Consider the following 144,179-nt stretch of genomic DNA (forward strand, 5'->3'; position numbering starts at 1 on the left):
CAATAAAGTTATAGTCAATGTGGGATATGGTTGCGTGAACTTCTAGTCTGTTTTATTGCAGCATTTTCCAATAGAATGCAATGTTGGGCAATGAGCACAGAAGTATCTGATCTTTATATAGTAAGCACTAAATAGATATCTTTGAATGACTGAAAGCAAAGTGGCAATATTAACAGCTGCTCCAAATAAATTGAGGGTGCTGGAATATAGGATTTATTTTGCTGTTTCCTTTCAGAACTTAAGAGGAATAAAGGAACTAGTTCTTATTAAAATATTTGGGGTTAGACATCTAGGAGGAGGGGTGGATAAAAGGAAACTGAGGAGAAAGAACAAAAGCCCAGGAGGAACAGAGGAAATGTGGATAAAAGGAAAATAAGTTTTATTTCAGAGCTGCCAAATACCTGTAGAACCCATGTCCCTGTCTTCTCAGGATAGAAAAGACTTCACTGTGTGAAAAGAAAAAGAAACCCCCTCACTTAGAGCTTTTGCAAAACAAAGATAAATAAAGGAGGTAGATCCTCATCTGAGCCCAATTTTCTGAAAAGCTGGCTGCATTAAATGTTAATCCCTCAGGCCTTGGGGGTTTCCACACTAAGTCTATGACCCTTAATCCCCTCTTAGAGGTCCCCTAGAGTAAGTGATACTGTGCTAACTGCCCGGATGGGACCCTGGTCACATCTGGTCCCAAAACCCTCTGCTCTGCATTGAAATAGAAAGATGGATAAACAATTTGGACTTTGTCTTCTCCTTCTGAAGGGTGCAACCTTATTACCCAAAGTGCTGAGCTCCTGACTCAATTAGTCTGCTAATGTGATTATATGCTAATCTGGGTTTTATTTTGCATCTGATTTTCATGTTATTTGCTTGATTTTAAAATAGGCAGAAGCCTTCCCATGTATGGTCCCCACTTCCTTAATCGAGTACATAAATTCTTAGCCCTGACACAATCCAGGTGCTCTTCAATTCATGTTAGATCAGTCTAATGCGACATCCTGTGTAAGGACACATGTCCGGCTGTCTGTTTTACATCTCAAAATATTATTGGTTTAGTCTCTTACACAGATGTGTACATTGAAAGAAGAAAGACAAAAAAATTGACTTTATTCTTAGCTGCTTAAAAATTCTTCAAAGAAATCTGACACATAGTAACAAATAAATAATTTATAGATAAAATTTTAAGTTTGCTTCTCTGTTTTCAATAATCTTTTACAGTGGCAGAAATAAACATGTCAAATACTTATGTAGCACCTGCTTTATCACACATTATTTTTTTTTAAAAAAAAGATATTTGAGGAAGATAAAATTATTATATCTGTTTTAAAGATAAGGAAACTGAGGCACAGAGAAGTCTTATATGCCCAAGATCGCATTACCAGTAAGAGGTAGAACTTGGATGAAGGATATGTTTATTGCTTTTTTTCATATATATATATATATATATATATATATATATATATATATATATATATATATATATAAAATAAGAGAGAGACAGAGAACGTTACCACATTACCATGTGGATGGATAAATATGAGACAGTTTTGTAACTAAGTTTGTATAAGAATTTCAGGGAAACCATATATTACTGTGGGTCTTCTCAAACATATACTTTAATTTCAAGAAAGAATAATTATAGTTAGGTCAAGGGACAAAGGAAGAAGGGAAGAGCAAATGGCATTTTTTTTAATTCACTTTTTAAAAAATCACTTAATTTCTTATCATTTTGCTCAATCTTCCCTTTGGAAAGGGAAATTAAGGAAAGAATGGTAGCAAAAATGTAAAAGAGGACAAAGATGATCTTTCTCAAATACGTTTTTATTCTCAGTAAGCCTGCATTTAATGACTGTTGTACTAGGTGTACCAGTTAATAATAGCTTATTTTGTAATCAAAGAAAACATGATAATTTCAAGAGAAACATCAAAAGTGCTTTATTCAAAGTAATGTCCATCACTAGCTACACATTTCCCCATCTTTCAGGTTATTTGTGGATACCATCCCAATAGAACTTTTCTTGTTTTGGGGCAAACCATTCAGAGGCCGGATTTTCCACTTTTTCATATGTTCTGAAGTGCTGCTCAGAAAGTACATGTGCCATTCATCAGAACAAGTGGTAATCTGAAGGATCAAGGTCTGGTGAAAATGGCAGATGGATTAATACTTCCCAGGCAAGATCTTTTAACGTGTCTTTAACTGCTTTTGAAGTGTGTGATGATGTGTCATCATGAAGCAAAATTATTTTGTCGTGTCTTCTGGAACATTCTGGTCGTTTCACGATCAAAGTGTGGTTTAAATTGATTATCTGTTGTTGGTAGTGATCAGTATTAATGGTTTCACCTGGTTTTAGAAGCTCATAATACACAACACCTTCCTGATCCTACCAAATGTAGAGCATAGTCTTCTTTCTGAAGCGATTTGGCCTTGCAGTCGATGTTGATGGTTGACCTGAATCAACCCATGATTTTGTGCATTTGGAATTCTCAAAATAAATCCACTTTTCATCGCCAGTCACAATTCGATGCAAAAAAGACTTTCTTTCGTGCCATTGAAGCAACATTTTACTGATGAGTTTTTGGTTTTCCATTTTCTTTCATTCAGTTGATGTGGCACCCATTTTCCTTCCTTTAAAATCTTTCCCATTGCTTGTAAACAATAGGAAATTGTTTGGTGAGCAATGTTTAATCTTTCTGCAAGTTGTTTTTGAGTTTGACATGCATCTTCATCCAATAATGCTTGTAATTGTTGGTCTTCAAACTTTTTTAGTTGACCTGGATGTTCTTTGTCTTTCACATCGAAATCATCACTTTAAAAGTGTTCAAACCAGCATTCACAAGTATCTTGAGATGGAGCATGTTCACCATAAGCTTCTCAAAGCATTCAGTAGCACTTTTCTTCAAAATAAAGTAATGAATTATAACTTCCCACAAATGTTCTTTTTTTAGCATGAAATTTGACATTTTTAAGTGTAAAAATATCTATGATGTTAACCCCTTGAGCAAATTTGACATTTGAAGTTTTGAAGCTTGTTGTCAATACAAAAAAAAAATAGCATATATATCAAATCACATATATATCAACATATGTGTAACTCCATCTATTGGAAAAAAATCTGCATTATTAACCGGTACACCTAGTATACTAATTAAAGATGAGCATGGTGCAGAGAATATAAAGATTAGTTTTAAAAATTCATGATCAAAGAGTTTACAGCATAAAAAAGAAGATAAGAAAAATGAGTTTTAAAAGCATTCAAATGTTTCTAACACAAGGCAAAATACGGTCAATTCCATTGAGAGAGTTGGGAGTGTTATGGAGGTTTAGGGAAGAAGAACAGATCACATGTCTTCTGACTTGCATTCTTAGGCAATGCCAGTAAGCTGAACTTTGAAATATGGGTACAACTTTGAACTACAGAGATAAATAAATGGCCCTCAAGCTCTTTGTCAAAATTTGCAGGGGTTTCAACAGAATGAAATATTTTTCTCTTGTAGTCCAAAGAATAGGCTACTCCAGGGCCTAAATCTGTACCTTTTAGGGAGAAAAGGGAGGAGACATATGAAAGGTATGTATTCAAGAGTCTTTGACAGAGAAGAAAAAGTCGGAGTCATAGTCTCTGGGTACATCTGGGTTCTGCCTGAGAAATAAGGGTACGAAAATCACAAAAAAAAATTATTTCCTTTAGTCCTGTTCTTAAAAAGAACAAAAACCTAAAAAGTTAATACTTTTTCCTCTTAAAAATCATCTATGGGTACCATTCTTTCTTCATTGTATTTAATAAGGTTTTGCCCAGCCCCTAACGGGCAGACCTTGGTAGCACAGATGGGGCTTTTCAGCTTAGCCTGAGTGTGTCTATTCTCTGGCTAGCACCAGACCCCAGCCAACACAAAACTCCCCTGTAATTGTAATTAAATCCACACTTTTATAGTTCATTACCTCTCTGACAGATTATATTAGATTAGATTAGGCTGAAGCTGTGGTCGGCCCAGCCATTGGACCATGTTGGAACACAGAGAATAGAAAAGGGGGTGGGCTGAGCCAAAAAGAAGGGACCTGACAGAATGATCTGTTTTTCCTGCCAGCCATCAGCATGTTTCCCTCCACTGCAACCTTCCCTAGCTTGTGTCCCTGGACGTTAGGAACTGCAGGTTGAGACTCTTCATACAATCAGAGGTTGAAAGAGATTCATACGACCTAAGGATTGTCTGACCATAACCATTTGTTTTATAAATGAGAAAACTGAAGCTCAGATAGGGGAAGAAATTCCCCAAAAAAGTCAAACAACAGAGAGCCTAGGTGTGTTGGCCATGGAAATTCACCACTGAGATCCTCTGCAGGAGAACCTACTGCAGGGAGTATAGTTGGTGACAGCCCTGGCTTTTGCATCTCTGGATGCCCACGGTGTCTGCAGGGAGGCCACAGTACTACTCCCGTGATGCCCCCCCATGACGTCTGAGCACAGCAGAGGTCCTACAGCATGCAGGACTCTTTCTACAGTTTTGGCTCAGGGACTCACCACTGATACAAATAAAACTTTCTTAGAACTATTCAGCAGTCGGAGTCTCTCCTGCCCCATTCTACTTCCTTCCTAACAGATAAGGCCCTCCCAGCCACAGGTGAAAGGATGCTGATTATCAGACTCCTTCAGCCATGGAGCCTTAAGTTATGCAAGAGCGTCTTTTAGAACTCTTGTTGGGTTCTTTTCTGGGACTATTTCACCCCATCTGTTTCATCCCATTAAACTCCATATTAATACACTGTCTTCCAAAGAGCGCTGCCCTCGTTGCAATTATTGGAGGAATTGGGCCAGAATTTAAAGAAAAGATTATTCCTGTATAAATTTTGATTAAAATGGGCTCCCTTAATATCCACTGAAAAGATTAACAACCGTCCAATCTCCTACAGTCAGCAAGTCTTCGTCAATAACTCCCCAATCTCTCTACCGTGAGTTTATCTGCCAGGGATTAAACAGAGAGGCTGCTCCCAAAACCTGTATTAAAATAACCTCAAAATAAAGCCCTGGTTGCTGGCAGCTGTTGAGCTCAAAGTGGGGGACCTAGAAATCTCTCTCCAACCACGTCTAGAGAAATGGAAGTACGGGGTGGGGTGGGAAAGAAAATAAAAGGGAGTTGCCTAAATTAGTGCCTGGAGGATTAGTTGTAGTTCTTCTCCGCACTGTTTTAATGGAAAACATCCAGCATAGGGAAAGACCTGTTTGAGTTCAAAGTCAAAATTGGCCTCTAATCACTTACAATGTCTAATTTCCTCATCTGAAAAGAGAAATCATACTGACTTTGTCTCACATTGAGAATAAGATATGATTCATGTGTTCTAAAACCTAAACTGCTTGTGGGAAAGACCACTGAAATTCACCAACACCTGTTTTTCTATTCTTATCTAGAATATAAGGTACAGCTTGGCATATGGTTCCTCGGCATTTCTTATAGCCAAGGCTAGCTGTGTGGCAAAGTTCAGGTCATATGATAGCTTACAGATCACATTCTTTGTGAGCCCACCCATACACCTGGTGCCACCCATACTCCCTCCACCCATAACCCCTTTTCACCCATATCCCTCCCCACCATACCTCCTCCCCACCCATATGCATAAAATATTCCACCCATACTTCCTCCCCCTTATCACTGTCCTTCCTTCTGGCTGGAATGTGACTGTGATGGCAGTAGCAAGAGCAACCATCTCAAAGACGAATAAAAGCTGCATGTTCCAGAGAAATAGCCTTCTGTCTTAAGCCACATTCTTTTGGATTTATTTGATACAGTAACTAAACCTATATTCTAACTACTATAGCATTCTATAAATATAAATAATCATTGTTATCATTAATAGTATTCTGGTAGCTGCATATGAGCAGGAGGATCTCAAGGCCCTACAATCTCCATGGTCCTGAAGTAAAATTCCAAGTTTTAGGGTCTAAGCTCAATAGCTTCCATAAACCAAAGTCGTTTTGATTCTAGTTTAACCCAAAAAAATGGTATAGTGTTATTTTTAAGTCCCTGCATCCTAAGTACTGATACATTAGATTAGGGGTGTCGAACTCAATCAGAGAAGGGGCCAAAATCTAAAATCCAGCCTAAATCGCGGGCCGAATGGGTTACTGAACAGTCATAAACTGACAATGTCATAAACTGACAGCGGAGTGCAGTGATGACAGCGCGGTGCGGGCCACATTGCAAGGCCTGGCGGGCTGGATTTGGCCCGCGGGCCTTGTGTTTGACACATGTGCATTAGATGGAGACTGCCAAATTTCTCTACCTCAGTCCTCATCTTAAGGTCTCCAGGGCTTCCTTTTCCACAGTGCTGGAGCTCTTTAATTCTCAAAACACTTTCTTCTCTTGTTTAATTATACGTATATCTCTTCCCTCCTTCCTCTGTCCTTCATTTGCAACAAGTTTCCCAACCTTTTCTCCCATTTTATTCTCCTCCAAACTTATATATATATATATATATATATATATATATATACATATATATATATATATATATGTATATATATATATGTATATATATATATGTATATATATATTTTTTTTTTAATCTGTTAAATGAATAGTCTCAGTCTAAAACTCTAGGAGATATTTTTCAAATGTACTATCACTGGAATATTTCATATGCCAGAGTAGCCATGCCTACTAAATAAAAATCTGCTGATTTAGCCTTAAAAGCCACACCTTAACAAGCTCTCTTACCCTTCCCTCCACACAAGCACTCCCCAAGCAATTCTGATGCATGCCAAAATTTAAGCAACACTGAGCTCTCTGAAAACTATCCATCAAGTGTTTCCCATTACCCTAGAATAAAAAATGTTGCTGAACAAACTTAGAGGGGGGAAAAAAAATCACAGTGTTGGGACAAGGGAGTGAGGGTATCAGAGAAGAGGATGGAACAGAGAAGTAGGTTCAATTATCAACAAATGCTTAGCTCATTGAGTCATATTCAATACTCCTTATATTAAACACACACACACACACACACACACACACACACTCTTCCTAATGACTAACTTTAGTGGTTCCTTTAGGGAATTAAAAGTGTTCCTTTGCTGTAGCCCTTAGAGCTGACTAGGAGCAACAGGTTACTCATTGGGCCTTTCACAGAGTTAAAGTTACTGCAGGCCACAGGATGGAATAGCAATGTCTTCTTACCCCTCCTCAGAGACAGATGCTATTTCCTCTGGAAGTATAGCACGTTTGCTGGCAAAATAAATCTCCCTTCAGGGAAGGCAAGAGAGGACAATAGAGCCGCGTCATCACACGCCATCTGTCGTGAAAACAGACACCAGCTGACAGAGGCAAGCTCCCACCCCCACACCAACCTCACCGTCCTCACCGCCCGGCCTCCTGAGGTGGGGGCTGGGAGTGACAAGGTAGGGATTAGCTGGAGGGGCCTCTAGGGATCAAGTTCGGGGTCACCCTGCCCAGATTGCTGCAGTTCTTACATCAGGGCCTCCGGGTCATCATCTCAACATCAAATCTTCAGTTTTATCTGTGAGATAAAGGGCAAACCACGGCAGATAAGCAGAGATCAGTGTACCAGAGCTCAGAAAAGCAATCCCATTTCTGTGTGGTCAGGCAGGCTGCTCTGCCTCTGGATGCCCAGGCTCCGGAAGGACACAGAGACATGGAAAAAGCAACCTTGGGTAACTGGCAACAGAAACAATTTAACGCTGTCAAAGCAACAATCAGACAAAGAGTGGAGGGTAATATAAATAGAAGTCCCAGAGTAAAGGTGGCTTCTGAGAAAGGGGGCATTCAGCACTGCTCCCTGGGGAAAAGGCTTGATTTGTCCGTGAATATTTTATGCATTATTGTGCAGTGAATAGAGTCAGGAGTCTTAGGTCTCCTGACTCTATTCACTGCACAATAATGCATAAAGTATTCACAAACTCGGTCTCCTCTGATATGAAATTATGAGGTTGAACAAGGAGATCTCTGACTCATTAAGTGGCACAGGCAAAAGTCCTAGGAGCTCCCAGAATGCAGAAGATAGACTTGAGGGGTCTGAGATAGAGACAGAATCTTAAGAAAGTAGTATAATTTCAGCCCCCTCCTCCCAGTACATTGCGCAGTACCTTAATTTTTATTTTATTTTTTATCCTCACTGAGGCTATTTTTCCATTCCCTTTTTAGAGAGAGGGGAAGGGAAAGGGAAAGACAGAGAGAAATATCAATGTGAGAGAAGCACATTGATTGGTTGTCTCCTGCATGAGCCCATATCAAGACCCAGGCCAGGAAGGAGCCTGCAATTGAGATATGTGCCCTTGACAGGAATCGAACCTGGGACCCTTTAGTTCGCAGGCCAATGCTCTATCTACTGAGCCAAACCGGCTAGGGCCAATACCTTAATTTACAAAGCATTCTCTAATCTGATGCAATTAGAACTTCACAATAGACCTGTGAAGGAGCTGGAACAGTTCCTGTTATTCTCATCTGTCCTAAAGCATGCTTAGAGAAGTCATGCGACATGGCCGGGCTGCCAATGGCTTAAAGCGGAGCTGCATCTAGAAGGCAGCAGGACTGACCCTCAAAACAGGACAAGTTCCACTAACTCCTGGGTTGTCAGAGGCCTTGAACATTTTCCTCTGCTTAATTAAAGTTTAGACAGACTTCTCCCCGACCTTTCTTTTCTTAGGCATTTTCTTTAAACGCTTGTAAATTCCTTCTCTGCCTTTTGGGATGTAAATATTTGTAAAGGCCTCTTGTCTGGTTTTACTACTTAGGACTGTCTTTCTCAAGGATCTAGAAGACATCTCTTTAAAATGTAGCCATGGTCTGCGGCCATACCACCTTGAACGCACCCAATCTCATCTAAAATGTAGCCATGGAGGAAGAGAGCACTCCTATTTCCCAGTTTCTTTAAAATGATAGAAGCCTAATTTCCGTGGGGATCTTGCTCTCTTCAAGTTGCAAAACTCCCTTCTTTCTTAGAGATATGAGAAGCCTATTTTTACTTTGAATAAAGATGATTTAAAAAAAAAAAAAAAAAAAAAAAAACCAGATGGTTTATAACTATTCCCTAATGTCTGCCAATAATTTGTCATTGGGTCACCTCACTGTTGAGAAACCCTCCCACTCTTTGTTCTAGCCAAGTTAAGTTGAAACTGAGTTCTGGCCTCTCTCCTATATCACAATAGCCTTGACTATGATCTTCCTTAAATTTGTCCCAAGCAATTTTTGCTTTGCCAACCTCCTCGGCACATTTACTACAACCCACTCCATTTCCTCTACTCTGAGTTTTGTTTTTTTTTTTAAATATATTTTATTGATTTTGTACAGAGAGGAAGGGAGAGAGATAGAGAGTTAGAAACATCGATGAGAGAGAGTCATCGATCAGCTGCCTCTTGCACACCCTCTACTGGGGATATGCCCGCAACCAAGGTACATGCCCTTGACCAGAATCAAACCCAGGACCTTTCAGTCCCCAAGCCGACGCTCTATCCATTGAGCCAAACCAGTTTTGGCTACTCTGAATTTATGATTTGTTGTGCAAAGCAAACCTGTGGTTGAAGTTTTTCACTTGTTTAACAAATATTTAATAAATACCTACTATAACTGACTATTGATCTAAGTCCTCACTTGGCTATTTTTTATTTTATTTTTTTAATATATTTTATTGATTTTCCACAGGGAGGAAGGGAGAAGGATAGATAGCTAGAAACGTCGATGAGTGAGAAACATCGACCAGCTGCCTCTTGCACACCCCCCACTGGGGATGTGCCCACAACCAATGTACATGCCCTTGACTGGAATCGAACCTGGGACCTTTCAGTCCACAGACCGACGCTCTATCCACTGAGCCAAACCAGTTTCGGCCACTTGGCTATTTTTTAATTAAAATATAGCATTGCTTGAAGTTATAATGGGTATAATCCAAGACAGATTCTTTAGAAGTTAGGTCAAGATTTTTCTTCAGTTAGCCCATATGGCAATGCCTGAGAGCCTGCTTAACCAACCATCTACTGAATTCAGAAATTACACATTATTTCTTCCCTGTGCCAGATTTTGTGCTATATCCAGGGAGATATAAAAATATGTGTGTGGGGGGGGGGATTAATCATATCTGCCTTTACTTTAATCCAAAGAGAGAGACTAAATGCTCAATGGGTTATAGCAACTTCTTCATTAATATCTGGAAGAATTAATTTCATTTAAATGTGGAGGGCTCCGTATACACAACAATGTTCCAAACCCAGTTCACTTAAGGTTAGGTGAGTCCATGACGTACACACAAAAAATAAAAACATTAAACTCAATCTTGGATAGACACCAAGTAGTTTGCTTCACAAAGAAATCAGGGGCTAAACGAAGATTTGGATATAAATAGAAGGCGTACTATGTATAAAATATGCACACTGGGGAAGTGTAGAGGGTGCCCTCCTTTATCAATGACTTTGTAAATATGACCTTTCCACAGAGTTTATGGAAGCTGGAGTCCCTGGGAAACACAATGTTGCTGTCCATGCTGCCACCTCCTAGTCAAAGCCATAGTCTTGATGTTTGAGCCAACAGAACCTATAGGCAATAGGAGGATGCAGCCGGCTATTCTCCTTTCCCTGATCCAATTTATTTGGAAGATCCAATTTCCCTTCTCCATTGGATTTCAAGATGACTGTGAGGAATTTTAATTTTAGGAGAATGTGGGAGAGTATTTTACTACTCCATTAGATTTTTGTATACACAAAAGTTGTATTCATCTCTTAAGCTTACTTTAAGAAAACACAAAAGGAGACAAAATGAGGACAAATATTCCCAAATACAAATGTTTGGAAATACCAAATATTATAAACATAGAAAAAGAAACAAAATAAATTAAACAAAACAAAGAAATAAACAGGGATCAGGTGGGTCATGAAGAAGCACCATTGTATAATCCACAGTGAGGGCACAAAGTTTTCCAAATTATCCTCAAAACTTACAGTGATGCCTTATGTTTTTGCCTCCTACATAGGAATAGAAAGAGCATGATATTTTCTAAATTAATACAGAAATTCCAGACAAAGTATCAGATTAGTGGGAAAATGTCTAAGAACCTAGATCTAAAGGTGATACCATGGGAAGCATGCAGGACTGATTATTTAGGGGCCAGTAAGTAGGAATGAATGTGAGTATAATCATAAGATAGACTTCAAAATATAATTCATTTTACAGCAGAAAGAACAAGCAAGATACACATATGTATATACACACTAAGTTTCAAATTCATTGAAGTTCCAGCATATGTACATATCAGAGCATGTGGGTAGATAAATTATCCATGAATATTTAGTTAACAGGGATTCAGTTAGCTACACAGTTCTGGTGGACATCCTTGGAAGGGTCTGGCAATAATTTTGCCGCCATGTGAAGTTCAAAGAAATGGAGTCCCAGAAAAGAAATTTGACTACCGATGAACTAAGCAGAAAAATCTATATTACTAGAAAATTGGGTGCAAACCAGAGGTATATGAAAACTGATAAAAGGTAAGGAATTTAGTTACAAGTATTCAATTGAATTACCTAAAGCAAAAAAATATATATAAAATAAAATAAAATATTTTAAAATTTCAGCAATCATATTGACTCAATGGACTCATGTTCTTGAATGCTGCCAGTTCTAATCCCAGAATCTAGGGAAGGCAGATCCTGTGAATGGGTATTAGGTAAACAAAGATGCTCAAAGTAGAGAAGCTCTTCTCTCCTTACATTGTCCTCCATGGAGACACATAGTGAGTCACTGTCCTCCCGTTAACCTTCAGATGTGGGAAGCCTGCCATAAGGCTCCTTCTCCACAGGTAGACAGTTTTCTAGGTTTCCATAATCTTTGTTCACCATTCTCCTTTGAATTGTTTAAATAAGCTTTTTTTCAAGACGGTTTGATCCTGAAGAAAAATTATAAAGACAGTATAGGAAATGCTCATGTATCCTAACCCAGCTTCCCCTTATGTCAACATCTTATATTGATATGGTGCATTAGTTTCAATTAATGAACCAATATTGATACGTTATTATTAACTAAAGTCCACGCTCTATTTGGTTGTCCTTGGTTTTTACCCATTGCCCTTTTTCTGTTCCTGAATCCCATCCTGATTCCACATTACAGTTGGCCGCCATGTCTCTGCAGATTCCTCTTGGCTTGGACAATTTCTCAGACTTCCTTATTTTTATCACCTTCACAATATTGAAGAGCACTGGTCAGGTAGTTTGTAGAATGAATCTCAATTGGGATTTATCTTATGTTTATCTCATGATTACATTGTGGTTTTATTGTTTTGCCAGGAAGTCCACAGTGATAAAGTGCCACTTTCACCACACCCCCTCCAGGGGAGGTGGATAGAATGACTTTCTCACCCTCTCTGCAATGTACTCTTTAAAAGGAAGCCACTCGTCACAGTCCACAAAGAGTGGGGAGTGTGCTTCATCGCCTTGAGGGCAGAGTAGCTACATAAATTATTTAAAAATATTCTGCATAACCTATTTGTCTGTATATAGGTCTGTATGTATTATTCAACCCTGTGTTTATATCAGTATGGAATCCTAGGTTTTTATTTTGTGCCTGGCACTGCTTCCCCCTCTTATGCTTTTCCTTAAAATCAAGAGCACTGCACTTGTCTCATGCTCTGCAGGAATACCCTCAGCAAAGAAGACGGAGTGGGTGGGAGAAGGTAAAGACCTGTGGAAGAGACCACGAGTTGGCTAAATCAGCTTACTTCCCCACCATCCATTAGCCAGAGTGCATGTACTTGTCTTTCTTTTCAAATTTCTTTTTAACAACAACAACAATAAAAAAAAAAACTATACTTTTTTCCTATTTATCGTTTGTTTGTTTGTTTGTTTGTTTGTTTAAAGTATTACAAATAGTAGTACATATGTCTTTTTTCCCCCCTCAATTGACCTTCCCCCAGCCTCCCCTACCCATGGGCACTGCCTCACCCCCTCCCAGTGTCTTGCATCCACTGGTTATGTTTCTGTGCATGCATACAAGTCCTTCGGTTGTTTGGTTGATCTCTTACCTCCCCCGCAACCATCCCCAGCTTTCCCCGCTGTCCTTTGACAGTCTGTTCGATGCTACTCTGCCTATGTATCTATTTTTGTTCATCCGTTTATAATGATGAACTCTTTATTATCCATAAATGAGTGAGATCATGTAGTATTTTTTTTCCCCACAGGCTGGCTTATTTCACTTAGCATAATGCTTTTTTTTTTAAGTTTAAATATGACTAGTTAGAATTTATTTCAGTGGAAGCCATCTAATTGAATGCCTTCATTTTCTAAACGAAGCCGGAAATGACTTTCCCAAGCCTAGTGAAGTAGGACAGCTGGAATTTGTGATCTTCATTCTAGTCCTTGTGCAAGAGGATGCCCACGGGCTTTTTGCTTCACAGAAACAGCTTCAAAGGACAAAACTCAACCCAGATCATACTGGTGGGCTCCGGCAGACTTGTGCTCCAAATCAGTTTTACTAACACTTTGAATTTCTCTGGAAATATGCACGGTTCTTATCAGATTGGTTTTTTTTTCATGTTGGAGAACAGAGATTCATTCTCCTTCCTCTATCTTCCAAATATGAAAACTGGGGCATCAGAAAATGATCTGCACAAAAACCAATCTCATCAATTGTTGATAACAGATTTTTTAGATTAAAAAATCATGTCATGCCGAAACTGGTTTGGCTCAGTGGATAGAGTGTCGGCCTGCGAACTGAAAGGTCCCGGGTTTGATTCCGGTCTAGGGCATGTATTTGGTTGTGGGCACATCCCCAGTAAGGGGTGTGCAAGAGGCAGCTGATCTATGATTCTCTCTCATCAATGTTTCTGACTCTCTATCCCTCTCTCTTCCTCTCTATAAAAATCAATAAAATATATATTTTTTAAAAATCATGTCAGCACAATTATATATATACAAGTCTGACTCATTTAAGAAAGCCCCAATGTATAATCACTTTTAAAAAAAATAAAAAGAGGGAAATAAAAAGGGCTTGCTTTTGAAGATAAAAAGTTTAAAATTTTTTCCTACATTCAAACAAAAACTTGCTGGATTTATTAATAATATAATTTGGCTTATAAAATGACGTTTATTTACAATAAACAGGTGTAGGAATGGGAAGTATCTGAGGGGAGGGTTTACCTCAAGACCACACAGCAAAGGGAGCCATTGGGACAGGGCTCCTAGCTGCCAATAGGAACATATGTTCTCCTGAAGAATCATCAGCTTCCAGCTATTTCCTACCTTTACAAAAACTGTAATTTTTCCCCAGGGACTCAATAAGTTGTCTATTTCTCAGCTTTGAATACAATTCAAATCTGAGAATAGATTTGAATATTTGATTGTGTAAACCCCAAGTGAGGCAGCAGCCTTCCCCAGAGAACAAATTATTGAGGAAATGCCCAATTAGCTCCTTGGCCACCTCCTTTAGCCAGCATCAATATGCAGGTGGGACTAAGATCCCACAATCCTCCCTGCTGGGAACTGGAAAAGAACCACCATACTCAATTTCTTAACTTTTTCATTTTCAGCAGAAAAAAAAAGTAAAGTATTTACTCCACCTCCTTTTCCCACAGCCCCCATACCCCAGTGATTTGGCCAGGACCCTAGGTAACAAAGAGGGCAAGGAGCAAAATGACTAAGTCTCCAGCTAAGATTGAAAGCTTAGAGTCGAATCCTGGCTAGTGATGTTAATCACACACGTTAGTGTCTTGAAAAGGCATGGAGTGAATAGCTTCTAAATCAGACCCATTTCAGGAATGAAATCCAATTTAGTGAGACTCACCTTTGCCAAGTAAGAAGGCCTATGGACTTCAGAGTGCAGGCTGTGAAGGGTAAGATGAAGATAGGACAAAAGAAGGTACAAAAACTTCCCACTGGCTGGAAAAGCTTTCTCTAAGAATGAGGATCCCAATGGCATTGGCATCGGCGTCACTGAAGGTGAGGAAAACACATAGTTGTAAATAGTTAAAATAGGAAAGCGAAGGAATAAAAAAACTGATCTTAAAGTACATTCCTCTATCTTAGGTCTCTGCTTAATCCAGCCCCACATCAATAGGGATTTCCTTTTCCTTTCTCAGAATTCAGTAAGAAGAGAAAGTTTTTTCCCCCTTACATTTGAGAAAACGTCTCTATTCTCCCATTCAATCCACATCCCTGACATCTGTATAACTATCATAGTTTAACATTTCCCCATTAATAAAACTTAATTAAATAGTTAATGAACTTTAGTGGAAGGAACACATCACGTAAAACCACAAAACTTAGTCTTGGCTCTGCCACCCTTAGCTGTATGACTCTGGGCAAATAATAAGTGCAGAGTCTCAGTTTCCTAATCTGTACAGAGGGGATGATAATACCCCTGCAATGGCTTATTGTGAGAACCACACTAAATCAGATTATGAGGGTAGCTTCCTCAACTGTGACTGGAACACAGTTGAGTACTACCCCCTATACCACAGTCCACACTGAGGGAACAGTGGGATCATGCTACAGCAGAGGTACATCAAGGTACTAAGGGACCATAGAGGGAAAGGAAGGAGCTGGAATTGAGAGAGGCTATCTTATAGAGGTGGCATTGATAAGAGCTTTGATTTGATTTACATTTAAAGGTCTTGGTAGCAAGGGTTTTGCAGAGGGAAGTAATCGAAAAATTTCAGAGTTAGAATTTGGTGTTTTGGAGTGCTTTCAGCTACTAGCACACAGGAGAGCTGACTGAGAAGAGATGTGCACAGGAACATGAAGAAATCTGAACTTTTTCCAGAGAAAAGAACAAACTTTTTCTCTGGTTAAGCCTCTACCTAGCCATGCTGATCATTCAGACCCCAACAGTCCCTGAAAAAAGGAGTTGAAGTCTGTGAGAAGGGGCAGGAGACTCACAGAAGAGGGTGCGTGTATGGATATCAGTCCTGCCGGGTGAGTATTCCAGCACCTGCCAAGGATGCCCTGGGGACACCAGGTCTGCCCTGCTCGGGCCCAGCTGCCACCCTAGGCCCTCCTGACATCGAACAATGGGTGGTTGAGAGGTCAGGAGGGAATAGGGCAGGCTTGACAATGAGATTCCAATGCTATAGAAAGAGAAACAATTGGGACAGAGGGGGAGAAAAGCCAAGTGTTTTGGAACTGTGCGGGACAAGAGGCGGGGTGTGGGCAAATGTGAGGATGAAATTAGAATGACCGGGATTTTATGTGAGTGTCAGGGAATGAGGAGGAAAGAGTCGTCCTTGGTTATTCTGTTCAGAACAGAAAAGGTCAGGTTGGCCAGGGAACAGGCTCCCTTGTTCCTGACCTTGGGGTTGGTCTGTCGGCGGCATTACTGATCGGCTCTGCCACAGGAGCCCTGATCTTGTCTCTAGCTCGGTCACTTATTCTTCTTTCCATTCAATGAATATTTATTAAACTCTTGCCATATATCAAGCTCTTTGCAAGGTAGCAGGGACAAAAACCTGTAATTTATCTCCCTACTATTGATGACCTAACAGTCTTCAGGGGAGACAGATTTAGGAACACAGGAGCACAGCGGAATGAATTAAATGCTCTGGTAGAGGTGGGAGTGAAACGCTGTGGGGGAGAGCAGAGGAGCTGTTAGCTCACAGAGGAGAACCTCGCCCAGCTGGGAGATGAGTGTGTGTTGGGAGCAGCATCAAAAAAAGCTTCCCAGGGCAAGTGACATTTGAGCTACATCTTGATATCTAAGAAGGACTTTAGCAACAAAAGATCAAGGGAAGGCAGGGGAGCTGAAAGGTCATTCTGGAGAGAGAGCGAAAGTTAATTAGGAATCAGTTAGGAAAATACTTGTCAAATAAGGCTTTGGTGTCTCCGGAAGCTTAGGCTGATGATGCCAAAGGTGACTTATTCTGGTGATTGCAAGGCTCAAAATAAAAATTCTGGTTCAAGAACTGCCTGGAGAGCTGTTACTTCCCTTGTGTTTGCAGAAAATAGCATCTCCTGGCCTCTGATCTGCCTCTCATACTTCCCTGTGTGCAAAAAGGCACTGTAGATCCTGGTAGAGGATTTCTTCACTGATATATTTAAAGGGGGAGAGGGAGGAAATGCTTCTCTGTCTCCATTTATATCTGTTGACATCCAATGCAGCACAAATGACTTGGGCCAGATATATTTGAGAAAACCAGTTAAAACCTTAAGTACTTGCAAAAAGTGAACTCCCAGATTAAGACAAGGGATGGGGAAGCTGCCATGTGAGTGAAGAGCACTGTGGTGAGGAGAGAAAAGCAGTGCTGCTGGAATGAGAAGGGCTGGAAGAGGTGGCTTCTGTAGCGGCATCCCTTCCCTCCAATGCCTACACCTGGTCCTTTCCTCAGAGGCTATCTGGAGTCCGAAGGTGGAGATCACGTCCTTCTCAGATAGAGTCTAAGAGATTGACACTGGCAGCCTAGAGTCCTCCGTTGTGATGGTTCTGAGGAATGTCCACACCTGGTGGGAAAGAGCAGTGCTTGTTTAATGGCATCTCTGTGGGCAGAAGGCACGGAGGAGATAATGGCCATCACCCCATGTATTTTCCATCCCTGCGTGCAAACCCATCATTCGTCGTGTTTAGATGGAAAAAAGAATTAACAACTGAAATCCATAGAGATCTGCCCCTTTAGGGCGAGAGTATAAAGCTATGCTATCCACTGTAGCACCTAACCATATGAGGCAACTTAAATTTAAGTTAATTGTTAAATAATGTCAAAAACTTATTTCTCAGTTGCACTGGCCACATTTCAAGTGCCCGATATAGAACATTTCCATTACTGCAGACAGTTCTAGTAGATGGTATAGGTAGAGAATGAGAGGTAAAAAGACAGGTTCAGGTGCCACACTGCCCAGGTTAAATCTCAGGTCTGTCATGTGCTTGTGAGGTGATGCAGTAGAACCACCTTACCCCTCTGGGCCTCAGATTTCGATGTGATACAGTAGGAATTGCACCATTTCATATATGCAAACCATGAAGAACATTGCCTGGCATCTGGTTAGAATTCAATTCGTGTTAACGATTACGATTAGTATTGCTCATGTTTATGCAGCAATCCAAGAGCAGAAATGGCTAGAAAGGTCTTGACCTCCCTTCCCCCCTCCAATCTAGCTCTCTCTATTGATCTGTCAGCCTGCTGTCCATTCTGAGCATCCTTTGATATTCAGAACATTCTCTCCTTGCCACCCCACATGTCTCCCTCTGGGCGCAGGCCCCTTCTTTCTGTGCAGTGGAATTTCCCATCCTGGGAACCCAGGGCATTGTCCCCTGCCCGTCACTCCCTCCCTTTTACTTTGCCTGATGCCCACTTTCCCTGGGAATCCAGGCTTCTGAGGACAGCTGCAGCTGCTATCCCTGTGTGCAGCTGCTGCTCAAAAGCAGGGCAGCATGGTTCAGCAGTGCTCCCTCTCAGGACTGATTTTTTTCATTTATCCCTGAAAATTTGGCTGGACGGTGCCAACTGTGGGCACAGTGTCAGCTGCCCTCTGTCTGTCCCTGATGCTTTTGCTTAGGGACCCTTTGTACTCGGGCTCCAGCTGAGTCGCACACTCCAGACAACAACCCAGTAATTCCTTCTGATGGTTTTAGTCATTATCTAACACTATTTGTACCCTCAGGAGTCCTCTGCTCTCATTTCTCTGCCTAGCTCAGTGCGATGGCCTGCATTCACCTGCATAGGAGGGAATGATGTTGATGAAGCTGATGACAAAACCATCAATTATTGCACACTAATATTGTGCCAGGCCCTGTGACGCATGTTTTATGTCAACCCTATTTAATATTATAAAAACCCTGCATGATATTATTGTTGTCATTTTGTAGATAAAGATTTTGAAGTTCTAATGAATTTATGAAACTTGCCCAAGGTCAATGTTAATATCTGGCAAACATAACATTCACACAGAATTTGTCAGACTCACAAGCTCAAAAGAAATCATGGGACTTCAATCGGTCTGTGAACTTAGAAAAAATTATCCATCCACATCATCAGTAAACAATTTTTTGCCTGCTGTACCTTGTCATCAAAGAAAACATATCTAGTGACCAAATAGAAACTTTCACATTGTAGCCTAAGACTTCTGGTGAATGGGAAAACTTGGGGAACCTATAGTCTATGTTTTTCTGTGTGGCTCTGAAAATGGACAACCAGGGATTATACTCAAGGAGGTTTGGTGAGGAGCATGGTGGTGCCCAACGTTTTGTTCAGCAGGAATCAAGTCACATGGCTCCTACCTGAGACACAATGGAGGCAGCTCCTGTCTATCTCCTGATGTGGCCCTCACCTCCCCCCACTGTCATGGAGCCCCAGGTCTTCTGGGATAATAGCTAAAAGGACTGGAGATGACTCACTGAAGAAGTTGTACCCTCACTCCTTTTATCTTGCCTTTATTCTGTTTTCCCATTAGACTTGCTCTCATGGCTTCCTGCTCTCTCCCTTCCTCTCTCTCAGCCTCGCCCAACCTTTGTGTTAGCTTAATTTTTGTTTCTCTGGTGCTGTTTCCAAAGTCCTACCTCATTAACAATTTTTATTTGTCTCTGTATTTTACTCCATATTATTTCAACTGGCCACTCTGGCTTTGTCTAAATAAAAAATTTTATAGTCAAGTTTTTATTACATTCAATAGCATTGTGAACACTGGGTAGACAAAACTCATAAAATGTTTACAGGTTTTGTTTTCATTCACACATATATTGGTGCCCAGAAATTCACTCTGTCAAATAATAAGAATTATTATCACTTTCTTCTTATGAGTCGAGTAGTCATGGACATTATCTGAACATCCTTGTAATCATCTATAAAATAGAAAAAAAAACTAGCACTTTGCTCCCAAAGTGTTATGATTCTTAGGGCCAACACAATTGCCAGTATACTAGTATATTTAAGGACCCTAAAAAAAAATGGTTTTATCTCCTCCTCGCTGTAAAGAAAAGACTACACTGGAAGCTGTTAATATAACAAGTGGATATAATAGCCTCCCTTTCAAGGAGCTGATAAACTAGTAGAGGAGACACAGGTGGATATTGTACCTTTATTCCAAGGATCAATTACCATGATTCCCTGAATTGCAAAGGAAGGAGGCAATAATATATATAAAATAAATATAAATTAATTACTTTAAAGAAAGGGACAATAAATTATATTATCATTGTACTAGGTCAAATTTTATTAAGAAGGAATTTCCACGAGGCTGTGGAAGGTAAATACAATTTTGGTAAGTGAAGATAGAGAGAGAGGACTCCAGGGGAAGGCATTGCCAGGGGCAAAGGTGAGGGAGCAGTAACGCTGGGAGGCCACACAAATGTATAGATGGGTTGGCAAAGAAAAGTGAGGGCAGTGGGGTTTGGCAGCTTCTGATGAAGGTGAGGGAGGATTGGTGGTGAATATATAACCTGAAAATGTAGATCAAGACCAGTTGTGGTGGACAGGGGCTAAAAGTTAGGCTGGGGAGTTTGGACTTCATTCTGTGGTGATTGGAGAACCAATGCAGGTTTTTTACCACAGAGATGATAAGGTCATGGCTTTGCTTTAAGATGATCAATCTAGGTGGGTTTTCAGAAGGAAGGAGACATTGGGTGCAAAAAGATTGCATTTTAGAAAGAACTCTATTGCCTGAGTCCAGACAGAGAGATACTGAGGGCCTGGCCCAGGGCAGTGGCAATGAAAGTGAGAATGCAAGAATGAGGAGTAAGAAATAGTAGGAGAGGGGCAACATACTGAGTTCATGCATGTGCTGTTTTGATCTCTGTATCTCTGACTCTATGTCACTCTCTACATGTACCTTCCTGCAGCTCTGACTTCCACAGATTCTTTTTCTCTCAATACCTGCCTCAGACTTTTTCTTCTTGGTGAAGAATCACACTCTGGTCTATGCCCCTTCTCAGATTATTTGCCAGCAGCTAGGAGAAGGTGTAGGGCCTTTCTTCCAGAGCTTTTGTTCTAGTGAGAAAACAGTTTGCCTGGGACCTGCTTGGAGAAAACCAGATTACAGAACCTTCTTTCGAGCCTGGCCCATTAAGCAAACTTCTCTCATGCTTCACTCCTTTGCTCCTCCAATACTAAATAGTGCCGGATTCCCCTGGTTCTCCATCTGTCTGCATGTGTCCTAGATCTCCCTGGGCAGGGATTAGGTAATTGTGCCATTCCCATCAGCGTGCCCAGGGGTCTGGCAGGGGGGAAGCTGCCGGCTGGCAGCAGTGGGCTGAGCAGGAGCCAGGGGAGCATCCACCACAGGAGTCCCTGAACAGCTTGCGGCTGTGCCTGGCCCTCTGAGGGAGGCCATGTGCCTGCCTGCCCTGGATCTGCCTCAGTTCAGAGGCCAGCTCTCAGAGGAGAGGGAGCACAGGCTCAGACCAAGAAGGAGCACTTAGCTGTCCATTAGGCTGTCTATCAGGGTCCAGCCCAATGGAGCAGGAGACCCTGACCCACTTTCTTCCTGCCTCTCTGCCTCTACCTCCTCTCTCCAGACCCTAACCTTCTAGCTCAGTTTTTAACATTGAATTAATCAAGGAAGAAACTCAGGCTGTAGACTTGCCAAAATTAAATGATCCAAAAAGTGTTTCCACTTGACTTCAGAATACATTAAAAAATATAAATACGTGTGTGTGTGCATGCATGTATATGTTCACATATACCAACATGTTCAAATATATATACACATTTAAATATATATATATGTATATATATGTATATATATATGTATATATATACAGAGAAATACACATACACACACATATATATGTATGTGTGTGTGTAGATATATATATATATGCATGCCTTGGTATATGTTTGTTTAAATATAGATACATTAATAGGTGTGTACACATATACACATACACACAAAAAATTAGAACATTGCTAGCATGGAGAAACAAGCTTCATATGAAATACTAGAAGCCCAATGCATGAAATTAGTGCACTCGGTGGGAGGGTGTCCCCCAGCCTGGCATGTGCCCTCTCACAGTGTGGAAGCGCTGTGATCAATCACCCCAAAAAAGTAGGCCCCGCCCACCCATCCAGGGCTCCTCCATGGATTGCCCCAAAGAGGTAGGCCAGAGCCAGGGGTCCCGCCTCAGAGCCATGCACGCAGCAAAGCCCCCGCCCACCTGTACACACCCGCTGCTCCTGCAGCCTCCTAGTGATTGCTCTGATCGCTTGTTGCAGCATGAGGGCGTCACGGCATGAGGGCATGACAACCAGACAGGCTTTTATTAATAGGATTTTTCATCAATAATCCACAACATGGAAAATTAATATGAATAACTGAGAATGAACTTGCTATATTTGCAACAAGTAAATAATATAGTCAATGACTCCCTATTCTTTCCCACTGGGCAGGGTGGAGGGTGATTACATATTTCTAGGAATAACACAGTTTCTCAATTTGGTCTTTGATGAGTTTATTTTAGCTCAGTGTAGATTATGGGTCCTTCAGTGGTCAAACATGTTGCAGTCATTGTCTCTATAATAAATCCATTGTCTATAAAACTGCTTTCCACGTTGACAACAAATTGAAAGCACCTACTTCCTCAAGATAGCTTAACTAGTAATTATAAAACCCTGCAAGATGCCCCAGCACCACCTAGATATGAATGACTTATTAGTCCTTTTTTTAACCTATTAGATTTTACTCAATCATTATTCACTCTTTTTTTTTTTCTTTAAAATATGTGTGTGTTATTCAAAGAAAATGGACATTAGCTGCTCATGGAACTATAGAAATACTAAAATTAGAAAAAATTCAGATGTCTAATGGCACAATCAGCTCACTGTTTTCCTTTATTTTTATTTGTTGACACTATTATGGATGTCCCCACTCCCACCCCCCTTTGCCTACCTTCACCCAGTTCCCTCTCCACCTCCCTTTGTTGTTTGTCTATGCGTTATGCATATATGTTCTTTGACTAGTCCCTTCACCTTCTTTTTTTTAAAATATATTTTATTGATTTTACACAAAGAGGAATTGAGAGGGACAGAGAGTTAGAAATGTCGATGAGAGAGAAACATCGACCAGCTGCCTCCTGCACACACCCCCACCGGGAATGTGCCCGCAACCAAGGCACATGCCCTTGACCGGAATCGAACCCAGGACCTTTTAGTCTGCAGGCCGATGCTCTATCCACTGAGCCAAACCGGTCCCAGCCCTTCACCTTCTTTCATCTAGTCCTCCCCTCCCCCACCTCTCTGACAACTGTCTGGATGTGCCATGTATCCATGCTTGTGTTTCTATTTTGTTGGTCAGCTTATTTTGTTCATTAGATTCCATATGTAAGTGAGATCATGTGGTATTTGTCTTTCTCTGACTGACTGGCTTTTTCACTTAGCATAATAATCTCCAAATCCATCCATGCTGTTGCAAAAAGTAAGATTTCCTTCTTTTTTCATGACCATGTAGTCTTCCACATAAGCATCTCATTTTAGAGATGATAAAACAGAGACATTACATGACTTGACATGTTCTCATATTCATTTATATAAGTGTCTACAATATCTGAAACTTCCTTCAATAGCTTATTTTGAATATTGACTCAATATTGAAAATTTGACTTTGCAACTTAGAGCTGGTGTGTATATCCAACAAACAGCAATTCCTCTTCCTTTCCTTGAGTTTTTAGCTATTGCTTTCTAAAATTTTCTTTAGTTCACATTTAGTGTGTTAATCTACTTACACACATACAAGTTATTGATGGAACACTTTTATTTTCATGTGTATTATGACAGCCATGATAGGATTTCTTTGATTTTTATAATCAACTATCTCCCTGGTTATTATGCATCTGCACCTAACTTTGACCACAATTTTTTTGCTTTCTTTAATATTTGTAGTAATTAATTTTAGCAAAGCAAAAATTGAAGGGTTAATTAATTTAACCGAGGTTATTTAACCAGTATCTTATCTAGATTTGTCAGAATAATCTATTAACATCATCTAGAAAATGTGTTTTACTTAACCACAAATAGAGTAGGATTTTACTTATTTAAAACAAATAAAATAACATTATAATCAGGTAATCTCTGACAACTTCTAGCTAATTGCTTGACCTAGCTAATCTTGAGTATGTTTCCTCCTCTGTCAAATGGTATCCATACTTGAAATACTGTCTCATATTTCTATCAATATTGAATGATAACTGTGTAAAAATGATTTATTAACTTATAATCTGCCTGACTATAAACCTACACAGCATGGTTATATATTCATTTCTACATTCCCAGCTCTTGGCTCAGGGCCTGGCCCATGGGAAATGCTTAATAATTATTTGTAAAATGAAATTGAAATGAACTCTATAGTACCATACATTTTGGAGATAATAATTATCTTTTTCTACATAGTCTTGAGCCAGGTGACAGCAAAAAGCTACCACAGGGCTCCTTTCAGCTCTCTACCAATTTCTAAAAAAAATAAACATTTGTTTCCTATTTCCCAAATTCAGGAAATTTGGAGTTCTGTTTAAGGTGTTGCTGCAATGCGTTAGAAAATAGCATATTCTGATGTTTGGTGTGCTGGTCAAAAACTCTGATTTTGACGTTGGCGCAGTCAATAATTTACTAAATAAATTCAAAGGATCTGCTCTGCTCTCTTGTTCTCCATTTCCTCATCTGTCCCCATCCATTCCCAATAACAACAATAATAATGGTAAATTGCCTCAATACCAGAATCTGAGATAACTCTTCCCTGGCATTATTGTCCCTTTAAAAAAAAAAATTAATTAATTTCAGAGAGGAAGGTAGAGCGAGAGAGAAACATCAATGGTGGGAGATAATCAATGATTGGCTACTTCCTACATGCCTGGGACCCTTTCATCCACAAACCAACACTCTATCCACTGAGCCAAGCTGGCCAGGGCTATCATTCCTTTTAATTCTCCTGTTAACTCCATGGATTTGGTGGAATTGTTATGCCCTTTTTACACAGAAGAAAACTGAAACATAGAAATATGCAAGGATTACTCAACCAGTTAGCTTCCAACCTAAGTCTGTCTGACTCAACCCTTGTAACTCAACCAGGGACTCCCTCAACCTGCTGCTGTCACCATCAACACTCCCCCAGGCATATATTGGAGGCAAAAAGAAAAGTTAACATGAATGTAATCAAAGAATAATAAATAGTAACATAAATGGTAATAATTAGCACCTTTAGATGTATTATCTCCATTAATGAATTATAATAATCTTATAAGGAAACCATTGCTATTATTGCCATTTTAAATTTGAAGGAACTGAGGCTTTTCAGGGTTAATCAATTTAGCAAAGGTTATTTAATCATGAAGTTATATAACTGAAATATCATTTATTTGATGTCTTAAAGCCAATGATAGTAATTAAAGCACCAAGCTATCATCCAAAGTTTTATAAATGGAAAAAAAATAATCTTGATGATAGGATGTTCTTAAATTAGTAAAAAAAAAAAAAAAATTATTTTCATGACTATAGTTCCTGTTAAAACATTTTTTCAAAACTCTAAAGATATGTGAGATGACAGCAGTGAAAGGGAACCAAGCCTTCTGAAAGATGGACACTAGCAAGCAGCAAAATACTGTCTGTGGCCTGGCCTATATCCATGTAGTCTACTTAGCAACACACAATAGAATGTTGAGATTTTGCCAAGAGTCTTCTCTCAGATTCGTGTGGACAGCCTGGATCATGAAGGCAACAGGGTCATATGTAAAGGACAATTTGTAGGGTGTCAAAAAGTGTTTCCACGGAGAGGATCCAAGATGGCTGCTCGGGTAGACACCTAACCGCAACAGCACACAACAATTTCAATGGAATACAACTAAAATGTAGAGTGGACATCGCCCAGAGCTACAGGTAGTCGACTGACTGAAAATTCTACAACAAGAAGGAAAGAGAAAACCAGAAAGAAAATCAGAGGAGCTGAAAAAAAGCCTAAGGTACGGAGACATGCTGCGCGCTCGCACGCACGCGCGCGCGGAGAGGTCGCAGCTGGAGAGGAGGAGAGGGCTGGGTGCTGCCTGGCGTTCCCTAGCAGGAAGGAAATAAAACCCCCAACCTGGGCTGAACCCCCGAACCGGCAGCGCTGAGCCCCAGTTATGAGCCAGACCCTGGGGACCCAGGCTCCGGCGGGGGAGATGGGGCTGTGAGGCGGAACCCCAAGCGAGCAGCAAAAAGCAGGTCCCCTGGAGTCGCGCGCACAATGCGTGCAGAGGACTGAATGTTGACTCTGATGCTGGATTACCCTAGCGGGAAGAAACAAAGCCTCCGGCGGCGCTGAGCCTCAGTTCGGACTGCTCTGAACCCCAGTCCTTGACCAGACCCTGGGGACCCAGGTTCGGGCAGGGGCAGATGGGGCTGTGAGGCGGAATCCCAGGGGAGAGCCGAAAAGCGGAGCCCCCAGAGTCGCGCGCACTGCGCGCAGAGGACAGTCTGTTGACTCTGATCCTAGACTCCCCTAGTGGGAAGGAGATAAAAAAAAGCTCCAGACTGGAGGAAATGCGACAGGAAGCAGGAGCCCCTGCCGGACACCAGCCAGCCGGGCGCCGGTAGGGTGCTGGGCAGCAGGGCCCCCAGGGGGGGGGGGGGTTGCCCCTGAGCCTTCGACCTCTGAGCGCGGGCAACGGAGCCAAGGCCAGGGGCTGCTTCCTGGGCGGCGCCGACCCCGGCAACAGGCTGAAGCAGTGCAGGAGCCCACGGAGAACAAAGGGGTGCCACAGGCCAACCTGCTGAGCTCCCAGGACAAGGAGGAAGGAACCAAAGTTCTCAATGTGAAGAAATCAAGTGAGAGCAAAAGATAGTAAAATTACTTAAGAAAGAATACAAAGAAGATCTTGAAAAATCAAAGACTAAGTCAGAACTCAACTCACCAGCCAACATTGCAACATAAATGCGTTTAAAAAAAAAAAAAAAAAAGGACAGAATGTTGGAACAGCGGCGGCCAGGCCTAGAGTGCCCAGGCACAAAGCAGTGGCAACCGGGCCCGGAGCAGCAACGGCCAGGCCCTGGAGCAGCAGCAGCCAGAACCAGAGCAACAACAGCCAGCACTGGAGCAGCCAGACCTGGGGCAGTGGCAGCCAGGCCTGAGGCGGAGGCAGCCAAGCCCAGAGTGGCCAGTCCAGGAACACCCAGACCCGGAGTGGCCAGGCTCGGAGAAGCCGGGCCCAGAGCAGCCGGGTTGGGAGCAGCCAGGCCCAGAAGAGCATAGCCAAGCCCGGAGCATCCAGGCTGGGAGGTGCCAGACTCGGAGCGGCCGGACCCGGGGCAGCCGGGCCCGGAGCAGCCGGGTCTGGTGCGGCCAGGCCCAAAGCAGCAGTTGCCAGGCTGGGAGCGGCCAGGCCCGGAGCAGCAGCTGCCAGGCTGGGAACAGCCAGGCCCGGAGCAGCGGCTGCCAGGCTGGGGGCGGCCAGGCCCAAAGCAGCGGTTGCCAGGCTGGGAGCGGCCAGGCCCGGAGCAGCAGCTGCCAGGCTGGGAACGGCCAGGCCCGGAGCAGCGGCTGCCAGGTCCAGAGCAACTAGGTCTGGAGCGGCGGTGACCAGACCCGGAGCAGCTGGTTGTGGAACGAACCAGAGCAACAGAAGCCAGGCCCGGAGCACCCAGGCCCGGAACAGCTCGCTCCTCGCCTGCCCCTGGCCCACGGCTGCCTCTCAGACATGGCTGGAAACTTTTGTGGGAACTTGAGGGTCTGCTGAATCAAGTGATGAAGGCTTAGATCTGGATGTGTTGAGTTAGTATAGGGCTGGGGTGTTGATCTGTGTTGATCTGTGAGTGCCTTGGGTGGGGCCTGGATGAGGCTGGTTGACCTACTTGGAAATGTCTTTTGTGTGAAATGTATCATTGTGCATGTGGTGGTATTATTGATATGAGAAAATGCTAAGTAACTGATTTACTATCTGAAAAGGGATTTACTATCAGGGAAAGGGAGGGAGGAAGAGACTGAACATAAACTGCACCTATGGATGAGGACAATGGGGGATGGGGAGGGGGTGGAGGGTGGGGTGGGAACCTGGTGGAGGGGGGAAGAAATGAGGAACCTTTGTAACAATATGAACAATAAAGATTGATTTAAAAAAAAAAAAAAAGTGTTTCCACTTCCACCAGCTCCAGCCTTTTGCAGATATGACATCTTATGTACTTGCCAGGCAAACAACCACTGAGAATAATTTTAAACCTTTTGAATAAACCAATTACTTCAAATCCTGCCTCCATCATTTACTAACACTGTGAGCTTGAACAGGTTGCTCTACACCTTAACTTCCCAATTTGTCAAATGAGAATAATAATAGTCTCCTTTGTAGGGATGGTTTTTAGGATTGAATGAATGAATACATATCAGTCACATGTGACAATTCATACTATCCAATAAATGCTCGATTTGATTGTTTTATCTGTCAGTTTATCTTTATCCCTCTAGGATATCTTTGCAAAGTAAAGATTCCCTTAAGTGTCAAATGACATGTGCACATGATTATTCACTCAGTATTATCAATAACTGGAAAAATCTAAATTATATAACTTAATTTCATAAATTATGGTATTTTAACATGGAATGCTAACCAGGTATAATAAAGAGTTATGAAACTTTTTAAGGCATATGAAAATATGGCCAAGATATGGGTTGAAAAAATAAAAATATGCAGAACTGTGTTATATTATACTACCGTTGATTGAAGGAAAAAGAAGAGGGTAATGTTGCTTAATATTTATACCTAATATATGTACCTAATATTTTTATATATGCATAAAAGTTCTCTGGAAACTAATAAACTAAAAGTTAAAACGTGGTCTCTAGTTGGAAAATGGGTACTGGGCATGGAAGATAGGAATGGGAGAATGGTTCATTCTGTATTTTTTGTTTCTTAAATATTTTAAACCAAATCTCTATCTTGATTAACTTTTATTACACTTTATTTTATATCAACAGAATTGTTATTTCTTTATCATCAGCATTTTATGCATGTAAAAAGAGACCTTGGAAAGTTTTAGCTGAAGAAAACTGAAAGAAAATTATCAAGAAGTGTTAAGAAGCAGTTGTACTTTAGACAATAAAAAAGGGAACAAAAAAATAAATGGAATCAAATGACCAAAAAAACAAAGCAGTTGTCAAAAAACATACTTCATCATTTTTTAAAAGTTAGTATGAGCACCTAAATTTTGGATGATATGCTCTCTTTCTGTGGCCCACCTCTCTGTGGTTTGATGACTTGGATTGCTCATACCCCTAGATTTCTTTAAAGGGAAAGATGTGTTTTCCTCACCTGCAGATTGTATAGTTGATTGTTTGAGTGGCAGAAATTGATCCTTCTAGGCTTCTAGCTACTTAATTAGTTTAGACCTTTCAAATCTTCTGGCAAGATCAGTTAAAATATAAGATGTGCATATTCTCTTGACAGGCCATATTCTCTTGAGCAGGCCTCCGCTGTCTGCTCACAGGACTCAGAATCCAAAAAACAAAAGACAGTGAAGAAAAACTTTAATGACTGACAACACAACACAATGTCTAATAAGACTCACAAGCTTTATTTCTGCTAGGAAAAGAAGGAAGGAAAAACATTCATTTTTTACAAAAATTTTAAACAATTACTTTGCTTTATCTGAATGAGACCACCCTGGGTTCGAGAATAGACTCTTCACAACCATACTACATTCCCAAATTTTCATTCACTTATAAAGTCCCTCTGAACAATTCCAGGGACATCTGGTTCATTGGAACCACACACCCAAAGCACAAACAACTGATTCACCAAAAATAACTGGCTCTTCATAGAGTGAAGAAAAAATCTAAAAATATTAACTTGCATAGCCATTCAAATTATTGCTGCTTTTTATTTATTTATTTATTTATTTTTAAATCACTGCAGGTAATTCTGCATTAACTTCCTCCATTTTCTCTCATCCCAGACTCAGGAATTCCCAGCAAAGTTATGAGCTACTTTCCAAATGAAGCCTTAGGGAGATTTTGCAAGCATGTATATGGAACCTAAGGAATTTGCATGAAAGGAAGGGAGAAATAAATTAAATAAATAATATCTAATAAATAACTCAAACAACATTCATTATCTACAGATTTAAATGCCATAAAATTTCAGCTTCAAGGATAGATTCCCCACTACCTCTTACAAAGACAAGTGCCAATAGAGACTCAAAACACACAGAATGGCTTTGGATGCGTTCATCTGGATTTACCAACCAAGCATGTAAAATCCAGCAGGGTTGATGCTGCAAGCAAAATGGAAAGAAAATAACTTAGACTGCAAGAAGATAATAAATAAGAGGGTAAAAAAGGCAAGACACACAGGTAGTTTGGCAGGTTTTAGGGGATGGCTAAGCTGTAGAAAATGACATACTACTAGTTGCCTTACCACTTTTATTCTTTGGCCTAATTGTGTACCATATGCCCTAAACACATCCTCTCTGGCAGAAAAAAAAGAATGTGATCTGCTTTTGGTTTATTTTAAATAATGTTCCTGGCAGATTGACCAGGACAGTAAGATTTCTCAGATCACATTTCTCTGAAAAAAATACATTTGACAAAATAATGCTGATATAAAGGGAAAAGGAGTTATACAAAGAAAAATAAACATCCTGTGAATTGGGATAAACTTGTGATGAAGACATAGATTGGTGAAAGCATTCCCTGACCTTGGATTTAATGTCTGCACCCTTAAGTCTGATTACTCTCAATGTTATCTATAATATGTAATAATATATTTTATTTACAAGTGATGAAGAGGTAACAATTAGTGTAGGAGGAGACACCAAATTATATATATGTTGGGAAAATTCAAGTTTGGTCAATAAATTGATTGGCGCTTGTGCTTCTAGAAAATATGATATTGGTGTGGACAGAGGTCAGTGATTTTAAACATATTTTCCTTAACAACAACAAAACTCATCTTGCAAAAAAAAAAGAAATCTAGAGGTTTCCCTATGGGCAGCTATAGTTAATATAGCCAATAGCCAATTTATTGCTCTTGAATGTGACTTGTGTTGTTAGCTTATTCCAATAACAGGCCCTGAGCTTCATCAGAATTTCCAGAGCCCTCTGGTATGCATGCCATGAAATGGTCTAGATAACTTCTCTAGGTCCTATTTGCCATAGGAATCTGAGGTTTCAGTGATTCTATTGCCCTATCTCTAGTAGAAATAAAAGTGCTTTTGGAATGTTATCAAGCATCAAGGAAGTTATGTTCAGCTTTCAACCCAACAAGAGCATGCTTTGTTATTCACAGTGACAACCAACTTGGACTTTTAGCCTCTGGAGGCTATTTCTAGATGCAAAGAAGTCCAACCATTAATTTCTCAAGAGTCATGCACCTTGTGCTCCTTAGGCAGCTCTGTTTGATCATTGATATATAGTGTCCATTTCCTACCATTCCTCTGTCCTTTTAGTTTCAATAAGTTTATAAAAGTGGTCACCAATGTTAAAGAATTTCAGAACTGCCAAGGATTTTAGAAGTCATCTAGATTTAGAACAATTTTCTGATTTTTACCAGTAAGTAAAAAAGAATCCAGAAATGGAAAATGAATTGGCATAGATCATTCAATAAGTTATTGGCCCCACCAAAATAGGACCTATGAATTCTGTTCTATTTCCACATGATTGTAAACAATCAAATGATTTCTCTTGAGGACCCTAAATAAAGCAATCAATACATTTTGAGAAGTTGGTAAAAATAGAGAGTGACAGATGTAGGAGGGCCTAAATGGACTGGCACTAATGTATTTGATATATATCTAACGGGTTCCTTTAAGGTCATTGAATCTTCAGCTCAACCGTTTGAATTATGGAAAGCATCTCCACATCACCCTCTGAAATTCTGATCTTACTGCTCTACTCAGTGAAGATTGTATTGAGTTGAGTCCCAATGCCATGGTGGGGGTAGGAGTCATAGGACGTATCTATGGGAATATCATAGCGAAGGGTACCGGCCTGAAAGGGAGTTGCATGCACATGCCCTGAGCTGAGACTTGCAGAGGGGTAATGTGGCATGAAGCTGTAGGATTTATCCAGATCAGGGGAGCCATCTTGCTTCAAGGAGAAGTTCCCACTGATACTCAGGGGTGGAGTGAGTGGGCCCTCATAAGGTGGTGTACTGCAGTCAGGTGGATGACTCCCAAAGGATGATTCTCCCAAACTCTTGAACACTGGGGGTTTGAGATTAATAAGATGTGTTTCCATATGGCCATAAGGAGGGCTGGGGAGCCCGGGAGACTGGTAATTGAAGTTGTGGACAGAAATGGCAGAGTCACAAACAGGAGATTTCTCTTCATGCTTCTCCAGAACAGACTGAGGACCCAGTTGGAGGCATCCAGCCACCAGATTGCTTGTGGGCTGAGAGAGCCCTCTACAGAGCATCTCCACAAAGCCCTTCCCTTCCGGTGTTTGGCCAGTTTCCAGGACCTCAGACAAAGCCCAAATATAGTTCCTAGCCAGTCTAAGAGTTTCTATCTTGGAAAGCTTTTGGGTCTTAGAGTAACATGGCATGACTCTCCTCAGGTTGTCCAGGGCATCATTCAGGCCATGCATCCGTGTCCGTTCTCTAGCATTGGCCTTGACTCTTCGAGCCTTGAACCTCTCCAGGCGAGCTTTTGTCATCTTCTTTTTCTTGGGACCTCTTCTCTTAGGCTTCTCCCCATCCTCTTCCTCCTCTTCTTCTTCCTCAATACTGTCATGTTCTTCAGCTAAGCTTCCAAGCATCCCGTAAGCAGCTGGCCTTCTCTCCTCCTCCTTCATCTCATTCTGAGAACCCAGACCTTTGTCCATCCAAGATGGTGTGTTGACCAACTCTGTCATCTCCTTGGCTTTCACATACGTTTTTGCCATTTCTAGATCCTGGAAGAGAAAACAGGAAAGTTTAGTGCCTCTGGATATTTGATTTGATTTAGAACTAAACATGTTTTTATACCTTGGATATAAAGAACACTATTTATATTAGGATTCAACTTACTATGATCTAGTCTATGTCCTTGATTCTAAATAACTAATGTAAGACTCAAATAAATGCCCAGGACACTCATTTCCCTGTGGCATAATAAGAAAATAAACTACAGAAAAAGGAAATTGACATGATTATTTATTATAGTGTCAATGTCTAAGTCTTTTTATTCTCAGGATTTTTATCTAATGGATATTATAGGCAAAAATAACTGGTAAACCAATCAAAAAATATTTTTTTCTTCCCAGAATTCAGCTCATAAAGGGAAATAGATACAGTACGCATATAAATTATTGTGTAAATAGAGAAACTTCTGTAAGTGAAAAAGGATGCTAAAGTAATTATAAGTATTTAATGTGTACATAATAATTATAATTATTGAAAAATTTTAAAAGTATATCAAACAATAAAGTAAGCAAGCTGTCTCATATTTACACCATAAGATGAATGAAAAACTATGGTGATATTATTCAGACTACTTTGTGTGAATATATAATATTCACATATCTTCTATTTAGAGACATAACACGTATCTCTAGCCTGTAACATCCCAATATTTCCTCTGACTCTGAAAGCTGTTCTTTCAAGCATCTCCTAGGAGAGAGCCATGCCACAACTGGCTAATATGCCACATAACCATGTAATAGTTCTCTCCCCATCACCAAAAGAGCACTTTTGTTTTTCAGCAAACATGTTATGGTTCATCTAGTATTAGTGGTATTAGAGGTGTTAGTGGCATGGTGTAGAAGGATCAGGGAAATTTTCCAGTATGCTAAAGTGAGAATTCTTACCATTGCACATGCATCACACATCATCAGAAAAAGATATTGCAGCAGCTAGAATTACAAACGAGAGTTCTACCAAACCAATTTAAGATTATTTTTAATGTAACCACTATAATAATACTTCATTAAAAATTAAAAATCTAGAACAAATGCTAAATTTAACAGAACATAGTTACTGAAAACATGATGCATATGTCAGACAAACACAGAAATAGCCTGACTGCGCTTTAATTCACTTAACAGATAACTTCTTAATCAGAATTTCCAATGAAAAATTTACAAATTGAACACATTTGTAAACCAGAAAAGACTGGTGGTTTAGTAAACATTTTATATGCAGTTCTGAAAAAACCTGAATTATTTTGAGATTTGTTGAGCAATTTCTGGGTGTATAATTTACGAAATAAAAGTCTCTGATAAGCTCCATTGGGTCACCCCAGTTTACCAGCCAGTCTTTGAAATATTAAACTCTGAATCACCTCCATATATCAGAAAGAAGAGAGCATAATAAATGTTTTTTATCTTTGAAGCTTGAGCCTCAAATCAATGAATGCAGGGATTAGTACATAGCTTTTAAAAATATAAATATATGATTTGATTTGTTTCTGGTAATCTGAGCTTGTTTTCCTTGTAACCTCATTTACCTCCTATAAATAATTAATGTCACTGCATAGCAAAAACAGCCTAGGTTTCATGTTAATCAGCACGGAAATCATGTCAGCTTGACTTACTCACTTAATAAGGCTTTCTGAGTAAGCAGCTTTATTGAAAACACACGTTGGGACCTATTGGTCAACTGGCTGCACAGGCCAAGTAAGAAAATCCCACTTTTAATATGGATAATAGAGCTTGTGTGCTGAGCTGCACTTCTAACTCGGGCAGCTACCCAGAGAGAGGATGAAGGATCTAATTAACTTTCTGTTAAAGTAACGCAGACCTTTCAACGGCAGGTGCACTCTGAGGTCAGTGAGGATGGAGTGGGCTTGGGAAACCTAATGTTCCACACGTAATTATAATTACATTTGCATAGCCTTTTAGCAAACCTTTGAGGGAAATAAGGATTACTATGCTCATTTTATAGTCAACGTCACTGTAGTCAGGTAGATTCAGTGATGGCAATGCAAACACATAGAGCTGGTAGAGTCGGACATAAAGCCAATTCTGATTCCAAAACCTAGGTTTTATGTCTTTGTTTCTTCCTTTTTCCACCACAACTACAGGAAGGAAGGAAGTTACTTTGACTTCAGAAGTGGATCAGTAGAGCTAAATCTCCAGGAAGTAGCCATCAACCAACTGGAGGCTAACTTAGGTGTTCTCTACAGTGATTTTCAGCTCCCATATTCCAGGATTCCTTCCTCTTCCAAAATTTTTTCTTGCTGCTTTCATCCATTTATCCCCCCTTCTTCTCTTACTCTTAGCTTCCTTTTCCTCTTCCTTCTCTTTCTCTTGTGTCTTCTTCATCATTGCCATTACCACTGAAACATACTTTCACGCCCAGAAAAGTGAGAAGGAAGGAAGAGAAGAAAGAAGCAAGAGAGGAGTCTACTGAATTGCCCCTGAAAACCAAATCCCATCCTAGCCTCTGGATTTGACCTTTGTTATCATCCTCACTTCCCTGCCTCTGTACTTTAGTCAAATTCTGTCAATCCTCACCCCCATCAAGTAGCGGAGCCAGGAGAAGAGAGGAGACTACATTTTGCCTTTAAGCATAAGTTGATGGTTTCTATAAGAGTCAAAGAGCTGCTCTCAGGACAGCAGAAAAGAACCAACTGACTTTGGCTAAACAATTAGAAGGGCATCCAAGCTTCATCTTTGTTCTCTTACTAACCATGGGAAAGATATAGATGACCCCAGTTTAATTTTATCTTTTCCCATAGGTACTGGTCCATTAGCTCTAAGAGAACCCCATGTGCACATAGTGTAGTTTCAAAAGCATGGAAGCTGGAAAAGCACATAACTCTAGTCCCAGCTCTTCTAATTCCTGGTTATTGATCTCAAAACACGTAGTATAAGCTCTGATCTTCTATTTCCTCTTTCGTAAAATGAGGATAAGATATATTTTGCATTATTCTTGATATCAAATAAAAATATGAAAACGAATTTTGTAAACGTTAAGTGCTATACAACATTACCATTATATTTATCTTGTGCTTATTTTTGGGCTTTCTTATTTAATCCATTCACATATATTTGCTTATTTAAAAGTAAAAATGGTTTCTCAGAGGTGAATAGGAAAGGCAGAGTATACAAACTACTGTGCTTCTTCTGATTGGCTCAAAAGATTATCTGACAACAGCCCAATACCCCGCCCTTTTGCCCAATGTAACTGGACAGCACAGCTTCTAAAGTCAGATGACCTGAGTTCAAATTTCAGCTTAATTACTTACTAGATATATGACTCATGACCTCTTTGTGCTTCATTCTCCTCTTTAAAATGAGAATAACAGCCCTAACTGGTTTGGCTCAGTGTTTAGAGCATCAGCCTGCGGGTCCTGGGTTCGATTCACATCAAGGGCATATACCTTGGTTGCAGCACATCCCCAGTAGGGGGTGTGCAGGAGGCAGTGATCGATGTTTCTCTCCCATTGATGTTTCTGACTCTCTATCCCTCTCCCTTCCTCTCTGTAAAAAATCAATAAAATAGTTTTTAATGAGAATAATAATAGTTCTACCTTATTGGGTTATTGTGAGCATAAAATGAGCTATTACATATAAAGATTTTGAATAGTGCCAGACATCATAAATGCCATGTGTTAGCTATCATTTTTCCTAAAGTTAGCCATGAGTTTTTCTATCCACATAGACAAAAATTGGTATAATTATGATCTGTGTTTAATTTGATTACATGGCAACAAAATTCCACTTCACCTCAACTCCCATTTCATAAAAAAAAAGTCCCTGATATTCAAACTCCTAGAGAAACTAAGTGTCAGAGTTCCTATTTTGCTTCGAGGGGTTGTGTCAGCTGCCTTTGCTGGGTTGGCTATAACTCTTCCACCACATTCAAGAAGGAAGGAAGCTTTTTTTCATTCTGGTTTGTAATTGGGAGACAGCGGTTGGCCAGACATTCCGACTCAATCACATGAATGTTCAAGTTCACGGAGTTTCTGGGGGAATATGAACAACCGTTGGCACTGGCACATTTTTCACTTTGTCTTTGATTAAACAATAATGGGGATATGACTTTCCTACCAGAATCAATGCCAGGACTCTGAGGAGAAAAGAGAAGTGTCTCTCCAATAAAAATGAAAGCCAACACTCCTCAAAGATTAAAGTCTTTTTCCACCTTAATATCTTTAATGCATCAAAAGGTAATCAGGGATATGGGGGAATAAATATCTAGTTTTTAGGTTGAAGAGTTGAAAATGTGTGTGATACAGTTCTGAGTTTTGATCAAGAAAACCAACTTGGTTTTCTCCAGACCTGGTACCTAATTTTACTACGATGGTTAGTTTGTTAATGAACCACGTCAGGGGTGTATTAAAAGAAGCATGAGCACTGACCAGGTGGCTCAGTTGGCCCATACACCAAAAAGTTGTAAATGTTGCAAGTTTGATTCATGGACATTGCCCATACCTGGGTTTCCCATTCAATCCCTGGTCAGGCGCGCCCGCGCTCTCTCTCTCTCTCTCTCTCTCTCTCTCTCTCTCTCTCTCTCTCTCTCTCTCTCTCCCTTCCTCCCCTCCTCCCTCCCTCTTCAAATCAATAAAAGCATATCCTCAGGTGAGGATTTAAGAAAGAATAATGAAATAGAATAATATTTTTATCTGTCATATTTCACTTAAAAACTCTGATGAAAAGTAAGAATACAATGCAAGCACAAGTACTTTGTAAAGTTATTGTGCAAATGTAAGGGTTGGCAATTGTTATACAGAAGCTATATGGAAAAACCTATAGCACTATTTCAATAGTATTATGATACACCACTTTACATTTTTATAATTCCTAGAAAATAAATTAGCTTTCAAAATATACATGAAGGATATTCTAGTATGACAAAAAATCAGTGAATACTAGCTCTGGAGGCAGAATACAGACCCGCCCCCCCCCCCTTGCACCCTCAAACACATTCTGACCCTATAAAGTCCATTTTAGATTTTGATCTTGAAATTTAGATTTCCTTATGTATTTACACAATATAACAAAAAATCCACTTTCTTTAGAATTCTTTCATAACATTTTAGTTTTAGCCATATTTCTCATACTCGAAATTTTCTCCTACTTTTTTTTTTCATTTTTTTAACCAGTTCTAGCAAAATATTTGCTTAGCCAATGATTGTAACTCCCCAATTCTGTCATTATTGGGGCAGAAGTCATTCATACATTATACTATGTGGAGCTGTCCTGGAGTTTGCCCTACACTTTTACTAGTTTTTATTTGCTGTGGGGAAGTTTCGATGGATGAATAAGTGGGTAAAAGTGCTTGCATGTGTGTTTATGGTGATTAGACAATGTCTTTCCTCTTACAGGCTGATAGTGCTCTCTTCACCTCCAGATCCAATGACTAAATTCTAAATACAACAGGAATGGGAATATTCAGCCCTATTTCTGAGGAATCTAAGGACCAGACAAAGTGCCCTGCTAAGAGTTTGTGCTGAAAAGGCAGAATGAAGACCAGGGTGCTCACAAGTCGCAGTGCCTGAAATCAGCTAGTGGGCTGTCCTGTGCTCTTCCTGTACAATCTTTTATACCCTTGATAAATACCCAGATACACACACACACACACACACACACACACTTTTTATCCAGCATAGCCACATCATACTTCAGTTTTCATAGCCTTAGATCCTAATGGTGAACTTTGCAAACAGAAGTTAGTCAATCCTTCAGTTTTCCCTTCATGTTCTTCAGAATTTCGTTTCTAAAACCTCTGTCAAAAAATGAGGGAGGCAATTGGCATTAGAACTTTTCTGAATACATATATTTGGAGTGAGCGAATGATATGTGAGAAGGGATAGAGGCTTGGAGAAGGCAGAAATAGACGTGGACAATCTTTCCCTTCTGATTCCCCATCTGAAAGAGTGGAGGGGACGGAAGTTTCCCTGACTCTATTCCAATTAAGGATTTTTAGCAGACCAAATGGAGACCATGGTGAGAACATCCTCCTGGCTTTCCAGCATCTTTTCTCATATGCTGTTTGCTTCCCCCTTCTCCTCCCTCCCCTTCCACTTCTTTCGAAAATGCTGTGAGCAGGGAGGCAGATTGGGGCAGTTCCTGAAACCCACTTGCTGAGCCACCTGGAAAAAGCAATTAAACTATTTTGGACATCTTTTTCTACATTTATAAGAGGGATGGGGGATGACGAGCGGGGTGGGTGATTTGCAATCTGTGCTATAAAAAAATATTGAGAGTATCTGAGTTTCACTTTGGGTGACAGGTACTATGGGAAGTGGTGAAATTGCTAAAAGTTCAATATCTGTTCCTAAGTGTTCTGACTCTTTGTTTTTCTCTTCAAGTTTCCTAGATTCCACTCTCTCCTCAGTCCAGAAGAGACTTGCCTTAGCTCAACTGCTCTTCTAGGCCTGCAAAACATCCCCCAGAAACTTCAGTCGTCCCCTCCCACCCCAGCTGCTGGCTCACCTTTGGCAGTCCCTGGCGTGAAGAGAACTCTGTGAATCTGCGCCCTGGAGGAGACTCAGAGAAGCCAAGTTTCCCGGACCATCCAGGTCACAGGAGAAGGAGGTGCTTTTCTCGATCCATGTTAAACCCGGACACTGCCTCTCAGGAGTGCCACCAGGTCTGGTTTCTCTGGCTGCTAATTGTTTTACTCCTTCCTCGGAGTACTTGGGGCAGATGCTCCCGCAGGTTTAGTCCGTGTTCAGTACCTCCTCTCCCTGGTCAGTTCCCGGGCTGGAGCTTTCAGGACCACAGTCCTGGGCAGCTCCTGCGCTCTGGCCGCAGGCTCCCAGTGACAACAGTTTTGATTGCCATCCCAGCTGACCAGGGAGGGGGATTGTGCCCGCTGCCTAACTCCTCCCCTTCCCCAGCAGAAAGACACACCTACTGTCCAGGGCTCCTCGAAGCCCTTTGTATGTGCATTTGTTTAAATGGGGATAGAGGTTGGTAGAAGAGAAATATGGGAGGAGAGCTGCTGAAGTTGAGGTTTAAAAAGAAAAAGAGGATTGGAAATCTTTGTGCTTAAAAAGGTACGAAATGCAAAAGGCACAATGTGGGCAGAATGGGGAAAGGGAATTGGAGAGAGACTTGGAGAGAGAGAGAGAGAAAGAAAAAAAAAAGTGAATAAAAACTCTGGCCCACGTCTGAAGAGTGCAAAAGTGAGAAAGATGCATGCCCAGAACACAGCATCATGGGCTTAACGCATTTGGATCCATGTCTTTGGATATAAAACTTCAGAACTCTAAAAGCAGAAGAAAGAAGTAACTCCCTCTCCCTTCGTTTCAGCATGCCAAACTCCTCCCATTTAAAGCCCTTTTATTTTAGTCAATGAATATAGGCAAAGCCATATCTATATTCATTGTACCAGTCTTTCAACTTTTCTGTTTGCTTAAAGTTTATAAAAACAAAAGGTGACTGAGTGAAATCTTTCATTTTAATAATGATTAGCTGCTTGAATTACAAACTGGCATCCACTATTGCTTTTCAAAAATGTATCATTAAGCATTCAGGTTGAAAGAGCCCTCCTAAGTGATAATGAAGCTGAAATAAAAGAGGAGTCACCTCATCCCTAAAATTCCTGCCATATTATGAAGTAAGATTGTGTTGCTAGAAGAGAAAAGAGAAAATTGCATCTGGAAAGGTTTAAAGAAAGTACACGGGTATGCTTATGACAGAGAGCTTGTTTTAGAGATTGTCAACCCAGACTACAAGCTTATGTAAAACTAGACCAAGATCAAACAAATGGTTGTGAGTTCGTTTTTAGAAAAAAAGGACTTTGTTCTCTTTGAGAGATGCCAAGAAGAAAGGAAAGTGTACTTGGATTATGCAATTGGCTGAATGATTTTTAGTAATTTGTTCCCAGCATCAGATTTCATATCTGTAAAATTACCTGATCACTTAGGTTTTTTTCCAGCAGTTGTAAGATCGAATTCTGAGTCAAACTCAAACTCATTTTAAATTGACTTGAAAGGAATTCCCCAGGCTTTTCTGGAAGTCACTTGTTCAACCAGTGTCACTGGCACATGTGCCTAATAGAGAGGAGAAGTTGCAAACATGCCTTTTAAACAAAAGTAAAACAAAAAGTAGTTTTACTGCCTGAAAAGCTAAAAGAAATACCTTAGGTTTGAAATACTTAATTTTTTTTTTTAAATTCTGACATAGGTGTCATATGACTCTTTTCCTTCACAGAAGACACGAAAGTAAAAATTAACACTATTTTTCAGTTTTCACAGGAAGATATTCATCTTCAGCAAATCTTTAAGTTCTTACAAAAAAAATATTTCCTATCCAGGAAATATATGCTCATCAAAATAAACGTCATGTTCAGAGTAATTAAGAAACACAAGGAAGGAAGGGTGGATTTCAGAAAACCAGCCCGAGGAAATTTACTTGTGGGGTCATCGATATTTGGGATAGAGCCACACTGAGCGCACAGAGAGTGGATTGATCCCCTGCTCTGTGTCTTCTAAGCCACCTCCATGGACATTTGGCAACGAATGACGCTGGTGCGGCTGGTCCTCTGCCTGTGGACTGGTCGAAGGGCCGGAAGGAGTAGCGGATTAGCAGAGCGCTGAACGTATTGGGACAAAGATAAGGGTAAGGACAGAACATTCTGTGGGGCCCCTTGCCTCCTCTGACAGATGTAAGGGACTGGACACAATAGGATTAGCTCTCAAAACGTGTCCAACTGTGTGCGTGTGTGTGTGCCTGCGCGTGCAGCCTTGGGGGCGAGCCGAGGAGGGCACTGAATTTTCCTGACAAGCTGCCTTTAGGAGAGGGAGGGATGGAGCCTCTTTCACCGGAGTCTCCGTCACTGACAGCTCCTAGTTGGCTATTCAACTGGAAGAGCAGGAAGAGGAGGAGGCAAGGGGTGCAGTCAGCAGAGAAAGGGGGCGGGGACTGGATGCAGGGCATTTGCATTCATCCTCCTCCCCCCACATGCTTCCTGGGCCAGAGGGCCAATCTCCATCCAGCCCTTCCTTCTTTCTGTGCGGCTTTTTGTAAAGCTCTGAGCTAACCTGTTAGAACCATCTGCTGGGTGAGGGAAATGGAACCAGCGCTCAGTTGCCGGCCCTTAGCCCGGGAGCCATTGAAGCAGCGAGAAGGGAGGCAACAGGCAGATTTATGGGCAGCAATCTGTTCCCCACCCCCTAGGCCCTCTGCCTGGAGACAGCTTGATAATCCATCAACCCCACTAATGAATTAATTAGTATTCCCAGTAATCCCGACCCCCAAAGGAAACACGCCTGTGGGCCCCGAAGGCGGCTAGAAACTGCCTTCTTGGAGCAGACACTGAAGACCTGGGACCGATGCCTGACATTAGGCCCCAGGGTGCTAAGCTGCAAACCACAGACCCTGTTGTTAAGGATCCCCAGATGTCCCTCCTCGCCTTCCCTCGGGAGACAGCTAGCTTTTGCTGAATTAAAACCAATACCACCAACAAATGGAGTCCAGAGCCATAAATCAGGGGCTGTGGAAAGGAGGGCTGTGAACTTCCAAAAAGTGAGGACTTGAACTGCCCATATTCAGGGTAAATGTGAGCAGATCCTAAAGCTGCTCTCCAAAGGTTAGCAAGAGGTTGGGGTGGAATCTCCATCCTCCAGGAGGGGAAGGATGCAGGGTCAGAATGATTGTGAAACAGGTTGAGACAAAGTGATTTGCGACATGAATCTGTTCTGAGTAAACATTGGAGTAAAACAGAGTTGTCAGCTGAGTGTCTGAACAGCCTGGGAAATTCAATAACCTTCCCTTACAGCTTGTCTCCATTCTTTTACAAAACTTTGAGAGGAGTGATCTAAACTGTCTCACATCAGCAGTCGCTGATCAGTTAGATTATGATCTCTCTGGTTCTTTCTGGCTGTTATAATGTTAATAGTTAAATGTTACAATCCCCCTTTGACACTAACTCTAGCCCATGCAAAAGTAAGCAGTCTGAGTCCCCAGGTGTGAATAAGGAAATGCACCAGGTTAGTGACAAAAGTGGGTCTAGAAATCAGGTAGTAGGCTTGAGTGTCTTCTTTCCACTCAGATTTCTGGTCTTGGGAAAGACCTTGACTCAACCTTCTCCTGCTTCACTTATTCAGAGCATGGGCATTTGGGTATTCAGAGGGCATGCAGAGTGACTCATTCCAGCTACTAAAAAACTACCTGCTTTTGTGAAAAATCTTTGGGAAACTTCTGCACCTTAGAAAGCTCTGTGCTCTCTGCCTCCAACATCATTCTCTGGACTCAGGAACCCCAATTTCTAAGAGCAAAGTCCTCTAAGATTTAATTAAATCTTAACATTGTTATTTATTACTAACTATGCAGCTTCAGACCAGTTATTTTTCTCTCTGAGCTTGTTACTTCATCTGCAAATTGAAGGCAATAAACTCTGAGGAAGATATTAAACTTGCTCTGAGTAGTATATATCTCATTAAATATGCGATAAGGTATGTAAAATACCTTGTATAGATGCTGGCTTTCAGCAAATGCTCAATAAATGGTGGTTATTATTGGTCTTTTGTCTTAAACATTTATATCTTTTATCCTTTAGAAATCAAGAAAAAATAATGACATCAGGATTTTTTTATAGTGGTTCTATCTGTGTTTCTCAATACAAGTATTTCTTTTTTTATAGTAATGATTACACTATATTCATTAATCTAGCCCATGTGTGTTAGGCATATGTGCAGCCCTAGGCATTGCAAGATTCTGGGAATACCAAGCTCATTGAGATTTCTCATTCCTAATAATGTTCACTGTAGTGGCAATGGCAGAAAAACAAACCATATAAATGTATAATTCAAAAACTCCACTTCTCTGTGTCTTTCTAACATAGCTACATGTGCTCAAGTAGCCATGTATGAAGCAGAGATGTTCATTGCAGTATTGTTTTTAATAGTGAAAAAGTACATTATATTATAAATATATTAATTAACCGGTGGCTTAGCTAAACAATAGGATACTATTTAATTTTCAGTGAGTTGGTCTATATATATTAATAAGAAATATACTTTAGCCCTGGCCTGGTGGCTCAGCTGGTTAGAGTGTCATCCGATACACCAAAAGGTTTCAGGTTCAATTCCCGGTCAGGGCACATACCTAGGTTTCAGATTGATTCCTAGTCAGAGTGTGTGAAGTAAACAACTGATCAATGTTTCTCACATCAAAGTTTCTCTCTCTCTCTCTCTCTCTCTCTCTATCTCTATCAAATCAATAAAAATTATCCTTTGGTGAAGATGAAATAATAATAATAAATAAAAATAAAAGATGTACTCAGTGTATTAATATATTATGGGGAGAAATGTAAAACATTTTTTATAAATATATGTTCAATATGATACATTTAATTGTTAAAATGCAGGTATTAAATAATAGTTATATTATTCACAAACACAAACTAATTACAATGAGTCTTTTTCTCAGGTTATCTCACTACTGAGATTAAGTAGATTGAGATCTGGATAGCTGGTACCAAAGGAGATAACTTTTGTTGTTTGCTTTCCATAGAAGAAAAATTGTTTTCTTTTATATATAAATAATGTGTTTATATATAACTTAGAAAAATAAAATTGATATTCAGATATGCTCTTTTAAAAATCCCATTCCCCACTCATAGCCAAATATTCTCAGGAAGGATCTGATAGCCCCACAACTCCAAACACTTGGGTTGACAGTATAACTATTCCATGAAAAGATCACTGCACCAGCTCCCACTAGTTCTGCCCTCACACTCTCAGTCCCAGAAGCATTTACTGGATCTTAGGAGCAAACTTTAGGTTGAATTTAAGAAGCTTCAATTTATGGTGGCAGGAGAAGGTTTGACTTTGGGTGATGGACACATGGTGATATACAGATCTTGTACCATGGAAACCCACATCTGAAATCTATATGATCATGTTGACCAATGTGACCCCAACAAATTTAATTTTTTTAAAAAAAAAAAAACTTCCATCATGTGATTCGTGGGCCCTGTGAAATATCTGGTGGAGGGCAATGGAGATTTCCTAAAAATTAGGCATTAATACCACTGGAAGAAATTTAAGATAAAGAGATGAATAAAATCAAATCTTCTGAGAGAACCGAGCTGAGCCCTGTGTTTGGCACTGTCAGGTCACAGCCAAAGTTCAATTCTTCAAATGGACGCTACACTATGTGGAGGCAGTCCCTCCTGGCATCCTTGGCAGCTCTCAGTGGTCTGCTCCATTAGGCCAGTGCTCCAATCAAATGTCTCATAAACATTCATCAATTGAGTGAGGTGAAAACCAATGAGAAGAAACTAATTACTATCTCTAATAATTATGGCTAATCTTTATAGAACACTTGCCATAAGTTAGATGCTATTTTAACTGCTTTGCATGTATAATTTATTTCCTCATTACAGCAGCCTTATAAGGTAGGAGGTTGTTGTTATTATTATTACTAGAGGCCCAGTGCTCAAAAATTCAGGTACTTGGAGGGGTCCCACAGTCCAACCTGCACCCACTTGCAGTTCAGGACCCCTTGAGGGATGTCCACCTGCTGGCTTAGGCCCACTCCCCGGGGGCTCAGGCATAAGCTGGCAATCAGACATCCCTCTTGCAACCTGGAAGCCTTCAGGGGATGTCCTAATGGGGAGCAGGCCTAAGCTGGTAGTCGGACATCCTTAGTACTGCCCCAGATGTGGCAGAGTCTCCTGTCATCATCACTGCACTGGCCAGCCATGAACCAGCTTCTGGCTGAGTAGTGCTCCCCCTGTGGAAGCACACTGAGCACCAGGGGGCTGCTCCTGAGTTGAGCGTCTGCCCCCTGGTGGTGAATGCATGTCATAGAGACCAGTCATTCCTGGGTTGCTAGGGTCAATTTGCATATTACCATTTTATTGTATAGGATTGCCTGTTTTACAGAAAATTTGATCAAATACAGAGTTTAAATAACTTGCCCACGGCCACACAGAAAATGATGGTGTAGCCCAGCTGACATAGCTCAGTGGTTTCACATCAATCAGGAAGTCATGATTCTATTCCTGGTCAGGGCATATGCCTGAGTTGCAGGCTCGATCCCCAGTGTGGGGCTTATAGAAGGCACCCAATCAATGATGTTTCTATCTTCCTCTCCCTCTCCCTTCCTCTCTGTAATCAATTTTTTAAATATATTTTAAAATACTATTAAAAAGGAAAAGAAAGTGATGGTATACTAGGTGATGGTGCTGGAATTTGGATACAAATAGTATCCCTCCACTACTCGATATTCCTACAGCAAGTACTGGTACATGATAGTTAACTCTACAATTCCATTCTATTCCTCAGATGATTTAGGAGGAATACTGGAAGTAAATGACTAACAGTCATTTCTGGTGTCTCAGCTCGAAGCAGCAGACAGCATGACACCCTCATTTGGTTCCCCATTGTCCAGGATATCTTCAAAAGAATCATGTTTTGCTCACAATATGTGATTTCAAGAGAGACTTTTACCACTACAACTGATAGTGCAATACAAAGAGATGGTAGCTTCTTGGTCTTCAGAAGCTCCTACAGTAGGAGAGATACTCCACACTGACCTGGCCCTCCCTGAGCCTACCCCAGATCTCATGCTCTAAGACAGTACTTCATGAATTCAGAACAGAAAGAATAGCCCTTCTTCTGAAAATAAAACATAAAACTTTTTAGTATTTGAGTCCAGCAGAGTGTTGAAATGACTTCTTTGTGGGAGCTGGCTGTTCTCCAGTCAGAGAGTCACCTTCCAGGTGGGGTGTTCCCTTTTCTGCCACTAATTGGAACAAAATACCAATAGAATTTAAGAATCATCCATATAACCCAGTTCCCAAACTCCTGTTTTCTACTTCTACAACAAATAATTTTCAACCACAAGGGTCTAGTTGCACTTCTCAGACAATTTTCCCTCTCCCTGCTCTGCTCTCCTCTCAGCTAGAACTACTAATTTTCTAGCTCCTGGTATGAACTGGGAAGGCAGAGAATCGAAGCTACACTGGCTTTAATGTGGGTATTTTAAGATACCAAAATTTTAGTGTGGGGGGGAAAGGATGAGATAGAAGAGGAAACTTACATTGGCAACGTGTCTATACCACACAGTTGTTACATTAAAAGTCTGCATAAATCACCTCCTTTAGAAACACTGCCAGCATTTTCTGAATTTTTACATTGAATTGAGAGCTTTACCTACATCACTTCATTTCATTGCCTACATCACTTTATTTCACTTCACTCAACTCTTTGGTATGGGTATTATTATTATCACTTTTTTAACAAATGAAAAGAATGAGGTCCATGAATTCATGCATGCAATAAATATTTGACTGACATATATGTGCTACTCCCTGGGGATATACCAGCAAGCAAAATTGAAAGAACAGTTACTTGCCCAAGATCACACAGCCAGGAAATTAATGCTATATTTTGAAAGTCTGCTTTTTGTTATGTCCCTTTTATTTATTTGGATTGTTATTCTATTCTTTCATTCTTCAGCGCGTGAAGGATAAATTTTAATAAAAATGAAACAAATTAATATCCCACATCCAACCTCTTCCCTCTCCCCTAACAAACGAGTGTGTACACAGAGACAATACACAACTATAGGTTACATGCCAGTCTATTCATATTCATAAGTTCTGATTTACACTTGTTGTAGATCGATTAACGCCTGTTAATTATTTTGAGAGCCCCTTTTACTTGTAAAATTATCCCAACCTAACGTCCACTGTATGGCCACCCCACTCACACTCTACAGTGAAGTTCCAAACTTGCCCTTTCTGGACTTTGGAACATTAGTTGTTCCACGTTCACATTAGTTTACTCCACTATTAAAGGGGAAAGACTACCATGCCTCCCCCAGACTGAGAAGGATTGTGATGAAGGGAGTTAGAGGGATATAGAGCTATTGTAGGTGGGGGCTTTATAAATAAAAGACGATTAAACGAGAATTGGGGAAAGTACGGTGAGGGAAGAGAGGTTGAAAAGCAAAGGCAAACACGGAATCTCTCTCTACCCCATCCGGAGACCCCATGAAAAATTATCCCCAGGCTCAGCCTCCTGACATTCAGCCCCCACCTCCCACCTTCCCCAGCTGAATCCAGGAGGGAGACGCTCAAATCCAGCTTTAAGGGTGGGAGCTGTTTATTCCCCCAGGCTAGAAGGGATTTAACCTCTTTAAAGGCTAAATTAAGGCTCTGAATAGTTTCTGTGGGTGCCAGCTGAGGCCCACTAAAACCACTGCTCTGTCCTCTCGGACCCTCCATTTGTGGGGAGAGTTGCCACCTATTGTTAAGAGTTCTGGTAAAGTCTTTCCCTAGATTCCACCCCTTCCACCACCACCACCACCCCAATCCCCGCCCCCGCTCCCGTGATATTAAGAATTTAGTCTTGTCTAGATTTGAGAATAACTTAAAGACCCATCAAAGACCTTAGGACATTACGACTCTCTGACCCTCTCAGTCCATATCATTCCCCTTACTCCCTAAACGTTTCAGAAAAATGGAAATATGCCAGCCACCCAAGAGCTGGCTTCCTTTTCCTTTTTCTCTCCCTAGCTCCCTGTGGCCTCTCTTCCTCAGGCTCTAAGGGGGTCTCCATCTCACTCCCTCAGCCCCCTTTCTCCTCCCCCTCCCATTTCCCCCTTCTTTAGTGCACATGTCCCTCAATTTGATTTACTTCTTTACATTGTGTAGCTTTGCAACGGTTGGTCCTTAGAGAGCCCTCAGAGGGAGTACTCCATCTGTCAGCCTTTCACCATCTCTCTCTGGCCTCCAGCCACTGCCCCTCCCTTTCCCCTTCCCGGGGGCAGTTGCCGAGGGAGCTATGGGAGATTTAGGCGAGCTACTCTTGTCCCTCTTCTTCCCACCTCAGTCCTCTCTTGAGGGTTTTCTTTTCCCCACTTTCCCCACTCTCGCTCAGCTTGATTCTGGCCACCCCCTAGGAAAAGCCTTTGAAGTCACAGAAGTGGGTGAGAGTGTACAGTGCAGTGGAGGCACTGCATGACCTCTCTCCTACTGGGATGCCCGATGCTATATAATTAAGACCTGCTGATCTAGCGGAATAGTGGGTCATCAGTAAATTCAGGACTAGCCTCACCAAGGATAGGGAGCAATGGTGCAGAAAAGAGCAAACTGCAGATAATCCAAAATTATATCTCATTCCACAAATATCTATTTGTTTCAATCCTATGAGTAGCTGGAGGCACAAGTGTGGGTAAAATAGGAAGCGCCCCAAGGATTCCAGGGACTCGCAGTCTAATAGAGGCTGTTACATATACGATGGCTTCCGGCAGGAAAACGGTGGCGAGTGCAAAATGTGCTCGAGGACTCCAGGAGAAGGTGTCTCCCGCTCCAGGAATGGTTCCAGTGGGAGGTGGATTTTGAGCTGTGCCTTGAGACAAATGTAGTTTTTCATTGTACTCCTCCTATTAACTCAGCACCAAATGGAAACTAGGCATTTACCCGAATTTTTCTCTAAAGCTCCCCAGTAATCCATTTTACATACTGAACTCACAGGGGTTTATGTTTAAGGTGAAAACTGAGGGTGTTTTGTTTCTCTGATTTGTTTGTGAGTGCTAAGGAGAATGGGCAGATTTACTTGTTATTTTTGCCTGGCTGGGGTAGGTAACTCAGTAACTTGTTCTCTGGTAGATGTGTTGCATGACAGTGCTAGCTTTTAAGATTCCAACCATTTAGAACCATAGAGAATAGCAAGTCCATATTCGCTGAGTGCTCTAGAAATCTGCCTTGTTTTACTCCCCTTGGGCAGAAAGTGTGAATTATTTTGTGCATGGAAATAAAACAGAAAAGATAAAATGCAGTGAGAGTGGCTTGAAAGAGTTACCGACTGAGATGGTTTGACTTATATGACTGGAGGTTGTCTGGAAACAACCAAAACAAAACCAAAAAACACTTGTCGCCACTCCTTTGTAACCTCAAGCCTTTTATAAAAAACATAATTTAACCTCAACAGGGCATCAGGAAACCATGTCAAATTCACCCCTGTATTATTTACATAAGTTAAGATAGTAAATAACTAAAATGGGCTCAGTAGAATAATTCAAGTGGACTCCTGAGATAAAACTTGCAGCTTTGACATTCACAGCAGATTTCTAAGACATTAAAAAATGGCATAAAGTAAATTTTTAAAAATAATATACAAAATTTTGTATATAATGTGATCTCAATTACCTACAATCTATACTAAGAACTGAAGTTTTTCTACATCCCATACAGCTTACTGTCCACATTAACCTGACTTCCCTACTCAGGAAGCTTTTGCCCAAGAGAAATGTTTTAAATAACTTTACTGTTTATTTAAGGAATTTTGCTAAAACACACATACACTGAAATGCACATTGAATAATAGGGTCAAATGATTGTTTACCATCAAATATTCACCTCATAATCCTTGCCTTGCTTTCTTTTCCAGTTCTACACTATTGTACCATTATTTAAGTAAGTCTTTGTTGATTTCAGAGAAAGAAAGGGGGGAGGAAGAGAGAGGTAGAAACACTGATGAGAGAAAAACTTGAATCAGCTGCCTCCTGCATGCCCCCTACTGGGGATGAAGCCTCAAACCCAGGCACGTGCCCTGAGAGGGAATCCAACCTGTGACCTCCTGGTGCATGGGATGATGTTCAACCCACTGAGCCACACTGGCTAGGCTGTACCATTATTTTTATCCATTCTTCCTCACTCCTCACACTGAAACATCCTTCTTGCCTTAACTGGTTTGGCTCAGTGGATAGAGCATTGTTCTGAGGACTGAAGGGTCCCAGGTTTGATTCCAGTCAAGGACATGTACCTTAGTTGTGGGCACATCCCTCGTAGGGGGTGTATAGGAGGCAGCTGATCGATGTTTCTAACTCTTTATCCCTCTCTGTAAAAAATCAATAAAACTAATTTTTTAAATTAAAAAAACAGCAAGATCCTTCTTACACTGTACTTTCATTTTATAAATATCCTGACACCCATTCCTAAAAAAAAAAACAAAAAAACAAAAAAAACAACAAACAAACAAAAAAAACACACACACACAAACACTTTTACAACTGTGGCATAGAAAACAGTAACTAAACTTTGTCTTATGGACAAGTTATTTGAGTAGAATTTTTGAAGGATCCAGTATTTTCAAATGTTCGAAGAAAAGAGGCAGGAAAGAAAAATGGCAGACTTTTAAAATTGAATTTATTAGGGTGACATTGGTTAATAAAATTATATGGGCTCAGGTGTACAGTTCTATAATACATCACCTTTATATGTGTTCACTCCAAGTCAAGTCTCCTTCCATCAGCATTTATCCCCATTTACTCTTTCCCCCCCCCCATTTATATAATAGTATTTATCTTTAAATACAAACTAGAAAATTTAATTTCACAAGTATTCTTTCTCCTCCCACCCCTCCCCGTTCACCTCTAGTAATCACTGTGCTCTTGTCTGTGTCCATGAGTTTTTGTGTTTGTTGTTTGTTTTTTGCTTAATTCCTTCTAATCGTTGTAACTTAGGCAGTAGGCTATGTTTGATTTTTATTTTTTTGTTAACTAGAAGCCCAATGCATGAAATTCATGCAAGAGCAGGCCTTCCTTCCCCAGCTGCTGGCACTGGCTTCCCTCAGGCACCTGGGACACAGGCTCGCCTCACAGCCAGGCCTCCTCCTATCTAATTAGCATATTATGCTTTTATTATTATAGCTTTTTTATGGGAACAAAAGAGTGTATTTTGCCTGTTTAAAATAAGTCAATAGTCAAATGTACAATTCTTAAGAAATCCCTGCAAGTCTTTTGAGATGCATTCACACCATTAGGGCACAGAGAATATAAAATCATTTTGAAAGCAATCCAAAAGGGTGGTTCAGAGAACAGATTTTGAAATTCTAATGTTTTATATCTTTCTTCTATAATGTACTTTTTCTGAGTTTGTACTAATTCTCCTCTTACTAACCTCATCTAATGCTCTATGATTATACTCAAAAGCAATCTTTGCAAAAAGTGATGATATTTAAAGATGTACTTATTGTTATATGGTGCATTATCACAATTCATGTGACTTGTTCCTTTCTCCTATAAAATGCATGCTCTCCTCATGCTGAAAATTTGTCTTACTTTTCAATGTATTCGCTGCAGCACAAAACATAGTACATTTATTACATTTGTTGAACATAACTAGAGGAGGTTATCTCAAGAATCACACAAAATGGGTCGGACAACCTGACAGCATTGTATAAATTTTTATTGAGCACCTATGACTGCCAGACACTGGTTGGTTCAGGCACTAGGGATCTAGTGGAGAATTGGAGTGACATGTTTTGGGGTTTTTTGTTTGTTTTTTTTTTCATTTATATAATAGTATTTATCTTTAAATACAAACTAGAAAATTTAATTTCACAAGTATTTTCAGAAATAATCTCCTGACGTTTAAAGTCAGGATGCTCTACCTTGGTTTCAGCTGTCCTTGAGTCAGTCCTCCAGTTGTGATAAGAAATCCTATTTCACTTTTCCAATGAGAAGTCCTTGTTAAAAGTTCTCTACTCAAAGCAAATATCTTGTTTCAGGCCCCAAGGACCTTATGACTATAAAATGCTTAAAACATTGTTCAAACAGTTGGATTAAAAGTGTTATAACCTGTATATGTGCGTGGCAAGAGGAAATAGTGAAGTGAGATGTTAAGAATCCATCCAGGAAGTTGGTTTAGAATGCAAAAAGGAGAAAGCAGAATGGCTTAAAGTAGAGAAAAAAGATGTAGAAGAGTCCTTCCCTCTCTGCCCTTACCCAGAATCACTCTATCCATTCCTCCTTATTTATCCTGGATGTTTTCTTCTCTTCTGAGCCAATTAGCCAAGACCTGGGTATCTCTCCAGTGCCCAGGTCTTGCTGTGGTATACCCCACAACAGGGATGGGTGTGTGTGTGTGTGTGTGTGTGTGTGTGTGTGTGTGTTGAGAGAGAGAGAGAATGAGAATGAGACTGAGAATGAGAATGTGTGTGCACAGAAGGACTTTGACTGAAAAAGCTCCTATTCCTATTCATTTATTCATTAGGGTCATAGTGATTGGAATACCTTAGATAAATTTGTATTTTAAAAACATACACACAGAGAACTTCAGTAAAATAAACTTATTCACCAGTATGTATTTGGCTCAAGTCCTGGCTCAATTACTGTCAGTACCTTCTTTTCATTTTCTAAAGTGTCTCAATTGAACAATACATATGTAATTACCTTACCTTTATCAGGAGCACTTGAGAAATAGCAGGAGAAGAATAGAGAGAGGAAATATTTGTTTTCAAAAGGTTTCCAACTTAATCGGAGAAAGAACCAAGCTAATGTAAGCGAAACAATATCAACAAAGTTCAATTCTTTTTTAAATGTACTAACTGGAAACCAGAGGACTTCGGTTTCAGGATTTATCAGTAACTTACCGTGACCTCTTTGAGCCCCATCTATGAATTGAGGGTCATAAACTAGATGATGACTATTCTCCCATATCTAGTTTAACTTTCTAAAATCACATTAAGAAGACACAAAATTAAGACATTTTAATATAGAAGCTGTGCTATAAAAGGCAGTGTTCATGGAAGAGGTAATGCAACGGATATAACAGGAAGGTGGCGTGGAACCTGCATGGACCAGGCCAGGATGAGATTAACCTTCTTAATCGATGCTCCTCTCCACACCTTGCTCTTAGATGATTCATCCTTTGCCCTGGGGGGATATGTGAGTGGGATGGGAGGCTGGCTAAAAACAGCAGCAGAGAGATACAAAGGACCACTGACAAAGGAGCATGTCTAGTAAACCTCAGAGGTCTGCAGCATTTTCAAAGTTAGAAATAAACAAATTCTGTGTTCCACTCCCCTGTTCTGAAGGCAGTACCATTAACTGAAAACTTAATAGATTATATAGCTTTGCAATTTTTTATAAGTGTTATTTTAAGTAGCTGTAATATTCATTAGCACTTTGTAAGATATTTCCTTGTGGAAATATATTTAAACTGCTTTTAGACTATCTATAATATAAGCAAACTGTTGTGTGCCTGATATGACTCACGTCCTAGGAATAAAATAAAATAAAAACTCTTATGCATCATCTTTGCTCTAAAGGAAATGAGAAAGAAAACTGGCATGTCCTTAGGCAATTTCACACCATTTTCTAATTTAATATTTGTCATAGGTAATTTTATGTGTCAACCTGACGAGGCTAAGGAATGCCCAGATAGCCTGTAAAACATTATTTTGGGCTGTAACTGTGAGGATGTTTCTGGAAGAGATTAGCATTAGCAGTAGACTGAGTGAGGAAGACAGCCCTCACCAATACAGCAAGGCATCTTCTAGTCTGTTGAGCAACTGAATAGAACAAACAGGTGTAGGAACAACAAATTTGATCTCTCTACCTGAGCTGAAATATCCATCTTCTTCTGCCCTCAGATGTCAGTGTGCCTGTTCTTGGGTCTTTGGAATTAGACTCAGACTTATCTCATCAGCTCCCCTTGTTTTTCAGCCTTCAGACTTGGACTGAATTACACTATTGGTTTTCCTGCTTCTACAGCTTGCAGTCATCAAATGATGGAACTTTTTTACCTCCATCATGTGAGCCAATTCCTATGATTGATATAGATAGATAGATTAGATAGATAGATAGATAGATAGATAGATAGATAGATAGGCCATATCAGCCACTCAAGAAGAGCCATCTACCACTGTCCTTTTCCCATGTCACACTTAATAACAACTCAAGCCTCATTTTCCATGGTCAGAGGAGTAAGTCACAAGTCTAAAAATTAGACACAGCATTTCGTGACACCAGGAGAAAGTATACACATCTTAGCGCCTGTCACCATCTAATGCAAGCACACTTCTCAAGCCTATCATTCACTGCTTTGCTTCTGACTATTCTATTCTACAACAGGAAATTCTTCACATGATCCCTTTCTATACCTTCTTGCCTCTTTCGATGTTATTTCTTCCATAAGAACATCTTCCCCAAAATCACTCTTTTGGCTTATTCTTATTTGATTCTCTGGAATCAAATCTTAGGAAAAGTTAGGCACCTGATATAAGTTGAATTGTGTTCCCTCCAAATAAGATGCATCTTCTTAACCCATAGTACCTTTGAATATCCTATAAGAAGATAGGGTCATTGAAGATAGAATTAACTAAGTAAAAATAAGGTCATACTGGAAGGGGTGGGCCCCTATGCAATATGACTGATGTACTTATAAGAGATAATCATGTGAAGACAGACACACAGGGAGAATGTAATATGAATAGAGAGGATTGGAGTGATGCATACACAAGCCAATGAATGCCAAAGATTGCCAGCAAACTACTGAAGGTAAGAGAAAAGGAAGGATTCCCCTGTTGGCTTCAGGAGAGCATGACCTGGCTGGCATCTTGATTTTGGACTTCTGGCTTCCAGAACTGTGAGACAATAAATTTTGGTTGTATTAAGCTGCCCAGTTTTCTGTACTTTGCTACAGTTGCCCTAGGGACAAATACAGGGCTTCTCTGTGCTCTCAAGTACCTTCTTTTTCATTATCTACAAGTCTATTCTCCTCTAGACTGAATTCCTCAAAGGGAAGGACTCTCTTAATGATTTATACTGGATTATCTATAAATAGTGTTGGATATAGAAAAGGGCCTGAAAAAATATGTGCTGAATAAACAAATGAATGAAGAGGTAGAGGAGATTGGTGACTAGATGGGAAAACATTCCAGATCCTGTCATGTTTTTGTTTTGCTTTGTTTTTGTTTAATTTTATTTTTAGCAACTCTACTGCCAGAATGTTTCCCTTAAGTTCTTTAAAAATATTAGTTTCTATCTTAAATGCACCCTCCAAAGGAAATAGTCACTTAAGAAAAGGACAATTATTTGAGAATGATTATTGCAAGCAAATTTCAGGAGGAAAGTTGACAGCAAAGGAAAGAGTCCTGAGTAGCGTAGCTCAGGTCTTTGAGAAATGGAATTGTTCTCCCTGAGCTAAAAAGACAAGAATTTGGGGCCCAAGAAATCCAAAAATAAAATACTTCTTTTTTAAAAATATATTTTATTAATTTTTTACAGAAAGGAAGAGAGAGGGATAGAGAGTTAGAAATATCAATGAGAGAGAATCATTGATCAGCTGCCTCTTGAACACCCCCCACTGAAGAAGTGCCTGCAACCAAGGTACATGCTTTGGACTGGAATCCACAGTCTGCATTCCGCAGGCCGACGCTCTATCCACTGAGCCAAACCAGTTTTCAATAAAATACTTTTTGTTAATCTTCACCTGAAGATATTTTTTTCCATTGATATTTTAGAGTGAGTGGAGGGGAGGAGGAAAAACTGAGAGGGAGAAACATCAATGTGAGAGAGACATGGGTGTATGCCCTTGACCAGGAATTAAACCTACAATCAAACCCACAATCCTACAGGCCGATGCTCTAGCCACTAAGCCAAATAATCCTTTAATATCAAGACTCATCCTTCTGGCTACTTCTTTTGTCTTATCCCTAATCCTTTAGGTCATGAAGTTGCTATGCCTTTCTATCTCTGATCTCTCTTCCCAGAATTCCTGTCCTAACTTTAATGGTTTCCTAAACAAAATTTCAAAACTTCACTCAAGGGACTCCTCTTCAGTAATGCCTTTTCTGAGTCCTACCCCAGCCTCTTGTGCCAAAAGGGCCTGAAAAAATATGTGCTGAACAGATTTCTTGAAGGGCCTATCTGCACAGCTGTACTAATTTAGACTGTTCACAAGGCCATGATCTTCCTGAGAGCAGGACTTACACCTTTACATTCTTTTCTTTCTTTTTTTTTTTTAAATATATTTTATTGATTTTGTACAGAGAGGAAGGGAGAGAGATAGAGAGTTAGAAACATCGATGAGAGAGAGTCATCGATCAGCTGCCTCTTGCATACCTCCTACTGGGGATATGCCCGCAACCAAGATACATGCCCTTGACCGGAATCGAACCTGGGACCCTTCAGTCCCCAAGCCGACGCTCTATCCATTGAGCCAAACCGGTCTTGGCCACCTTTACATTCTTTAACATCCATCTCACTATGAAAGTGTAGGTAAATGCACAATAAATGTTAGTGAAATAAAGAAATTAAGGACTGGCAAAGTTTGTCTCTAGACAAATTGAAACATTTACTATGTTTCAGCTATAAATAAGACATAAAAATAGAGTCTATGAGACAGTAAGGGGAGTAGCATTCTTTTCCACATGAGACAGGAGTAAAAGAATTCAGCAACTATCATTGCAGGACAAGGAGCAATCAACTTGGAGGAAAAACTTTGGAGTTGGGAGGAGTGAACAGACTCACAAAGGTAGCAGTAGAATCCCATTTTTGAGAAAGAGCTCGATGCCACTTTTTATTCCTTGGCCTGATGATGATGGCCAGGCACAGCTGAGCTAGCCAGCAAGAGAATGGGTGGGATTTGGGAAGGTCCTTTGAGTAAAACTCTCTTCCCTCATTCTGTGTTTAATCTAATTCAAGAGGCCCAGATTGGTTGGGGAGGACAAAACCACCAGGCAAAAACAGTCAAATATTCTTGGCAAATATTGGCCGTGCTCATTTACTCTTCATTGGCCCAGGACCCCGAAGGTGGGGGAAGAGAATTCCAGGCCAGAAAATATAATTAGTCAGCCTGCTGGTTTAGGCTCTAATTTAATCTGGGCAGCTGTGCCAGGAGCCTGTATTAGCATGACACTGGGAGGCGGAGAATATAATTACTGAGCAATGAAGAAGGGGAGGAGAAGTGGGATGGTGACCCGTTTGTGCCTGTGTTGGAGGATGGGGTAGGGGGGGAGGCTGATGTCAATGGAGAGGGAGGATTCCCCTGGGAGAAGAGAATAAGAAAGGGGCTTCTGTCAGTGGGTGGAAGGTGACTTTAATTTGGCTTTTGAGAAATTATGTGTGTGGTGTGCAGAATGAGTGTGTGTGTGTGTGTTGGTGTGTTTGGGGAGAGGGGGCTTTGTGGCTAGGGGCTAGTCCACTCTGTATGACAAAGGTGAGATTGAGAGTTGATGGATGGGCCTTGTCCGTTATTGGAGGGAGGGGCGGGGGGGTGTTAGAGCAGGTTATAGCTAAATTCTGGACAAATATTCTTACTTTTTCAGTGAGCCTGTCTAAAAGGGGAAAGCAGGAAAAGGTTTTTAAATTTGCACACTCATTATCTACTTTTTGTTATAGTCAAAGACATATGATTAAAAGGATAGTTTTTAGGTGGTTGTATTTACACCCAAAAGCTACCAGCTACTAATTTTACTTCCAGGGTACCTACTCTGTGTTACCTCTGTGTTAAGCAGCTTATACTTCATTGTTTTAAGCACTCCTTACAAATATTTCAACAAGGTGTTTGGTATCATAATCTCTACTTAACAATTGAGGAAACTGAGGCTCACAGAGGTTAAATATGATGTCCACAGCCATATAGCTATTAAGGGTTGAAAGCATGATTCAAATCAGGCCTGTCTGACTCTAAACACTGTTACTAACCAGCAACCCCAAATAGGTATAATCCTCTCCATTTATAAATGGGGGGAACTGAGGCTGAGTAGTGACATATTTTCCTTAGCTCAAAATTTGAGTTAATATCACGATTGGAAATAGAACTTGGATCTTACACAAGCTTGCCTTTATGCATAGAGAGCATGTAGCGGGGGGAGGGGGGGGGAGGGAGAAGATTTATTTTCCAAGAATAAAAATTGGAAATCTTGAAAGAAGCAGAAATAAAAATCAATTTCCCTCTCACTTGACCCCATGCTCTTTTCACTATAAGTCAGAAGCATGGTAATAACAAATGTTTTGCTTACTATGTACTAGGTAACATAGTCAGCTTTACATACCCACATTCCATGACAACACTTTGAGATGGGCACTATTACTGTAGTCTGTTACGTGAGAAGACGAAGGCACCAAGGCTACGTCGTTTGCCCCAACTCAACTAACTGGTTAACTACAGAGCAAATGCGGGCAGCCGATCTCTGTCTGCCTGTGAAGCACACTGCTCCTTCAGGTATCACCCCATCCTTCCTGCTGTGTCCCAGACGAATCTGTGAGGTTATCCACCCCATGAAGTGACATAAAACTTCAAAGAGTCACAGAAATCATTTTTTTATTTCACACGTAAGCCAGTCCCACTCAAATTTCAGCCTGCCACGTTGGGGAATGAGAAGACATACAACTACCCTGTTTCCCCAAAAATAAGACAGTGTCTTATATTAATTTTTGCTCCCAAAGATGCGCTAGATCTTATTTTCAGGGGATGTCTTATTTTTCCATGCGCTAGGTCTTATTTTCGGAGGATGTCTTATTTTCGGGGAAACACGGTATATATTGGGGATCACTTCGTTTACTCTCAGAATCAAGTTTCTCTGCACCTTTTTTAGAAATATTTTTTCATTGATTTTAGAAAAGAATAGAGAAAGAAAGAGATAGAAACATCAATGGGTGAAAGAGAATCGTTGATCGGTTGCCTACTGCACACCCCACACTGGAGATCAAGCTGCAACCTGAGCGTGTGCCCTGACCGGGAGTTGAACCTTGACCTCTTGGTTCATAGGTCAACCACTAAGCCACACTGGCCAGGCTTTTAACCTTTCTCTCTCCTGCAAAATTATGTATTCTTTGTCAGCTCCTAGGGGCTCTTGTCTCAGAAGAAACAGAGGAGAAGCCTGGTTCTTCCTTGTCTTTTGTACTTTGAGATTTGTCACTCCTTCACCTCCCTCTGGGACCCTGGGAGCCACTGGGGAAAGGAACGGAGGGAAGCCAGCTTTCCACTCCTAAAGGAGGAAGAGAGGGACGCTGTGCTCACAGGGCCTCTGGAAAACCGAGTTAGCAGGAGGAGCTGGCCCTCCCGGCAGCCTAGCCCTGCTTGCTCAGCTGGTCAGCAGATGCCTACACTCAAGAGCGGCTCTTCTCTAGGGTCGCTGCCAATCTCTTGGGCCTTGGCAAAGGGAGCCAAAAGGAGCACAGATGTGTCCTGAAGCCGGCAGGCAACACAGGGTGGCGGCACAGCCATGTTCAGGAAGCCAGAGAGGCACCTGGATTTCACAGGTCCCCTATCCCTGACCTCCCCCAGCCCTATAGCCTCGATTTCTATGTCTTCTCCCTCACTCTCCCAAATCCTCCCCAACCTCCTCAGAAGAGCACGTGGGCTATAACTAAAAAGAACTTCTGATTGAAAATCCGAAACCTTGGTCTTGCCATTAGTTGTGTGAGCGTCTTCATCTATAAAATGAGACAAATATCTGCTGTACATTTCCAACAAAGCTGTGACAACGAGAGGAAAATAGATACTAAAGGCTGGTTGCATCAGTTACCCAGGCAATGACAGGGATGCTCTCAGTGCCGTTGTCACAGTGAATGGACTTACAGAGCAGCAGACATGATACAGGTTTCAGAATCAGAGTTGGGCAGATGAGGGACGAAACCCTGGCCTTCTTCTGAGATTGCTGGGACTCGTTCTCCTCCTCTGCACACTGGGAATACTACCTACCTCCCGCCTAAAGGATGCTGCAGATGTCAGTGAAGGGGCAAACAGTGGAAAACATATTTGGGTAATGAGAGCTCAATACATATTTGTCCTCTCCCAGATTTGATGCTCCCCAAATCCAACCCAGAGCTACCGGCCCCTGGGCTCAGGGTTGTGTTGGTTGCCTGCCCAAGAGAGCAAATACACCTGGGGTGTGCACTCTGACCAGGCTCCGTTGGCCTGGAAGGAGGGGGCTTGTTTTGCCCTCCAATCTACTGAGATTGTTATGTGCTAGACTCCAGGGCAACAATGTCCTGATGCGGGTTAGGACTCTAGTACCAGAGTTCCAAGCAGGAGCACAGCGTACAGGAGTTAGAGATAGGACCATCACACACACACACACACACACACACACACACAGCTTCCAGAATGGTATTTCTAAACATGTCTCTGAATACATCCTGCCCTACTCAATAGAGTTTTGATGTGTTTGATCTCCACCAGTAAGCACATAAAATGCTAAAACTAGTCGATGTACGTGGAAAATAATGAATAGACTATTTACACAGTTGCAAAATATTTAATCGCACTTATTTTAAAAGGAAAATACGTTCGTAGTAAATAAAAAGGAAAGAAGAATGCCTCCTGAGTAACTAACAACAGGGAAACTGACACCCTGTGTGGCCTGGCATGATAACTGAGAGGGAAACAGCATCTCATTTACAATCCAGAAACCATCTCCTAACCTCAGTTTCATCACACGGAAGTGCAAGCAAACCAACTTGAGGGACATTTAGAGCAGAGAGGGACCATGCTCTTCAAACATGCCAACATCGTGGAGATCATTAAAGCTGAGGAGCGGTTCCAGATTAAAGGAGATGAGACGGAAATCCGTGTGCCGGGTGTGATCCTGTTCATTGGTGGAAATAATAATAAAATTTGAATAAGCTCAGTAGGTTAGATAATAATATTGTATCAATGTTACGTTTCCTGGTTTTGCTAATTGTACTCTAACTGTGATGATGATTGTCCTTAATTTTAAGTAAAGCATAAAGGGGCATAAGATATGCACATTTTTCTCAACGTTTCCGAAAAAAGAGACAGTGTTATAAAGCAAAATATTAACCTTGTAAATCAGAGTTCCCTTTACTCTTCTTACAGTTCTTCCATAAGTTTTGAATTATTTCAAAACAATAAACTTCAAGTTCTGAAATATAACCTTTAAGGATTTCTTAAATATAACCTCAAACTATCTTAACAACCTTATGTTCCACTATTCTTGGTTATAAAACTCACATTATAGCCACATTGAGCTACTTGATTTTTCCCAAATATCCAAGCATCCCCTCTATTTTCCACCATGGTATTTACCCTCACTCAGATCTCCCCTGCCAGGGCAGCCTTCTTTTTACTTCTCAAACTTTTGAAATCCTCTTCAACCCTGGACAGCCTTAATAAATAAAAAAATCACCCAACCTAAGGAAAAAGCCATCTTCTCCTCAGCTCCTAAATTCATCCAATCTCCTGGGTTAATTCATTAATTTGGGTTAGGTCAACCTTCAGAGCTGTGAGCTAGTCTGATTCCACAAGCAGAACTCAGAGAATGGGGATAGGCTGCCACCTGGTGGTCTTTAGGAATATACTCGTCTGAAGGGCATCTGCGAGCGCACAGGTTTGCAGAATAAAAAAAGTCAGGACACACACGTTCTGCTCAGTCTCATTCAATTTCTCTGTAGGTTGTAATATTCACTTTATTAAATGTTTTGAGGACTAGAGTTAAACTGTATTATTGTTTTCACAGAATCCTCACTCAATAGAAGGTAGCTAGTATTTTAGAAACATAAACTACTCTACTGAAAAGAACCTATAAGACCACTTATTTGCATTTCATCATTTTGTAATTAAGGGACCTGAGGTCCAGGAGGAATGCAGGGCAAGGCCTAAAGAACAGGCTTTTTGACTCCTCGCTCCTTTACCAAACGCAGGTCAGAAGAAACAAGTGCATTATAACAAAAATGATAGTATGTGCCTGTGGAACACATGCACCTCATCCATCCCCATCCTCATGCTTACTCCTGCTTTCTAAGGGAGGCCTGGCAAGCTGCTGGTTCCAGATCGGTAAGGGCAGGAGGGGACATCAGAGGAGAACGTTTCCTCCGAGGAGGAGGAGGGTGGCTGTGGCAAGGGCAGGTGTCTGCGAAAATGAGATGCTTCCTCCCACGAAGGAGACCGATTTGCCTTTCACAGTTCGAATGGGTACACTTCAGTTTCACTTTTTCTTGCATGTGAGTCACTTCCTTTCGGCTTCTCTCTGTGTGTGCTACTTTCGTTCAGTCTCTCTTCTTTCTTTTCTCCTCCTTTTTCTCTAAACCTAATAAAGAGAGCTCTCCTCGCAGCCAAGACTCCTGTGCAGACCAAGCACTGGGGTTGACATATGCACCATTTCCCCTCCTGCACCGCTCCCTCTGATCTGATCAGAGGGCGACAGTTATCCCACTTCCTCTGCTTAACTGACACAGCACCGGTGAAACATTCTGACATCTTTCCAGTAATCCTGGTCTGTTGTTCTCCAATCTATCACTGGGTTCTTCTCGACATGCTCTCCTGCCCCTGTGTTTGCTCTGCCCAGCAGGGTCTCTAGTCCACTATGGCTGGGGGATACTGCCTAACTTTGGTGGGATGGCCTCAGGGCTTCAAGGCTTCCCTGTGTAGAGACAAGAGAAGAACATAGGCTTAGGGAAAAGCCACCCCCTCCTCGCTGTATCCCAAGTGCTCATGTTCTGCACTCACACTCACCCTCATTTCCCCCTTTATACCAAAGCTACAGCAGCCTCCAAATTCTACCTGCTGCTGTGGCTTTTAATGCCTACTCTTTTAAAGACTTTGGAGTGCTGGACCAGTTTTAAATGTTTTTCCAGATCCATGGGGTCACTAATTCCCTGACACTTGCCACATGGTTTCTCCAAGGTTCAATGTACTTTAAATGCTCTTTTATCCAAAAATGTGTATTGCTGTTCTGTCATCCCCTTCTTTTTTTCCCCACCACCAATAATACCACTGCAATGAGTGATTACTTTGTACTAGGTACCTAATATATAGAGAAACCGTACCCAAAGCCCTCTTTTCTTCTAGATAAGGAAACTAAGATAAAGAATTATTCTATATTTTTGTTTCTCAAGTCCCTGGGGTTATCCTAGACCAAGTCCCTGGGGTTGTCCTGACCTCAAAGGCCTCTGACTCCCACCCTATAGAATCCCCAGATCCTTCCTTCACCACTGCATTTACACTCATATCCTCTAGGGCCCAGGCTCTGTCCACCTCAATTGTCTTATAAAACCCTGAACACTCACTGTGTGAATCACACTTGAGAGCCCAGAGTGATACTGTGCTTCTAAGTTGAGCAGTCTTGATCGGAAGAGAGAACACAGGCTCACCAGGCAGTCAAAATATTCTGTGTTCAAACCATCTGAGAATGATGACATGGAAGCCATTGTTTAACCCAGAGAAGACACAACTGAAGTGGCCACAGTGGAAGACACCTTTCCCAAAAGTAATTTTCTTTAAATGACCCTTTAAAAAAAAAAAAAAAAAGACTTGTAGATTTGTGAAATACAAACTCTCTCTTTCTAGAAGAGTCACGATTTATATCAGTTTGTTAGAAGTTTCGAGAAGTTGTGCCTTCAAAACTTAGGTGTGTTAGAATGCCTACTATCAACAAGACAAGTAACAAGTGTTGGAGAGGTGTGGAGAAGAAGGAACCCTCTTTCACCTTTCATGGGAATATAAACTGGTACAGTCACTATGGAAAATAGTATGGAGGGTCTTCAAAAAATCAACAGTAGAATTATCCTAAGACCCAACAACCCCTCTTCTGGGGATCTACCCAAAAACTTGAAAACATTTATTCACAAAGATCTATGCACCCCTGTGTTCATTTCAGCATTGTTCCTGGTGGCCAAGACATGGAAATAACCAAAGTGTCCTTCAGTAGAGGGCTGGTTAAAGAAGATGTGGGACACATATACAATGGAATACTACTCAGCCATAAGAAACGATGAAATACTGCCATTTGTGACAACATGGAGGGACCTTGAGAATATCATGTCAGACAGAAAATGTTAAGAACCACATTATTTCACCCATATGTGGGATATAAAACTGAAAGCAACAAATGAACAAACAAGAAAAACAACAATAACTCACAGACACAGACAACAGTATGGTAGTTACCGGAGGGAAAGGGGGTGGGGGATCAAATATGTGGTGACAGATGATTTGAGTTTGGGTGGTAAGTACACAATGCAATATACGGACAGTGTATCATAAAAATGTACAGCTGAAACCTATATAATCTTAACTAATGTCACCTCAATATGTTTAATTTTTTTAAAAACAAAACTGATGTTTAAAAACAAACAATGGATAAGGAAACATTGGGAATAAAGTTAGTGAAACAAGTAAAAAAAAAAAATCAGGTATGTCTTTTGTTAACCATGTATTTACCAAAATTGCTTGATCACACTAAGAATAAGCTCTCTAAAGGGTAGCCTTTTGTATAGTTTTTCTGGATCTCGTTTATTTCTGGCACTTAGACAATGCCCAGTAAAATACAATTGAATAGAGTTATAATTTCAGATCTCTACAGGAACACCCTCTGCAGAGACCTGTGTCAGAGAACTCTCAGCTCTGCTGAAATTACAAATAAGGAAGATACAGGAAAACTTCCCAGCAATTGAGTTGAGAGATTCGGGAGAATGGGTGTGTCAGAAAAGTTAGCAAATCCCATCTCATGGTGTTAATTACTTCCAGAACATAGAAGCAGAGAGGAGAACAGAGTGATTCTGATGGACCCTTTTCTGTCTGGAAAAAGTTCAGAAAACCATTGGTTAGCCGAAATTGGTTTGGCTCAGTGGATAGAACATCGGACTGTGGACTGAAGGGTCCCAGGTTCGATTCCAGTCAAGGACATGTACCTTGGTTGCGGGCACATCCCCAGTGGGGGGTGTGCAGGAGACAGTTGGTCGATGTTTCTCTCTCTTCGACGTTTCTAACTCTCTATCCCTCTCAATTCCTCTCTGTGTAAAATCTAACTCTCTATCCCTCTCAATTCCTCTCTGTGTAAAATCAATAAAAATATATTTAAAAAGAAAAAGAAAGAAAGAAAGAAAGAAAGAAAGAAAGAAAGAAAGAAAGAAAGAAAGAAAGAAGGAAAGAAAGAAAGAAAGAAAGGAAAGAAAACCCTTGGTTAGTTAAACCACCACAGAGATCTCCCCAAAGACTCTATCCCCACTCTCTCTCCCACATTTGAGCCTTTGATACAGGAAACAAACACCCTTGAACTTTCCCATCAGCAATTTAAAGGAACAGCCTTGGTGAAAAATGGGTGTCTGTGGAAGGAGACAGCTGAGGACTGAAATGGAAGCAGACAATGCTCATGTGAGCCTGGGCAGGGGTCCAGCTGCTCAGCAACTTCCCTCCCCGGGGACAGCCTCTCTGGGCAGCTGTGCCGGCTCCGCCCAGGTCTGAGTGGGCAACCGGCCAGCTCAGCTCTCACTTCTGCAGCTTCAGAACTCGTGCCCAACCTAGCTTATCTGTTTGATGGGCACATGCATGTTCCGAAACTATTCTATCAGTGTTATCAGATTATGTGTCTAGAGGATAATATTACTCAAAAGCAATTTTATTTGACTTTTCAATGGACAAGAGTTTTTTTCCTAATGTATTCTTTATTATATTGATAATGATTTCTTACCAAAGATCTGTCATTTAATATTTTCATTTTCCATAATAAAGCACACATAGTTACAAGAGAGGAGAGAAAAGTAGTGTGTGTGCATATTACAAATTTCTAGAAGCAAGAAAATATTAGAAGACATTTTTCTGTTTGTCAGAAGAGGAAACTGATACCCAGTGAAATTCAATAACTATCATATAGCGAGGGTTCAAGTCGGAAGGCTTGTTTAGTATAATGGTGTTATTTTTTAACCGGGGGGTAGGAGGGAGTGAACAAAGTCTTAAAACCTTCTGAAATTCTGAACTGCATTTGCACAAAAAGGGCAATTGGTTAAGCGTTCAGGATGCATGTGAAATACATTATCAGAGAACTTGGCAATGCCTGTAATAAAATGTGTTTAATGTTTTCTAAGAATGGAAAAGGGTAGGTGAGGGGGACAGCAGGAGAAAGAGAAAGAAACCCTTCCAAAGAAGCAGACAAACACAGACTACCTGGACTTCCTTCTCCTCGGAGGAATCCTACATCAGCCTTCGTCCTTGACTTTCAGCAACTTCTTATAAAGAAATTTTTTTAATTTCTTTTTTTTTAAAGTAAATCAAAATAGCAATTTTTTAATTAACAAAAACAATCTCTAAAAATTTGCTTGTGAAATGGCTTGTTTACTGAATGAGGCCATTTTGATATATACAGCATGCTGGGGGGGGGGGGGAGATTGAAAGCATTGTATTAAAGAGCCTTTTAAAATAGCTGCAATTTGTTCTGTATTTGCCATAAGGTAGGCCCTGGACTAAAATTCCTCTATTCTACAGCTTTCAGTCCTTCCTGTAAGTAGATTATCCCCATTTTGCAGACAAGGAAGCAGAGGCCTGAGGTGTTAATTAATGTGCCTGCAACTACAGAGCCGACTAGTGCCAGAGTCTGACTTCAAACTCTGCTCTGTAGAAATACCTTCTGATATTCTCTTGCTACAAAGTCTACTATGAGCCTACCTGTGCTTATCAAAATGTTAGCATTTTGGCCAGACCAATTGTTTCTTATGCTGAACAGTCCTATGCCTCTGAAGACATTCCGCATCTCTGGTTCTCGAACACAAAATAGCAGGAGCAGCTTTCTACCATTCTGAAAACTAAAATGTCCTCCCATATTGACAAACTCCCTCCAGGAGTGGTGCCCGCCTTAACCCCAACACATTGAAAATAACTGTTAAGGAACATACTCAATTTCAGAAACCTAGGGTTTAAAAAATATTCAAGCATTCCATTAGTTTAGTGTTTGTAATCAACTGGTACATAAAATAATAGTGATAAAGAGACCAAGAAAGGGCTAGGTTTGTTTTTTTCACTTGTTGACTTTTAGGTAATTATCCCCCCCCCACCCCCCAAAAAAAGCATATATTAAGCACCTACTGTATAGTGGGATATATGTTAAACATTTTCATCCCTACATGAAAATTAGTGTGTGTGTGGCACATGTGTGAGTGTGTGTGTGTGTGTGTGTGTTAGAGAATGAGACAGAGAGAATGACTTTTTTTTTTTTTTTTTACTTATCCTTGAAGGAAATAATGTTTAGAAAACTTAACTTGCTATACAGGAATTTTATTTAGGCTTTTTTCCCACCATACCAAAGCTATAGTGTGGATGTCCAATGAAATTAGCAATCAGAAATGGAATTTTGGCACATGGTAAAAAGAAATCCAAGTGTAATTATAACAAAAAAAAACATATATATATATATATATATATATATATATATATATATATATATATATATATATATGAATGAACATGTGAAAATCAGTCACATTAAGCACACTAGAGGTGTGCCTTGTATAATAAATATTGTGATAAACATTTGCAGATAAATGATACAGGGAAGGAAACAGAGTGGGATGAGGAAAGAGAGATAGGACAAAGCTGAGATGGTGCAATATCAAACAAAGGAGAAATCTCTTTGGCAGATATTAGAGAAGTGGGGAGAAAGACAGTCAGTCCTGCTGAATTAGTCAGGATGGAAGTGGTTGAGGATTGTGGAAAACTTTTTGGAGTTTAATAAGGCTTCACTGACTTGAAAGCAAATAAATTGAAGACATCTCTGGGATATGATGGATTTTTTTTAATCCAAATGTTAAAGGAGAAGGGAATCATGTGTTTTTTAAGAGGGAAACTTTGAAGTTGTTTGAACGTAAAAACAAAGTGATAAGAAGTCAACCCCCAAAAAGAAGTGGCTTGTGATGGTATGCGGTATTAGAAAACAAGTTTCTAGGGAATTCACCAAAGTGTAAAAGGGTTATGAAAACATCCATTTTGGCAAAGAGCCCTCTCAAGTGTGTGGTAGGGTAGGGCTGTACGCATCTTCTCTGAGAAAAATGGGAGATAATTTTCCAGAGAGAGAGATTTGTCTTTGTTTTCAGATGCCTCCCCTCCTGAGGACAGAAAGCTTAGCTGGCAGCAGGGGGATGCTAGTGATGTGGAAGGAGAACTTCCCTGCGTGCACATCATTAAAGGGGCGGTACCTTTCCTTAATAGGAAAAGATCTGCTGTTCTGAGGGGACCAACGCAGCCTTCTGACAGAAGGGCTCACTAGTGGTGAGCTCAATGCTCTGTCAGATAGTTGTTTCTTCAGTCAGCCTCCTGAGGTAGAGCAAAGGATGTGGCTGGGGTAGGAGGCGGGGACTGTGCTTTTGTGTGTATGTGTGCCTGTGTGTTTTCGTGTGCCTGTGTGTTTTCTCATTTCCGCTTCCCCTTTCAAGCTGGCGGCAACAGCCGTTTAATGAGGACAGAGAGAAAGTGCAATATGCAACATGATACTTTCTCACTCTCCTCCCTGCGATCTCCATGCCTGGGAAAGGGTTGGCCCAGCTTTAACAACTGCTTTGCCTCAAATTCAGCTCTCTACCAGCAAACAGGTGAGTGCAACTTCCACTTTACTTAAAACTATACTGATCTAGGATGATGCTGGGAGACAGGAGAAAACAGGTCAAAGAAACACCAAGCTGTGAAGAAAAGAGGAAAGTCAGGAGAAAAATCTCCCTCATCCCTGACTCCAACCTTAAAAAAAAATTCATTATTATGCCTCTTGGAACAGGGACTCCCTTTACACTCTCTTTTTCTTCCCATTACTGGAGAGGTACTATTTCTTGGGTCACAAAACCTGGGTTCCTTTGATGGCCTGAATTAGTATTTAGGAATGTTTCACCTTTCTCACCAGAAGTTTATTTCTATGTCTTGCTGGACTGACTTTGGCTGTAAATTCTATGTGATTCTCCAGGAGAAAAGTTTCTTAGTTTCTTTGCAGGTCCCATTCTCTGACTATATCAATTTTGTTTTTTGTGGGTATGAACTTTCTTCAGAAATCATGGAACAAAGCTATTGAGGAGATAAACTAAAGCAAGATACATTGGGGTTACCTATGAAGTTACACAATTGGACAGTACCAGGCCAAATTAACTGGACGGCTCAAGATAGATAACTACCCGTCAGGGTTAGTTTTCAGCTCTTCATGTCTGAGATGGATAGATGAATATATTGACTACTTAATGACCTACATAATCCTGGGTGGAGAAGGGTATATTCTGTACTTCTCCAATATCCTTGCCTTAGTGGTGTCCAGGCTGAGAATGTCACCTTGTCTTAGTGGTGTCCAGGCTGAGCATGTCACCACCTACAAGAGTTTTGGGGAGGGTAGAAGAGTGGAAAGATCCACTACACCGGGGTTTTCCCATGCCCCTGCTGTGCTACTGAGCTCACTAGTGGGTGGAAGAGAAGGGCTAGGTCCCCAAAACAAAACAAGGACAAGATTAAAAAAATTTTAAAAAGCCCCACAGGAGTGATCTGATAAGACCATGAGGATTTGGAAGGGATCCCCAGGAACAGTGACTCCATCTACCACCAATGGCCTTGGGACATTCTCGACAGTACATGGCAGTGCCAAAGACAGAAGGTCGGAGGTCAGAAGATTTCAACTTGTGTGTTCAAACTTCAGACTTAACCGTGGTAGGCTTGAGTGATTAGAGAAAAAGATCTGGTATGATTTTCCTAGTAATGTAAAGTATTACTAGGAAGAGGTACATTCTCTATTTCTACATTTAGAAAGGTACATTCTCTATTTCTACATTTTATCAGAGATAACAAGCTGAAGCTATAACGTAGTGGACAGAAAGAGACCTAACAAATGATTTCTAATTCACAGGCACCCCAGGGCAGTTATAAGTTTTTTTTACAATCATCCTAAGAACACTTGCCCACAACTCCTTTGGCCCTCTGAATGTTAGATGGAATCCAGTGAGGAAGCATTAGGGAGTGGCCATAGAGACCCAACAGTCGTTTTTAGTTTCAGATTTATGATTCTTATTCTAATAAAGAATAGAGAGAAAGTTCGGTCCCAGCTCAGATCGATTCACAAGGTCCCCTCTGGGCTACAGTAAAGGAAAAAAGATCAGACATTTATTCCCATTTGATAACTAACAGCTCTTTGCCATCTCAAGGGCAAGACCAAAGTGGGTATCCTGATACCCACTCTTCTCCGTGCCCTACTCATGTCCAGGCCTAAGGCAGAAAAGCTTAAACACAGGTTTTAAAGAAAAGAGATGGTTCAGATATTGTTGTGAAAAAGAGGGAAGAATAAACATTAATGCATGTGGGAAAGACTTTCATTACTAAGGAAATAGGACTGAAGAATTCAAGATATGAATTCACAGAATGCAGTGATCAAGTAATCTGCTCATTCTCCCTTGTCTCTAGATTAAACTGTCTGTAAACCAGTCCAAATGGACTGATGTTTCTTTTTTTTTTTTTTTTTTAGTATTTAGGGGGAGTTAGTTAAATTTATTGGAGTGACATTGACTAATAAGATTATATAGGTTTCAAGTGTGCACTTTTATGATACATGATCTGCATATTATATTGTGTGTCCACAATATTACAATATGGTTTGGCCCAAAGTCAAACCATCTTCTGTCACCACATATTTGACTCCCTTTATCCCTTACTACTCCCCATCCCCTTTCCTCTGGTAACCACCAGACTGTTGTCTGTCTCTGTGAATTTTTGTTTGTTTGTTTTTTTATTGTTTATTTGTTGCTTTAGTTTTATATCGCACATTGAGTGAAATCATATGGTTCATAACTTTTTCTGTCTGGCTTTTTCCCTTAGCGTGCTATTCTCAAGATTCATCCATATTGTTGCAAATGGCAGTATTTCTTTCTTTCTTTTGGCTGAATAGTTAGTATTCCTTTGTATATATGTATCACATCTTCTTTATCCAATCAACTATTGAAGGACATGTCTTGGAGACCATAAATAATGCTGCATTGAACATAGAGCTGCATATATCTTTGCAAACAAATGTCTTCTAATTTTGTGAGTAGGTGCCCAGAAGGATTGCTGTGTTGTATGGTAACTATATTCTTAATTTTTTGAGGAGCCTCTGTACTGTTTTCTATAGTGGCTGTACCAGTTTACATTCCCACCAGCAGTGTATGAAGGTTATTTTTTTCCCCCACAACCTCTCCAACACTTGTTATCTTATTCTTGATCTCTTTAGTCTATCCAGATTGGGGGGGGGGGGTGTTTCCCAACACTGAGAGCATAGGATTACTTTCTTCCTGTACAACTATAATATTTCCTGTGAAATTTGTTTGCAAGCCTTTCATAAAACTCATCCATCTTGTGGAAGTAGAAGCAAGAAAAATGCCAAGTAACCTCTCCTTTTTTCCCTGAAATAGGTTGAACTGCTCTCTTAGACCATGAAAGTTCCAGAATGCTCAAATGCTACTCTCAGTAATTTTGGTTCTGATGATCTTACAAACGGCAGTGGCATGAAAGAGGATTTGAAATTAGAAAGATATTTCCTGTCTATGAAGCATATGAGAGGACATTGCAGTTGGGGTGTATAGAATGGGGGGTGGGGGGGTAGAGAGTAGTCAATCTGGGTTGAGGTAGAGTTTGTACCATCCACAAACAGAAATGTTGGCTGTGCTGGGATTTGACAGCCCTTTGCAATGGCGGTGATGGGTGTCTTGGTTGTGAATGTGCATAAGATGCAGAAAGTCTTATGGGCCCCATCATGGAAACTCCGTTTCCTTTTTCTCCCCTCCCACACTCGTTTTCATTCTCAGTCCCAATTCATAGACACTGCGTGGGATGTAGGAACAATACAGATAGAAGAAAAGTGAGGTCTGTCTGATACATATACCTGGGAGGAGGCCCAGAGTGTTAAACAAAAACCTGGGGTAGGATCTTGGAAACCAAGAATGGCAGGAGGAAGGCTATTGATAGAGGAAGAAAGCATACACCTGGAACTCAGAACTTGTAAATCCCACTTATAACCATTAATATTCTACATGACTTCAGATAAGCTTTTTCTTTCTCTTTTAGTTTCTTCAACTGAAAAATGAGTGACCAGGTTAGAAGATCTCTCAGATCCCTTTGGACATTAAGTAAGAAGAAGGACCCAGTCATTGATACTTTTCATCTGTGCTTAACGGCAGCATCCCTTTCTTCCATCTGGGTTTACTCCCACTGCTGTACCTGCTGCCTGCCTATTCTTTCCTTATTCTTTTATGCCTTAAAATGTTCCAACCTTAGTAAATGGTTTAGGCTAAGGGAAGATGAGTAATAATAATAGCTACCATTTATTAAGCACTTCCTTTCTACATCAGGGACTTAATATACTGGGTTGGCAAAAGTAGACTTACAGTTGTGAGTACACAAAACAGTGTATTCTTATATTATTATTTATTAACCATTATTTTTTAAACAAACAGCTGTAAATCTTCTTTTACCCCACCCTGTATATTATTCAATTTTAACTCCCCGTAACCCAATGTTTGATATATTATCTGTTTTACATATGAAGAAAGTTAGATTTAGAGGGGATAGGTAATTTTACCAAGGATACATGCAGTAGGTAGACAGAACTGTGATTCCAGACAAAACTTATTCTGATTCCATGGCTCACGCTCCTTCTACAGTTTTCCTTCTCAAGGGCTGACCATCACTTCTGAGCCTTTTTTAAATCCTCATCCAAACATACGTTTATTGACACATTAGAATTAAATTGTTAAAAGTTAAAGATAAAAAGAGAATCTTAAAAGCAGCAAGAAAAAAACAACTAGTTATATTGGGTCGGCAGCTAAGTAATTGCGGATTTTTTAAAGAAAATCAAAGACAATTTTTTCATGGAACTAAATAACTTTATTCTTTAATGTATTGCCCATTTTGATCAATGACCTTTTGCCATCTTTCAGGCAGCATCATAATCCCACGTTCAAAAAACTTCTGGTTTTTATTAGCAAAAAACTGAATCAGGTACGATTTGACATCATCATCATTATTGAAATTTTTACCATTCAAGGAGTTTTGTAAAGATCGAAACAAAAAGTAATCAGATGGTGCAAGGTCAGGACTATATGGTGGATGTGGCAAAACATCCCAACCAAGCTCCGTTAATTTTTGCCGAGTGACCAAAGATGTGTGTGGCCTTGCATTGTCATGATGGAATACAACACCTTTTCGATTTGTCAATTCGGGCCGCTTTTCTTCAACTGCATTGTTTAATTTCGTTAGTTGTTCAATGTAGACATCAGAATTGATCGTTCGGTTGGGTGGTAAGAGTTCAAAGTAGACAATTCCTTTGTAATCCCACCAAACTGATAACAAAACCTTCTTTTGATGAATATCAGCTTTTGATGTTGTTTGAGTTGGTTCACCTGGCCTGCTCCACGATCTTTTCTGCTTGATATTGTTGTAAACAACCCATTTTTCATCGCCAGTTATCAGTCGTTTTAAAAATGGATCATTTTCATTATGTTTCTTTAGCAAATCGCAGCTGCTAATGCGTTGCGTTAACTGTGATTCTTTCAGTTCGTGAGGAACCCATGTATCGAGTTTTTGAACATAGCCAAGTTGTTTTAAGTGATTTTCAATGCATGTATGTGATACATGAAGCTTCTCTGCAATCTCACGTGTTGTACTGTGACAGTCCGAATTGATTATTGCTTTGATTAGGGCGTCATCAACTTCAACTGGACGACCAGAGCGTCTTTCATCTTTGAGTGAAAAATCACCAGAACGAAATTTGGCAAACCAATTTTGACACTGCCATTCTTTTAAGGCTTCGTCACCATAAACAGCACATAACTTTTTATGAGCTTGTGATGCGTTTTTCCCTTGCGGAAATAAAAAAGCAAAATATGACGAAAATGTTCCTTTTGATTTTCCATTTTTCAACGAACGCCAAACAAAAACTACAAAACAGATCAAAAAACTTTTTTTTCTGATTAACAGCTGAATAGCCAACTATCAAATACAAAATGTGTTTTACATTTGTACTACGTCTGCAAACCTAAAAATTCAACTGAAGCCATATATGTGTGAAACCCGCAATTACTTAGTTGCCGACCCAATATATTAAGGGAATGCCCGTAAGACTATTAGCTGACTTTTCAACAGAAACTTTGCAGGGCAGAAGGGAGTAGCATGACATATTTAACCTGATGAAAGGGAACAACCTATAACCAGGAATACCAGCAAAATTATCATTCAGAATTGAAGAAGAGATCAAGATTTTCCCAGACTAGCAAAAACTAAAGGAATTTATCATCACTAACCTGGCATTACAAGAAATGTTAAAGGGAATTCTTTAAGTGGAAAAGAAAAGGCTTAAACTAGAAATAAGAAAATGTATGAAAGAAATAAACAATTTCACTAGTAAAGGCAAACATATATGAAAGGAAGTAGACCAACCACTTATAAATCTAATATGGGAACAATTAAAATTGCAGTAAGTACCTATCTATCAATAATTACTTTAAATTTAAATGGACTAAGTGCTCCATTCCAAAAAACATAGGGTGGATAAATGGATAAAAAGCAAGACCCTTACATATGCTACCTACATAAGACTCATATCAGGTTGAAAGATACTCACAAACTAAAAGTAAAGGGATGGAAAAGGATATTTCATGAAATTGGAAATGAAAATAAAAAGCAGGGATAGCAATACTTACATCAGACAAAACAGACTACAATAAAAGTTGTAACAAGAGACAAAGAAGGACCCAGCAATTCTACTTCTGGGTGTTTATCTAAAGAAAAACATAAATCAATTTTAAAAGGTATAAGCACCCCTATGTTCACTGAAGCAGTATTTACAATAGCCAGCCATAATATGGAAACAACATAGGTGTTCATCAGTAGATGAATGGACATAGAATAATTGCATATATGTACACACAGTGGAATATTATTCAGCCATGAAAAAGAATGAAATCTTGCCATCGCAACAATATGGATATACATAGAAGTTATTATACTGTGTGAAATAAGTCAACAAAAGACAAATACTGTATCATTTTATTTATGTGTGGAATCTAAAAAAAAAAAAAAACTAAACAAATGAACAAATAAAACATAGATACAGAAAAACTGATGATTCCTAGAGGGCGGGAGAATGAGCAAAAATGTAAAGGGGATTAAGAGGTAAACGTTTATTTATTTATTTTTAAATATATTTTATTGAATTTTTACAGATAGGAAGGGAGAGAGATAGTTAGAAACATTGATGAGAGAGAAACATCGATCAGCTGCCTCCTGCATACCCCCCACTGGGGGATGTGCCTGCAACCAAGGTATGTGTCCTTGACCGGAATCGAACCTGGGACCTTTCAGTCTGCAGGCTGATGCTCTATCCACTGAGTCAAACCGGTTTTGGCAAGAGGCAAATATTTATAATCATAGCATAAGTCACGGAGATGTAAAGGACAGCAGAAGGAATACAGCCAATAATATCACAATAATTTTGTATGGTGACAAATGGATACCGGACTTTTTGTGGTGATCATTGTAAGGTATATAAATGCCAAAACACTATGTAAAACACCTGAAACAAATATAATATTGTACATCAACTATACTTTAATTACAAAGAGATTTACATTCCAGAATGAAAAAGAAAATCTAATTGACTTGCCCAAAGTCAATTAATTACACACAGTGATTGAAAGGATACCCAAGTTTTCTGATTCCAAGTCAGTGCTCTTTGCGCTGCAACCAAACTCCATTGGACATATAGGTGTATGTTTTTGTATGACCTGTTTGGAGAAAATATCTCCATGCCCCTCTCTCTATTATAAGGGGCCACAAGACCTCCAAAGGTGCCATCTTGATAGCTGTGTGCAGCTCCATCTTTCAATTCTTTCTAACATTCTCACTGCTAATGTTCTTGTCTGATAATCATTTGCTGCTTCCTCCAGGTTTCCACTAAGAATACCCCCTTTCTTATCTCCCAGTAGTACTGCTTCCTGCTAATACCACCAACTAGACAATTCTATTTCTTCCTGCACTTACAGTGTTTCCATATAACACTGCATGAACAGATCTCTACAACCCACATGTGGCAGAAATTGAGGAAAATTAGCTAATTCAATTCCCTGGTCCCACGTCCAGTTTTCGGCAGTTGAAAAGATTAGCACAGATATATCTTGAATATTTTATTTCAGACTTAAGGCCATTGTTGCTTTTTCAAGAGAAGAGGTTATTCAATTCTCACCCAAACTATTTAGAAAATTCTGTCATTTTCAATAGGCAGTAGAGTCCTAAAGTTGTCCTGCCTTCTTGTTGTCCAAACTATAATATTTATTTGTAAACCTTTCTTTGAAACTCTTAAGCATTGAGGATTCTCTTTCCATAGAAATTTTCCTTTAGGTGTTTACATTCAGTAAAACTTTTCTGTTTAGGACAGAGAAACAAGTCAAAATAGTTAAGAACTTCTGTTCACAATTATAGGAACTTCCAGAGTAGAAACAAGTCATAGAATAACCCTCACATTCATCTTTTTCTCTAACTTTTTCTCTAGCCCAAAACTTTTTTGTATGCTTAGTAAACACATGATTATAAGCTTATTGTCCACAGTTTTAAAGCTGATCTCCCTACATGTATTAATGATAATTCTATTAGATGCTGGGCTTCTTTAGGGAATAATCACTTACTAAAATTATTCACTTTATTTAGAGAATAAGTATTTATTAAGCAACTGCTATGAGTTAGATTCTGTTTTAGACATTATGAATAATCCAGACAAAAATCTCAGCCCTCACGTCCTAATCAGAGGAGTAAACAATAAATTATCATAACAAATAAAATATAAAGTATTTTAGTGATAACAATGAAGAAGAAAATCAAGCAAAAAAGGAACTCAGTAAAAAGTGATTATTACTATAGGCTCTGCAAACCAGGCCTGACTCAACAAACTGAGAAAGTTGGTTAAGAGCTGAGTTTTGCAGGTTAAGTCCACCAAAGTTGAAGGACAGGAGTGGGGATGGAATGAAGAACATGAGAAAAGCCTAAGATTAATATATATATATATATATATATATATATATATATATATATATATATGCATTTCAAGGGGTAGAGGGGAAATTAGCTTATATGAGTGTGATGAAGTTTCAAAAATGTGGGAAGAATATAGAGTAGATTCATATCACAGAGGATGTTGAAAATCAAGTTGAGGCCTCCATCTACCATCTCAGTTAGTGAGATTCTGGCATATACTAAGTTAGAGTGTCCTGATTGAGAAACTGAGACCAAAAAGAGGCATTGCATTTTCAAAAAATGAAAGGAAGGAAGGAAGGAAGGAAGGAAGGAAGGAAGGAAGGAAGGAAGGAAGGAAGGAAGGAAGGAAGGGGAGGAAAGGAAAGGAGGAAGGGAGGAATACTTGACATCCACACTTTATTAGCAAGTGACAGAATAAAGTGTGGAGGTCAAGTATTTCTCCCTTCCTCCCTTCCTCCTTTCTCTTTCTTCCTCCCTTCCTCCCTTCCTCCCTTCCTCCCTTCCTCCCTTCCTCCCTTCCTCCCTTCCTCCCTTCCTCCCTTCCTCCCTTCCTTCCTTCCTTCCTTCCTTCCTCCTTCCTCCCTCCCTCCCTCCCTCCCTCCCTCCCTCCCTCCCTCCCTCCCTCCCATCCTTCCTTCCTTCCTTCCTTCCTTCCTTCCTTCCTTCCTTCCTTCCTTTCATTTTTTTTTTCTTTCTCCCTTCCTGCCTTCCTGCCTTCCTTTTAAATGCCCTTAACCATCAAAATCTTTCTTCTTGTAAGCTAAAGAGGTCTTGTGATTTAGGTAACATTCATTCACTGTGGGAATTAAAGATAAGTCTGGGCTCACTGACAGCAACCCATAAAACATTTTGGAGGAGCAGAACTAACTAGGTAAATAAACTCTGATGGTGGCTTTTCTGATTCTTTCTAGTGACTGTTTCAGCATCTTTTCATCACCTCATAACAGCTCTAACCAAAGGACAAATTATCCCTGCTATACCCTCTTTGTGGCTTCCCTATGTCAAAAGCATAATTAAATCTTTTAATTTCCCTTAAAAGACACAGGCAGTGGACAAAAGGACAAGTGCCCAGAGTTAACAAAGTTTCATCATTTCAACTGCTGTTGCTCTTTGAAGAAAAATATTCTTGGGTTAGACCCGAAGTAAAAGAATTTCGATCAGACAACAGGAATTCTTTTTCTCTGGATAGGTTTTGTCTGTAATAAACAGAGGCTTTCAAAACAATTTTATGGTCCTGGGAAAGTATTTTATGTTCTGGTTATTCTCTTCAGAAATAGCAATTTCAGTGCCTAAATTGTTAGATACCTCACCAATGATTTTGTTTTTTAAGTCTCTGGAAACTGGTACTCTCCTTATTTTTTTCTTTTATTTTTTTCCCCTTTACTCCAACAGTTAAAAGTGTAGCTAAGATAATGAAGGTGTTATGACAGCTCCAGGGAATAGAGGGACAAAGCAGTAGAGAATGATGGTTCCCTTCCCATTGATTTACTATTTTGAGTGTGGCAGGTAGGAGGAGGCAGGAGGACAGAGCATAAGCCAATAAATGTTCTTTCACCTTTTTTAAGCTCTATTTGGACGATTAAATGATTCCTCTCTTTGTGGGAGCCTATTCCACGTCCCGTGTAGTTCAGGGTTTGTGTTCTGGAGAAGGCAATACACAAATGAAGAGACTAGAAAAGTATTAATTTGGCGATATTGGGTGCCAGGCGGGAGCCCACCTCTAGTGGGAGGACTACACACTGCTCTGGCCTTTCTATTCCTTTTTACTGAGACTGTGGGGAAACACCCATAGCCCCTGGGCAGGAAATTCCAATAACAGAAATTTACATAAGACAACACAGGTGGAGACTGCTTCAGCTAACAATGTTTTAACTAAGCAGTGAGCAAACTAGCTCTGACCTTTCAGAGCAATGAACTAATAATGTTTCAACTAAACAGTGTGTAAACTATTGATAGCTCTGACCATTCTGAGCAATGAAGCTTGTTGACAATTATCAATTTTCGGCATCTCTTCTTTCTTCTTCTTTGAATAAATGGCTAGCACTATCAGAATGAATCTTTTGGAAAAATACAGAGGAGTTGGTTAGGTAGTGCTAAAAGAAATATAAACACACTAGAGGCCCAGTGCATGGATTCATGCACCAGTGGGGTCTCTCAGCCTGGCCTGTGCCCTCTTGTAATCCAGAACCCCTCAGGGAATGTAGTAGTGGCAGGCAGCTGGGGAGGAGCCTGAGCCCAGGCCAGGTGCTACACCATTCCTGCTCATCCTGGCCCCACTGCACATGCTGCCGCCTAGTAGCATGCTGCCACGGAAGTGGGACAGGCTCGCACCACCACAGCTGTGCTCGCCAGCTGCGAGACCAGCATCTGGCACCTGTTAGTCAGCTGAGCAGCACTCCTGCTATGGGAGCACACTGACCACCAGGGGTCAGCTCCCGCATTAAGAGTCTGCCCCCCTGGTGGTCAGTGCACGTCATAGTGGCTGGTCAAACGGTCCACCAGTCAAATGGCCGAGCAGTCTCTTAGGGTTTTATGTATATACTCGTGACCTGGTGCATGGATTCATGCACATTAAAAGGAAATTAATTAGAAGGTGGCAGGCAGGGGAGGACTGGGGGAGAAGGGCCAGACATGTCCTGGAGCCAACCTCCTGTAGTTCCTCCCTGGTCAGCAGCACCTGAGTGGCTCCATGGCTCAAAAGGCATCTGTGAGGTGAGTGGGACCCTCCAGCAGGTGGGGTCCCTTGGCCTGGCCTCTGGAGATCAGGCTGAAATTGGCTCTCTGACATCCCATGAGGGGTCCTGGAGTACAAGAGGGCACTCTGCAAAGTTGCTATTGTACAGGGTATGGAATGCAAAAGCAAGTGTGCAGTAAACCAGATATAGGGCTCCTGCAACAACATAACCCATGGTTGAAGGTGGAATCACACGACCCAACAAAGAATCAGGCTCCCTCCTCTCTGGTTTTGGGGTGCATCACCTGAGAACCATCCCTGCCAAGTTACTGCACCTCACTAGTTCCTGTGCTGAGCATCTGACCCCTGGTGGTCAGTGTGCATCATAACAACCCACCTGATGATGGAGGGAAGGACACTTAGCATATTAGCCTTTTATAATTGTAGATAGATTGATGAACTAGGGAATTAATTTACAGCTATGGAGAAACCCAAGTTCACGAAGTCAAAAGTGATGACCCTGAAGGTGGTGACTGCTAATTGCTTAAGGCAAGATCTCCTTGTTATTTTTATTGAGAGATTCTCCCCCCCCCCCCAAAGAGGTATCCTATGCGGACCCCCTAATATCTAAAAGAGGAAACAAAATAAAGCAAATTCAGAATGACTGCAGTTGGGATGGTGTCCTATTTGTGAGACCTTAGAAAAGAGGTTCAACTTTTGAGATCTGAGACTTCTTCCTATACCTTTATGAGGGTCAAGTAAAGTGAATTTTACAAATTGAAAATCTGTAGATATTTTAATGTCAGTGGAAGATTCTGAGACAAATCCTTAAGGATTAAAGAAAAATGTTTTTTTCTGATACACAATTTCAGCTAGCATGAGAAGTAGCAATACTTTAAGCAGGAAGAGCTTTTTTAATGCCCCTTAAATCATATGATGTTTTAAGTTTCTAGGCTTGCTGATTTGAAAGGGTTTAAATTGTTCAGAGAACTTTCTTTCTTTCTTTCTTTCTTTCTTTCTTTCTTTCTTTCTTTCTTTCTTTCTTTCTTTCTTCCTTCCTTCCTTCCTTCCTTCCTTCCTTCCTTCCTTTCTTTCTTCCTTCCTTCCTTCCTTCCTTCTTTCCTTCCTTCCTTCCTTTCTTTTTTTTAGGATGGAGGAAGGGCTAGACATCTCCTTTCTCCTCCCTAATGGGCTGAGGGGTCATGCTCTTTTATGCAGATCTGGGAAGATGGGAGGTCGGGAGATAACCCGGAGAGGTGGTTTCTGGGTAGAGGATGAGGGATTATGATTGTGCTTCAACCCTCAGGGCAGCCTCACTGTGACAGGAGACCCTGAAGTCTAAACCAGGGTGATGGAGGGCTCCGTGCTGAGCCCCACGTCCTGGGAGAAGAGGCGAGCCTGGCTCCGTCAGAGCCGTCACTGGCAGACCCAGGTCCTGGAAGAGGAGGCTGCAGCTGCCCTGCAGGATGTCCCAGATCCAGAGCCTTCCAGCCTCGATGACGTTTTCCAGGAAGGTAAGAAGCCGTCAGACATCAAGCAGACTTCCAGTCTGTCTTTGGTAGGAAAAATGTGGCGACAGGCACAGACCTGCAGTGTGGGCAGTGGGTCCCTTGTTTAGGCTAGGGCATCAGGGAGGCTCATTTTGATTGGCTTAAATAAGTTTAAAAGAAGACCGGTAAAGTAATACAATGTATGAATTATGTAAAATGGAGGCAGGCATGGGATTGGGAAACAGGAAGAGGCACAGTTTTGCATCATCCTGAGAAGCTGCCCGTAGGACCTGAGGCCAGAGTTCTCTGTAAATGTTTTGAGGTGTTTATTTTGTGTAACAAGGTTACGCAACCCGAATGCCCAGACTCTGGCCACAACTTTGTCACCAACAAACTATGAGACCTTTAGCAAATCATTCACTGCTCTAAGACTTATTTGAATAATTTGAATAGTAACAGTACCTTTTCTATATGCCTCTCAGAGCTTCTTTGAGGTTCAAATGAGATTACAGCCATAAGAGGGGAGAAAATCTTATATAAATAAACCCATCCTTATTTATTTAGTAGGAAACACAATTGCAATGTTGTTCTCTTTTTGTTTTATTTAATTGTTTTTTAAGGGGAAGGATCCACCCCTATTCCCAAACCGTGGGGGAAAGAGAGCCGTGGGCTTGATATACTGTGCATTTTCCAGATTCCTGAAAGGAAAGCGACAGGGGGGCAGAGAGAAGAAATACCCATTTTTACACTTTGGCTTATATAAGTATAAACTTGAGAATGGGGTGAGTTGTAGGGAGGGAGTCTGATTTCCTTCTGTTCTCAGTGATCTGACATCTGATTTTCCTAGGGAATCCAATCACTAAGATTGAGGACTGGCTTCAGGACTGTGGGTAAGTGCTGAAGACTTAGTGGGATTGAACACAGCTGATGGATGGGTATGCTAATAGGCACTGGCCCATGGAAACTCAGAAACAGGAAAATGGGTTTGAATTGGGGCTAATGTTTAGAAGTTAGGTTAAGGGAACAGGGGAGTAAAAGAGTTTGAGTGAGTGTAGGCATCTCTTGGATGAAATTAATTTATGGTGGAGGTCTGGAAATATTGGCTGGGTCTGGTCAAAAACCAAGAATGATGGAAACCTGCAGCTTTGGGGAATGGCTGGGCTGAGTTCCAGGTCCCTTCGTTACTGCTTCTCCCTTAGACAGTCTAACACTCTGTAACAAAAGAGGTTAGAAACCTAATTGTTCTTATGACAGGGGTTGTCACTATTTTTGTTGTTGTTTATTTTTACTACAGAACATAGGACAAAGAGATAAGAGTTTACTCCAGTCATTCAAAGCAGTAAAGAATAGGAGCAAGTATTTCAAGGCAAAAAGTATTATGTCTTTCCTCTGGTTTGATTACTGGGCATGGCCTCTAGTTTGATCCCTCTCTCTCTCTCTAAAATAAATAAAAATATTTTTTTCTTTTTTTAATATATTTTATTGTTTTTTTACAGAGAGAAAGGAAGAGGAATAGAGAGTTAGAAACATCGATGAAAGAGAAACATCAATCAGCTGCCTCCTGCACATCTCCCACTGGGGTTGTCCCCACAACCAAGATACGAGCCCTTGACCGGAATTGAACCTGGGACCTTTCAGTCTGCAGGCCGACGCTCTATCTACTGAGTCAAACCGGTTTCAGGCAATAAAAATATTTTTAAAAACTCTTTAAAATATGAGACCCCCACACCCATCAGCTTGTACCATTTTAGGCTCAGTCTTCTCAGAAACAGAAGGGAAGCTTCTGTGACCTATTTAAGCCTGATGATTTGTGTGATAATGAATTCTCAGAATTTATAACTCCTGACTGCGCATTATTTCCCCTACAGGAATGGTTCAAGTTTTATGTAGCCTTTAATTTAAACTAATCGATTAACATATACAAAAACCCATCCTTGCTTATTTGGTAGGAAATAGATAGCACTGAATAGCCCAAGGTTGTTTATTTCAACTATGACCCAGAAGTTAATGCCAAGAAAGATTTATTTTGTGTTTTTATTGTTTACAAAACATATCATCCTTATAATCCTAATCTGGTTCACTACTCAATGACTTCAAAGTCAATTAAAAGTAATCAAAATATAGAGAAGCAAAGTGAATGTAGGGATGAGGACATTTGCACGTTTTGTTGTGTCCTAAGATTTAAAATGCTTCACTAGGCCCTAGCTGGTTTGGCTCAGTGGATAAAGGGTCAGCCTGCAGACTAAAGGGACCCATGTTCAATTTTGGTCAAGAGCTCATGCCCAGGTTGCAGCTCCATTCCCAGTGTGGGGCATGCAGGAGGCAGCCAATCAATGAATCTCTCCCATCGTTGATGTTTCTTTCATTCTCCCCTCTTCCTTCCTCTCTGAAATCAATAAAAATATTTTTAAAAAATGCTTCACCAGATTTGTAAAAGAGAACCAGTTGTCTCAGTTAATGAGATGTTAACTCATTAACTATTATTTTATCAATTCACATCAACAATTATTAACTGTGCATTTTGCTAACTGTCTGATTGTCTAAATGTTCTAGAGGGATGCCAACTAGTTTAAAATGTGCTGCTTGGCTTCAAAAACACTATATTTTACTTGAAAAGAATAAACTCACAGAAATATAAGATTGTAAACTTCAGAAATCACCTTTCCCCACCTGTATTCTACAAAGATAAACCCTGATACAAAATATATGCTGAAAATGTAGCCTGGTAGTGGAAAAACTCCAAGATTGGAGCCTAATTTTTTTTTCTTTTTGCTAATTGTCTGTGTAAACAAACAACTGAAATTCTTTCTATCTCAATTTCCTCACCTATAAAGTGGAGAACTAGAATAATAATTTCAAAAGTTTTCAAAGATTTAAATGACATGATGTATATACAAGAGCTGTTTGCTCTGTAGTGATATGTGAGTGTTAAGGCTTCTAAAGTAGGAGCTTTATGCTACTTTAAAATTTCATGGGGGTGGCCATATTTGACCATATGGGGGCAGCCATCTTGTGTGTTGGAGTGATGGTCAATTTGCAAATAATTCTTTTATTAGATAGAATATATTCATCTCTTTATCAGAAAAGTATGTCCAGATGTGATTAGCTCCAGGATAGTGGTTACCTCAAGGAAGGAAGAAAGTAGGAAGGAATAGGGAATAAAATGAGACTAATTATATCTTCAACATTTTATTTTTTATTAACAGATATGAAGCAAATATGACAAAATGTTTACATGTGTGAAGATAGGGTGTCAGGTGCAAGAGTATCTGTCACATTTTCTTTACTTTCTTTACTCTGTGTTGAAAAAAAATCAATATTTAAACTTCAAAAAGGCCACAAGGAAGTCTCTTATTAGAAAGCTTACATTTTTCTTTGGAAAAGGAATTATTAGGTTCTTAAAATATTTTCAATATTCTCTATTTTCTAATCCTCCCAAATAAGTTTGTAATAGTTTTAATTATATGGGAAAATCAGAAAAATTAAAGGATGATGATTGATGCTAGTGAGGCAATACTTGATTTTGATAATAGGCAATAAAGAAGATGTGATGAAATGTATTCTAAATATGACCTTCTGAGTTACCACCATCCTGATCGTTAGGCTGCCAAGGCTACAGAGGAAAGAAGATGGACAAGAAACCCCCATTCACTAGTTATCTGTACACTCTGGGAGGCACTTTTCAAATTTTATTTCAAGACCATATAGTTTCCACCTTCTTTTCAATGCCAAACACCCTCTGGTAGTAATAGGGCTTTGTTTTATGGCAAGTTTTCCAAGAAAGTCCACCATCTTCCTTGGTAATTTAGTGTCAGTGTCTCTCGGGGTAATCAAATCTAGTAGCAGACCCTTCTGCTGCAGGTTTAGATTGTATATGTCTTTACAAACTATGCCTCTCCCTTTTTCTTTCTTTTCTTAGGCTCTCAAGGGATTTTTTTAGAGCATGAATGTGTTACTTGTAATCATCAGAGGTAGGATCAGGAGCCCCAAAATCATGTATGGACTTCAGTTTAAAATTTCTGTACACTTTATGTATATGAATTGCTAGGAGAAGCTAAAAATAACCACATGCTTCTTCTCATAATCCAATCCACCTCCTTACTCTTTCTTTATTAATTAGGTATATAGGAGAACAGTACTTTGGCTCTTGTATTTCAGACTTGAAATGATGCTAAGGGACCTTTCAATAAAAAGGTAGAGAGAGTTGCAGTTATGGATCTAGTCCCCAATTATTGGTATTATGTATTAAGCAATAATCCATGAAAGGCCTGGGATTTAGGTAATGAATATGATGTTTCAAATTAACATTCTCAGTGAGAAGGCACCAATAAATCCAGGCCCACATTCATATGTCTGTGGCAGATCCCACATACACATAGAAAAACCTACTGTCAGATCCAGAGACAGAGAAGCATTGAACAGACCGTCAAATCTCAAAGGGAAGGCAGGAGGAGGTGGGAGAATGGCTGGAGATCAACCAAAGGGCTTATATGCATGCATATAAGCATAACCAATGGACACAGACACAAGGGGAGTAAAGGCATGTGCTGGGGGGGGCGGGGCGGCAATGGGGTGGGAAGGAGACATATATAATACCTTAATCAATAAAGAATAAAAAAAGAAAAGAAAAGCCTACTATTATCCTGGGCTAGTCCTCATATAAAGAATATGGACCTGTCTGCCGGATATAACTAGAAAAGAAAAATATAGGGTGAACACCCAATGAACACTTGTATCTAATGAATAACAACAAGTTTTCCTTTGGACAGACTAGAAAGTTTATCAGTGGTATTTTTAATGTAAATCTTATTGAAGTGTAGCATACATACCGTGTTTCCCCGAAAATAAGACATCCCCTGAAAATAAGACCTAGTGCAACTTTGGGAGAAAAAATTAATATAAGACACTGTCTTATTTTCAGGGAAACAAGGTATTAGTAGCATTTCTTTTTCTAATGTAAATTGTAATACAATTCAATGGCTATACATTTCAGTTATGCTAGATAAGTAAATCTAGATATCCATTATACAGCAAAGTGCTTATAGTTAACAATATGGTATTGAGCACTTCAAAGTTTATTAAGAGAATAGATCTCATGTTGTGTTCTTACTTAAAAAAAAAAAAAAAAAAAAAAAACGCAAAGGGAAAGAAGGAAGCTGAGAGCTTGGGATATGTCTGTTACCTTGATCGCAGGTGTTTGCATATGTCCAAACTCATCACATTGTATACATTAAATATGTGCAGTTCTTTGTATATTAATTATACCTCAATTAAGCTTTTAAAAAATGATATGCATTATACTGAAGTATAAACGATTTACTGAAAAATAAACAAGTATTAAATAGTGCAAGGAATTTTCCCAAAAGGAATGTACCCATAAAATCTGCAGTGTGACATTACCAGCACTTCAGAAGCTCATTTTAGTCCCCTTCCATTCATACCCTGCTTCCAAGGTACTTACTAGTAGCCTGGCTATGGCATCATAGATAAGTTTTGCAGTGTGTTTTTTTTTTAACTTTATAGGCATAGAATCATATAACATGTGCTGTTTTATGTATATTTACTTTGTTCAGCATTATGTTTGTGATGTTCATCCATGTTTTTCAAGCAGCAATAGGTCATACTTTTTATTGTTACATAGCATTAAATTGTTTTTTATTCTACAATTTTTTGTAATAATTAGAGATTTGTATCTTTCATTTGTGGGATATTATGAAAATCATTTCTTCTGGTGAACATATTCAGGTATTTCTTTTCCACTGAATATGCCCAAAAGTGCAACAGTAGTGTGTTTTTGTTGTAGTTATAATAATAGTTGGTTTTAATAGCTGCATTACTGTGTAGCCACAGCACATTCAATGCAATAGTAAATTTCAGTATTCTAGTGCTTGACTATATTGGTTATCTTTATGCCTATGTTTTTTCCACTCTCTACTTCTTCTTATTATTACAGCAATCCCATTACCATTTCTTGCAATGCTGGTTTGGTGGTGATAAACTTCTTTTGCCTCTTTTTGTCTGAGAAGCTCATTTCCCCATATATTTTGAATGATAGATAGCCTTGTTGGATATCATTATCTTGGTTTTAGATCCTTGCTTTCTATTACCTTGAATACTACAAGCCATTTCATTCTGGCCTATAGAGTTTCTGATGAGAAATCATCTGACAGCCCTATTGGAGCTCCTTTGTAGGTAACAAATTGCTTTTCTCTTGCTGCCTTTAAGATTCTCTCTTTGTCTTTAACTGTTTGCATTTTAATTATAATGTGTCAGGGTGTGGGCCTTCTTGTTCTCCTTGCTTGGGACTCTCTGTGCTTTTTAAACTTGTGTGACTTTTTTACTTCACCAGGTTAGGGGAGTTTTCTGTCATTATTTCTTCAAGCAGGTTCTCTAATCCTCGCTTACTTTCTTCATCTTCTGGCACTCCTATGATGCAAATATTATTATGTTTCATATTGTCCGACAACTCCCTTAAGCTGTCCTCCCTCCTGTTTTTTAATTGCTTTTTTTTTTTTTTTTTTTTTTTTTTTTTTTTTTTTTTTTTTGTTCTCTGATTGAATGATATTTTCTACACCATCTTCTAATTCACTGACCCAATCCTCGGCTTCCCCTAATCTGCATAGTCCATCCAATGTGTTCTTTATTAGTTCTATGTCATTCTTTATTCTTGACTGGTCATTTTTCATAGTTTCTATGTCTTTTCTCATGCTGTTGAGCGTCCTAATAATCATTATTCTGAACTCTATATCTGATAAATTTCTTTATCTCAATTTAACTTAGCTCTTCTGGAGAATTCTCTTGTTCTTTCACTTGGAGTTTATTTGTTTTTTTGTCTCCCCATTTTGACTGCCTGTATGGGTTTGTGTCTGTGTATTAGGCAGATCTGCTATGTCTCTGAGACTTTAGTGTAGGACAACATCAGACACTGTTTATGACTGGGACTGTTTGGGATCTTCTTGCTAGAGGCCAGACGCTGTTTGTGACTTGCAGAACTGAGCCTATTTGGGTTCTTGCCAGACGTCAGACACTGTTTGTGACTGGCCCTGAGTACTATTTGGAACTATCAGCAATCCACAGCTTGTGGCTCCCTCTGCTAGGTCTGGGTATTTTGGAATGGACCAAGATGTGCACCAACGTCTGCCTTTCCTAGCCCCAGATCCAAAAAGAGGTCAGGCAAAGACTCAAAGCCTACAGACTGCCTCTTCCTAAAGTCTGGTTTTTGTTTTTGTTTTTTGTAGGATTCCCCCCCCCCCCCCCCCCAGTTTTAATGTGTCTCAGGCTATAGAACACAGCCAGGCATAGACTCCACAGGGTGGGGTGTAAGATTTTTCCAACAGGATAGGTCAATTGCTCCAAAAGCCTCCTGGCTAGTAAAGCTTAGTCTGAGAAGTATGTCCTCTGCAGTATTGTGGAATGACACAGCACAGAAAGCTAGGGTGGCTGCCTTCTGGATTCTTCTCACACAGTGATAGTCCCCTCTTCCCTCTCTCTGCCAGAGCCGAAGACAAATGGCTGCATACAAAATTTTGTGCCCTTTAATAGTGTGTCTGCATTTCCAGCTGTCTCTGGCTGACATATAGCAACCCCTCTTCTTTTCACAACCAGTTGTTATATGGGTATCTTTCTCAACTCTGGTACACTGGGCTGGAGAACCCACCTTGGAGTTTAGACCCCAGAGATCTCCGTAAGCACACCCTACAGCTGAGCTATCTCTCTGGAACTTCAGCTGCTATCTGTGGGAGCCTGGCAAGCCCTCTTGAACCTCCATACTTCCTACCAGTCTATCTGTGGTCTCCACTTCCTGTCCTTGGTTATCCGGGTTCTCTCCCAGCTGGTCTTTAGTTGATTATTCAGAATGGTTTTTCTGTATTTTAGTTATAATTTTAGTTTGGTCCTGGAAATTCCAGCAAACCAAAGAAATCTCAAGCTATTGGAGCATCACTTCATGAAATGTTTAATAATAGCAATGTATTTTAAAAAAAATAAATAATAGCAATGTGTATAATTGCAATTTGGTCCTGGGAAAGTGTCAGTATAGCTTCCACTTAATCTGCCACCATTTTGGAACCTCCTATACTACTTATCATAGTGTTTTAGTAATAATTGTAAATATTTATTTGTACTAATATTTGTAATATTATATATACAACATATTTTAATATTATATTATATATTTATGTAGCCCTAGCCAGTGTTACTTAGTGGTTAGAGTGTTGGCCCATGGACTGAAGGGTCATGGACTTGATTCCTGTCAAGGGAATATACCTCAGTTGCAGGCTGGATCCCCAGCTCTGGTCAGAGAGCATGTATGAGGCAACCAATCAATGTGTCTCTCTCACATCTATGTTTTTCTCTCTGTGTCTGTCCTCCTCCCTTTCACTCTCTCTAAAAAAAAAAATCAGTGGAAAAATATCTTTGGATGAGGATTAACAATAACAAATATAATATATATATGTAATAATGTTATATGTGTAATAAAATAATGGTTTATGTATAATATTACATATTATAAAGAAAAGTATATATTTTTAGTACAAGTTATAGTATTAGAGGTACCTATTCTCAATTAGCTTTGATATATCATTTCACATTCTATATCATATCTTTTTTTAAAATATATTTTATTGATATTTTACAGAGAGGAAGGGAGAGAGATAGAGAGTTAGAAATGTCAATGAGAGAGAAACATCGACCAGCTGCCTCTTGCACACCCCCTACTGGGGATGTGCCCGTAACCAACGTACATGCCCTTGACCGGAATAGAATTTGGGACCTTTCAGTCCGCAGACCGACGCTCTACCGCTGAGCCAAACTGGTTTCGGCTCTATATCATATCTTGATGAACTGTTTTTTTTCATAGGAACATATAAAAATAGAGAATTTGGAAAACAGGGTTGATTTTTTTCACTATTGAAAGCAAAGTACCAATAAAAGAAGTCTGTAAATATACATAATGATTTATTTTATAAAATTTTAAACACAACTAATCTACAGATGTTCAATTAGTTTACTCACTGCCATTATTAAGCATTTCATGAAGTGATGCTTCAATAGCTTTAGATTTCTTTGGATCGCTGAAAACTGATCAAGGAGAAGCCTCAGCTAAGACCATTCCAATGGAACAGATGCACTCCAATCCATTTTCCTGATAACTCACTTTACCAGGCCTTCTCTGCTCCAGCCTCCATATGAGATTACCTTCAAAACATCATGTGCAACTTCCAGTATAGAACTTCCAAGAAAGCAAACTCTAGAAAACCCACAACACATCAGTGCTTGAAGTGGGCTTAGAAAATAATATGTAGGCATCCAATCCTCTGTGTAACGTTTGAAAACAAAACAATAGCGAGGAGCCAGGATTGGAATCCCGGTATTCTGGTGCCAGTTCAAAGTTTTTTCCACAGGCTACTTCACTCACCTGTTTTAGGCAGAGAATTTATTCCTTGTTTATAAAACTGAGTAGTTTCTCACTAACATTTATGCTGACTTCCATCTGTTTTTCTTCTGCAGATGGTAAATGTTGGATAAGCTCATATCTTAAAATGTAAAAATATAATCTCTAACCAAGAGGCGGTTTCTGCTGCTTCCTGAAAAACATGATATTCTGCAAGAATATGACTCAGAGAGAAGAAAGGGGGTGTGGGTAGATAAGATGACCTCCTACAAGTTTTTTTTAAATATCTATACTTTCTTTGTGATGTGGAAATTATGCACCCAAATCCCTGCTTCTATAAATGTATTTATCCAGTTTTGCTTCTATATTCTTTACCTAGGAACTTACTTGAAGAATTGTTGCTAAGCTAACGTTAGACAATGTGGTCAATACAGTGGCAGCACTGCAGTTCCAGCTTCTCCTGACCACCTCCATAAATTTGTCAAATAACCACTCTGTCTTGTTTTCTTCAACATAAAATGAATTTAAATTCTACTGGCTCCCATAGGAAAATTATGTGAATCTGCAGAACATATCTAAATGCAAAATGTAGTGATTTTAACCTATAAAATTATTTTTGGTTTTTAGCTACTCTGAAGAAGGATTTTTTGAGGAAGCCGGACCTTCAATCTACAATGGTGAGTGAAAACTCTGTTCTTTCTTCTAGAGTTCTTCTACCTTGATAGTGATATGGCTGTATATGTTTGTGTCTGAGTGTACACTCCGTGCACTTACTATTTGGCAGAGACTTGTGTATGTGACTAGTATGTGATGTAGGAAACAGGTTAATTATAGATGAAGCCTGTGTGATTCTTTCTGAGTCAAAATATGAATGTCATCTTTAAGGTAGTGTATGTATGTACAGCTTGGGGTAGTTTTGCAACCATGTAGATGTCTGATGTGACTGTGGGGGAGGGGATAGGTGTGGGGGTGTCTAAGCCTGATTTTCTGTGACCTTTGCCTTATTATTTGACAGGGTGCCCTAGCCGGGGAACCAGCTTTGAAGATGACTTGACCCTTGGAGCAGAGGGTAAGTAGCACAGCTCTCTGAGAATGAAATTGAATAAGAGACTATACATTGGATTAATTTAGGACAGGATGGAAGGCAATAACTGCAGAACGAAGCAGCCCATTCCTAGCATCTCATCCATCGGGACAGAACAATCTCAATAGCATCTGATGTGAAACTCAGAAAGCATCATGTGCCCAAAAACACTTCCGCACCAACCTATTAGGATGTCTATTGGTCCACCATTGAAGCTTTCCTTCGGACCCTGGAAAGACAACATATAAAACCATGATAACATTGGCTGCCCAGACATCTTTGAAATGGTTCTCTGTGTAGGAAACCCAATGCTGCCTCAGTACTGGGTGTGAGAGAAACTGCATTGCAGGAAGATAAGGGCTTGACTAAAAGATGGAGGTATAGCAACCTACTACTATATCTGAAGATACTCATATGGTGTGATAGAAAGTCTAGCCTGGAGAGCTGAATGAGTCTATGTTTCTTGGGACAGAGGAACTCTCATCTAGAAGCCAGTCATGGCTCAGAGGCTCAGCGCCAATTTTTCTCTGCCATATTAGTCCACCTACCAGGCCTGTGTTTGATAGTCTTTAGATAAACCTGTAAAGAGTGGAATTTGTGGGGCAGTGGCAGAGATGAACAGAAGGGGACTAAGTTTTAAGTTCAGAGGAGCAGATTCAGTGATTTTTATTTTTTTCTTCTAACTTTCTCTTTGCATTTCTGTTCCTTGCCCAGCCACACTGATGGCCGCTAATAGCAAACTCTTCTCCAGGTAAGTATAAGGTCAGCCGGAGCTACTGAATTAGGGTAAGTGTCATAGTCAAAAAAAAATTAAAAACAAAGAGCTAAACATGTGCAATAGAGTGAAATTTCCTAATCAGGAATGAAGTCACAGACTGAATTTTCACAGTACATGGTTCAAAGGTACCCAGCAGGGGTATCTTGCAGCCAGGGTACAAACTGCTTATAAGATTAGTATGACGTCATCTCTGATCCCTGCAGAAATTTCCTGGGGACAGCCCGGCCCTGCCAGCTACTAGATCTTGGCTGCAGTTTGGCTTCCAGCAGCATGACTGGTGGAACCAACAAGACTAGTTCAAGGTAGGTACCAAGTTTGATAGGGGTAGAAGGATGGGAAAAACGAGAAGCAGAAAAGAATGGAACTGAGAACCATTGCCCATTTTTTCTGGCATATCTTTCTGGAGCTTTTATCCAGTCAAATACTTGAGAAGTTTGACCATATTTGCTTCAAGAATAGTGAAGAATGCAGAGGAATCTACTGCTCAGAGTTAGATGCTATGTGTGAAATAGCAGGTGTCTTTCCATTGAACTTTATACCACAGGAGGTGTAATACTGGTACCATCACAATTCCTGGGCTTAGTATTACTAAGTGTTAAATAAAAAAATCAATAAATGTATTGATTAACTGTCTGATTTATTGATTGAATGAAACAATAAAATATTGATTAATTCAGGCAGATTTATATCCCCTAATGCAAGCCAGACAATGACTGTGTGAAATTTTAAAAGATGAAGAAGACAAAGAGCTTGCCCCCATAATTCAGCAATTCAGTAAAGTGAATAAAATAACATGCAAATGCCTTTAGAACAAGATTGGAAAGTGATGAAAACTAGTATGGTATAATTAAAAGTGGGAATTTCAAGTCAAAGTTTTTGTTTTATGTTTTCTAAAATTGATTTCAAAGAGAGGGAGGGAGAGGAAGAGAAATAGAACCATCAATGATAAGAGAGAATCATGGATCAGCTGCCTCCTGCATGCCCCCTACTGGGGTTTGAGCCTAAACCCAAGCATGTGCTCTGGCTGGAAAGCAACCATGACCTCCTGGTTCATGGATGATGCTCAACCACTGAACCATACCAGTCAGACTCCAGTCAAAATGTGAATCTGAGAACTGGTTCTGAGACTTATTAACCATATAACTATGTATAGTGACTTGTCCTTACAGAGCCCTAGCCCTGGCCACACTCCAATTCAATTAAATCAGCATCTCTTGAGATAAGACTCAGACATCTTCATGTTTTAAAGCCCCCTGAAAGTGATTCTAATATGCAGCCTTGGTTAAGAACCAATACTCAGACTTAGGCCCACAATTCAGAGAGAGAAACTTGGGACCATGGAAATTAAATCAGCACTTAGGTAACAAACATAGTAGTAGAGCCAGGGATCCCAATTATCCAACTGTTAAACAAGATGCTACCTATTTGGATCAAAAAGCCCATCATCTTTTCTGAAGAGAGTGAAAGTGTTTATTCAAAGTCTCAAATAATTCACCTTCCTCCCATCCCTATTGTTGTTTAAGATGCATAGTTATTGAGCTCTGTGTCACTCAGCCTGGTGGAACACGCATTTGAATACAGATACTTTTTGGTGTCATGAAGAGAGAATACTTGATCTTCTGTAATGCAGGGCTTCTGTACTGAAAATGGAGCAACAGGAACAGGGGTTTACCTCTCAAAATCAGATTTTGAACATACCTACATAGTGGGTCTTCAAATAAAGTTATTTTGTTCAACGCTGTTTTGTTACAACATTGATGAGATGACATAGGAACTTAACAGTTGTTTCTAAGAATTAGCCTATGGTAAATTTGATTTCACTATATGTTCTTTTGCTTAAAGTCACAGAACCTATCGATGGCAGTTAGTGAGGACCTATCATATTGAAAATTTTTTACCCTCAGAGTGAGAATAAAATGAGTATTACGTTCCCTACCCACACATTCTCTAACTGTCCCACACAACAGCTAAGGGTAAACAAGGTGGCAAGTTGCAAAGCACTTGGCAAAAGCCAGCTATGCCATAGTACATGGGTTCAAGTGGGAACTGACTGGGTAATAACACAGCCACAGATTTCTCTGTATCTATACTTACTTAGATAGTTCAGATCCTCCCATAGTATATTTTCATTAGCCTGTAATCATTTATTCAAAGTCCTATGATAGAATTTCATTCAATTTTTAAACCAGAGCTGTATTGTAATCCCCATGTTTCAGACAGAAAATTTATGTTCAGAGAAATAAAAGTTTTTCTCAAAGTCAAAGATACTTGGATTACCCTGTGCCTCAAAATTGCCCCTACTTACCCAAATTTTCTTTTTTCAGCATCTCTGAGATTCTGGACAAGGTGCAAGAAGACGCAGAAGATGTCCTCTTCAGTCTGGGCTTTGGTCAGGAGGACCAAAAAGACACTTCTCGGATCCCAGCCCGATTTTTCACCAACCCCTCCCAGGCCAGAGGCATTGATTTCCAGCTCTTCCTGAAGGCCCAGGTGCAGAGGATTGAGATGGAGGATCCATGCCTCATGCTGGCCAGTGAGTGTTCCCACAGATCCATGCTCTGCTTCTTCCTGAACCTCCAGACAGGGATCAATGGATCCAAATCCTGCTTTCTGTCGATTAGCTTCATTTGATTCTTTGTCTCTTGTGTCTATTTTCCCTTATACTGTCTTCAGTGAAGATGGATAACATTGACATCATCTTCTCATAGGTTTATCCTCCAGAGAAAGAATGGCTCAGGGATATTTATTTTAAATAAGCACACAGATGATTCTTGTGCAATCCCTAGACCACATCTAGGGAAACAATAATTTAAGTTATACTAGTACTGATTTAATACTAAGGAAAAATATGAGAGGGCTTTTCTACCGTGATGAGGTATAAAAGATTCTATTTAGTTCTATATATTAGAATATATTTCAAATTATATTCTGCTACACCGAAAACTAGATGTTTCTGACAGTGTTGTTTCAGATTCTTTGTATCAGATTCAACTTAGAAGTTTAGTAAAACTAGCCTCCTGGGCGACTGAAACAAGAATTTTGAGTGGGAGTATTTTCACACCTTAGAGCACATGTGTCAAACACAAGGCCTGCGGGCCAAATCCAGCCCGCCAGGCCTTGCAATGTGGCCCGCACCGCGCTGTCATCACTGCACTCCGCTGTCAGTTTATGACTGTTCAGTAACCCATTCGGCCCGCGATTTAGGCTGGATTTTAGATTTTGGCCCCTTCTCTGATTGAGTTCGACACCCCTACCTTAGAGGATTCTTTGTCACACTCTTTTGAGTATAGTTTATTGAATTTGTCATATGTACCAGGTACATAATTATGTGTTAAATTCTGGAATAGCAATAGCTAGACAAGAGGAACATGACTCTTGCCTTCAGGAAGATTACAGTTTAATGGCACTTTTCAAACATGGATGTGCACATGAATTACCAGAGGATATTGTTAAAATGTATGGGATGCAGTCAGATTCTGTACTTAAAACAACTTACCAAGCTATGCTGATGCTTCTGGGCTACTGGCCACACTTTGAAAAGCAAAGGTCTAGTAGAAGTGATAGAGTTCATCTAAATTTCTCTACTCCGGTTCATTGCCTAGTCATTGCTATCCCTCAAATTTGTTGCCTTCTATAATCCTAAAATTTTGTTACTAAAAAAAAATAATAATAATGCTGATTTTGTAAACTTGTTTTTTTAAATATATTTTATTGATTTTGTACAGAGAGGAAGGGAGAGAGATAAAGAGTTAGAAACATCAATGAGAGAGAGTCATCGATCAGCTGCCTCTTGCACACCCCCTACTGGGGATATGCCCGCAACCAAGGTACATGCCCTTGACAGGAATCAAACCCGGGACTCTTCAGTCCCCAAGCCGATGCTCTATCCATTGAGCCAAACAGGTTTCAGCTATTTTTTGTTTCTAAAGCAAACATAGTGCTAGAAGTCATTGTTTAGAAAATACTGACAACAGAAAGATATGCTAACTCAAGATATAGAAATGTTTCTCATACCATGTAGAATTAATTTTTAAGCTAAAGTAAAATAATTACTTGGTGTGGGAAGTCAAGAAATCAGGAAAGTGGAAGGACACTTAACTTTGGGTGGTGAACACATAATACAATATACAGATAATGTATCATAGAATTGTATACTTAAAATCTTTGTAATTTTATTAACTAATGTCACCCCAATAAACTCAATGAAAATTAAAGAAAAGTCAAGAAAGGGGAATCTGAGTGTAAAAAATCTAAATAGGAGAAATGCTAGTGGAGAAATTGATATCTTCTCTCTGAATTTTAAGTTTAGGAAGGCTAGTGAAGTGAGAAATTCAAGAAATAATTTGCTGATAGCCTCCCAGACTCACTGTTTTCAACCCTTGTACCCAGGCAGATTTAAGCAGGTGCAAACACTGGCTGTTACTGCTGATGCCTTCTTCTGTCTCTACTCCTATGTGTCTAAGACACCTGTCCAAAAGTTCACACCATCCCACATGTTCTGGAATTGCAACCCAACTGATGTGCCATCCATCAAGATTCTGGCTCCAGAACCTGAACCTCACTCACCCAGAGATCGCCTCCGGAAAGCCATCTCCAAAATGTGCCTATATACATGCCCCCGTGTTCAGTTATCACCACCCCACAATACCTCCAAAAGGAACAGTTTGGACCAAGTGGTGTGGGAAGTGATGGACAGAGTGAGAGGAGAGAAGCTAATTCTTCAGCAAGACCCTGAGTTTGGACCAGGCTCACAGGAAGGTCCTGTGCCCCCCATCAGGCGTACAAGGTTGCCTACTTCTTCTTGTTCATGTGTCCTCTGCCCTAAAGATGAAACACAGCAGAGGATGTCCACAGTGTGCGAACCATTGCAAACTCTGCATTCTAACCCCAAGTTACACTGTTGCACACATTCTCTGCCCAGAGCAAATCTACAGTGGAACACAGACTCTGCACAGGTAAAGAGAGAGTTGTGGGGTCTACAGGCCACCAATAAAGAGTTCCACTTGGTCAAGGATGAGACTTTCTGGAAAAGGAAGAGCAGAGCAAGAAAGAGCCTGTTTCAGAAGAATTCCACTGTCAGGAAGGTTCATTCATTGGATCTATCCATCGTCCAACAGAAATGGAAGCAGAGCCAAAAGAGGCCAGAACTGTGCCGATCTCTAACCCATCAGCTGCAGGACACTTTTGACTTGGAGGAGGTGAGTAGATTGGAGATGAGGAAGAGCCTAGCAGAGAAAGGCTCTGAATTCTTGTCCTTGGGTAAATAAAATCCAGGCTCCATGTCCTTATCAGATATACAATTCTTGAATTACACTCCGAGACCTTTGGGAATGAGTTAACATAGAAGGAGAAAAAGAAATAGGCCCAGTTTCTTACGAGTATTCAGATTTCCAGAACTGCTTTTCTCATTCCTCATCTTATCTGAGCTTCCTGAAGTTTCTCATCAAGCACTCTTGTGGGATCCACACAAGAGCAGAGGTCAGTTACACACTAAGCTAACACTATTAAATAAAATATTTTCTCTGCTACCTTTACAAATATGTAACCATAAAGACCTGAAAGTCCAGGTTCAAATCTAGAATTCTCAGACTCTCAGGACTTCTACAGCACATAGCAGTGTGGGCAGAGCCACACTCCAGCCCCTGGCCTGTCCTCTTCTCCTCCCATGCCAAGATCTGTCCTGAACCATCAGGGATTTCATACACAAGTGTGTGAACATCCCAGACATCCCAGCCTCATACCCCCTATTCCCACAAATAGCCATCTATTGGCCATCACTCAGGCTCAGGAGTGTATATACTAATAGAGAATGGCTTTTTTTTTTTTAATACGTATTTTATTGATTTTTTACAGAGAAGAAGAGAGAGAGATAGAGAGCCAGAAACATCGATGAGAGAGAATCATTGATCATCTGCCTCCTGCACACCCCACACTGGGGATGTGCATGCAACCAAGATACATGCCCTTCATTGAAATCGAACCTGTGACCTTTCAGTCCACAGGCTGACACTCTATCCACTGAGCCAAACTGGTTTCGGTGAGGATGGCTCTTGTGAGGGCAGATACCAGGAAAAACCAGTGCAGTTTACTGAAGCAGACTTGGGCCATTTGGGCAGCATATTTAAGATTCTGGGTAACTAATGTATGGTCTAGACAGGGTAGTGTAGGATAGAGGTGAGCACATCCCCTAGATCCACCAACTCTTTACTCCATGGACTCTCAAAAACTCAGGACTCATCTTGCCTAGATCTATAGCTGTGCCACCAAATACAAGGGTTTCTTGGAAAAGCTCTCAAGTCTTTGCCACAATGAGAAGCTGTGATGATTCAAAATATCATTTGCATGTATGTCACCTCTCACTGAATGTAGAGAGCAACCTCAGCTCCTGCCTTCCTCACTACCAGGCTCTTGCCAAAGGAGAAGAGACCAAGTCTCTCAAGCACACTCAGCCTCCTTCCCCTATAGCTGCCTAACATCCTGCACCTTTCCCACCAGTGGTTCTAATTAGTTCTGCTGGGATCTTGGTTACAGGTGCAAAGCAACAATGAGGAGGACGACGAAGAGACACACTGGGCCAGCAGACACACACAGCCTCACCTCTACCATCCTTTTGTTGGCAAAGACTCAAGAAGTAAGTCTCAGGTTCTCTCTCTCTCTCTCTCTCTCTCTCTCTCTCTCTCTCTCTCTCTCTCTCTCTCTCTCTCTCTCTCTCTCTTTCTCCAACCTGGCTGCATATCATAATCTCATGGGAATATTTTTTTTAATACTCACAATGAAGAGTCCCACATCCTGAAATCCCTATTTAATTGGGATGGCATGGAAACCAGTGGCGGATATTTTGTTTTTAAGCTCCTAGAGCAATTCTATTATGGGTAGATAAATACTTCTCTAGATCCCTGATTCTCAGACATTAGCATTAGAATCATCCAAAGGATTTGTTAAAATAAAACCCAGTTCCCAGAGTTTCTGATTAAATAGGTCTAGCCAGGGCCTGAAAATATGCATTTCTAACAAGTTCCCAGGTAATGCTGATGCTGCTGGTCTGGCGACCGCAGTCTGAGAACTGCTGTTCTGGGGAAAATCCTATATAACCTTAATATTAAAAATGTAGTCTACAAGCCAGCTGCATTAACATCACTTGGAATTTTGTTAGAAATCTGGAATCCCAGCTCCTATCTGATGAATCACCATTATATCAAGATCCTTAGTGATTCTTTTGCACATTGGAGTTTGAAAAACATTGTAGAAGTTTTATAACAGTTGAGGAACGATCATGGAGGTTTACACGCCAGCACCTACCTTTTTAGCTGCGACTTAATCAGCCCACATCATAGCACTTAGGGAAGACTCCTCAGTGTATCTCACAGCTTTGTTTTAGGCTCTGAGTTCCTTTCTGCAGCAAGGGTCTGATGTCGAATCTCACATACATTATTATTGCCGCTAAAATGTCTTTCCTCGTGATGTGAGTTTTGAATGTTAACTCTTTCAGAGGCATCCCCTATACATTTGAGCATTTGGCCAAAAGATTTATTATTTAAACTAAGTGAAACTTAATCTCCTATAGTTTTTACTACCTATATCTCAGAACCACAGAGAAGATGGCATTGGGGATAATGACTATTGCAAGATAGTAGGAATTGAAACCTTTCTTGATTTAAGTAGATGAATAAAGATTCATCAGGCTTAGAGTTCCCTTCATTGTGCATATCTTAGAACTATTTACTGCACTTCCTAGCAAAATACCTTTTTTTGTGAAAACTCCATAATCAATGTTATTAGTCCATAATTAGTCCATAGTCTATAATTCTCTTTTAATTCGAATAATCTGTGGCTTGGAGCCCTAATGGCTCTTCTTTCTCTCTTACTCATTACCTCCATTTCCAGGTATACAGATTAGTGACTCACAAAAGAGGTAAATATCAGAAGGCAGCAATATGTTATATACAGTTGAAAAAATTTAAGACATGGAGTCAAATGACATACCTCATATAAGTTCTTTCAGAAATCACTTTAGTTTTGTCCTATGAAATAGGAGAATCACACACACACACACACACACACACACACACACACACACACACACAGTAATCCCCCCTTATTCATGAGGGATATGTTCCAAGACCCCCAGTGGATGCCTGAAAATCATAGATAGTATTCAATGCTATATGTACTGTTTTTATGATAATATATACCCATGATAAAGCTTAATTTATAAATTAGGCACAGTAGGAGATTAACAACAATAATCTCCTAATAATAAAATGCAACAATTGCAACAATCTGTAATAATAAAAGCCTAGGTGGCCCTTGCTCCCTCACACAATGCCCTCATGTCATCACAAGATGGCCGCCCCCACATTGTCACAAGATGGCCACCACAAGATGGCCGGCAGGGGAGGGCAGTTGTGGGCAATCAGACCAGCAGGGAAATGCAGTTAAGGGCGAACAGGCCAACAGGAGAGGGCAGTTGGGGGTGGCCAGCACAGCAGGGGAGGGCAGTTGGGGATCATTGGGCCAGCAGGGAAGGGGAATTGTGGGTGACCAGGCTGGCAGGGGAGGGAAGTTGGGGGCGATCAGGCCAGCAGGGGAGCAGTTAGACATCAATCAGGCTGGCAGGGGAGTGGTTAAGGGGCAATCAGGCTGGCAGGCAGAAGCAGTTAGGGGCAATCAGGCAGACAGGGAGGTGAGTGGTTAGGAGCCAGCAGTCACAGATTGTAAGAGGGATGTCTGACTGCCAGTTTAGGTCCAGTCCTGGGCCTAAACTGGCAGTCGGACATCCCCTAAGGGTCCCAGATTGGAGAGGGTACATGCTGGTCTGAGGGACACCCTCCCCCAAGCACGAATTTCATGCACCAGACCTCTAATATACTGTAATAAAAATTATGGGAATGTGGCATTATTAAGTAAAATAAGAATGGCTTGAAGAGAAGTCCTATAATACTCTGACAGATAATGTGATAACTGAGATGATTACCAAGTGACTAATGGGCAGGGAACATTTAAAGTGTGGAGACTTTGAACAAAGGGATGTTTCGTGTCCCGAGTCGGGTGGAGCAAGATAGTGAGAGATTTCATCACACTATTCAGAATAGAATACAATTTAAAATTTCTGAATTGCTTATTTCTGGGACTTTTCATTTAATATTTTCAGGCCACTGTTAACCATGGGTAACTGAAACTGCAGATAGGAGGGGACTACTGTACAGAGCTTGGCTCAAATGCCATTTAACCAGCAGATGTCAGCCTTGCACAAGAAAATACCAAGGTGTCCGGCAAAGCAGGCCACGTGCAGGATCTATATAGTTAAGCCAAAAAGGAAGTATTTCTAGGAGTTACACATTTCAAATAAGTTACTAGATTCCATTATCTGCCATGGTGATGAAATTTCATTATAGCAAGAGAGATTGCAGTTAGAAATGCTGTATTTCACATATTCTAAGGTATACCTTTTCCACATTTTATTTTTGCATTTCTTTTTTATTTTAAGTAATAAAGCATGATCATTATATAGTATTCAAATGATATACAAAAATATAAAGACAAAAGTAAAAGAATCCTCACCATTTGGAGTTTGAAGATCATGCATCTACTCTTTGTGCGGATACTTGGAACTTCCTAGTTAAAGAAAGCTAGGCTAGTAGACTTTTATAGAGAAATCAACACTCCAAATTTTCTTTTACAATACAGATGTTTTCTAACACCAGCTTGCTTAATGTGGATCATACCTTTGCTTGATAACCACCTGGGGGGAAAATGGTGAAAATTAGAACATTTGGGGCAAGCCAGTATTTTGAGGAGAAAGGAAGTTGTAGGACATAAAGGAAATATCTGGAATAGACACTGAAGAGGGGATTGGTCTATTCAGTTCAATAGGTTTATCTTGAGTTCTTATTCTGTGTTCCTTGTGCCTACAAGGGAACACAGAAAAGGAAAGATCCTGTCCTGTTGCATGTCTTGCAGGCAGATAACTTCTGAGCATGTGGGATATGGTGAGGTAGATCTAAGTGCTATGGAGCCAGGGCTGAGGGTGAGGCAGGCTCTGAAGCCCAGGTTACTTCATGGTGGGGAAGGCTTCCTTAGGCTTTTACAGCTTCTCTGATTTTCCATCTGGTTTTCTCTTTCCTTCTAGTTGTAGAATTTCCAGTCAGTCGACTTTCCTGTAGTTCTGGGTAATGTCCATTTTGTATTTTAGTTGTATTTTATTGAAATTGTTGTGTGAGGCTGCAATTAGGTGTTACCTATGCCACCATCTTGGTTTGTCTCTCCCTTTTCCACATTTTAATCTCTCGAGTGGAATGGGTCTTAATAATTGCCATTGTCAGCCAGTTTAATTGACTAATTTTTTTTTGCCTCCTTAGTGGAATATAAAATAATTATAAATCTCACAAATGATGGCTTATCAGATTCAGTGTAACTCTAGACATTAAATGCACTTAGTCTCTCAGATAAATGAGGAAGTGATTTTGTAGACTTTCCCTTTTATGCCTCCCTAGAAGAATGAGAAATCCCTTCACTGGTACAGTCTTTGGCTGAGATGGGGATCACAGTGGTTCTCAGATCTTTCCAATTCTCTGTGAGCTTTCTTAATCGTCTTTTCACGAAGCTATGAAGCATCTCCCTCAATCATCCCTTAAGAGATCATAGGAAGGGGAAGATAACCATGAAAACAGCTCAGTGCTGCCAACATTATAGACTGTGTGAGAAATATGGAAGGGTGAAATTCACTTACCACCATTAAAGGCAGAGATAGTTGACAAAGTCCTGGATCTACTAAAAAACAACTCCACTCTGCCTCTTCCAGAATCTGTAATTAATTCTAAGAAATGAATTATGGCCCAGGATCTCTGTATCAAGTCCCAGAAATTAACCTACTACTGATGATCAGTCATGGGAGGGGTGTGAGCATGAGTAGGAAGTGGTAGCAGCATTCAGTCGACCACTGTGTCTGATCTGTAGTCCTCATTGCACAAAGACACTCACTTAAAGAGGCAAATAATGGTTCAAATCTGGCTCTATAGAGCTTGCCACCTAAAATCTCAAGGTTTCTTCATTTCTAAGATAGAATTCCTTTTTTTCTTCTATTTAATCTGCAAAAGTGCCTTTCTGTAATTAGTACAAAGGCATATTTTCTGTTTAAAAAAGGGGTCTGGTCCCCAGCTTTCAGCTTTCTTCCCTCTACTCTATCATTTAGTCTTTACCAGAGAAGTCTTACTCTTTCTCAAAACTCCTAGAAAAGGATGCCCCCCATTATTTGCATCATGCTCAAAATTTTCCATTTCACAGCCCTTTATTGGTGCCCTATTGCTGAAATTTAAACCATTTGACCTTGACCACATTTATAAAAGGCAGGGCCAAGGAGGTTTTTAATTTTTCATTGTTTGTTTCTTTTACCAGATTTGAGGTAGCACAGGCCAACAGATATTCTATTTGTGAAGTGATCATGTATGGAGATGGGAGGTTTCGTTTTATGGTCAACTCTTCTAGTGGCAGTGAGTGAAAAGCCAGGAAGGGTTTTGGGGGAGGGCTGGTACAGAGCATAGGCTAAAGAATAATTAGTGTGACATAATCCTATAGGGGGTTATTCTAAGTGCTATCTGTGTGTACTTGATGGAACCTATGTGGGCCAGGTAACTACACACTTGCTCTTTGGTGTAAGGCTTTTCCTTATGATAATATTAACAATAACGTGTGTGTATGCATATGCGTGCATGTGTGTGTGTGTGTGTGTGTGTGTGTGTGTGTGTGTGTGTGTGTGTGTTATATCCTACATATCAAAGATGTAATATGCAAATGGTCATTATTCCATGAAGCGTAATGACCAACCACATAACGACTGATCACAGATCAGCAGAAGGGTGGGGCAGCAGGTGGAGAGCTACAGAAGGACAACAGCAAGCTGTGGTGGGAGAGTAGGGCAGGGCAGCATGCTATGAGTGGGAGGGGGCAGGAGAGCTACAGGAGGGCTGAGCAGCAGGCAGAGAGCTACTGGAGGGTGGCAGCGAGCTACTGGTGAGCTACTGGAGCACGGATTTGTGCACAGGGCTACCAGTATGTATGTATATTAGGAAAAAAAAAAAAATATATATATATATATATATATATATATATATATATATATATACTAGCTCCTGCATTGAGCATCTGCTCCCTGGTGGTCAGTGTGCATCATAATGATCACTGGTTCTCCGTTCAGTCAATTTGCATATTAGGCTTTTAGTATTTAGGATATATGGCTCACTATATGTCAAACACTACTATCCTTATCACTTTATGAAAATCAAATTGTTTAATCCTATGATTTAATTTTTTATTGTTTCTACTTTGTAAATGACACTGGACAGTTATTTTTATGCCAAAATAAATTCTGAAGAGGAACTATTAGATTCAAAGTACAAGGAGAGATGGGAAAAGGGAGAGGGGAAGGAGAGAGAATATTGTGAGAATGTGACAATTATTTTTCTGGCTCAATTATAATTCTTACCAAGATTGTTTTGTGCCCATTGGGGAAATATAATTAAAGATAAAAATCTTCTTCCACCCCACAAAACCTCTCCAAAAGGTATAAGAGAAAGAAAACAGTTTTATTTTTAAATAAACATTAAACCAGAATATGATGTGCATCACAGGCAATCCACAAACAAGGTCTTAAAGACAGAAAGAAATCTAATCTTTCCAGTAGCCAAACAAATACAACCCATTATATACATGACAAAATAAACCATAACAAGTGTTCAAATCAGAAGACTCAACAGCACCATCTGTCATACATAGTTCATCTGACATTTACCTGGTAACAGAGGTGGCCAGCTGTGTTAGCTAGTTGCCTTTATCCAAAGGAATAATAAAAGTTCTCCTATCTTTATGGTAGAAGATAGTTTTGTGAGTTGTAACCAAGCTCCTGAGTTAGACTCCTTCCCTCCCATGAGGACTGGAAGGTAAGGGTGCTATGGTCCTTGATGACTACATTTCAAAGCAATGGCTCTCTTTGGAAAAGATATTTCTGGCTTGTAAAGGTGGCAAGAGGTTTAGTTAGCCTTTTAAAAAGATTTACAGACATTTCAAAGAGACAAAGAGTTTACAGATTTTATAAAGCAACACACTTTAAGAACAAATGTGGGAGGAGAAGAAGCCTCTTTCACAACAGGGAAAATTAAGCTTATTTTTTAAATGTATTTGCCATTTCACCTCTGTGCATCTTCTTTTCTCTTCCTTGGCTTTCCCTTTATCTGTATGGCCCCATTCTTCTCTAGAGCTGTGGAAGGCAGAAGGATGCTGCTTCTGCATTGCATAATGCCCATTTTCTGAGTCATTCATTTCAAATGTCTCTATGGTTTACCAAGGCTATATCCAGAGCTGTTGAGCCATTCAACTCAGGTCAGCATTCACATAGACTGCAATGTAAGCATTACTCCTGGAGGTGTGCAGAGCAGAGGCCCTGGCTCCATCCATACTATCTTACCCAGCCTTTCAGGTAGAAAGTACATTCTAGTGAGTATATGCCACTTTCAGAGATATTATCTCATGTAAGTCTTAGAATTACAGAGATTATTTTAGAAGAAAACGACTTAGTAAGATCATGTAACTTTGTTAATATCAGAATCAGTACTAGAATTCAGGTCTCCTGATTTCCAAATCAACGCTCTTTTCATGAAGGCATGCTGCCCTGAGTACACAGGAGTTTGGATTGCGGTTGTGGGTCGAAACAAACCTCACTTCCTGTTCTTGGATCTGCCCTGTCCCTTTGAGCTTTGCCAACATTGGTTTTGCTTGTGCTCTTATGAATTCAGACAAGAAGAGTATTATATAGATTAAGCAGGAACACTCACAAGATACTTGTAGCTCATAGTTTCATGAAAGACATGGCAGGAAAATAAAAAATTACTTTGATTTCACTTCATTAGATGACATGGGGACATAGAAAAACAAACTTCCCAGAGGATGACATTTCCAGGTGAATCTGGACTGATTAGTAAAGTTAGTGGAAGGAAGTAGAAGAAGAAGCAGGACATTGACATCCCAGTTAGAGAGATAACATGTGCAAAGGCAGACAGGAATGGGAAATCACATCTTCAGAAACTATACCTTGTGCCTAGTGGGAGAAATGGATTATATGGGAGAAGATAAAAATTAAGACTAGGAAAGATTAATAGAAAGCAGATTGTGAAACAAAGTCTTCTATGATATTTTAAATATTTTATTCAGTCTAGAGAACCACTTAAAAGTTTTACAAGGAATTATATGATTAGATTTCTATTTTTAAAAGACCTAGCAGAGATATGAGAAATAAAAAAAAAAAGTTTCTACAGCAATGCTCAGCAATAACTATACTAATAAAAGGATAATATGCTAATTAGACCAGGAGACATTCCAGACATCCTTCCAGACAAAGCCATGGTGGTGAAGCCAAGGCAGAGGCAGTTAGGGGTAATCAGGCCAGGAGGAGAGGGCAATTGGGGTGATCAGGCCAGTGGGGGGCAGGAGACAGTTGGGGGCAAGCAGGCCATGGTGGGGGGCAATTGGGGCTGAGCAGGCCATCAGGCAGAGTGGTTAGGAGAAATCAAGCAGGCAGGCAGGTGAGCAGTTAGAAGCCAGCCCTGGGGATCGGGCCTAAACTGGCAGTTGGACGTCCCCCAAGTGGTTCCAGATTGGAGAGGGTTCAGGCCAAGCTGAGGGACACACACCACCACCCCCATGCTCAAATTTTGCGCACCAGGCCACTAGTACTAGTATATAAAAAAATAAGAATAAAATATAGGTATACTTTTATAAGAATAAAAAGAGGTGAACATTCCAGAAATCTCACTTCATGGTGAGAAGAGCAGAATGCCAATCACATGACTGTTGCTACTACTAATAATTTTAAATATTACTTATAGTAGTGAGAAGCATTTCCACAGGTGGCGTAGGAAAGTTTCTATTAGCACCAATACCCAACATTGTCTTCAAAATGCATGATGTGTTTCCTTTTCATTTGCATTGCAGGCTTTCTCCACCACCACAGCGCATGCTCTGACAGCAGTGGCTTTGTAGAAGAGCCTAACTCCCACCTCTTCTTACAGGAGGTGGCACTGCCTCCCACCTCCAGCTCCTGCTCCCAGACCTTCCAAAGTCCTGAACTCAGTGAGAGAAAGGCAGCATGGTACACAGGGGAGGAGACCAGACTGAGAGACTTGGAATCTACGTCTTGATGTTATCATGAACTGAACGCACAGAGAAGGACCTTAGGCATGTCTTCCTTCCTTCCTTAGGCATGTGTGTAGATTTCTCTACTATGTAGGTATTAGGATACATGATAAGGACAGTGGTAAAATGGACAAAGACTTAATTTTCTCCCAAGTTTTGTTTGACACTGCATAGGACAGTTAGGGGATTTAAGGGTGATGAAGGTTGAGTGACAACAGTTGCTACTGGAATGCTCTCAAAGGGCTCGAGCTAAGTGAGGAAGGAAAAATCCCACTTTGGGGCTCTGAAACCTTGGTGCAACCCACAGTGAAAGTCCCTCTGAGCCTCTACTCAATCTTATGTGGTCTCCGTTAAATTCCAGAATGTCCTTCCATAGCGCCGGAATCCTGTCTTTCTTCTTGAGGCCTCATCTGAGGAGATCCACTTACAGCTTCCCCCTTAAAATCAGCTTCTTCCTCTACCCCAAACTTTGTATCTTCATAGGAAGAGATGAGTGGAATTTAGAGTCTCTTCTTCGCCACTGCAAAAAAAAAAAAAAAAAAAAAAAAAAGGAAAGAAAGAAACAAAGAAACAAAAACAAAAACTACAGTATTTTCTGCTGGCAGAAAACAATGCAAATAAAATATTTTAAAATCTTGCCATGTTTTTGGAGAACTAACAGTCATGGTTTCTGTTGGATGGAAAATGTTGACAAAACATTTTCAACAATCAGGGCCTGAGCACCTACCGTGCTCTACAGTAAGGCAGTATGTGATGCAGACATCTTAGATGCATTTCTCCCCAAGAACATTTTAGTGGAGTGGGAGAAGTCACACACACACACAATTTTCAGTCATGTATGACTTGATTGCATAATAAGTTCCAAACATCAAAGACCAGAAGAGAGGAATTTGAGGGAAATCGTGATTGTTGTAAGGTTTGAGGCGCAGAAAACTGACCACCAACACATTTTAAAGTAAAGTTTATTCCCCAGTAATGAGCGGGACCCATTACAGAGGTAGAGAAATCAGAATTGAAGGAGTGGGGAGAGGAGAAAGACCCAGCAGGGCTGCCTCCATGGATGTCGATGGAGAGAAGCAACATGTGGCTGGTCTGGGGGTCTTTTTAAGGGGAGGAACAGGAAAGGGTTGGACCCAGGGCGGAATAGGAAGGGGTGGGCTCCAGGACACTTGGGCATGCGCTTATTAGTGGTTCAATGTCTTGACGATGTCTCTGTGACGGATGCCAGTAATGTCATAACTCCATCCACCAGCTGGGGGGAGGGGGAATCTCACAAGTGTTAAAGAAAAAAAAAAATCACATCAAATACAGTGAGCTGACAGGTTACTTTTATTCTGATACTATTGCTTGCAATAGAGAGAGAGCATAAATGAAACACGGATACCTAGCTAGGTAGAAACAACAGGCTGTGCATTCTGAAGAGCTCGGATGGAGGAGTCTTAGACATCTGTGTTTGGTGATCGGCCTCACCCAAAGGAAAAGGTAACTTTGAGTATGTATCTTCATGACCGGAGGTAGATAGATTTACAACTTGGAGCTACGGCCTCCCCGCCCCCACCACTGAAGTTAGTCTCCTGCCCTTCCATAGACACTGAGACATGGGACACTAGCTTCCTGGTGTTTGCATTCTAGAGACTGGATTCTCAGGTCCTTTCCGAGGCTGTTAAACCGGAATGAGGCAGGGAGAGATTTACATCTCAAAGGGACAGAGAAAGGATTTACAGTAAAATTCTCTAAAGCCGGGGACTAGCATCAGGAAAAGCCTGTCCACGCGTTAGTCAACCTGAGGGGCGGTGAAGACCCTCTGGATCATGAGAGTGAACAGAAGGGCCTATGATTTGTCACTTAAAGCGTCTAAGAGACTAACAGCACTTTGGAGCTTGTCGCCTGGAGGAAATGGGTTGGGGCTGCGGGATGAGGCAATCTCAGCATTCAGCTTCGCCAGAAGGTACTGTTAGATACAGAAATGAACTGAAGCCTTCTAAGGGGTGTGTCTGGCGGGCGGTGGGGATGGTATTGAAGGTAGGGTATGGCCCCATAGCCTCCTCAGCTCCCTTCCTCGGTGCTCACGGCCCTGGAGTAACTGATGGGTCCGCACTGGCAGTGTCAGTGGGGAAGGAAAAGAAAGGCATTCTGCCTGCACAGCCGCTCCTGGTAGGTTGTGATGGACTCTGACAGTGAGTCAGATGCATTTGCAGAAGCTTCTATTATTAGCCCGGAACAAAAGCTTCCGGCTCCTCTCTCTCTCTCTCTCTCTCTCTCTCTCTCTCTCTCTCTCTCTCTCTCTCTGCCGCACATGCCTGGCTCCTCCTCCTCCCCAGGAGAGCCAGGCTGCTCGGCCTGCTCCCCAGCCACACGCTGTCCTTGTGGTGACTGGGCCTGTGAGACAGAGCTCCCAGGCGGGTCACCTCCAGAGCAGATAATAGTCCCCAGGCCAGTCTACTGTGCCCGCCTCGCTGGCAGGGGGTAGGTGTGCAGAGCGTGCCACATTTGGGAAAATTGGGTTAGACACGTGTCAGGGCGGCACTCAAGTGAAGCGCGGCCTGCAGTCCTCATAAAGCTCCAAGCTTGGGCCCTGCTTTTCTTTCTAAGACCTGTTGCCCATAAGGAATCTGAGCTCCCTGTGAGCTCAGCAGGGAAGGTACCTACTTCCATTCCCGCTGGGAACCCCAAGGCCTCACAATCCCAGAATATCAGGGACTAGCCAGAGGAAGGACCAAAGTTACATGCCCGCAGCCAGAGGAGAGGCGGCCCTGGGCCCGAGGAAACTGTTTTCTGTTAGACCCCCTCTCTTGGGGAAGCTTTGCTATATAATCTTCTTTCTCCAGCATCCTTTCAGTGCTGAGTTATCTCTGCCTCGACTCCTACCTACATTGCCCCCATTGCCGTCCTGGATTACTTGGTGTGGACGGAAAGGGGCCACCTGCTAACCTGACAAGCTCAAGGGAAGCCTGCATGGCAGCCTTGCAAACTCAGAGACCTAAAGTTACCACGAAGGATGTCCTGAAATCAAAACTTTTTTAAAACTAAAACACAGGCTATAATGAGTAGTCATGTCTTCGGCCAGTATCTTCCCTGACAAAGGTCCATCTTTACCTTAACTGAGCCTATTGTCTTTTTGCATCTACGATGACATATGGTTGGAATGTCAAAGTAGCTTTTCTTTATCGTGACCCTCTCAAAGCGCAGGAATCGCTCTGCGGAGATCACAAATCTCCTCGTTGTTCTTGAGTTAATTGTTGGCTGTTCACTATCCTGCACCCACTTAAGTAGAAGATGAGTTCATTATTTTACTTTTTATCCAATCCCAGAGGTCTCCCCCGACATCTCATAGATGTGCTTTGCTTTCTCCCACCTCCCTGAACTATCACCAATGGATTTGTGTAACCCACTTAGTCTCCTCTTCTGATTGTAATGTCTACAATGAGGTGCAAAACTGCCATTCTCCAGAGGAACATCTCAATCCGCTGAGAGTCTGCTTCCCAGCAATTGTCGACAGTTTGGCTCAAGTAAACTCACACAAAAAACTTTCACAGGTTTGAACGTTCCTTATGGTGACATTGGGAAGCCCTGGGGAAGGAAGAGAAGTCCATTTGGGAGATAAGACACACGTAGGAAACTGGCTGGAGCTCATACTTGTGGCCTCACAAAGCAACGTGACAGGTGGCAGGTGTCCATATATAAATTGGAGTTCTTCAGTGAGTTCTAGGAGGCCAAGGAAAGGCAGAATCATTACAGGGAGCTGGTTCAAAGGAAAGCAATGTGGGTGGAGAAGGCTGGAGATTGGCTTTTCTAAAATATATTTTTGTTGATTTCAGAGAGAAAGGAAGAGGGAGGGAGAGAGAAACACAAATGATGAGAGAGAAGCATCAATCAGCTGCCTCCCTCATGTGCTCCACTGGGGATCGAGCCCGAAACCCAGGCATATGTGACCCAGGCACATGCCCCCAACCAGACTCAAACCCTAGACCCTTCAGTCCGCAGGCTGACGCTTTATCCACTGAGCCAAGCCTGCCAGGGCTGGAGATGGCTTCTGTGAACTAAAGAAAGGCCTCTGGAAACTGTTGGGTAGAAGAGGGGAGTTGGTTGACCATTGGAATAAGAAGGAAGGATCACAGGCACTCCCTGGGGAGGACATAGGCTCCCAGAGTTGGGTGGGAGTTAGCCCTTCCCAAGCACCTGGTTCTAATTAGATTCACAGCTCAAGAGTGTAGTGAGGATTGAACCCTAAACCTTGGGGCCCTAAACTCATGTGATTCAGGCAAGGTGTTTTCCCTCCCTAAATTCTCAACTATAAAATAAAGATGTTAAAATACCTATTCTGCCTAGTATATTGGGCTGGATCAAATAAAATAATGCCATAAAAATAGTTTCAATCCAGTAATATTTATTCTAGGAAGAATTCAAACAGACAGAAAGCCCTGAATGGCAGCATCACCTTGTGAGGAGGTAGGACTAGAATCCCACTTACTAATGTGTGACCTTAGACAAGTTACTCAATTTTTCTTTTCTTTTTTTAAATCTTTATTGTTGAAAGTATTATGTATGCCCCTTTCCCCCCCATTACCCTCTCTCATCCCTCTACTCCCCTCTGTGCTCCAGATTCTTAATCAATAAACTGTGGGTAATGTCTTAGTAAAAACTGCACCAAAGTTAAGCAGGCAAGAAAGACTTTATTACTGGCTATTCCAATAGGGGAGAGAGGCCAGAATTAAGTTTGACTCATCTCTGCTGAAGCAAGAATGATAGAATTTTTGACAACTGGAGTGAGCCAATGTGAAAGTACTGGAAGACCTGAGGAGGGATTATAGGCTATACCTGATAATTGGCTTCATCCAAAGGAAAAATGTCTCTCGTATCTTTATTATAGAAAATAGTTTTTGCAATTTTGAACTAGGCACGTTCAGATGTTAGGCTCCTAGCCTCCCATAGAAACTTGGAGGTAAGAATGCTAATCATTGAGGATTACACTTCAAAGAGATGTTCCCTGTACCTGTGAAATACATCCTGAAGTTGTAAAACTGGCAAGACCCTGGGGGTGGACGGTGGGGAAGATTTACATCTCAAAGGAGCAGAGGAAGAATTTACAATGGCAAGTTTTCTCCAGTAAATGCTCTATAAAAATGAAGGTCAAACGTCTAGAGTCAGAAAAAAAAAGTCTAACTAAAGTTGAAGGGAATATGAAGGCAATCTTGTTGAATAATAATACTATTCACTTCATGAGCTTAATGTGAGCATTAAATGAGCTCTTCTATGTAACAAGCAGAGAAGGCTGGCACTTATTAATCACCAGAGAAGGGCTTACAATTATTAATGATATCTCAGACTTCGTCCATTTCTGAAGTTCATGAATTCTTCTTGTGAAAGAAAAGAGCCACATGCTAACCTGACAAGCTCAGGGAAGGCCTGCGTGGCAGTCTTGCAAACCCAGAGACCTAAGATAACCACAAAAGATGGTTTGAAAATTTAAATATCTAACAGGTTATAGTAGGTAGTCATGTCCCAGATATTTTCCCAGACAAAGATCAACTTTGATCTTTTTACTGAGCCCATTTGCCTTTTTGCCTCTAAGATAACATATCTATGAGATGTCTGGGTAACTTATAACTTCCCTTTTTCCGGAGCCCCTGGGGCACAACCAAATGTGGTGAGTGCCAGTACAGATGCCCCAAATTCCTTCATTATCATGTTAATTGTTCCTGCAATTTTACTTTTTATCCAATCCCAGGAGTTTCCCACCGCTTTGCTTTCTCCTGCCTCCTTACTCCATCACCAATGAATTTCATGTAACCCACCTATGTCCCTCCTTTGATTTCAGTGTATAAATAGAGAACTGTAACCCGCCATTCTTTGGAGCATTATCTCAATCCGTTGAGGTTCTGCTTCCTGGCATGTGTCGACAATAAAGCTCAAATAAACTCACAAAAAAATTCTTTACAGGTTTCAATTTTTTTTTTTCGTTAACATTCTTGAATGCAGGAAAACAATATTCTCTCATGAAATAACAGTGCCAATTACCTAAGCATCAGTTTGTATTTAGGCAGTTTTCCAAAGTGAACTCCCAATCTCCAGCCACCTTCCTGCCCTTGCTCAACGTAAATTCTGGTGACTGTTCTAAAATGTGCACTGCTACTAAGGTCTTAGAAAATATAATCTGACTTTATAGTTTTTATAAACCAAACCAAATTAAGTATGTGGACCTTCTAGGAGTGGATAAGGCTGATGTAGGGTGCTTGTTAAGATCTAATTCAAAATGACTGTGTTACCTATTGATTAGCATGACCAGAACTCCTATACCCCTCTTTGTTGATATAAAGATGGGAATTAATAGTATGGAGGAGGCCAGGGACCACACCCTGCTTGTTCCATCTTCCCTCAGTCCTAACTTATGGGGACATGTTTCCACATAGAGCTATGACAGGAGAGCTGAGCAAAAGACTCCAGACAATTCCAATAAAACTTCTGTGACAAGCTTCTATCCTAAAAACATTTCGAACACTTCCAAGCTCTTTCTATGAAACTAGCATTACCCTAATCCCAAAACCAGATAAAAATAGGACAAAGAAAGAGAATTATAGGCCAATATCTCTGATGAACAAAGATGCTAAAATCCTCAACAAAATCCTAGCAAATCGGATCCAACTTTACATTAGAAAGATCATACACCATGACCAAGAGGGATTTTTTTTTTTTTCCCCAGGACTGCAAGGCTGGTACAATATCTGAAAATCAATAAACATGATTCATCACATAAGCAAACTGAGAAATAAAAATCACATCAATTGAGCAGAAAAAGCAGTTGACAAAATCCAACATCCTATCTTGATAAAAAACCCTCAGCAAAGTGGAATAGAGGGATCATACCTCAACATAATAAAAGGCTTATATGACAAACCTGTAGTCAACATCATACTCAATGGCAAAAACTAAAACCATTTCCCCTAAGAACAGGAACAAGACAGGGATGTCCACTCACCTCTCCTGTTCAACATAGTAATGGAAATGCTAGCCATAATAATTAGATAAGAAGAAGAAATAAAAGGCATCCAAATTGGGGGGTGGGGGGGAGACGTAAAACTGTCCATATTCACAGATGACATGATATTGTGTTGTGCCCCATCAATTCTGGAACCACAGACCACCAGGGAGCCGAGTCCAATGCAAATGCAGAAAGTCTTTATTAAGCTAACTCAGGTTAGGGTCCAAGCCGGAGCACCAGCGCAGTAGCACTCACCCGTTCCAAACTCGGACCCCTATGTTCATAGCAGCACAATTTACAATAGCTAAGATTTGGAAACAGCCTAAGTGCCCATCAGCAGGCAAATGGATTAAAAAACTGTGGTACATCTACACAATGGAATACTATCTATAATAATAAAAGTATAATATGCTAATGAGACCAGTCAGCAAATGACCTTCCAGACATCATTCCAGACGAAGCCACAGCAGTGGTGGTCGAAGCAGTTAGGGGTGATCAGGCAGGCAGGCAAGCAATTGGGGTGATCAAGCAAACAGGCAAGTGGTTAGGGATGATCTGGCAGGCAGGCCGAGTGTTTAGGGGTAATCAGGCAGGCAGGTAGGTAAGTAGTTAGGAGCCAGCGGTCCAGGATTGCGAGAGGGTGCAGGCCAGATTAAGCCTCCCTATTCCCCACCCCCGTGCATGAATTTCATGCACCGGGCCTCTAGTGCTGCTATAAAAAAAGAAGGAACTCTTACCATTTGCAACAGCATTGGTGTACCTGAAGATCATTGTACTAAGCAAAATAAGCCAGTCAGAGAAAGATAAATAGCACATGATATCAGTCATATGTGGAATATAGTGAAAAACATAAACGGATGAACAAAAATAGATCCAGAGACAGAGAAGCATCAAACTGACTGTGAAACCTCAAATGGAAGGCAGGGGAAAGGGGGCAAGGTAAGAGATCAACCAAAGAGCTTGCATGCATGCATATAAGCATTACCAATGGACACAGACTCTGGGGGGTGGGGGGTGAGCGCATGTGCTGTGAGGTGGGAGTGGCCAGGGAGAGGTCAATGGGGGGGAAAGAAGACATATGTAATACTTTAATCGATAAAGAATAAAAAATATTGCAATCGCTATATATAGGCTGGGGGGGGGGGGTGGTACTTAAAATATCAGGGGACCACTTTGTAAAGTATATGATTGTCTAACCACTATGTTGTACACCTGAAACTAATACAGAATAATATTGAATGTGAATTATAATTTAAAAAAGGAAAATTGTATGTTATATGTTTTTCATCACAATAAGAAATTAAAAATAAACACAACATAACAAAACTTACGACATCAGGGGGGGAAAGAAGAACATTTCTTTCTCATGTGCATGATAAAATTACTATTCCCTAATACAACCTTCTCTTCAATACACATTACTACTGTATGACTGTACTTAGTCACCAACAATAACAATATGAAAGCAGGTGATTTCTGTGCATGAAAGCAAACAGGCAACATGGCTGCAAGAATTATTGTCTTGTGCACACATCCTACCTCAGTCAAACTGATTAGAGGAAAGTGACTTAGTCCCAGCCACAGAGGCTATTCACTATTGTGTAAACTTTTCCAAGTGAATTTTATGAAAGGGGTTCTATGGAAAATAACCTTACAGGTGATCTTGTTGCTGGTCCTTTTGTGGAGTCACAAGAAAAGCATATTGAAGACCCATGAATGGGAGGATGAGAAGTGTAAGATTTATTGGATTAGAAATAAAAGATTGCCCCCAGGAACCCAGTGTACCCAGCGTCTCATTTTCATCCATTCCACTGTGGGAAAAGTCCAGCCTTGTCTTTGCCAAGCCCAAAAAAGGGGCCAGGTTCCAGGAATTCTGTGCCATTGGTTCAATCCATGCCAAAGCTTAGTCCAACTCAGTCTTTATCCCCATCCAGCTAACTTAGTCTGCTCCTGGCTGCACCCCCGCCAATACTTTGTTGCTATACCCAGGCTTGCATTTGGGGCCCAGGCTTGGGCTCACATAGCTGCCAGCCTCACACTTGGAGCCATACTTGGGGTCCACACTTCAGCCCATATGGCTGCTAGACCTGCATGGCTGCTAGGGAACTAATGAATAAATGGGCCAGTGAATTAACATATTACCAAGGAAATGCCTTTGTTAGTGTGAGATTCTCCCTCCCCCCAACTGGTGAGTGGAGTTATGGCATTACTGGCATCTGTCACAGAGACATCCCCAAGACATTGAACCACCAATCAGCGCCAAAGTGCCCTAGAGCCCACCCCTTCCTGTTCCGCCCTGGGTCCAATCCTTTCCTGTTCCTCCCCTTAAAAAGACCCCCAAACCAGCCACTTGTTGCTTTTCTTCCATGTCCATCTGGAGGCAGCCCGGCTGGATCCCTTCTCCCCTCCCCACTCCTTCAATTCTGATTTCTCTACCTCCGTAATGAGTCCCCCTCATTACTGGGGAATAAACTTTACTTTAAAATGTCTTGGTAGTCAGTTTCCAGTTTCTTTGATTATATTACCTTGGGCTTTCAAACTGAGCAATCACTTTCCCAATCCTTCTTGGGCTTGTGCTAGGCCCTCCCCCTAAACAATCTGGTCTTTTCCCCAGATTAGACGTCTCCCCTTTTGGTTACCATTTTAACTCCTACTGTGCATGTGCCCAGCAAAGGGATTTCCCTGCCTTTTTTCCCCCTCCCCTTCAGTAATCATGGCTAATGGCCAGTCACAGATCCTTCCTGCCCACTTAGGGAATTAGGTCCTGAGGACTGAGGATCCAGCAGCCCCCTTGGGAGCTTATGCACGCTTCGACTTCCCAGTGAAGCAGGCTTAATGTCCTATTTGGCTCCCTAGTAGTTTATGCTTAATGTCTGATTCCCTTGCTCCCTTCCTTTATCAATAACTAGCTAGCTACCTACGCTAACAATCTGATCATAAATTCCTAATGGGGCAGGTCTTGGTGAGTCGTCATGCCCCAGGCATATAACTTTTTAGTAAAAGACTTATCTTTGCCTTAAGCAAAGCCCTGTGCATCTAGGTCAGGTTAGGGAACATTGGGCCCATAAGGCCCATGAAATCATTTGGTCTGGCCCTGCTACAGCATTAGGGGTGAGTTAATTAAATGTGTTTATTAATAGACAATGTGTTTATTCAGGAATAACTTTTGACCCTCCCACCTTCCCTGCCCAAGAGATTTAGACAGAGAAACCCTGCTTCAGGAAGGAAATCTTAGGATGTCACCTTAGACTAATTTGAATTAATTATGGTTAATCATTAAATATGGTTACTATGTTAGCTAGATACACCCTGTGTCCCATGGTTTCTGAGTTGCCTAGCAAGGATTTTCCTGTCCATGTATGTTCCACTCTTTCTCAACTACATGTAAATAGTCTATTTTCACTACTAAAATTAAATACCCTGTTTTTCCTTTCTTCCTTCTTTGTCCAAAAATGTCTCATATACGCAGTGTTGCTTCCCTATCTTTGGAGTTTTCATGCCACATGTATGAATTAAAACTTTTATTTTCTCCTGTTAATCTTATTAGCCTGGTTATAAAAACTTAGAGGGTGAGAGGAATAGTATTTATATATATATGTCCCACACAGTTGACAATTTTATCACTTATTCACTATGAGCCAAGACTCAAATACAAGTAAATGTTTATTTAAGGTCATAGAGGTAGAGGCTGCATGGGCTCAGGAAAAAAGTTTAAAGGGCAAAAGAAGGGCCCTTGGAGCTATGAGAAAGAAAGGCCAAAGTAACACACCTGGGGGAATTAGGAGGGGGAAAGGCATGAACTTGTTCCAGAGAAGAACACATTCTGGGTCCTTCATCTTGAGGGTTTTTATCTCCTCTCTTAGGATAAGTCCCAGGAGAGGACCTCATTATTCATCAGCTTTTCCAGGTGTGTCCTTTCAGGCTTGTGTACTCTACTGATTGGCTGGCACTAGGCCAGGGCTCAATAATCACTGCATCCGATCCTTACGTGAGCCATAGGCATTGCTCCACCTGCTTTTGCTGCTTTTCTGGGTCAGGAGCTAAAACACAACTGAGGCCTAAACTTTATCTCTAGATTGACCAAACTCTGTCTCTGTGGTCACCAGGCCTGAGGCCTCGTTCCTAAGGTCATTTGATGTGGGTCAGAACCTCAGCAAATGGGCTTACTGTTTAAGGAAGTGGTCCTGCAAGAGCTTACATGGGATTCATATGAGGCTATTCTCTGCCCCCCTTGTTCCTCCTCTGGAGGGTCTACCACATGACTACTAATATGCTAGAAGTGGAAAGGTCAGGGGAGGGTCTGAACTGCATGACCAGCAATATGAAATGTTAAGGGGTTTAAACCTCATGGCTTACAATATGCTAGGGGATGAAAGGTTACCAGTGGGGGGGTGGGGGGTGGGGAGGGAGTTCCTTGTTTTCCCACCTTTGCCAGTTGCTAGGTATCCAGGGCTTTTCACCCTGGTGACCTTCCATACCTGGCCTGTTGTCCTTGCTCTGCTCTTGGCAATCTAAGTGCCTACTACAATTCTAGTGCTTCGAAAGAAGAAAGAATATTGCTCTTCCAGGCAGGAAGTAATCCTGCCCAGATGCAGAGATGGGTGTGATGATTCATTTAAGTTCTCTGTTGCCAAAAATGCCTTAAAATAGATTGGAGAGTTTCAATCTGTCCAGTGGACACTAGGATGATTCAGCTAAACAAAGAGCAGACTGAGTAAGAATTGGGTCAGTGCTTACATGTCTAAGCCACACGGCTACCTATAGAGAATGGGCAAGAGTTGTTCTTCCCTGCTGAAAGATGGGAAGAAGAAATGAGCTAAGATTTCAGCAGGAGGAAGTTATGACTAAACTCAAGATGGGACTTAACAATCAGGAATAATGATAAAGCAACACAGCGAGGATGACTAAGCAAAATGCTTAGTCGATACATTTCTGCTTTGGAACCCTTGCAAACAAAAACAAGCAAAAATTCACCATATAATTAAAATTGTTGTGAGTTCAGAAAAACTTCAAAGATTCATGGCAATTGAGACATACAAGTTCAGGAAGCAGAGAGATTCCGAAACAGGACAACCCAAAGAGGCCCACACCAAGGGAGCTCCCATAAGACTGTAAGATGATTTCTCAACACAAACATTTTAGGCCAGGAGAGACTGGCATGAAATATACAAAGTAATGAAAAACAAAAAACTACAACTAAGAGTACTTTATCCAGATAGGCTATCATTTAAAATTGGGGGGGGGGGGCAGGGGAAAATTTAATTAGTTAATTAGTTAATTAATTAATTAAAATTGGGGAATAAAGAGCTTCTACCAAACCATCATTACAAAAAAAAAAAAAAAAATGTTAAGGGCCATCTTTAAGAAGAAAAAGAAGAAAAAAAACATAGTTAAAATAATAAAGTGTCCATAAATATGTACCCCTATCAATATTTGAAACATTTAAGCCATTAAAATGTAAATGGTTTAAATGCTCCCATAAAAAACATCGATGTGAGAGAGAAACATTGAATAGCACCTTGACCAGGGATCAAACTCACAACCTAGGTGTGTGCCCTCACCTGGAATCAAACCTGCAACCTTTTTGCTGTAGGGAATGATGCTCCAACCAACTGAGCCACCTGGCCAGGCCAGAAGTAAATTTTAAAACTTGGGATTTTATGATTATAGTAAAGATTTAAATTATACACTTTTTTTTTACAGAAGAATATGATAATTTAATCAATTAAATGCTTATCAATTAATCAATAAAATATACTATGCGGGAGTCGAGTGTAAATATAGGTTAAAGAGGAAAAATTTTTTGTAAAATTTTTAACTTTAAAAACATCTTGTCTTTTAAAAACGTTTGACAGTGGGTGTCAAATTGCTATGACATTTAGATCTCATTGGATGCAGTTAAAAGAGTAAAGTAACAGTTTTACTTGAAATGTCAATATTATAATGTGCTGAAAGTTATATCACTCGTAACTATCTGAACTTAAATAATTTCTTTAAAAATCTTAAATGTCAATTTAAAAATGTATAAGGTATGTAGTTTTTCCAAATCCTTTTAGGGTGCTTGTATATAAAATGTTTAGCAGTCACTTGACTAAATAACAGTCCTACATGGCTCAAGATGGAATGTTGGCAGTTACTACTTAAATGGGATAAAGAGTTTACACCTCCAAATAATAGAGGAGAAAGAGCCAAAGTAAAGATTTCCCTATTGACATTATCCATTAAAAAACCACTTCACACTTATTCTAAAAACTGACCAACTAGAGCAGCATTTCTTTTTCTCCTAGGGAAAAGAGGAGGTGTCGGTGTTATAAAAAATAAAGAGGAGTTCTATACAACTTCCAAATGATATTGTGAAGTTAAGGAGTAAAATGAATGAGGCTGAAAAGAACAAGTTAGGATCTTCTTATAATACTAAGTGATGGCATGCTTAACCTCTATTCACCATTTGAACATTTGCACCATTTCTTAGAGCTTGCAGTCACTAATTTGTTCTCCATCTCTATAATTTTCTTATTTTACATCTCATTCTTTAGAACAACTTTCCTAATTATATGGAAGGTAAAATAAAATTTAAAGTAAATCAAAGGCATACCTCATTTTACTGTATTTCACAGATATTGCACTTTTTACAAATTGTAGGTTTGTGGAAGCCCTGAGCTAAGCAAGTCTATCAGTGCCATATTACCTCAGAACTGTCAGAATGGTAATTATCAGTAAATCAACAAACAGTAAGAGTTGGCAAGAATGCAGAGAAAAGGAAACTCTAATTCACTGTTAGTGGGAATGTAGACTGATGCAGCCACTGTGCAAAACAGTATGTAGTTTCTCAAAAAATTAAAAATGGAACTGCCTTATGACCCAGCAATTCCACTTCTGGGAATATATTGGGAGAAACCCAAAATACTAATTTGAAAGAATATATGTACCTCCATGTTCATTGCAGTATTACTTACAATAGCCAAGATTTGGAAATAGCCCAAGCGTCCATCAGGAGATGAATGGATAAATAAATAAATAAATAAATAAATAAATAAATAAAACTGATACATTACACAATGGAATACTACTCAGCCATGAAAAAGAGGGAAATCTTACCTTTTGTGCCAGTGTGGATGGACCTGGATAGTATTATGCTAAGTGAAATAAACCAGTCAGAGAAAGACAAGTACCATCTGATTTCACTTATATGCAGAACCTAATGAACAAAATTAAATAACAAACAAAATAGAAACAGACTCATAGATGCAGAGAACATAATGACAGCTGTCAGGGGAGAGGAAAGAGGGCCTGGGTGAAAGAGGTGTAGGATTAAGAAAAGAAAAGAAGCCGAAACCAGTTTGGCTCAGTGGATAGAGTGTTGGTTTGTGGACTGAAAGGTCCCGGATTCCATTCCGGTCAGGGGCAAGTACCTTAGTTGCGGGCACATCCCCGGTGGGGGGTGTGCAGGAGGCAGCTGATTAATGATTCTCTCTCATTGATGTTTCTAACTCTCTATCCCTCTCTCTTTCTCTCTGTAAAAAATCAATAAAATATAATTTTAAAAAAAAGAAAGAAAAGAAAAGAAAAAAGAATCCTCAACCCAGCCAATGTGGCTCAGTGGTTGAGTTACAGGATCAAGCCCTAGTAGGGGGCGTGCAGGAGGTAGCCAATCAATAATTCTCTTTCATCATTGATGTTTCTCTCTCTCTCTCTCTCTCTCTCTCTCTCTCTCTCTCTCTCTCAAATCAATTATATATATATATATATATATATATATATATATATATATATATATATATATATATAACACACAAAACCATTTCATAGACACAGACAATAGTATGGTGATTACCAGAGGAAAATTGTGGGGGGGGGGGGGGGAGGATGAAGGTAGAAGAGTGTAAAAGGAGCATATCTATACTAATAAAAGCCTAGGTGGCACTCTCACCCTCATGCAACACCCTCATGATATCACAAGATGGCCACCCCATGTCATCACAAGATGGCTGCCACAAGATGGCCATCATAAAATGGCCACCACAAGATGGCTGGCAGGGGAGGACAGTTGTGGGCAACCAGGCTGAGCGGGGAGGGCAGTTGGGGCCCTTGGGCCATCAGGGAAGGACAGTTGGGGGTGATTGGGCTGGCAGGGGAGGACAGTTGGGAGAAATCAGGCTGACAGGCAGAAGTGTTGAGGGGCAATCAGGCAGGCAAGTGGTTAAGAGCCAGCAGTCCGGATTGTGAGAGGGATATCTATTCTCTGTATCTATGAAGTCTGTTTCTATTTTGTTTGTTATTTCATTTTGTTCATTAGGTTCTGCATATAAGTGAAATTGGACATTCCCCAAGAGTTCCCAGATTGGAAAGGGTGCAGGCTGGGCTGTGGACACCCTTCCAGTGCATGAATTTCATGCACTTGGCCTCTAGTCCTATATAATAAAAGCTAATATGCCAACTGTCCAGTTGTCCAGTCATCTGGTAGTCCGTTCAACCAATCAAAGAGTAATATGCTCATAATGATATGCTAAGGCTGCTCAACCACTCACTATGACATGAACTGACCACCAGGGGGAAAACGCTCCAACTGATAGGTTAGCTTGCTGCTAAGGTCCAGCCAATTGGGACTGAGTGAGATGGGATGGACATATCCTAGAGACCTCTTGCGGTCCCTCCCCAGCTAGTCAACCTCTCACATCCCTCTGTTTGTGCACCTGTGTGGTCCCTCAGCCTGGCCTGTGTCTTCTCACAATCCAAGCTGAGGGACCCCAACCCTGAGTGCATGAATTTTGTTCACTGGGCCTCTCTACTATGATGATAGAAACAGACTTGACTTGGGTTGGTAAACACACAATACATTATACAGATGATGTATTATAGAATTGTACACCTGAAACCTATATAATTTTATTAACCAATGTCACCCTAAATAAATTCAATAAAAAATAAAAACCATTACTCAGTGCAAAAACAAACAAGTAAGTAAGAGCTGTTATTCCATTTTGTTTGAACATAATTATATGACAAAGAACTTCTAAAGTTCTTTGGACTTAAAGCAATATTTCTAAAGTTCTTTGTCAGAAAGAAAAATGGTGGGAGTGGCTCACTATTTTTTCATTTTCAGCCTGTAAATTTAATTACAGTGGGTTTTACTACTTTCTGAAAAAACAATTGAAGGCCATGAACTAGACATGATGTTATAATTGCACGAAATGCCTTATTGCTTTTATAGTTTGTAAATATTTCTTCAGTCAACTTCACTGTAGCTGGGTGGGACCCAAAAATCTCTCTGAAAGCAAGCAAAGGAGAGCACAGTGAATTTGTCATGGTTTCACCCTGCTGTCCAGGTGGCTAATGGTATAAGATACTGATGCAGAACATTGAATAGCATCAGTAAAATAGAATTCAGTGACATATTTTATATAAATAACTTTGTACCTAGGATTAAGTTTGGGGAAATCTAAAAAATCATTCTTTAAAAAAAAGTTTATTGCAGATGTCCTCCACCCCCCTCCCTCCCTTTGTCCCACTCCACCCAAATCTTAGCTATTGTAAATATCACTGTTATGAGCATGCTGGTGCATATATTCTTTCTGATTAGTGTTTCAGATATCTTAGGATATATTCCCAGAAATGGAATCACTGGGTCAAATGACATTTCCTTATATCTACACTAATAAAAGAGAAAGATGCAAATTGACCATATCTTTGCAACACCCACCAGCCAATCAGGAGTGCATGTGCAAATTAACCCAACAAAGACGGTGGGTTAATTTGCATACACAGGTGCTGAGGGGCTGGGGATGGGATGCTTGCATCATCACCATGGCGATGATGCAGGCATTTTGCACCACCCTAGCCACTCCAGGCCTCTGGGCAGCATGGGAAGGTGGAAAGGCAGCTACAGGCCAGAGCAAAGACGGTGCTAGCAGCCAAGGGAAAGACGATCCATTCTTTTTTTTTTTTTTTCAGAGTGCGGTATCCTCAATTTATTGATTTTTAGTATATAGTTAGAAGGCCCATTCTTACATGAGTCTTCATGCATCAGGCCTCTAGCATATATATATTTTTTTCTTTTTATTGGTTTCAGAGAGGAAGGGAGGAGAGAGAGATAGAAACATCAATGATGAGAGAGAATCATTGATTGGCTGCCTTCTGCACATACTCTACTAGGGATCGAGCCCACAACCCAGGCATGTGCCTTTGGCTAGAATCGAACCTAGGACCCCTCAGTCCACAGGCTGATGCTCTATCCACTGAGCCAAACCGACTAGGGCAACATTTCCATTTTAAATTTTTTGAGGAAATTCCATACTATTTTCCACAGTAGCTGCATCAGTTTGCATTCCCATCAGCAGTGTGCTAGAATTCCCCTTTCTCTGCATCTTCGCCAGGACTTGTTGTTTGTTGATTTATTGATAGTAATCCTTCAATTAGTGAGGTTTTAATTTGCATCTCTCTGATGACTAGTGAAGTTTCCCATTTTTTCATATGTCTATTTGCCATCTAAATGTCTATTCAGATCCTTTGCTCATTTTTAATTGGATTGTTTGTCTTCCTGGTGTTGAGTTGTATGAGTCATATATATATATATATATATATATATATATATATATATATATTGAAATACTTCTTCAACAATTGAAAATGGTTATCAGTCTATAGTAATAATTTCAATTAGCTCTTCACTTACATTTTAAACAAGTTTTTAACTTGGACTCAAAATAAAACTTCTTAAATTATTATTGTAAAACCTGTTGGTTTATAGTTTTATTAGAGAAAATACAGTGTGTTTTTCTAATATTTCATAAAGTGTTCCTCTATCACTTTCCTATTTTAGTCATGCCTTTTGTCTTCTTTATTATGGCTTGATTGGTGCTAGAAAAAAAGAAAAGTTGGTGTTTGTATGAATGATGTGTCTGATAATACTTGAAGCACAGCATATAAATTCTTTCATGAAATTTTGAGGTGAAAAATTTGACATTCTGCTTATAATTCACCCTTTATGTGATGTAAAGAATTTTCAAATCAGATTTTTTCCATGAAACACTCATAGTCTAGTTGCAATTAAATAAAATTTAAGCATGACTCTTAAAGACTATTTTGTTTAATATCATGTATGTTGGTACATCAAACAATCCTACAAATAGAAATATTGATTAGTCTTCCTTTTTTATTATTGGTTAGAATATATTTTATAAAAATTTTGGCTTAAAAGAATATGATGTCCTTTAGAAGTTTCTCTAATCAATGCCAAATGAATGTACTCTCTTCATATTTGCATTAATTGACAATAAATTTATTTAACTATTTAAAAATAGTTAAGAATTATTTTTATACAGAAAATTGACAAATTTTATAATCATTGTTAACCCATGCCGTGTCAGAGGTAGGTTCAATGACTTGGTAGAAGGATTTAGAAAATATGTGACTATACTCGTGATTACAGTCCATTATAGCAATATTATACAGATTAAAACCAGAAAAGAGAAAAAGTTACAATCCAGGAGAAACCAGCCATGAGCTTCAAGTCATCCTCTCCCAGTGGAGATGTGTGGACAGTGCTTAATTCTGCAGCAATGATGTGTGACAACATTCATGGACTATTGCCAACCAGGGAAGCTAACCTAGGCCTCAAAGTACCGGGTTTTTATTGGAGGTCAGTCATGTAGACATGGTGCACGCGTGTGACAGACGTTAGCTATTAATCTCCAGCAAGCCCACAGAGTGAACTGACACTGTTTTTGTTGATTTGTTTGTTTTGTTTTCAATTTTTTTTATTGGTTAAGGTATTACATGTGTCCATATCCCCCATTGCCTCCCCTCCCCACTCCCATACATGCCCTCTGATGCTATTTTTATTGGGAGTCAATCGTGTAGGCGTGGAGCACTGGGTGACTGACCTGAGACACGTAGTCTCTAGCTCCTGTGACATCAAACTGATGCACTGTGGCCTAGGCCTCAAGTGAGTAGAAACAGGCATTCACCATAAATCACATTGTTAGGAAAAAATGTTTGACTATGGCCCAAGTTCCCAGGTATTCAAAGACAAGTTCCCAGCATATTCCAAGGTCTTGGATGTTATCACCCAAGAATCAATCAAAGGCCAGTCCTTTTTTTAGAATGTGCAGGGCTTGAACACATCAAGCCCGCTGAGTTAACCTTTCATTGCACACTTATAAAGTGTATCCTTTCAACAGAATGTTTATGTGAAAGTTGGCCATGCCTCTGACATGGCACAGCTTGTTTGTATTACTGAGGCTGTTATTAGCTGTAAAGGTACCTGTGAGACAATCCAGTCACTGGTTATGGGACCTGTAACTTCCCTTCTGGGCGGCAATCACCTCCTATGTTAACTGAGGGCATAGAACTAAAGCGGGTTTTGCCTAACTGCACCCCACAAACCCTGGGCAATCCCCTGAGCACCCTGCAGGAGTGCAAGCCAGGACTGGGGAGTGTGAGCAGAGCTCTGGGTCCCCACCCACCAGGGCTTGCAGAGGAGCTCAACTTTCAACTTCTTCATGTACCACATTTGAGAGTAAGATTTAACTTGAAACAAAAGATATTAAGGGGTTTTATTTCCATATATATTTTTAATGTTTATGACATTTAAATGCTTCAAATATTATTTTTTAACATTGGACTTTTCAATGCGCTGTGATAACTCCATTTGAATAATGTTTTCTATATAGAGTATTTTTAATAAACATAGAATATTAGGCACATCTATAATTAAAATGTCCAGCATCATACTGTCGTTATCACATCTATTGTTATGTGGTGTCATAACTGGACAAATAACTGCAATTCATTTGAAATACTTTCCCTTTATGTGACATTTATGTGGCATTTAAGTTATTATGTGCTGCCATATAACACTGAATAAAACTAGTTTGCCTGTTTATAAATGCAATGAATGCCTGTTTATAAATGCAATGTATGCGTGATGTTGAAGAAAAGAAAAGCTTGCTTATGACAAATATCATACACTGGAGAAATGTGCATCATTGGGGATGAATCAAGCCAGTTTCAGAAAAACAGGCCTGCTGTGTAATTGCCAGTCAAGTTGCAATATAACCCCCATCCCAAATCCCAAACAATATATCAAGTGCTTTTACTCAAATAAGATGGTCTCTGAAGAGAAAAAGAAACACTTGATAGTCAAATTAAACACTATATCATATTTAAATCTTTACTTTCACCTCCTAAATTTTTCCTTTCCAAATGGGTTCCTTTGGATGTTGGTGGTGATGGTGGAGGTAGTTGGTGAATGGTCATTTTTTAACCTGCAGTTAAAAAGTAAACAAATCTGTCAAATATATTTGTGTATATTTGAGAAGAAATGTACATTGGTCAGGACTAGATCCAAAAATGCATATTTTTTCTCTAAGCTAAGCATGACTGTATAGAGATCCACCATTACCAGTAACCCAGGTATCTATTATACTATCTTGTTACACTCCCATCCTTATCATCTGGGTTCTACATTACCTCCTGAAGCTATCTCTCCCACTTCCAGCTGACATGCCTTCATTCAGGGAGGAAGGAGAAAGAGGAAAAAGAAGGGCACTCTCACCTTCCCCTTTAAGGACACTGCTCAGCAGATGCACCAACCACTTCCATGTATATACTCTTGGCCAGACTTAGTCTTGTGGCCATAACAGCAGCAATGGAAGCTCGCAAATCATCTTTAGGTCCAGCAGCCAAGTGTCCAGCTAACATTGAAGATTCCATTACTGAGGAAGAAGGGAAGAATAAGTATTAGGGAGTAATATGCAATCTCTACCACCACCTGCCCCTTTGGCCACCCAACTATCTGTGTACACCCTTTCTCTCCCGAAAGGGCACACATGCACCCTATTCAAAAGAAACAACAGTCAAGTCCCAACCAGCACAGCCTCCGATCAAAGTCCAGGATTTCTGGGTGGTGAACTTTTTCTTAATTAGGACTAGATATGGTTCGCTGTGATCTGGTGACCTATAAGCTAGGTCCTCATCTGCCCCAAACATACCCCGGAGGCAATGAAGGGGTAAGAACGAGATTAACTGCAATTAAATTTGTGATTTGGTAACCAGAGGAGTCACTAGTCCAACAATTAACTAAACCCATTGTTTTTTTTGTAGTAAGTAAGCCCTTATTTTGATCACCTGACTTCTCCTGGTTCTGCTCTTGCAGAGTAGTTCCCTGGCCCACTGTCCTATTCAGTCTGTTCTCCCTTGCTTATCATCTTCCACAGCTAAAACCAAGGTGCACTTTAGAAAGTACGCCCCTGCTCTGCTTAACAGAGGGAATACTTTCTGAGAACTACTTTGTTAGATGATATTGTCCTTGTGTCAACATCACAGAATGCACACCTAGGCTCTATCGTGCAGCCTCTTGCTTCTAGGCTACAAGCATGGTACTGTATAACACAACACAAGCTTAAATCAAGCACGAGAGAAATGACACATCCAGAGATGCAATAAACACAAGATGTATGAGGCTGTTGCCAGCATTAAATAGTATACTGTTTTATAGCAAAAATATTTTATTCATAGAAAGATTACACTCTAATAAAAAAAAAAGTATAGTGTAGTAAATACATAAACCAGTAACATAGTCATTTATTATCATTAGCAAGTATTATGTACTTTAGACAATTGTATGTATTATACTTTTATATGACTGGCAGTGCAGCAAGTTTGTTTACACCGGTGTCACCAGAAGCATGTGAGTAATGCATCCCATACACGTTATGATGGCTATGACATACTAGGTGATAGGATTTTCAGCTTTATTGTAATCTTACTGAGGCCTGGTGAATGAAAATTCATGCTCTGAAGGGGGCTCCCTCAGCCCAGCCTGCCCCCCTCACAGTTCGGGAGCCCTCAGGGGCATGAGGCTACCAGGTGATCAGGGGAAGGCGACAGCTCCATCACACCTCTGCTGCTGCCACTGCTGGCAACGCAAGCCTAGGCCAGCCCTCGTTACCTGAGCCTCGGGCAGCCCTGGGCAACTGGGCAGCTTCCATCCGAGGCTTGCCTGTGTCTAGGGCCAGCCCTAGGTGGTTGGGGGGCCGAGGGGACTGGGGAACTCCAGAGGCAGGCGCATGGAGTGGCCGGATCCACCTGGGGGCGGCCCCAGCAGGGCTGAGGGGACTGGGAACCGCCATCTTGTGGCTATGGGTGCCGTCATATTTGAGAGAATGACAGTCAATGAGCATATTCCCTCTTTATTAGATCAAACACTTCCCAGTGTTTTCGCCTCCTCCTATCTCCGTTTGCTAAGTGGAGAGCTCTAGGTGCTCATAACTGCATTGACTTCTTGGGAGCTACACAACTTCCCAGTGTTTGTGGGCTTTATGGATAGAACAATAAAATAAAGTTGTGTGGGTTTTTTTTTTTTAATATTTTTTTTAATATGTTTTATTGGTTTTTTGTACAGAGAGGGAGGGAGAGAGATACAGAGTTAGAAACATCGATGAGAGAGAGTCATCGATCAGCTGCCTCTGGCACATCCCCTACTGGGGATATGCCTGCAACCAAGGTACATGCCCTTGACCGAAATCGAACCCGGGACCCTTCAGTCCCCACACCGACGCTCTATCCTTTGAGCCAAACCGGTTTCGGCTGTGTGGGTTTGTTTTTTTTGTTTTTTGTTTTTTTTTAATCAATATAATTTCTTCAAAAACTTAGTAGAGATCTGATCTGTTTGTATGTGGTAGATTCTAGATATCTCACATGCCAATATTCCACAACCACGCATGTCTGCACAAAGTTTTAAAATTGGAACACTCTGGTCTGTACTCACTGGCCTCTCCTCTATCTGTACCTCTTTCTAACAAGCTCATGGCAGCTATCTAGAAGTCTTCAGAAAAAAAATAGAAAGCGGTAGCACAAAGGCAGCATCCTTAATCTGATCTACGCAGCTGCACTGGGCTCCAACTGTCTGGCAAAAAAATCCCCTATCAGAGGTGCTAATAATGCCTCGGGGCCATGGTTTTATCTCCTGCCTGGCTGCCTTTTCACATCCCTGCATATAACTACTTCATTTGGGGTTCCCATAGCGATTATCTTTTCCAAACTCCAAGACTTCTAATTCCAGACTTCAGTCAATTTAAATTAAAAGCCTCGGGCAGAGAGCACCTCCCAGAGAGCGGCGCCTCCTCCTATCTTCCTCTGCTAAGTGGTGAGCTCTAGCCCGAATTCATCTCCCTCCTAGGACTTTGATGAAAGTGGCAAGCAGCAGCCAACCTACACTAATACTGCATTTCCCCATCATTTTCACTAATGCCATATTAGTTGGCAGGCAGTTAGCTTCCCAACTGTGGCAGTTTTTCTTTTCAAATGTGTTGTCACTAAATAATAGTAATCATCAGACTTTTTCTTGCAAAATTCAGGTCCTTGCTGCCCACTGGTCTTATTTGTATGATAGTTTCTGCCTGATGGCATCTTCCCATTTTCAGAGTTGTGGGGTTGAACCCTGGAGTTAGAATAAGACCACCAGAGGCTGATGATTGATTTAAAAAAGCAGGCAAGGATTTATTGAACTGGCCAGGATGGCCGCAAGAGCACCACACGCAGGTGGCCACACACAGGACTGCACTGTTCCAGGTGTAGGCAGTCCTTTTAAAGGTCTAAACCACAAAAATTTTCCTTTGTTCTGAGTTCTAAATTCTAAATGCTGGGAACAGCCTGCAGGGTCATTCCCAGGCACATCCTGCTGGACATTGGAATGTGACCTTATCTTGCAAAAGCAGATAGTACAGAAGCAGAGTTCAGCAGTTAATCTCTAAAGGTTACAGTTTCTACTCCTGAAGCTACTGAGTCAATGGGAATCAATATCCTGTGGTCCTGGTCCACAGGCACAGGAAAATTGCCTCTGCCTCCAGGTCTCAATCTGAAAGCTGAGGCAACTACTCTATTGTTTAAGCAAGTAAGCGAGTGCCAAAGCCAGAATAGCAGGGTTAAAATTCAAACAGCAGTTTTTACCCAAGTATGGTTGCTACCATACTTCATCCAGGTACCAAAGGATTGGCTTCAGTAGGAAATAAATAAACAAACAATGGCTTAAACATGCTTGACATATCCTTTATGTTCTCTCTCTCTCTCTCTCTCTCTCTCTCTCTCTCTCTCTCTCTCTCTCTCTCTCTCTCTCATCATAAGGGACCCACGGATTTTGGGTTTTTTTTTTAGCCTTTTGCCCTACTGACATCACCATGCATTTAGGGACTAACTTGCAGTCCCTAAGATGACTGTTCAGGCCTCAGTTATCATGTTCACATTATAAACAAGACCAAAAGCAAAGAGAGGAGAAAGGCATGCTCCATCTGAAAGGATGAGACAGAGGGCCGAAAACCAGGACTACAGGCTTTATTAGAGGAGAAGGACCCTGCCGGGCTGCCCTGCGAGGGGGAGTAGCACACATGCAGAGGTGAACAAGTCTTTTGAGGGGAGGAAAGGGAAGGGATGAGGCTTAGGGTACTCGGCACACGCTGATTGGTGGTTTCATATAAGACACACAATTAGGCACTTAGGTACTTAGGAATCAGGGGCTTAGGGTATTTGGCAGGTGCTGATTGGTGGTTCAATGTATAATTCATATAGGTGCCTGGTTCGGTGTTTGGGAATGTCCAGGCCACAGGTGCAGTTTACATCATACTCTGTCCATCAGTTGGGGGAAGGGAGGATCTAGCACCATCCTTTAGGGAAACTTTTACAAGTTGCACAGTACCTCTTCCACTTACCCCATATTGATCACGTTTAACCACATAGACACACCTTATCTGCAAGGGAGGTTGAGGAATGTAACTTTTCTTCTGGGTGGCCATGGGATCATCTAAACGTAGGCGTTCTGAAACTGATAAAGAAGGAAAGAATGGATATTGGAAACACCTAGCACATGGAGGAATGCTTCTTTCCTGTTTGCTGTTTCCTCTCATAGTGATTAAGTTTCTGCGTGCTCAGTGCTTCTGGCCTTTCACAGCACTCTCACTCTCTCCTGGGGGTGGGCAGTGTGGTTTCTCTGATTTGGGCATTTAAAACGTGTTACAGGGCATGTTTAACCTACTTCCCTCCTCTCACCTCTCTCCTGAAATTAAGGTACTTATATAAAATACATAAAAAAATTTTGCCCCTTTGTGTACCAGATTTTATGAAAGTATTCTACAACATGAAGATCCATGGGAGTTCAATACAACCTTTCTTTGACTGGGAATAAATCTGTCTAATCCTGGAGACCAAAATTAGGAAGTAGGTTGTGTGTGTGTGTGTGTGTGTGTGTGTGTGTGTGTGACATACTCTAATATCAATTTTACCAGTAATAAAGCTAATAATTTAATCTCCATATGTCTTACCTTGTCATGTCTTATCTTGTCTTTCTCTTAATTGGTTCACACCCTATGCCTATAAAACAATAGTACTATTTGTTTGACCCATGTTCAGATAGCATAAATAATGGATGTTCACTGAAAATTTCAATCAATATACGCAAGAGTAATAAAGAAATTAAAGGTCAACAGAAGTCCAATCCCACCATTTAAGATTGTCATTATTTTCATTTTTATAACCATATTTCATATACGTCTTTATGCATAAACATGTATTATAATTTCACACAAATGGGCTATCATGCAGTTTTTATTTTATTATCATTTTCTGTAAAGTAACCAATTTAAAAATCACACTAGACAAAGTTAAATGGGCAAGGATGATTTTACTTAAGGCTATTGCAATAGGGTAGAAAGGTCGGAACTCAGTCCGAGTTCAAATCTATGAACAAAGGCCTAGAAAATTTTTAAGGGCCGGGATGTGAGAAGTCAGTCTATCTATGGGTTTGTTAACTGACCTTACCCAAGAGGAAAGTAAGCTTTCTAACTTCTTCATGAAGGCTCCAACATCCCAGAGAGAGGAAGATGGGGGCTCTATCTTCCTTAATGATTACATCTCAAAGGGATAGTTCTCAGGTCTTTGAGAAAGACAGTTGTGGCTTACAAAACTGACAAAACCTTTCTTAAAACATTTGCATCTCAAAGGTGGAGAAAGAATTTATAATTGTAAGAATTACAAGTTTTCTAAAGTCATGCTCTAAGAAAAGGGAGCTCCAAGAAAAGGGAATAGAGTCCAGAAGAATCCTGTCCATAAATGACGTTAACAACATGACCAAATAGGAAATCTTTGTCTCATAACCCCTCTCACCAACAATAATTTGTCAACCATCTATAGACAAAAGTGCCTTTGTGGGAGCTTTGGGATCCAGGTAAGAGGCTATGAAACCCAGGTGCCATTCAAGACCTAGGAGAGCCATTTTAGGAAGGCAGGCCCACACCCGGGAGACTGACTTTTCATCCGTGGCCCCAGCTCCAAATTCAGAAGCAGCTTCCTACCCCTGAGGAGTCAGCTGTAACCTTATTTGACCTGGTTTTATTACCAGCACCATATCCCAAGGTGCCCTATAGGAGTCACACATACTCATCTGTCGGGTAATTCATCTGTAATCTGTAAGTAATAAGCATACAGAAGTGGGACCTGGCCATGGATCCTGAAGTAACCCATGAACCACTTTCCTCTATGCTGCCATCTTGGTTCTTCCTAGGCCAGATTTCTTTTGTATTCTCAGGTGTTCTTTATCTTAGTCTACTCTTTTCTATTTATTTGAAGTAGTTCACAAACTATATTGATAGCAATCAGTTTTAAATACCTAACAGGATAATAAAAAGTGAAATTTGGACAGCTGCCCTAGCCGGTTTGGCTCAGTGGATAGAGTGTTGGCCTGAGGACTCAAGGGTCCCAGGTTTGATTCCAGTCAAGGGCATGTACATTGGTTGTGGGCACATCCCCAGTGGAGGGTGTGGAAGAGGTGGCTCATTGATGTTTCTCATCGATGTTTCTAACTCTCTATTTCTCTCTGTAAAAAAAAAAAAAAAAAAAGTCAATAAAGTATATATTTTTTAAAGAAATTCACACAGCCATTCATTTTTCACATGAAAATTTAGCTCTCAGCGCCCTCTGCTGTTCCAAATAGGCTATGGCAATAATTTACAGCAAAAATCAACACTGAAGAAGCCAGAGAGATTCCCACACACTTCCTCCACTTCTACTCCAGAAGAAAGCAGCAGCTGTGCCAGCACTATCATGTTTGGGAACCGAAAAATATGGGGAAAAAACACACAGCTTGTGGAAAATATTCTATACACTAGTTTCTCCAAGTCCAATGAGGAGCCATGAACTTAAGGAAAGTTGTCTGTGCAAGGCACACACCTGGAGAGAAGCCAGTCTGTGTGTCAGTGCGTCTAAAGCAAGAGAACACAGGGGTGTTCAAGGGGTGTGGGGGAGGGTGCTGACTGGGTGAAGGTCAATGCCAGGATCTGAGCTGCCAATGGCCTCACAGACATCTGATCCAAACTCTATTTATAAACTAGAGGCCAGATGCATGAAAATCGTGCTCAGCCCCAACTGCTGCCACCGCAGGGGTGCCTCTGCCTCAGCCCCCCCGCCACCAGAGCTTCATCCAGAAACTTGTCCGGAAGGACTTCCAGAAGGATGTCCGGTCTAATTAGCATATTACACTTTTATTATTATAGATGAGGAGTTTGAGCTTCACAGAGGAAGAGTTCTCTTCCTGAGTCACCCAGTGACTTTAAGCCATATGAAAAAGAGCACTCAGGGAGTGCAGGAACAAGGCACATGATGGTACTCTGTCCTTGTGTGTGAGCAGAGCCAACCTCCCTGATCATTTCCATGCTGCTGCATTCAAGTCCGATTAGCATGCTCCCCGTTTCTTCCATCCTCACCTTCACCGACCTTATGTGCAAAAGAGCTATAACAGAATTGTCCTCTCCTTTCAGCTGGGAACTCTGAACTGCTTAGGGTTTTGGCCCCAGCCAGTGTAGCTTTGTCCCATGCACCAAAAGGTCGCCAGTTCAATTCCTGGTCAGGGCACATGCCCGGGGTTGGTGGCTCATTTCCCAGTAGGGGGAGTGCAGGAGGCAGTGATCAATGTTGCTCTCCCCTTTATTGTTTCCATCTCTCCCTGCCTCTCTCTCTAAAATCAATAATTTTTTTTTTTTTTTAAAGAAGAACTGCTTGGGTTTTTGCACTAGAAAAGAGAGGCAGACAAAGTAGTCTACCAAAGAGACCTGCCTCAGTGTGTTTTGTATGACGGCTATAACAAATTACTGCAAGCGTGGTGGCATGAAACAGCACGAATCTTACAGTTCTAAAGATCTGGTGTCTAAAATGGGTCTCCCTGGGTAAAGTCAAGGCATCTGGAGGGCCAAATTCCTTCAGAAAGCTCTAGAGGAGAATCCATTTCCTTGGCTTCCCCAGTTTCTAGAGACTGCCTATGTTCCTTGGTTGGTGGCCCCCTTTCTTCTTCAAAGCCAGCAATCACTTCACATCACAACCTTTGCTTCCCACCTCCTTCTTTGGCTCTGACTCCCCTCTTCCCTCTTTCACTTACAAGGACCCTTATTATTACTCCGTGTCTTCCCAAATAACCCAGGATAACCTCCCCATCTCAGTGCCAGCTGATAAGCAAACTTAATTATCTACAACTTTAATTCCCCCTTGCCATGTGGCATAATGTATTCACAAATTCTGGGGATTAAAATGTGAACATCTTGGAAGGAGGGAGATGAAAAAAGATAGAAGGGAAATACCTGTGTTAAAGACTTGGAGGGGGGGGAGGTGTGGTGAGGGGAAGGCGGTTTTTTCAACTAAGAATTTCACAAATGGAACTAATTTAGGTAAGGAATTAGGTCTACGTGCAGCCAAAGCAGTTGAGGTGAAACTTTTATTAGAAACTAGAGGCCTGGTGCATGAAATTCATGCACTGGGAAGGTGTGTCCCTCAGCCTAGCCTGTACCCTCTCCAATCTGGGACCCCTTGAGGGATGACCAACTGCCCGTTTAGGCCTGATTCCAATGGGCCTAAATTAGTTCCATTTGGGACATCCCTCTCACAATCCAGGACTGCTGGCTCCCAACTGTTGGCCTGCCTACCTGCCTGTCTGATTGCCCCTAACCACTTCTGCCTGCCAGCCTGATCACCCTCTAACCACTCCCCTGCCAGTCTGATCAATGCCTAATTACTCCCCTACTGGCCCAATTGTATCTAACTGCTTTCCCCTGCAGGCCTGGTCACCCCCAACTGTCCTCCCCTACAGGCCTGGTCCCCCCCGCCCCAACTGTCCTCCTTTGCCATCCCAGTCACCCCTAACTGCCCTCCCCTGCTGGCCTGATCGTCCACAGCTACCCTCCCATGCAGGCCCAGTCCCCCCAAATTCCTCCCCTGCAGGCCTGGTCCCCCCAACTGCCCTCCCCTGCAGGTCTGGTACCCCCCCAACTGCCCTCCTCTGTGGGCCTGGTCACCCCTAACTGCCCTCCCCTGCTGGCCATCTTGTGGTGGCCATCTTGTGTTCACATGGGGGCAGCCATCTTTGACCACATGGAGGCATCCATCTTGTATGTTGGCATGATGGTCAATTTCCATATTACTCTTTTATTAGATAGGATGAGGAGGTCAAAAAACTGGGAGGCTTCACAAAAATGAAAATTATCTAAGATGTTGGCAGGATGTAGGATAGAAAGCAAAACTATGATCCAGGAGCCAAAGTCTTAAATAAAGGAGCATCACTGGGAGGGGAGTTGATAAAGCCTCAGGAGAGCAAGGGTGTCAGTGAGCCATGAGATCTTGAAACTGCAGTGCAGACCTAGGCGCCAGCAGGTCTCTGGGCTCCAGAGCACGCAGGCTGCTCTGCAGCTGCCTCCCAGGAGAGAGGGGTGCCTAAGAACCATGAGTTGTTCTGTTTGAGGTTTCCTGTTAAAACGATTTCTGCTTTGCCTCCAACATTCTTTTGGTTTATTTGTTTTTATATTCTAGTCTCTAAAGTTAAATGCAAGATATTTCACTTTCGATATATCTCATTTTGCAATAAAAATCACTAAAATAATAAAGAATTCTCTGAGAACTATTTTGACTGCAATCCACATTAAGATGTGAAGTGCTCACATTGTCAGTTCCCAAAGAGCCAGTAATTGAAGGTTTGGTTTTCCTTTTGACCAAGAGGAAACTGCTTTTTAAAATATTAGAAAACTGCTTTTTAAAATATTCCCAAGTGGTTAGGACATTTTATTATAATTTTTAATTCTACTTGTATTGCATTATTTTGGAAAATTTGACCTGTACATTTTCAACCTTCCCTAAGGTTTGTTGAGATTTTCCTTTAGTACCTAGCTACTATTGATCAGTGTCCCACATTTAATGCCCCGTGGGGATTGGAAACAGGTTCATTCTTTGTTCATTGTGCACAAAGCCATAATAAAGCTTCTTCGTCCTATACTCAAATCTAAGCATGGGGTTTTTTTAAGACATGAATTTTTAATGTTTCCTACTATGATTGTGTTTTTTCTTTACATTTTTTTTACAGATTTTGTTTTATTTGTCTCAGTGTAAAGTGATTTTAATACTTAGAGTTCGTGACTGTTGGCAAATCATACCCCTTTTTTTCTATATAAAAAGCATTCTTTTTCCACTTAAAGATGTTGGCCTTGATTCTACTTTGTCTAATATTTACATGGCTAACCTTGTTTTCTTTTGGTTAGCATTTACCTTGTATATATTTATTCTTCCACTTATTGTTCAACCTTCTGTGCCAATTCACTTTTGGTGCATCACTCATAAAAAGCATGCAACTAACTTTTTTAAAAAGTCCCTTTTTCTGAGGTGTGTCTCTTGTAGACACCATATATATGGGTCATGTTTTTTTTAACCATTCAGCCACTCAATGTCTTTTGATTGGAGCATTTAATCCATTTACATTTAAAGTTATTATTGAAAGGTACTTATTTGTAGCCATTTTTATTTTTTGTGTCTATGTTCCTTCTTACCTTTTTATTTCCTTTTTTAAATATATTTTTATTGATTTTTTTACAGAGAGGAAGGTAGAGGGATAGAGAGTTAGAAACATCGATGAGAGAGAGACATCAATCAGCTAGCTGCATCCTGCACACCCCCTACTGGGGTTGTGTCCGCAACCAGGGTACATGCCCTTGACCAGAATCGAACCTGGGACCTTTCAGTCCGCAGGCCAACGCTCTATCCACTGATCAAACCAGTTTCGGCTATTTCTTCCTTTTACACCAGTCCCTTTAGCATTGCTGGCTTGGTAGTGATAAACTCCCTTAGCATTTTTTTTGTTGTTGTCTGTGAAGCTCCTTATTTCCCCTTCAATTTTGAATGATAACCTTGCTGGATAGAGTATTCTTGGATTCAGTCCCTTGGTTTGCATCACTTTGTAAATTTCCTTCCATTCTTTTCTAGGCCTGTAATATTTAAATAAGCATTTCTCTACAAATATGAACAATTAATCACTATGACCTCCCCTCAAAATAAGATATGTATCATTTCTCTAATTTCCTGTCTTTCCCAATCATTCCTCCAAAATAATAGTAAAATATTACTTCCATTTTATGGTCAATTATTATACTACTTGAGGCCCAATGCACAAAATTAGTGCAAGGGGCTCGGCCCTCACAGCCACAGCTTGCCTCAGCCCTCACAGCCCCCACTTCGTCCAGAAGGTCGTTTGACCATCCGATCTAATTAACATATTATGTTTTTATTATTATAGATATACTCATTATAAGAATCAATTCTTAATGATTGTATAAGATACAATATTAACAAGTACATGTTAAATTAATTAATCCTTAAAAATTAGATTATTATTTTACTGGTATAAGTAATTTTTTAATTAAAAATAATTGATTGAATTATTTTTAAATTAAATTTAACTATAAGTTATAATAGTTTTCTTGCTTTCCAACTATTATTGTAATCTTCTTTCTTGAATTTTTTTCTCTGTTGAGAGTAATTTTTTCAGAAATGGTGTGGCCCTGTTTTTAATGCTTGTATGATATTTTCTAAGTACAGAAATTCAGTTTCTCAGTTCTTTTTCCTCTGCTTCCTATTCACTGGCATTTAATCTTGTAGACAACCGGTTTTATGCCATTCCAATTAGCTTTTCTTTGTATGTAATTTTTTTCTGGAAACTTGTTAAATTATGCTTAGCCCCAAATTTCAGAATCCAGACATTATACCTAGCTATTCTTTCCTACTCTCAGTCGGCAGTTTGACCAGAAGTATTAAGTATATCTTCACTTCTGAAATTGTTATTCTCCTCCTTATCCTTCATATTTTGATTTAATTGTTTAACTTCCTCTTAAATAGTTACTTTATCTTCTGGACCTTTCGATCATGTATTTTATCTTTATTTTCGTAATTTCCACCTCTTTGTCTTTCGGGTCTATTATGGGAGCATACTTTGATTTCTAAGTCAGTGGTTCATTTTACAACCATATCTTCCATTTGGGATTTTCTTTTGATCAGCAATTCTTTAATTTGTAAAAACAATTTTGCCTATGAAGGGACCCTTGATATCTGTATATAATATCCTCTCAACATTTTCTGAAAATGGTAATTATAATTTTTCAGATCTTTTTTTTCTTTTCTTTCATTTTTCTGTGTTTCATCCTTAGCTGGTTATCTCATTAATTCTTCTTGTCCCTTCTATTTTATGATGTTAATTTTCCTTGAATGTTTGCTAATGCTTTGCTTCAAATGACAGGCTAAACTGAATTTATAGACACCAGGCATGGGATCCTTCAGAGTTTGTACAGGAGGACTGTCTCTCCCTGGAGTTAACCAATTGCAATCTCAGGAAACCGGACGGCACAACTGGGGAGGACATGTGGATGAAGAGCTAGCAAACAACCTGGGGACAACGTTGCTCTAAGGAACTGGCTTTAGAATATCCGGTTATTTTGTAACTCAATCCTTTTCTTTCTGTGACCATTGGGGAGATGCAGAGTTACATCAGATTGCATCATGCCTCTCGCTGTTGAGACACCCGCTGATCCTGTCACATGGGCCTGAGAGTAAACCTTGAACCAGTCACTCTGTGAACAAATGAGGGTGGAAGAAGTGACCCAGCTGTTCCAGGGAGAGTTATTTGCTTAAATCCCCCATAATCACCTCTGTGGCCAGCTTTCTCCCTGTACTTTCTGACTCCCTATTTAAAGATTCACCCAGGTTCCTCTGGAAAAATATTTCATTTCTAAAATGGCCCTCTCCACATCTCTTTTGGGTTGCTCTTATTTTGAACCTAATTTCTCCATTACCTGATCACATATATTTTCTTTTTAAATTAAAGAAACAATAAATGTTTATTTATTCAATAAACCTTATTGAATTATCTAATATACCTATCTTTTTTTATTTTTTTTAGAGAGGAATGGGAGAGAGGGAGAGAGAGAGAGAAAGAGACAGACAGAGAGAGGAAGAAAGAGAGAGAGATGACAGGGACCAGGGCCAGAGATTGAATCTGCAACCCAGGTACATGCCCACGAAATTGAACCCAAGACCCTATGGTGCACAGCCAACACTCTAACCACTAAGCTACACTGGCCAGGGCTGCCTGTCACATTTTTGTGTACTGGACAGGCAGCAATGAACAAGGCAAAAATTCACTTGATTGTACTAAGTCAACACTACAATAATAGAAAAAATTTATAACCCCTCTCTATCCCACATTCTCTAAAGAAGCATATGTGAATAGTTTTATATATTTTTCCACATATTTCTCTAAGATCATATAAAAATGTGTTGTTTTGTTTTGTTTCAAATGTGGAATCTTACTCTGGATGCTACTGTGTTTCCCTGAAAATAAAACATCCTCCGAAAATAAGACCTACTTACAGATTTCCTTCTGAGTGAAAAATAAGGCATCCCCCCAAAAATAAGGCCCCCGTAGGCTCTGTCTCAGAATGAAAATTAATTTACTGTAAACTGGTCGCTAGGGCCTCCCCGACTGGCATCTAGCAACCAGTGACGTTACACGGAGTTCCTACATCACTGCTGTGTGGAGGCGGAGCAGAGGTCGGAGTGAGCAGTGAGCATGGGGCGGGAGAGAGGAGGAGACTTTCGCAGATGCGTGTAGAAGAACAGGAGGATTAGAGCAGATGGGACAGCGAAGGTGGTGAGTGCTGGTCTGTCTCTGGTGACACTACCTGATGCTCGTGGCCGCCCTCATGATGACTGAAGGTTCTCAGTCAGTGGCAGACCCTGCTCCAGCCCAGATCCAGGCCCCAGCAAGCCCAGTGACAGTCCCCAGGCAGGCCCCAGGGGGTAAATGTCTGATAAAGGGGTAGAGAGTTTGTCTGGTGAAGGTGTTCAGTGGCACAGGGGTGGGGGGAGTGGGATCACTTAAAATGATACAAGAGGATCAGAGGGGGCAATCAAAATGAAACAGGAGGGTCAAAAGGGGTTACTAAAATGGTAAGCCCCCCTCTGATTCTTCCCTCTAATTCCCCCCTCTAATCCCCCGCTGTGTCATTTTAAGTGATCCCCCTCCCCCCACCTTGATACCCCAATTCCTTTTTTTTACCCCTAGAAATGAGCGCAAAAAGAAAAAGCTACTCCGTGGAGTACAAGAAAGGAATCATGGAAGACTCTTGGGGCTAAAATCTTACTGCTTTCTGCAAAGAGAAGATGTTGAGTATCCGATCGATCTGAAAATGGAGAGCAGAGTATGGTAACCTCATTGAACTAGTGGACAAGGAAAATGCTAAAAAGCGCAAGTGTGGATCAGGTCGGCAACCATTATTTTCCGAGCTGGAAGACCTGATCTGTGAATGGGTTGTTGACAGGAGAGCAAAGGCTTTGGTTGCAAATAGGGCTCAGATTCAAGAATTTGCCCTTGCAATGGCACCACAGTTTGACATAGTCCCCGAAGACTTCAAAGCATCACAACACTGGCTGGATAATTTCCTTCAGCAAAGTGAACTGTCTTTAAGAAGATCTACCTGTACAACATTGTTTAGGTTGGAAGATACTCAAGTTATTAAGTGAGCACTTGCATTCAAGTCCTTTATTGATGATGCTGACTTCTCTAAATACAATCTTTCCAACATGATTGCTATGGATGAAACTGCAGTGTTTATGGGCCAATCATCTCAAACAACAATTGAACAGCGGGGTACCTCCTTAGTGTACATTCCCTCCACTGCTTACAAAAGTGCACGTGTTTCCTGCATTTTGGCAATTCATCTGGATGGCACTAAAATCCCCCCTTTAATCATTTCTAAGGGCAAGAAGGGAAAGATTGAATGTGCTTTGAGCGTTTTTATTCTTGAAACTGAAAAAGCCTGGGCCACACAAGCAGTTATAAGGAAGTGGATCAATTTAATGCTGCCGCTTGTTATGCGAGGGAGCCAAAGAGGTCTGCTAGTCTGGGATGCAGCCAGCACTCACTGCACTAAAGACATGAAGACATTTCTTCACAAAAGAAAAATAGATCAGATAATGATTCCCGCAGGAATGACGGCCTATCTCCAGACTCTTGATATTGCAATAAACAAGCCATTCAAAGGCAATTTGCACATGGAAACTAATGACCACATTGAAAATAGAATGGAGAGAAATCAGCGTGGAAACTTTGTGGAACCTAAACTGCAAGAAGTTGTGACTTGGGTGAAGAATTCCTGGGAGAGGAGGAGGATCCAAGATGGCTGCACAGGTAAACACCTAACCGCAGCCGCACACAACAATTTCAATAAAATACAACTAAAATACAAAATGGACATTGCCCAGAGCTACAGGAAGTCGACTGACTGAAAATTCTACAACAAAAAGGAAAGAGAAAACCAGAAGAAAAATCAGAGGAGCTGTAAAAGCCTAAGGTACGGAGACATGTTGCCTGCGGAGAGGATGGAGCCAGAGAGGAGGGGGAGGCAGAGTACCTTGCTGGCGTTCCCTAGCAGGAAGGAAATAAAAGCCCTGGACTGGGCTAAACCCCAGAACCGACAGTGCTGAACCCCAGTTCTAGGCCAGTCCTGGGGGACCCAGCCTCAAACGGAGGGAGACGGGGCTGTGAAGTGGAATCCCAGGGGAGAGGCAAAAAACAGAGCTCGTGCACATTGAGCACAGACAAAATGTTGACTCTGATGCTAGACTGCCCTAGCGGGAAGGAAACAAAAGCTCCGGCTGTGCTGAGCCCCAGTTCCAACTGCTCTGAACCCCAGTTCTAGGCCAGTCCCTGGGGACCCAGTCTCAAACAGAGAGAGACAGGGCTGTGAGGTGGAATCCCAGGGGAGCAGAGAAAGGCAGAGCCCCCGGAGTCGCACACATTGCACGCGGAGGATGGTCTGTTGACTCTGATGCTAGACTGCCCTAGCGGGAAGGAGACAAAAGCTCCAGTCTGGGAAGAATACGATGAGGAGTGGGAGCTGCTGCTGGGCACCAGCAAGCTGGATGCCAACAAGGAGCCAGGAGACAGGGCCCCCGGGGCGGGGTGCCGCTGGGCCCTCGACAGCTCAGCACTGGCCACAGAGCCGAGGCCAGGGTCTGCTTCCTGGGCGGTGCCAACCCC

The 144,179-nt window shown here is 40.7% G+C and overlaps 2 protein-coding genes across 3 annotated transcripts; one reads left to right on the forward strand and one right to left on the reverse strand.

Moving 5' to 3' along the window:
* Nucleotides 1–31,733: 31,733 nt before the first annotated feature.
* On the reverse strand, nt 31,734–32,726 carry NEUROD4 (neuronal differentiation 4; the record flags this gene model as incomplete). Its single annotated transcript, XM_084876447.1, has 1 exon — nt 31,734–32,726. One exon carries the CDS (start codon nt 32,724–32,726, stop codon nt 31,734–31,736), a length of 993 nt encoding a protein of 330 aa, XP_084732573.1.
* A 35,898-nt stretch (nt 32,727–68,624) lies between these two features.
* TESPA1 (thymocyte expressed, positive selection associated 1) lies at nt 68,625–108,451 on the forward strand. 2 transcript variants are annotated; one of them, XM_084877796.1, is made up of 12 exons: nt 68,650–68,783; nt 72,253–72,314; nt 81,192–81,399; nt 82,223–82,265; nt 91,397–91,446; nt 91,785–91,838; nt 92,568–92,604; nt 92,835–92,933; nt 94,956–95,164; nt 97,021–97,829; nt 99,163–99,262; nt 107,614–108,451. In XM_084877796.1, exons 3-12 carry the CDS (start codon nt 81,237–81,239, stop codon nt 107,817–107,819), a joined length of 1,770 nt encoding a protein of 589 aa, XP_084733922.1. In that variant the 5' UTR covers nt 68,650–68,783; nt 72,253–72,314; nt 81,192–81,236; the 3' UTR covers nt 107,820–108,451. The 2 variants fall into 2 exon arrangements, with proteins under 2 accessions (XP_084733921.1, XP_084733922.1); XM_084877795.1 differs by lacking the exon at nt 72,253–72,314 and having other exon boundaries at nt 68,625–68,783.
* The last annotated feature ends 35,728 nt before the right edge of the window (nt 108,452–144,179 follow it).

Source organism: Pipistrellus hanaki, assembly GCF_964339955.1.
Source record: "Pipistrellus hanaki genome assembly, chromosome: 3".
NCBI lineage: Eukaryota > Metazoa > Chordata > Mammalia > Chiroptera > Vespertilionidae > Pipistrellus > Pipistrellus hanaki.

Bases quoted from the DNA above. Each gene is read 5' to 3' on its own strand.
- TESPA1 (XM_084877795.1), top strand. From the start codon at position 81,237: ATGGAGGGCTCCGTGCTGAGCCCCACGTCCTGGGAGAAGAGGCGAGCC. The intron at 91,839-92,567 runs GTAAGTAGCACA...TTCCTTGCCCAG, and splicing joins CTTGACCCTTGGAGCAGAGG to CCACACTGATGGCCGCTAAT. The intron at 97,830-99,162 runs GTGAGTAGATTG...TCTTGGTTACAG, and splicing joins ACACTTTTGACTTGGAGGAG to GTGCAAAGCAACAATGAGGA.